Source organism: Thalia democratica, chromosome 2 (assembly GCF_965202585.1).
Source record: "Thalia democratica chromosome 2, ktThaDemo2.hap1.1, whole genome shotgun sequence".
NCBI lineage: Eukaryota > Metazoa > Chordata > Thaliacea > Salpida > Salpidae > Thalia > Thalia democratica.
The window spans coordinates 69,720,176-69,864,354 of NC_139166.1; the positions used below are offsets into that span (position 1 = coordinate 69,720,176).

Here is a 144,179-nt window from a genome sequence, read left to right on the forward strand (position 1 = left end):
ACATCTTTTAAATTTATAAACTTTCATTCGATTTTTATGATATCTTTACTTTTAAAGCATTAGATAATATCAAAACTCATGTTTTTTATACTTTTACTTTTAAAATTAATTTGTTTTTTAAATTTGCTTTTTATAATTCTTAGTTGTCGTCTCAAGTACGCGACAACACCACTCTTACAAACAAGGAAATAGTTTAAACAAACACGCTTAAAATACTATCATTTTACTCGAAGTTCTTTAAAACATCAATAAAAAACCTATAACAATGTAATATGTTAACGTATAATTTTCTAGTATGAATTAGTTTCAACTTGACCACCACTATAAGCTATTTATAAACTAAATTACAAGCGCCTACAATCAACAGCTTGTTGGATATACAGTAATACATACTCTAACTTTTTAAACTAACCGTGCTTTCATACTTATACTTAAATTATACCAAAAAGTTTAAGTACTTTTTATATTTTAAGATTATAAGTACAAACGATAAGCTTCACCACACGACCATCAACAACAGCAACAAAAAATAGTGTGGTGAGTTTCAGTGTTTATTATTTTTAGTTAGAGAAATCTTTGTTTTGTTAAGTTTGATAAGAATATTATAAATAATGCTTAAAAGTCAAATTCGATTTATAAAAAACGTGTGTTTAAAATATATAAACGTTAAAATTTTAACTAAACTTAAAAAATTATACAAGTTGTTACTGTTTCTTAAGCAGTAGTTACGGGAAATTTTTTTGATTTCATTTGGTTCTACTATATATGTAGTTTATTTTTTATTTAATACAAAAGCTTGTTTTTATTACGCTAAAATTAAACACTTTAGTTTATAAAAATACATTTTTGCAAGTTTATCAATATTAAGAAATTTTTAAAAGAAACAACTTTTAAATAGTTCAAAATATTAGCTTTAAAATATTACAGTGAGCTGTAGTTTATATTAAATTTTCCACCATTTTTAGCTTCTAAAAACAAAATTGTAGGTACCTACTAAAGCAGTACAGTTAATTAATAATGTATGTTTACTGTATAGAAACAACGAATGGTAAAAAGTTTTTTGTTGCATCAACAAATTTAGATGTTTTTTTTAGTAAAAAAGTCTAGTAGTAGTTTCATTTAACCTCTCATAAAACCAAGTTTATACAAACAATTAATACTAATTAATTAGAAAACAATAAAGATGTAGGTTAAGATTAATGTTATTATTTGTTATTTAAATAAGAAAAAGTATAGTTATGTTACCTAAATTAAAACTGGCACAACTTTTATAATTCTTACTTTCTGTCAACTTTATGTTATATTGAAATTTGAATAACAAGTAAAAAATTTGTTAATGTAAAAAAAATTTTAAAATTTGAATCACTTGTTTTTGATAAGCTTAAAAATTTACTCAAAATATATTATCAGTCTTAAATTTTTTTCAATAGCAGGATTCAGATAATTTTTTTTATTACTTATTCTAATTTTACAATAATACTTTATTAAAGTTTTATGTTGTAAACACTACCATATTACTGTGATATTATTTAGTTAAATTGATAAACAGCCTCAAAATTTTTTATAATTTCTATGTGTAATTTCGCTGATTCAGCTAAAGTCGTTTACCATTTGTGTTTTTGATAAAGTAAATCATAAAAAAAGCCAGCTAATTAGACATATGTAGTAGTATACACATAAAAAATTATATTTACATACAAGCAAAAACTACAAACTTTATTGCTTTTAAGTTTTAGATATTTAATTAAATAGTAATACACATCTGCTTTAGACAACTTCAATTTTATTTAAAACGTTTATCACCTTAAGAAATTTTTTACTTTGTATTTTTATTTATTGAAAAAAGTTTTATAAAGGCATTAATAAAAAATTTGTTCGACACAACCAAGTCAACTTTTTGCTTGCCATGTTGTCATCACTACCATGTAATTACAGTTCATAATTATCATGCTTATTGATTTATACACGGTGATTGTTATCAGCGTTTTACTTTAGTAATGTCGTCCATTATTTTAAGCTTCTTAACAGCTAGATTACAGGCGCCTGCCAAAGCGTCCAGCTGTTGAAATTCTTATACATTATTACTTATTTTGGGTATAAAAGTTATCTAAAATATATTCCCTCCTAGAAAGTTGTTTTAGCATCTTGAAGTTACCTTTTCAAATGTTAACTTCATTAACCTATCACAAACTACGAAATTATTGCTCATGAACTAATTTGAGCATCGTGTGATTGTTAAAACTAAAAGGCATATAATACGAACTTAGTTTTAACAAAGTTAGATTTTTAATTTGATATTAAGAACAAGCGTACTATAACTCGTCTGAAACTCCGTCCTATAATCTATAACATGAATAAATGAAAATTGAAAAACGGGTCCAGCATTACCTTCTAGGTTTTGATTTTTAATAAAGTAACCAAAATGAAATGCTTCTGGTTGTTACCAAAAAAAGCAATTAGTAAGTTAGTGCCAATAATGATTTGTCAACGATGGTCTCTAGTTTAGTAATTCCGTCATTATTTCAAGCCTTTAGGCAGGTAGATTACAGGCGCCTGCCAAAGTGTCATAGAAGAACATATTACTATTTATTAGTAACAGCTAATTTAACATTTTTTAATATGTAATAAAACAGGTTACCTTATTATGTTAAAACAAAATAAACATGTTATATCAAGTTAAATTTAGATAAAGTAGGTTCAGTTCATAAAGTGAAAATTTGGAATTATTTTTCCTTTTTCTAACACTTTTTAATGCAATTCCTATTTTTTAAGAACAATTTAAAAAAAATTTAACTTAAACTTTATGTTTAATCAAAGTTTAAACTTTAACTTTTCATTATTATAGTATATTGAATACAAATTTTTTGTCCTAGGACCTGGTTAACAATAAACTTTTTGGTTGTGCATTAGTGTGCTACAAATATAAGAAAATTTTAAATATTTATACGTTTATTAAATTATTGGCTTTAATCTAGTCTAGTTATCATTTGAGCATGTAATTATATTTTCTTAGTATCTTTTATCCTTTTAAAAAAAAGTTGTATATTACTGAAACACAGTTGGGTACAAACTTTTCTCTTTAGATAAATATTAATAGATTTATAAATTTATGTAACAACCTTAATGCTGCTACTTAGTATTGTCAGCAATACGAAAACTAATATTTTTACATAGACATTTGCTTATAAATTCATTTAACTTTTTTTTTGTTTTGTTAAAGAGCCTTTATACATATGATTGATTTAAAATAGTTTAATACTTATTGATCTATTAAACTGATAATTTTATTAGTTTAAAATAAGACTTTTTTAATCGCAAGTATCAAGTGCAGCGCTATTTAAAAAAGTTATCAAAACTAATTTAAAATAAATTAAGATGATAGTGCTATTTACTGCAATTTATACTACTTTTACTTGATGATTTATGTTGAAGTTTTTACTTAGACTTTCAATTTATACTTTACTTAAATAAAAATAAATTTTTGCTTTTTATCTATACACATATAAACACAATTCAATAACATGTAACTTTTTATACAAATTTATGTAATTTTGAAATATTCTGCTAAGCATTTTAAACGTTATAATAGGCCTAATTTCAACCATATTTTTTCAATAGTTTTGCTTATGACAAGTCGTAGGTAACGTGACACTATATTTTATTTGACTTCTACAAGTTGTGACTTCTTTTTGTTAACAGCTATAATTTTTCTGTTGATAAAGTTACAATACATATATTACTTGAAGATAAATGTTTTTAATAAGTTCTACAATGTTTGTATAAGTTTTAAAAGTTTGTAAAACTTGTTTGACTATAAAAACATTATTCTTTATAAAAATTAAAGAAAAACTTGTTAAATAGTATTGTATAGTTTACTTAAGAAACGTTTTTTGTATCTAGTTTTATTTTATTTTTAAATTTTATTATTTTTTTAGGTTAGTTTAATTAACTAATTAAAAGTTTTGGAAACTAGTATACTAAGGTTTGTTTGATTGAATATATCGATAGTTGTTGTTATAATCAGTTAAAAAATAAAGCTAAATATGAAAAAGGAATTTTATTTAAAATTTTATACTCTGAAAAGTGAATTTATCTTAAGTAAAGTTAAAACAGTAAATTTAGCTTACATTACTTATTTCTGAGTGCTTTTTTATTGTATTTATGTTGAGAATGTTTAACCTTTTTTTAAGTAGTATATTTTATAGTGTTCTAATAATAACTACTAAAAATAAATAAATTTAAAGTTTATCCTAAAATTGTTTTTATCCAAGATCTTTTTAGGTTACACGATGATAAATATTACCTTCTGAAATTATTTATGTTTGTTTAAAATATTTTAAAAGATGTTTAATTTAAATTATTTAATTTTACTATTTATTTTTATAGAAAAATTGAAACTTGTAAAAGTCGTAAAGTTTTGTACACTTTAACTCAATTACTTTCAGTTCACTAAAATATACTTTCTAGTTATTAAGGAACACCAAAGCTTAAATTAGTACGTTTTGTAATTTAAAATTGTATATTAGTATTTAGCAAGTATTATATTCTAAGTTTAATTTATGAGTAAATTTTTTTTAATTGTAAACATATTTCTACTCTAGGTAGTTAGAAAACAATTTCGGTGATAAAAACCTTCGAAAAATTTAAAGCAACTAGTAATGTTTTTTTTTACCTAGTTTATTGCCTAGTCGTGTTTTTTTATTTAAAACAAAAACATGAGAAAGTTCGCTTTTTTTTGTGATTTTACCACAGTAGATATTATTTTTGAAGTAGACAGAAATAACTTAAAACTCTAATAAGTTATTCTGTTTAACAAATTATTTTTGTTTTATTTTAAGTTTATGCATATGGTAGAAAAAGTTTATGGAAATTATCTTACTTCTATTCTATTTTGTTAGAAATTTGAATAAAACATTTTATAAATATACTCATAGTTAATCTCAGTATACCGTGAGCTTTAGTTTTACCTTAGTATTCGTTTTTATAGTGCTGTATATAAAAAAGATGATAAGTATAAAAGAAATGGTTTCGACAATTACCTTTGATTGATTAATTTTTATAACATTTACATGTTTAAATTAGAATTATACACGGTGATTATTATCAACATTTTAGTTCAGTAAAGTCGTCACCATTTCTAGTTTCTACGTAGCTAGATTACAGGCGCCTGCCAAAGCGCCCAGCTGATGACATCTAAAATACATACTTTTTATAATAGAAATTAAAAAAGTTTTTGGTTTCATCGTTTAGTTATTAGTAGCAATAACAAAACCATTGGCACTACTAAGCTATTTTATAGATTTATTAAAATATTTTATACTATTTTTTTTAATAGATATTTAACAACAATAAAGGACTCTCAAAATAAAATATTTTAATTCTAATAAGTTTTCGTACACTTTTAGTTACCTTCCTACACTAGTATCTTTTCTAACTACTTTAGTATGTAAGATGCTAGTTTGCTCAAACCAAAAAGTTAAATTATTTTTTTAGACAACAGCAAAACTTATATTCTAAAACTAACCATATATACTTTATCTGGATTAGTATATTTGCACTTTTGTATTAAAAATATTTAAGCAACAAGTATCAAAATAAATATATATGGTGTTTTAAATTGCTAATATTTGTTAAATTATGATTTTAAAAAAATTTCTATACTTAATACTTTAACAAAAAAATTTTTACGGTACTTCTTTTATTATACCAAAAAATGTTTCTGTGTGTTGAAATATGTCGGTTTAATAAGAAAAATACTGTATAGATTGTTTCTTTATTATATTTCAGTGAACTTGTTTCACTAGAATCTTTTATTGACAAAAACTTATATTCTGAATAGTTATATTTTAAACTTTACAGTAACCTCTCGCATATTTACGCACTCGTGACGTTACGCACTCTCGTTTAGTTACGCATTTTAGAATTCTAAAAAAATCAAAAACTACAATATTTTATTTTTTATATTGCAAAAATTTGATTTATTGTAATTTTTTTATTTAAAATATGTTTTTAAATGCTAACTCACCTCTCTATATCTTTAGACTTTTCAAACTTATGTTCCTTGACTAATTAATAAACATTTAATTATACCTGACTATATCAGATTAAATCACCAAATGGATATTTTTGTAAAAGGCTATAGAAATAAATGTTAATATAGACACCACACCATTTTTTAATTTTAAACAAATGCTTAATAATAAATTGAGTTTATTAAGTAGAATAGAATATAAATGTTAAGTACCAAATAAATCACATACAATTAAAGATAAAAATAACATCTACTTATTATTAAAGTTAGTAAATTTATACAATTATTACTACTTTATACAGATTTAAATATTTTATATTTCAATATATGTATAATTTTATCTTTTATTTCCATTGTCATAAGTAAAGTAAACCTCTCGTATCTTTACTATCTCTCATACATTTACGCATTTTGTTCTTTGGACATAATGTGCGTAAATAAGCGAGAGGTTACTGTATTCACTTTACTGCTCCTAATACTTAGATAGATAATTATCAACACCAAAACTTTTACTTTTTCTTTAACTTACCTGAGTTAAAATTTTAAAAGTGTCTGAAGTTGTGTTGTTTTAGTACTTTTAATTTTATAAAACAACTTATTCTTATTGGCCTTGTCTACCTTTATATTTTAACTTATGCTTTATTAAAGCAACCTTTTTACTATAAGTAGTTACTAACGATACATATAATATAATCTTCAATCTTTATAATTTGTAGTAATCTTTGAAGTTGCTAGGCTATAATATATATATTATTTGTATTGAGTTATATTTTGTCATATAAGTCAGTTGTGATATAAGTAATTTGCTCGTTGTTCTTTTATATAAGTATAAGTAGAAAATAAAAATGAAAATCATAAAGTTTCTATAATATTAAAGTAATTGATTTGAAATTTACCAGAAGACTTGAAAGATGTGAAACAAATTTATGTAGACACATCGATATTTTTTGCGTATAATTTAATTATGTCGTCACCACTGTCTTTCACCTTTGTTATGAAAATTCATCCTCTCGCCTTTTTGTTTCTAAATCCTTGGTAAAAACCAATGCGAGGGTTCAGTAAAAGTTTGAATAATATGATTCATAATTAAATGTCAGTTATTTGAGGTACAAATCATTTGGTTCCATAATTATACAGATAACTACATTTTAAGTTTTAACTTATTTTGGTAAAGTAATTTTTTTTTTCTTAAGAACATTCATGTATGTCTAACTAAAAATATTTTTATGGTAAAGTTATAAGTTATAAAAAGGATAAATATAAAGTAAAAAATAATAATAAAGTTAAAATTGTCAGAAATTTACATCATATAACGTATATATAACATAATCAGGTAACAAACAGACAAGTAAGTATTAATACAGAAGGTATTTAGATGAACAAGCATTCTTAAGAATAATAAAGTCATCAAAACTCACAAGACTGTAATTTATTTGTTATCATTTTGTCACTAGTAACCATTTTCTGCTTATAAATTTATATGTTATATATATATCGCTGATGATATGTATTCTACATCAAACATTTCAGAAATGAATGATTGCACTATCACATCAGTATATCTCAACAATACAACTATCACATCACAGTAGATTGTAACACTACAACTGTAACATCACAGTAGATAACAATGTTACAACTGTCACATCACAGTAGGTAGCAATGTTACAGCTGTCACATCACAGTAGGTAGCAATGTTACAGCTGTCACATCACAGTAGGTAGCAATGTTACAACTGTCACATCACAGTAGACATCAATGTCAAACTATTACATCACAGTAGATAGCATCAATACAAGTATCAAATCACAGTAGGTAGCAATAATATAACTATCACATCACAGTAGGTAGCAATAATATAACTATCACATCACAGTAGGTAGCAATAATATAACTATTACAGCACAGTAGATTGCAACGATGCAAAAACTTAGGTGAAAGTCATTGAAAAATTATACATATAGTGATTGCTTTAAAAACATCATAAAGAAGTAAAAGCTAAGTAGATTTTTGAAAACAGTATAAACAATTCTTAGTTTTTGATAAAAAACTAAAAAAATCATAAGAATCATGTTGATTCAGCTTGAGTTTATCAAATATTCTGAAAAAACTCAAGTTTACTGAACAAGGGGTCGGGTCTAAGTTTGCAGCAACACTGAAATAAACTAACACCTTACAATAAAATTTTAATATAAAGGTAGCTTGATTATTTAAATATTCAACTTACACAATTGAAATTTATCTTTAAATATTTTTTTCAGGTTTAAAAGAGACGAAAGTTGTGTTGTTTACTTATCAAAAGCCAAATTTGGCCTGCCAAAGCGCCTAGCTGATGAACAACAAAGGAAATTGTACACTAAGTAATATATAAGCTTTTGTCTAAAACCTTTGATTCAGTAAAGTTTTAGTACGACTACTATACTTTGAATTGCACTGTTCTTAAAATACAAATCATTTCCTAGTTGTTAATAATTATTTTAAAAAATGAATCATTCGAATATAGAATAAAAATACTATTTTTTTTAATAATTATTTAAGCATTATGGTACATTTATTTTTTGCCGAATTTTTAAAATTCATAAAGTATTTTGTTAGCTAAAATTTCTAAAAAGGTCGTCTTCTTTTATTATACATATACTTGTAAGACTTGTACGGGGTGGGTGTCACTTTTGCACGAGGGGACACTTTTTCACGGCGTCACATTTGCACGAGCGTCACTTTTGCACTAGGGGACACTTTTGTACGGTGTCACTTTTGCACGTACGGTCATTTTTGCACGAGGAGACACTTTTGCACGGTCGTAACTTTTACACGGTCGTCACTTTTACACACAGGATCATTTTTGCACGGTGTCACTTTTGATCGGCGACATTTTTTTACGATGAAAATTTTTTACGGCAGCATTGTTACACAACGATACTTTTGCGCAACGTCACATTTTTACGATGAAAGTTTTGCACAGTGACATTTTGGCACAATGACTTTTTCGCACGGAATATCAATTGTGCCGACTAATAAAAGTTATTCAACTAGAATCAACTCTGTATCATAAAAAGAAACTGAAAACTAAAATCTTATAGAATACTTATATTAAAGGCAAAAAATGAAAGATTTAAAATCTTAAACAGTAAAAGTTAATGTTATAAACAAACTAACGAAAAGGTAAAATGAAATTATTTATAAAAGATTCATACCAAGGACAAAAAACTTAATTTATTTAGAAACTAGGTTAAAGAAATACTTTAAGTGTAAGTAAATTGTTTTAGTTTATTTTAAACTTTAATATATTAATCAACAACTATGCCTTTTTTTAAATTTTACTATATGAAATTCTTTAACTTTTTTCCAAGAAAATAATTCGTTTGAAATTTTGTTCCAAATTTCAACTGACCGATAAAAAAAGAATTATACAAATTATTTATATAGTTTTTGCATGTAAATTTTGTGCTACTTCCTATCAGTATATAGTTTTCTAAGATTCAAAAATTGATTGTAGATTAATTGGTGGATTGAAATAAATAATGAATATTAAGTTTTGTTAGTCTATTAAGGTGAGAAAAAGTTCATCATGTTACAAAATTAGTTAAAAAACAATTCTTTAATAAGTTAGACTCTTTTATTTAACATTTCAAAGTAAGTACTTACGTTATTTTAATTTAAAATATAAAACTGAAAATATTGATACACTTAAAAAAAAAAATTTTATTTTACGTAAAAACATTTAGTTAACCTTATCTAAATAAAAACTTCTATTTTTTAAAGTATCATTAATTTGGCATCGAAAATATTTAAAAAGCAAAGTATATTTTTAAAAGCAAACAATATATAGTTACTTTTAGTTTAATAAAATTGTTTTTTTTTTACTTTTTAGATTTTTTCAAACCAAATTTTTAGTTTACCTTAAAATTTTAACAGTTTGAACATTTACCATGTCACATAAAGGGATTTTTTGAACAATGGTAGTTTACAGCATTTCCGTCATTATTTGAAACCTTTAAGCAACTACATTACAAACACCTGCCAAAGCACCCAGCTGACATTAATTAAATCAAAAAAAAAGTATAGAAAAAATATAAAAATGTCGTAAGCACATATTTACATTACTGTTTACTTGTAAGATCAAAAAAAAAACTTATTAAAGCGATTGTTTAGTACATAAGTTTAAAATTTAATTTAGTACTTTGATAAACTTCCTTTTTCTAAACGACTTAAATATAAACTTAGTAATTTTTGATATGTTAACATATCTAAAAACAATTATTATTCAAACAATCGTAATTAAGATTCTAGATTGACTTACATAGTTTTTAGTAAAAAAAAGAAATATTTTACTATAACAATAACGTTATATCTTAATTTGTATATAAATTTAAAGTGTTTTTTTACCTTCTTAAAAACAGTTTTACACATTGTCAAATAGAACGAGAGATCATGGTGCGTTAAACAATATGTTATTAGTTATAGCTCAAATGGTATAATATTTAGATAGAAGGAGCGTAAAGTTAAGTACAGCTTGTTAGCATACTTTTACTAGCATGCTGTTTATCTTTTATATTGTCTTGTGAGTTAACTAAAATAGAATAACATATTTTTACATTAACAAATCTAAGAAAATATGCAAGTTAGACCACATTTTTAAAATCAAATTCTAAGTGTTAGACTTATCGATCAAAATATCGAAAACATTTTACAGGATAATAGTAAATTATAAATTTGTTATAAAAAAACAATACTAGTTAATAAAGAATAAAGCATATTATTTTCGCTCGATTGTTAAGTTTAAGTATAACAATCTATATTAGCATAGTATTTTATTTGGAATATTAACACTCAATTAAACGATAGCAAAACTTGCCGAAAACGAAAATGTTAATACATTATTACTAATATACGTTAGTATGACTTTTTTTATACTAATTTTGTGGTCGATTTTTTTTTAACAATTTTTATTTTAAACCAACATCTTATAACCAATTTTATAGTTTATTAGTAGTTTCTGAGATGAGAATAATAGACTTCAGCTTAATTGAATGTGAACTTAAACAAAACGGTTCTCTAAACAAAAACTTGATTTTTTCTACTGAAAAAATTATTTTAGATTTTACTTCATGAAAACTTTATTTTACACTTAAGACAATTTAAAAATATTTAAAGCTGAACCCAAATGTTATTTAAAAATAAAATTGTCTTAAATTTCTATCACGATGGTTTGTTCCGTGTAGGATGAATTTTTAAATTTGATTATACTAAATGACCAATTATGTAGTAAAGATTTGTAATCATTTGTTACCTATTTTAAAAGTTATGAATAAAACAATTAATTTGTAGAAGTTTATTTAATAGTTAAAACTCAATTTTCACTTTTAGTTTAGCATCACGTCTTCAAAATTTTTATTCAAAACTATTTATATGTTTGTTTCATAATGATAAAATTATTTTTTTTTTGTTACTTTATTGATTTTTATTACTAGTTTATAGCACATTATTAGACTGTATTTACTTGTTAAGTCTGTTAAAAACTAAGTAAAGTTTTAAAATTGCATAAAACAGTTTAACATTTAAACACATTTGATTAGTATGTAAGTTTAACTACTTTTTCATTCCCAAAAAATTTTAGTTTTAAAAAAATTCTATTTTATCAGTAAAAGTTATTTTAAAGCATTGTAAATTTTTCAACTCTTTTTGATTAAAATTAAACACAGGTATATTTTTGGGACTAAGTTTATAATGTTTAGAAAAATACTGTAGATTAACATAATTTAATCGTCAAGTTTATTTGAAACTAATCAAACTTTCTTTCGTAAAATGAGTACTTAAAAATTTTGTTTTACAAAGTTTATTAAGAAGTTACTTGTTATGTTTGGTAAAGTAATGCTTAGTAATCTTTACATATAAGAAGCAGATATGGTGAGTAAAAATATAAAAACAAATTATTTTTAGCTGATTTCAAGAAATTTGAAATATTTATACATCATCATGCAACTGAGGAAAATGGAAAATCAATTCAGTCTTGTTAGTTTTGTTAGTGTTAAAAAATTACTATTTTAGCAATACTTCAAAAGATTAGATATAATTAATTTAATTTAAACGACAATGTTTTTTAATATTAAGATATATTCAAACAACGAATATCTAAAATGTATTCAATTATCTTATTTACGAAACTAAAGGCTTTTATAGGACACAGTAATCTAGGTTAAAATAAGTAGTTCTAATTATAATGAATTGAATACGAAATCAATTTTTTGGTGTAAAATTTATAAAAGACTAAAGTTTGAATAATATGTTTTTCGAATAAATTTACTACTATTCTTCTGCTTTGTTACAAAAAATACGAAAAAAATTGTATTTAAAGTGCCGTAAGTCTTTAAGTTTTACTTTATACTCACTTGTCTTAATTTAATCAGTAGGTAAAGCAACAAAATCTAAACAAAATCTTCCTTTTTTTTTTGTGGCTTCATCATAATAATAGATATAGAATTTGAAGTGGACATGTTTTTAGAATTATCAGTTTTCCGTGTGTAACTAAATATTTAAAAAATTTTGGGTATGTCATATATCATAATATATACTTAATTAAGACGTAACATACATATGTAAATTAAAAATTGTCTATTTAATTAGCGTTTATTTAAAAATTTTTTTTGTAGAATTTAATTAAAAATTATTTGAAACTTTTAATTATCACGTTATCAATTTTTTTTTAGATTGCTTTAATTTTAGGGTAGTATGTTTATTTGAAATTCAAACCTCTAGTTCAGGGGTCGGCAAACTGCGGCCCGCGGCCAAAATGCGGCCCGCGAAGGGTAAGTCTGCGGCCCGCGAGCACGTTATTTTTTTGAATGGGATGCGGCCCGCGAAAGAAAACTTTGCGGCCCGCGAGCATGTAAATGTGGCCCGCTGAGCAAAGATACATTTTAAGTAAAATTTGTTTGATAAATTCAGTTTAAGTTCCTGTATAACATTTAAAAACAATTAAAAGACTTTAATGATTTAGCTTAAAAATGTGAAAAAGACATGTTAGCTTTCTACCAGGTTTTTTTCTCAATGTTATAATAACGTTCTTCTTACAACAGCAAATTATTTTCTAAAAATGGAGTGTAAAAAGTCCTTAGAATTAGTAATATATATAATACTTATTTGGAAAAACTACATTCAAATGTTTTCGGTTTTGTACAAAAGTAATGCATAGTAATGAACTAAAATGTCGTTTCTTTACAGTATTTTTTTACACGTTTTTTATACCTAAGTTTCTACTACAGTTGTTTTATTTTCAAATTTTATATTCTAGTTTATACAAAAACATTTTAAATAAAATTATTATAATAATAAAAAAATTAAAAATAATAACAATAATAATAATAATAATAATAATAATAATAACATTGATAAGAATAATAACAATAATAATATTGATATAAATAATAATAATATAATAAGAAGAAGAAGAAATGAGGTTAATTCGTTTGGTTTTGATACTTTTGATTTTTTAGAAGTTTTCTTTGCAATTTTAAATTAATTTCTATGCACACCAATGAACAAAGATGCTCATATTTTAAACCACTTTTTACTTAGTACTAACGAGATATAATTTAGTTTATGCATGATTTTTAAACAATCATTGTTTCTACATGTGATATCTAAGTGTGTAAAGTCACATTTAAAACAATATATATGACATAAATAAAAAAAGTTTTTGTTAGGTATACTTTTTGATTTTACAAACCATGTTTTTGGCAAAATAAGTTAATTTTTATGTGTTGCATACTAATATAAACAGTTGCTGTTTATTGGAACTACCTATTTAATACTAACTGGATTTAGAAAAAGTAATTTATTAAGTTTGTACATTTTTAATCAAAATAGTTCAAATTCGATCAAAAGAACAAAAAAAAAATTGCTACACACTCGGACTATGACTATTTGAAGACTTGAAATATTAGACCAATTTAGTAATATTTCAGTTTTTGGCTTGAATTGTTTTTTGTATTCTAAAATATCAGGCTAGTTTTGGTCACTCGGATTGACTTTTTTACTTTAAAGAGTGGTAAATTATATTGCTGATATATGTTTTGTTCATAAACAGTGTTGGTTGGAATTTATATATATTTTAAATTTAAAGTTATTCAGCTGATATAATTTGAATAACTATTTGTACTAATTATATACATATAAGTGTGATCAATTAGTGTTGACAAAAAATTCCGGAAAACCTCGGAATTTGACAATTTATACTTAAAAAATCTAAAAAAACCATAAATTTGAGAATTATCGATAATCCTTGAATTTTAAACAGTTTTTACATGTAAAGTAATGAAATTTTGATTTGACAAAAAAAAATCTACCATAAAATTTTTTTTTATTAAAAAACACATTTAAAGTATCTTAACAGTATTTTTTAAATTATACTATTTAAGACAGATTTTTTTTTACCTTTAACTTAATTATATACTAAAAATAGAAGTAAAAAGTTGTACTTTTAAAAACTTTATATTGGTGCATTGTACCTTTGGTTTTAAAATGTTTTTACCTATTGTTGTGCTTTGTATTGGAACTAAACCTAGAAAATTCTACTAAAACTTCAAAGTTAGTAAAAACAACTGTAATAAGAATTCTAAAATTAGCAATATCTGTTGTATCAGTTCTCGCATCTTAACAGATTGATTTAAGTCCTAATTTGGTTTATGCGGCTTTAAAATCTTCAGACATTTCCTAAACACGACTTCTTGTTGATATTTAAGAAATAAACAAAAATATATTGCTAACGCAAACACAGATTATTTAAATAAGTTTTCAACACACAACGGTCTCTTTTTTTAGTAATTTTTTTTGCTACTTTATAATTTCCCTAAAAATATTTTTCTGATCAGTCTGTAGTTACTGAAAATAATTATGTGCGTTGTTGAAACTGACTTAAGCTACTTTTTTTTTTCGTTTCTCGCAATAACTCCAAACTAGCGAATAATATTTCTTATAGCTCGTCTTATAATTCACATTTGATCTTTTTAAATGCAATATATTTATTGTAGATAAAGAATTGCTATAATGCTCAGTAAAATAAAGGTTTTTCTAAATCATTCATAGCTTAATAAAATTTTATACTTTTGTTTAAAATGTTTAAAATTGTCTATTCAAGCTGATAACAATAATATTTTTATTTATATAATTAATTCACTGTTAATAAACTTTGGTATTTCTGTGTTTTGTAAACTTTATTTCTAACAGGGTTGCAAAACAATCAGGCTATTTTTTTTATTCAGACTAGGTTTAAGCTGTTTAAGAAATGTTTATAAAACTCAGGGTATCTGAAACTTTTATTTCAAACACTTCGAACAAATCTTCAAATTCTCAGAACTGTTTTTATTTTATGACTGTAATTTAGTTTACTTGTTGTAATTTTTTGTCTACTTACTCATTGTGCTTTTTTATAATAATGATATTTTAGTTGTGTATTTAAGCTTGATTAACAGAAAGATTTTAGGTATTTCAACTTATATTAAACTTTTAATAAAACTCAGAAATTTTTGCTTTTAAAGTGGCAACCGTTTAAAATATTAATTAATTACTAATAAGGTATTTTATTAAAGTATTCCAGCATTAATTAGGTTAGAAAATTTGGTTTAGCTTATCTACAGTATAAATAGGTATTAATTATGTTTAATTAACTAATTACTGAATTTTCTAAAGAGTGCAAACTATTTAAGACGCAAAAACTATTTTCTAAAATTAACACTCTTTGATATGAAAAAGTTGTTTTTAATATAAAAATTTAAAAGTGACTAAAGTATAAAATGTATAAAAATTTAATAAATGCTTTTCAAGCTCGGTTTTTATAGAGAGTTAGGTTTTAAGTAAAGTAATAAAAGTATTTTATTAAGTTTAATTTATTATATATTTAAGAAAATACATATTTTATTAAGACTTAAGTATATTAAACAATGTAAATTTTTTTACAACAGATATTTTTATATTAAAAAAGCATTCTATGAGTAGCTAAAAGTCATTTAAAGTAATTAAGTGAATAAAAGTAAAACTATCTCTGGTGTGACCAAAACAAATGCCCAACGATTATTCAAATGTCGCTAAAACTAAAACTGTGGCCCGCAAAGATTTTGAAAACTTGAAATTTGGCCCGCGAGCACCAACTACCTGCCGACCCCTGCTCTAGTTCATAATAGTTAGTAAAAATGTTTAATTTTATTAAAGTTTTTACATACGTTTAGACAAAGTTCATGAAACTTGTTATATTTTTAAAATGATTTATTTTTATTCTGTTGTAACAGAAATATAAATAAAATTTCTATAAATAATGTAAAAAGTAAACTTAAGTTCAGAGTGAGCTTTTTGATTTACTTTGATATTTTTTTTTATACTAAGGTATAAAAGAAATTGATGATTACTTGAATAAAAAAAATGTTTTCGACTATTACCTTTATTTAAAACATCATAGAATTTTTTTTTTTGATTATTGACACGGTAACAATTATCGGCGTTCTAGTTTAGTAAAGTCGTCACCATTTCATGCTTCCTGGCAGCTAGATTACAGGCGCCTGCCAAAGCGCCCAGCTGACAGTATGATCATATATTAGTATTTATTTTAGGTGTAAAAGTAAACTAAGTTTTGTTATTAAATTTTTCTAGCAACGATAAAAACATTTGTGTTATTACGTTAAAACTATACAACTAATGATTATAAATCTAAACTTACTTTATAAGATTTAGGTAATTGCTCACATTTTGGCAACTTTAGCTGTTAATAATATGTTAGTTAATTAAACAAAATATGGTACAATGTAGAAAATTTATTTAATAAAATTTATAACTTTGTTCCTCACTTAAATTCATTCGTTAAAATGAAGTCAACGGTCGTTTACTTTTTCTAGATTTGACATTAAAACGAATATTTATTTCACTTTTGAAGCCAACATTTTTTGGCCAAAACTTCTAATAGAAATCCTTCTATCTTACTTCACAAAAAGCGAATCTTATTACGTGGTTAGTTTTTTTAGCATTTAAAATCTGCTCTGAAGTCAAATTAAAGAAAGAAGTTGAAAATTTTAGTAGTATATTCAGATCGTAAACTATCAGATCATATATCCAAAGGACAGTATTAGTAAAGTTATTGACAAAACCGGTCATAAAACTCACTATTCCTAAAAAGAAAGGCCCAAAAAAGACCAGTGTATTTTATACTTCCCTATTTAGGTAATGAAGCTAAGTTACTGAATAGTTAAGTAAAAGACATTACTTATTAGTAGATTCGGAGCAATTAATCTTCGAATTAGACACTTTATTAGAAAACCTTAAAATGGAATATTTAAAGATGTTGATATCGTAATGAAAACAGTAATGTTATCTACTTATTTAAGTGTCACTGTGACAGTATATGAATCGGGAGAGCATCTCAGAGGTCTTATCTGAGAAGAGATCATAATGTAAAAAATCCTTTAGAAACTTGATGGCTAATAGAGGTAATAAACCTACCAAAAACTTTTGGCACCTGGAGATCACTTAACTAAATTACTCGGAATGCTCCAAACATTGTAATGACAACGAATTAACAATTTTAACCAAAGGACGTAAGATATCTCATTTAAGTATTTTAGGTTCTAATCTTATAAAAAACCTACAAGCCAAAGATTTGTAAACAAAAGTTTACAATAGTTACTTGAACAAATTGTTATAGTTTTTTTTCTATTTTTTTGTTACCTTTTATTTAGTTTGCTTTATTGCGTAAGTTTATTTTAGTGTAATTTTATTGAAATTTTAATTCTTTAATGCTATAGTTTTATTCCTTTTAAATTGATACATCAAATAATTTCCGATAATTATATTTTACTTCTAACTTTTTCATAGTCATCTTATTATTGTTATTTACGTTTATATAACTTTGAAGCTTGTATTCTTTCTAAGTTATGTATTCTTTCTAAGAATTATGTTTGTTTAGTTATAATTTTATGCATACGTTAAAACAAAATTTATGAAACTTATCTTAAGTATAAAGTATAAAAGAATTGGTTCCGACAATTACCTTACTTATGAGTTCATCAACATGTAATTGTTTAATTTAGAATTTTGCACGGTGATAATTATTTAGCGCTTTAGTTTAGTTGAATAGTCACCATTTCTAGCCTTTAAGCAGTTAGATTACAGGCGTCTGTAAAACCACCCCGCTGAAAACATTTAAAGTATATAATATGTCTAATAGGTATGAAAAATATTTTTGATTTTATCGTTTACTTAAAAATAGCAATAACAAAATCAATGGCGCTACTTAGATATGTTATTAGTTATTTGAAATTTTTAAATATTTTTTAAACGCATAGATACTTTACAACAAAAAACGACTCTCAATATAAATAGTTTTCATTATAATAAGATGTTTTACACTTCTAGTTACCTTACTATACTAGTATCTTTTCTAACTACTTTAGTATGTAAAATGCAAATTAAAACTATTTGTTTAGACAACAGCAAATCTTATATTCTAAAACTTACCGCATATAATTTATATGGATTAATCTATTTGTACTTTTGTATTAAAAGCATTTAAGCGATAAGTATCAAATGAAATATGTACAGTGTTTTAAATTGCTATTGTTTGTTAAAATGTAACTTTTATAAAATTTTCATACTTTATTCTTTAATAATTCTTACTTATATGAATACTTTGAAACTTAATTGTCAGCACCAAAGATTACATAAGTAGAAAATGTCTGTAGCTGCATAGTTTAAGTAAGTCTGATAAATTGTGATTAGTATTAAATAGATAAATAGATGTTAACATTTATACTTAAACTTCTTCATTACTTTAAAATTCTTCATTAAAGCAAGTTTATTACTGTAAGTAGTTACTGTGTACTTTATTCTTTAAAGATGACAATTAAAGTTATAAACTAAAATACAAGGAGAATGATCAATTATAAATTTTATCTTTTAATTATAATACAATATTTCACTCGCTTGAAACTAGTTAAACGAGATCTTCAGTTGAATAAAATATTATTCAAAAAAATCAATTTGAACTAAAAAATTCAAGAACTCGTTTGACTAGTTTAGTTTCAAGCGAGTGAAACATTGTATTATTAATAAAATTTAAAATGTATAATTCATAAGTATACTAAAGAAACATGTTGCATTATGATCTTTATTTTTTATAATTACTAGTAATTTTTGTAGTTACTAGGCAACAACATAATTATAATTTTTTTTGAGTTATATTTTGTCATATAAGTTTATGACATATTTTGTTTGTTCTTATTTTGTATAAGTACAAGTAGAAAATAAAAATAAAAACCATAAATTTTCTGTAAAAGTAAAAAAATAGATTCGTAATTTACCAGGAGACTTGAAAGATGTGAAACATATTTCTGTAGACACGTCGATATTTATCAGCGTTTATATTCAATTATGTCGTCACCACTTTTTTCACCTTTGTTATGAAAATTCATCCTTCTCGCCTTTTTGTTTCTAAACACTTGGCAAAAACCAATGTAATGATCTAGTAAAAGTTTAAATTTTAAGTTTCATAAATAAAAACCAGTCATTAGAGGTGCAGTTTATTTGGTTATATAACTATACAAATACTTAAACTTTAAGTTTTTAAAAAACTTTTAGGGAGAAACATCTCTGAAAACAAATTAATTTAGAAAGTTATTAAACGATCATGTAAGTTTAATTCTAAAATATATGATACCAAAAGCAGTAATCAGAAAACTCATTAAACTAAAATGAGTCATATTTTAGTAAGTTTTAAAACTTCTTTTAATCTTGTAACAGAATTTACGAAACATTCATGTAGGTCTAACTAAAATATTTTGATGGTAAAGTTATAAGTTATAAATAGAGAAAAAAAAAAGTTGAAATTATGAGAAATTGGATAAATTTCGCCTTTAAAAATTACAAATGATGAAATGTGCTAGTTTGATTTTTGCAATTTTATAATATTATAATATAATTTTTAATTGAAGAGGACAATTTAAATACTGGTTTTTGTTTACTGAAACAAAATCACCGTTTTCTAAATGCTTGACATCATAATGCTACTTTAAGTTTTAAATTAGTTTAAAAAGTTAAGCTTTTGTATACTTTTTGAATTATAGTTTTGTATTGTTTGACTCTAAAATTAAGATTTACAATGCAATTAAATTTACAATTATTTCAAATAATAAATATTATTAGTGTTGTTTAAAATATTTTTTTTTTCACTGTTTGTTTATACTAGCATGAGAATATATATAAAAGACTAAGCACTTTCTTGCGTTGTCTTACATTTACATATGTATGTGGTAAATGCGGTCTGTGTAAATGCTATTTTAAAGGTACCATCGTGAAGCCAAGAGTTTAGTGAAATTTTCAATTAATCTATATTTTTCTGCGATAAAAAATAAAGAGTTTAGTATTTTTAATTTGTTTTGCTAAAATTACTCTTTATTGTAAGAAATTTTTCTGACAATCTCCTATATATAACTTAATAAAAATAAATAACATATTAAAAAAAGTTGAATAAAACAGTTTTGTTACTATTTACCAATCGTGTTTTATCATATAAAAAAAAAATTCTAATTAATTTTGTTTCAATACCAAAAGTTTTTTCATGTAGATGTAGACTGTAACTCTTGAACATATAACAACTTGATGTGTTATCAATTCTAAAAATTAAAATTTTAAAAAGTTTTGCTTAGGCCTAATAAAAGGCCAGCAACATCGGCTAAGACATGACCTGTTTCCTAACGTACTATTAGGCTTACTAGTGGTGGCTAAATAATAACGCCACTAATACAAATCAAAAAAACGATAACAAACATGCATTTATTAATACAGAAGGTATTTTGCTGAACAAATATTCTTAAAGAAAAACAAAGTCATTAAAATTGACAAGAATAAAATTTATTTGTTATCATTTTGTCACAAATCACCATTTTTTGCTTATAAATTTATATATTAATATATATATATATATTTATATATATGTATATATATAGAATTAAGTTATTTAACTTAATAAATTAAATTTTTCACACTGAGCCCACCTTGAGGGCTTTATTAATAAAAATGTTTATTTAAAGATGCAAAACTCAAAGGACTCGAGTTTCGTGACTATTCACTCATCGAGTCCTTTGAGTTTTGCATCTTTAAATAAACCTTTTTATATGTATATATATATATACATATATGTATCACAGATGTTCTTGTGCTAAAACTTTATTTCAACTAACGGCGTTTCACTTGAAATAAAGTTTTAGCACAAGAACATCTGTGATATACATTCCGATAAGCTTAGCTTATCAGGATCTCCAGGATTTAACGCCTTATAACGTTACATCTTATATATATATGTATATACATAAATATATATATATTCTACATTATACATTTTACCAATAGATGATAAACTATCACATCATAATAGATTGCAACACTACAACTGTCAAATCACAGTAGAAAACAATGCTACAACTGTCACGTCACAGTAGATAGCAATAGTACAACTATCACATCACAGTAGATTCCAACAATTCAACTATCACATCACAGTAGATAGCAACAAGATTACAATTCTAAGAATAATTTCTACAAATAAACGATTCCAAAATTAATGGTGAAAATTTCCTAATTGGTATCTATTTAGTTTACACGATGATATTTTACCATTTTTAATTATTAATATCGTTCATATTTATACACTTTTCTTTAGGCTACAACTTGATTCTGTTGTATATTGCTGTTTTTTAAATATTCTTGTTTCAAACAAAATTACAGGTACCTGTCAAAAGGATAATATTTAAATTAAAATTTTTAACAAGCTCTTAAATAAAAGCTACAAGTTGCCATTGACATTCTCAAGCTGTAGTAATACAACTGTCACTTGTTTTATTTATTAAAGATAGAATTATTTCAAAATATATTTGTAAACTTTTACAGTGTTGGTTTTATTTATATATTAAAATAAATATTTCAATTACTTGTTCGTGTTTTATAAACTTTAATTAAAAAAAAATTCTAGTTACTAAGCAACACCAAAGCTGAAATGTACTGTTTGTAATTTTAAATTGTATATAAGTTGTTATTTTTTAAATAATATATTTCAAGTTTATTTTAACAAAAAAATCTACAAATTTATTAGTAAACGTTATATTGTCTAAAGAACTTTCAAAATCTTCTTCAGTAGACAATTAGAACTGATTAATTCAAAATCCTCTTGCATATAAAAGTTCAAAAAAGGATATTATTACGTAACTATAAATCAAGTTTTAAGGTAAACTATGTTTTAAAAGTCTATCTTTCAAAAGTTTTTCAAATAGTAAATCTTATTAGTATCTCTAGTTTAAACTCGCAAAAACTAATTGAAATAAAATAAATCAATAAATATGAAATAAAATCAAAGACAAAGAACTAAAAGAAATTAAATTGTTAAACTTTGATGTGTTTGGTTTAATGTTTTATAATATTTTAGAATGTAAAATCAAAATAAAAAAATAAAAATAGTAATTAAAATAGTAATCGAGCTTATTGTTGGTTAAAGTTAAAAAATCAAAAATAAATAGAGTAAATAATCATAATAAATAAGTCTGTAAAAGTAGTAAGGCGCATAAGTTATACGCCCCACTTCTTTTATAAAGTTCCCTGATTACACATTTCCAAACAACTCAACAAGCCAAGGTTATACGGTATAAGTTTAACTTTTTATCTAAAAAACAAAAAGATGAAGTTCATTTTTTAAATATAAAAAAAAGAAAAAACAAACAAAAAATTAAAAACAAAAAAAGCTATCAAAGATATAAAAACCGTAAAAAGATATATAGATCAGTTTTGGAAAAAAATATTTTAGAACAAGCTAAAACAACAATAATCAACAAATCTAATTATAATCTAAACAATAACCATAAAACTTTACTAATGCATGGTTTAAATTTTGCACCTACACCTAAATGGAATAACAATATCAAAGATAAAGAATGGCTTAGATTTATGAGACATATTAGATCTGTTGAATGGCAAAATGTTTTAAGTAAAGATAACCAAGAAATTGACTTAAACTATACTCACTTACCTGAAAAATTAAAAATGGAAAAATTTAATCGACCCATAAATGCTCTAATTGATGAAAAAATTAAAACTTATTGCAGTATAACTACAAATAAAATAAGAAACTTAGAAGTACAAGTTAAAGAACAATACATTAAAAGAAACAATTTAAATATTAAACTCAAAATAGCACTAACTGAATTAAATGAACAAGTAAGAAACAAAAATATAGTAATATGTAGATCAGATAAAGATGGTAAGTTAGTAGTGCTGAACTTTAATGACTACAAAAAAATAATGGGTCGAAAGCTTGAAATGTTTAAAAAGTTAGACACACTAAATGAAAATAATATTAAAAAGCATTTTGAAAACATACGTGAAAAATTTAATGACTCGATTATAAATTTACATAAACTAAATTGCATAGATGATAAAATTTTAAAACATACAATCGGAATAAAACATAAAAATGGTATTTACTCAAAACTAAAAGGAACAATGGCCAAACACTTTCACTGTAACGAACCTGCATATGCTTACCCACTGTTTAAAACGCATAAATTAAATAGCTCAGAAGTTTTGAATACAAACATTTTTGAAATACCAACTCGACTAGTACAATCTGCAGGTAACATAACCACTTCAAGAGTTACGAGCTTTTTAGAAATGTTATTTAAACCAATAAGTATTAATTTTTGTAAATATGATGTAATTGAATACTGTAAAGACAGCAAAAGTTATTTAGAAGATTTAGATTTATGGAAAAAAAGTCTACCGCAAAATTGTTTGAATAAACAAAAAATATTTTTAGTCGCTGCAGATGTACAAGGCTTATACCCTAACATAAGTCGAGAATTAGTTAAAATTAGTTTGTCAAATGCAATTGAAAAGTGCACAAACTATTCAAAACAAGTAAATAAAACTTTAGTCGATCTTACAATGTTTTGTTTAGAAAATGTAGTAGTGCAAAACGGAACATCATTCTATTCGCAAGTAAACGGAATTGTTACCGGAGATAACAATTCTGTTTCAATTGCCAATATTGCGCTACATCATATAATATTACAAGTTAAAAAAACTTTAAAAACATCAATACTTTTCAAGCGCTATATCGATGACATTATCTTTTTTACCCAAGCAAAAACAACCACAGATAATATCAAAGACAAACTTAAATTTGTGTTTCAAAAGTATGATTTAAAACTTATTTTTAGAGAAATTTCTCACCAAAGTAAAAACAAAGAGTTGGAGTTTTTAGATGTCAATCACATCATAGATGAAGAAGAAAAAGGTGGGTTTTATGTAAGAAACTACATAAAGCCTACCGCTATCAATAGGGTTTACATCAATGGAAGATCTTATCATCCTCGCTCAATTTACAAATCTATTGTATTTAGCGAATCTATAAGATTAAGAAGATTGTGTGAACGGGATTGTGACTATTTAGAAGCTTTGAAACTATTAAAAGATAAGTGCATAAAATCATACTTTTGCGAGGGTTTAGTTGTAGAGATGCTGGAAAAAACAGAAAAATGGAAAGATCGGTTCAGACCACCATCAAAAAGAACGAAGGAAAGTAACAAAAACATAAGCATTTGGACGACAATCTTTCCAAACTTGCTTAAATTAACAGAAAGAGAAAAACAACTGAATCAAAACGTGATGATAACATACAAACGACCGCAGACTATTGCAACTTTACTAACTAACTACAAGAAATTAGCTCATGAAGTTAATAATGAAGAAGGAATTTCATCCCCTTGTGGTAAATGTTTGCTTTGCAAAGATACAATGGTAAAGAAAACAAGCTTAGTAAAGTTAAAAAACAGAAAAACGATAAAATTGAAAAAAAACTTAAATTGCAAAAATTTTGGGATATATACGGCGAAATGTAGTGAATGCGAAGAGTTCTATGTCGGCCAGATAATCACGTCCTTTTCGCAAAGATGGTGCTCTCACATACACATCTGGAAGAGTACAACCACAGATGATGTTAGTGATAGAGCAGCAATTAAAATACATTACGCCAAAAAACACAAAACATCAAAAAAAGATTTAAAAGAAGCTTTTTCAATTATCTTTGTAGACACCACTAAAAATTATTCAGACTTAGATTTTTTAGAAAATAAATGGATCAATAAACTCGAAGCAACAATAAATATAAACAAAACTATATTACCACTTTACAGATAATTGACTAGGTTACTATTATTTAACATATTTTAATATTTATAAAGTTTTTTGATTGTGCATTTCTGAATGGCTTGACAAGTTGGGGTTATACCGTATAACCTTGGCTTGTTGAGTTGTTTGGAAATGTGTAATCAGGGAACTTTATAAAAGTAGTGGGGCGTATAACTTATGCGCCTTACTACTTTTATAGACTTATTTATTATGATTATTTACTCTATTTATTTTTGATTTTTTAACTTCAACCAACAATAAGCTCGATTACTATTTTAATTACTATTTTTATTTTTTTATTTTGATTTTACATTCTAAAATATTATAAAACATTAAATCAAACACATCAAAGTTTAACAATTTAATTTCTTTTAGTTCTTTGTCTTTGATTTTATTTCATATTTATTTATTTATTTTATTTCAATTAGTTTTTGCGAGTTTAAACTAGAGATACTAATAAGATTTACTATTTGAAAAACTTTTGAAAGACAGACTTTTAAAACATAGTTTACCTTAAAACTTGATTTATAGTCACGTAATAATATCCTTTTTTGAACTTTTATATGCAAGAGGATTTTGAATTAATCAGTTCTAATTGTCTACTGAAGAAGATTTTGAAAGTACTTTAGACAATATAACGTTTACTAATAAATTTGTAGATTTTTTTGTTAAATAAAAATAACTTTTTTATTTAAAACGATCGATAAAGGCAAAAAAATCACAAAGAACTTCACACAACCAAGGGAAGATTTGAGACACTTAAAACTAAAATATTCTTACTGTAATTGATAAAGACTACAAATCTCCTACAAATATAATGGATGTGTTGAACCATCAAGAAATAACTCGTTATTGCAAACTGAAAGAACTCAAAATTTTCTTGCATCGAATAATCAAAAAAGACATTATACTACAACCTAATAATAAAAAGGGAATAGACCGTGATTTACTTTTAATACAACAAAGTAGGGAATTAAAGTCTAAACTTCACAACATAAAAAATGAAACAAGAAACTACGAATTAAAACTGAAAAAAGAAAATAAACAAGCGAGGACTAAAAAAGGTAAACTAATTTTAAGATTTTCTACCAAACAAATACAAAGAACATTATATAAACAAGTTCAACTTTTTATCTAAAAAACAAAAAGATGAAGTTCATTTTTTAAATATAAAAAAAAGAAAAAACAAACAAAAAATTAAAAACAAAAAAAGCTATCAAAGATATAAAAACCATAAAAAGATATATAGATCAGTTTTGGAAAAAAATATTTTAGAACAAGCTAAAACAACAATAATCAACAAATCTAATTATAATCTAAACAATAACCATAAAACTTTACTAATGCATGGTTTAAATTTTGCACCTACACCTAAATGGAATAACAATATCAAAGATAAAGAATGGCTTAGATTTATGAGACATATTAGATCTTTTGAATGGCAAAATGTTTTAAGTAAAGATAACCAAGAAATTGACTTAAACTATACTCACTTACCTGAAAAATTAAAAATGGAAAAATTTAATCGACCCATAAATGCTCTAATTGATGAAAAAATTAAAACTTATTGCAGTATAACTACAAATAAAATAAGAAACTTAGAAGTACAAGTTAAAGAACAATACATTAAAAGAAACAATTTAAATATTAAACTCAAAATAGCACTAACTGAATTAAATGAACAAGTAAGAAACAAAAATATAGTAATATGTAGATCAGATAAAGATGGTAAGTTAGTAGTGCTGAACTTTAATGACTACAAAAAAATAATGGGTCGAGAGCTTGAAATGTTTAAAAAGTTAGACACACTAAATGAAAATAATATTAAAAAGCATTTTGAAAACATACGTGAAAAATTTAATGACTCGATTATAAATTTACATAAACTAAATTGCATAGATGATAAAATTTTAAAACATACAATCGGAATAAAACATAAAAATGGTATTTACTCAAAACTAAAAGGAACAATGGCCAAACACTTTCACTGTAACGAACCTGCATATGCTTACCCACTGTTTAAAACGCATAAATTAAATAACTCAGAAGTTTTGAATACAAACATTTTTGAAATACCAACTCGACTAGTACAATCTGCAGGTAACATAACCACTTCAAGAGTTACGAGCTTTTTAGAAATGTTATTTAAACCAATAAGTATTAATTTTTGTAAATATGATGTAAATGAATACTGTAAAGACAGCAAAAGTTATTTAGAAGATTTAGATTTATGGAAAAAAAGTCTACCGCAAAATTGTTTGAATAAACAAAAAATATTTTTAGTCGCTGCAGATGTACAAGGCTTATACCCTAACATAAGTCGAGAATTAGTTAAAATTAGTTTGTCAAATGCAATTGAAAAGTGCACAAACTATTCAAAACAAGTAAATAAAACTTTAGTCGATCTTACAATGTTTTGTTTAGAAAATGTAGTAGTGCAAAACGGAACATCATTCTATACGCAAGTAAACGGAATTGTTACCGGAGATAACAATTCTGTTTCAATTGCCAATATTGCGCTACATCATATAATATTACAAGTTAAAAAAACTTTAAAAACATCAATACTTTTCAAGCGCTATATCGATGACATTATCTTTTTTACCCAAGCAAAAACAACCACAGATAATATCAAAGACAAACTTAAATTTGTGTTTCAAAAGTATGATTTAAAACTTATTTTTAGAGAGATTTCTCACCAAAGTAAAAACAAAGAGTTGGAGTTTTTAGATGTCAATCACATCATAGATGAAGAAGAAAAAGGTGGGTTTTATGTAAGAAACTACATAAAGCCTACCGCTATCAATAGGGTTTACATCAATGGAAGATCTTATCATCCTCGCTCAATTTACAAATCTATTGTATTTAGCGAATCTATAAGATTAAGAAGATTGTGTGAACGGGATTGTGACTATTTAGAAGCTTTGAAACTATTAAAAGATAAGTACATAAAATCATACTTTTGCGAGGGTTTAGTTGTAGAGATGCTGGAAAAAACAGAAAAATGGAAAGATCGGTTCAGACCACCATCAAAAAGAACGAAGGAAAGTAACAAAAACATAAGCATTTGGACGACAATCTTTCCAAACTTGCTTAAATTAACAGAAAGAGAAAAACAACTGAATCAAAACGTGATGATAACATACAAACGACCGCAGACTATTGCAACTTTACTAACTAACTACAAGAAATTAGCTCATGAAGTTAATAATGAAGAAGGAATTTCATCCCCTTGTGGTAAATGTTTGCTTTGCAAAGATACAATGGTAAAGAAAACAAGCTTAGTAAAGTTAAAAAACAGAAAAACGATAAAATTGAAAAAAAACTTAAATTGCAAAAATTTTGGGATATATACGGCGAAATGTAGTGAATGCGAAGAGTTCTATGTCGGCCAGATAATCACGTCCTTTTTGCAAAGATGGTGCTCTCACAGACACATCTGGAAGAGTACAACCACAGATGATGTTAGTTATAGAGCAGCACTTAAAATACATTACGCCAAAAAACACAAAACATCAAAAAAAGATTTAAAAGAAGCTTTTTCAATTATCTTTGTAGACACCACTAAAAATTATTCAGACTTAGATTTTTTAGAAAGTAAATGGATCAATAAACTCGAAGCAACAATAAATATAAACAAAACTATATTACCACTTTACAGATAATTGACTAGGTTACTATTATTTAACATGTTTTAATATTTATAAAGTTTTTTGATTGTGCATTTCTGAATGGCTTGACAAGTTGGGGTTATACCGTATAACCTTGGCTTGTTGAGTTGTTTGGAAATGTGTAATCAGGGAACTTTATAAAAGTAGTGGGGCGTATAACTTATGCGCCTTACTACTTTTATAGACTTATTTATTATGATTATTTACTCTATTTATTTTAGATTTTTTAACTTCAACCAACAATAAGCTCGATTACTATTTTAATTACTATTTTTATTTTTTTATTATGATTTTACATTCTAAAATATTATAAAACATTAAATCAAACACATCAAAGTTTAACAATTTAATTTCTTTTAGTTCTTTGTCTTTGATTTTATTTCATATTTATTTATTTATTTTATTTCAATTAGTTTTTGCGAGTTTAAACTAGAGATACTAATAAGATTTACTATTTGAAAAACTTTTGAAAGACAGACTTTTAAAACATAGTTTACCTTAAAACTTGATTTATAGTTACGTAATAATATCCTTTTTTGAACTTTTATATGCAAGAGGATTTTGAATTAATCAGTTCTAATTGTCTACTGAAGAAGATTTTGAAAGTACTTTAGACAATATAACGTTTACTAATAAATTTGTAGATTTTTTTGTTAAATAAAAATAACTTTTTTATTTAAAACGATCGATAAAGGCAAAAAAATCACAAAGAACTTCACACAACCAAGGGAAGATTTGAGACACTTAAAACTAAAATATTCTTACTGTAAGTTTATTTTAAAAGAGGAACTAAATATGAACAGCAAAATTTTTCGTAAGATAACTTGTTATAAAATTATTTTTGTGTAACAAATAGCTTCGAAAAATTGATAGCAATTAAAAATGCTAGTTTTTGCCTAGTATATTGCCTAGTAATGTTTTATTTAAAACAAAAACTTTAGAAGTTCGTTTTCTTTTTGATTATAAGAAAGTATATATGATTGTTTTTGTTATGTAGAAAACAAAATTAAATTTAAAACCTTTTACTTATTCTGCTTAGTAAGTTATACTATTTTTTTATATTTAGTCTGTGCACACCTTAAAACAAAATTAATAAAAATTGGTCATATTTTAATTTCAATAGAAATCTGAATATTTTTAGAATAACGTTCATTGGTCAACTTCAGTTTACACTGAGTTTTAGTATTAACCTTGATGTTGATTTCTATAATGTTGTATATAAAAAAGATGATGATCAGGTGAAGCATAAAAGAAATGGTTCCGACAATAACCGACTGTTATTCTTATTAACACCATGTAGTTTCTTTTATAATTTTTCACAGTGACGATTATCACCGTTTTGATTTCGTAAAGTCGTCACCATTTCTAGCTTCTAAGTGGCTAGATTACAGGCGCCTGCCAAAGCGCTCAGCTGTTTAAATTTATGTTTTTAACTAATTAATACTTTACAAATCATAAACTTTTTTTTTTCATTGTTTATAAAAAAATAAGTAGTCAAGTTGTTAGATTTAGAGTATTTACAAAAAATATTGGGAATATTTAATAGGCTAGTGAAATTATTTAAGAATAAATTTTTATTTAAATGTTTACTTTTACATGTCTACATAAAAAAAAGTAAAAGTATTTGATTTTATTCAACAGAAAACTCGTTTTCATTTCTTGGTAATAGTAATAAAAGTACTAGTTAAAATAAAACACTTATTTTAATTTAAAAATAAAAAAATATGTTACCACGGATAAATGAATATATATATTTAGTATTTTATAATATTTTTACTCCTTTTGGACAGGTAATGACTAGATTTTACCATAGCTCATATATTAAATTACGGTTTATTATAATTCAAAATTGTTTCTTAAATTAAATTAAAGTTTCACCATAACGAGTTTTGAGTTTCTTAATTTTTAAACTTCAGGAACCTTCCAAAGCAATTCAGCTTGAGATCAAAAGAAATAACTCATTTAAATAATACAAAATGTAAACTTTTATTATGTTAGTGTTATTTATAAAACAAAGTTAATTAAATATTGTTCGTTTATATTGTTACAATCATGCTTTTTAGTTGCTAAGCAACACTAAAAATGAAATTAGTGTATTTATCTTTTTGTAAATCTTAAATCTATGATAGTGTTGATTTTATAAATCTAATTTTAGAGTTTTAGTCTAAGCGTTAAATTATTTCATGGTAATTTTTTTTTTCCTAATAAAAACTGTTGGTAACGAATTTTTGGTAACAATTTTTAAATTTTTTATATTAACTAGTGACGTTTTGTTTTTACCTAGTACATTGCCTAGTAGTTATTTTTATTAAAAACAAAAACTTATGAATTTTTTTTTTGTTATTTCCAAAGTAGATATAGTTTATTTTGTTGGAGATAAAATGAAAGTTCAAACTTCACATTAATATGGTCAATAATATATGCTCGTTTTGTTTTTAATTTGTGCATATATTAATATAAGGTTTATAAAGTTTTTAATTTTTTTATGCTTATTTATTTTGTTTTAACAAGTTTTGAATAAAAATGTTTTTAGATAACGTCAATAGTCAACATCATTTTACAGTGAGCTGAAGTATTTACTTTGATATTAGTTTTTAGAATGCTGTAAATAAAATAAATTAGATTACTTTCAAATTTAAAAGAAATTGTTTCGACAATTTCGACCTCATACACTAAATAGTTCTTACAGAATTACTTATTGATTAACATTGATACGGTGCTATTTATCAATAAATAAACTAATGCCAAAATAAAATCTAAGTAATTTTTCGGCTGTAAAAAACCAAAACAATTTATGTTTACTTGTTTTAAGCAACATATAAAGCTTTAAATTTATCTTATATTTCTGTATGTTATAATAATTTTAATATACTTTTCAAAAAGTATCTCACTAATTTCGCTAAATATTGTTATATTAGTGCAACAGTTTTACTTATTTTTTTACAAATAAAAACCAAAGCTCACACCTTTTATGCTTAAATTGCTTAATTTTATAAAATATATGTCTTACAATTGTGTTGATTTGTATACGAACTAAACGCTTAATTTAACATTAAAATGTTATTGTATTTAACTTAATAAAACTATTGGTTCTAACTAAAAGTTAAAATATAAATGAAGATCTTTAGTAATGTTCTTTAAGTAACAATATATACATTGCATGTAATTTCAATATTTTAATAAACAGTTTAGAAAAAAAACACGTTTTTAAAAACTGTTTGGTTACTCTTCTTTATAAAAAAGTGAAAACCAACTTTTTACAATTCAGTGAATAATATATATATATATATATAAACAAACGTTAGTTTTCATCAATCAGTTATATTTTTCAGTATTTAGTTATATTAATTTTATAAGTAATTACTTTATAAAAACTAATTAAACGTTTAATACTAGTATAGTGAGGTTTGTTTAATTAGCTTAACAAATATTTGCTGTTATTGGAGTTAAAGCAAAAAAAAACTAAATAAAAAGAAGTAGGCTTAGCTAAAGTATTTTTATTAACAAAAGCTTTCTTTATTCTTAAAGTAAAATTAAACCAATAAATTTAAGTTAAAATCATATCTATTTCCAAGATTTTCCTTATTTGCAATTATTTTAACAGTTTCTACCTTTTAAGTAGTATGATTAATAGTGTTCTAATAATAGTTTCTAGAAACAATTGAGTTCAAAATATACCGTTAAAAAATGTACACCTAGAGGATCTATTTGGTTAACACGGCGATAATTTAACCGTTTAAAACTATAAATATTTGAAACGTTTTTAGTTTAACTTTCTAATTAGATTTATTTATTACTGTTTAAAATTTCGAGTTTCTAATAAATCAGATTGCAGCCGCCAACTCAGGAGATTTTATTTTCAATGTATTATAAAAGCTCTAAAATAAATGCTTCAAATAATTATGACATAATATAGCTTTGTTTAAGAAGAATTTAAAACTTCGAATCTAAAATAGTTTAAAAAAATACTATCTAGAATATTTAGATAATAACAATTTCTTAATAATCAAATGGTTTCGATCATTACCTACCAATACATAGTGTAATTTTGTGTCAAAAGAGATATGTAATTTTTGGTTTATAATTTAGTAAAATCGTCACTATTCGTGGATTCTAAGTAGCTAGATTACCGGTGCCTACTAAAGCGCCCAGCTGTTAAAATTTAAGTATTTAAGTACTTAGCCTTTTTCCAAAGCATAAACTTTAGTTTCTTTTATTTCTTTTTATTTAAAGCAAAAGTAGTTAAGTTGTTGGATTGTAAAATATTAAAAAAATATTTTGACTAAAAAACTTAAAGTAAAAAAACATTATATTTTAGAAAAAAAAAAAGCTTTTATTTCATTCAATACTTAACTTTTATTAAAATAAACGGGTCCAGCAATACTATATGTATAATTTGTTCATTAAATTGATTTTTTTGTTCATTTAATTGATTGATGGCAGTGTGCGAATAATTATTGGCAGTGTTTATTTGATTATTGCCAGTGTTCATTTGATTATTATATCAGTAAATAGTATTTTTTCACTGTTTAATTTCGTAATGATGTTTCCAAATTGAAGCTTCTAAGTTGCTAGATTACAGGCGCCTGCCAAAGCGCCCATCTGAGTAATTGTAAAATAAAGGGTATTTATAAGTGTCATCAATGTGAATATTTAGTTTAAACAATTTCCAAATAATTAGTTTTTTATTTACAAGTATCCAACTCAAATATTTCGTCACTCCTCAGAAGAAATAAAAATTTTTATAGATAAAATTACAATAAAAAAATGTTACTTTATTACAACTCATAGTTTTGCTAGAAGCTAAGTAGTACTGAAATTTACTTTTAAATACAATACATTCTTGAGTTAGATATTAATTTGGATTTTTCGCCTTTATTTATATAATTATTAACACAGTTAATGAACAAATAACTTTGATTCTATTAAATTTTTTTGTTTAAATTGTTCTTCTAAGCATTTTAACGGTTAATAGGCCTAATTTTCACTACAAAGATTTAATAAATTTCATTATAAGTTAAATATTATAAGTTTATTATTTTTATTATATTTTATATTGGTAATGAGACTCAATATTTTATTTTACGTCTACACTTTGTGATTTTTATTTCCTAATAGTTGTAATTGTTCTATTGAATAATTAACAATATATAAACTGCTTGTGGATATCTTATTATTTTAAGTTGTATAATAGTTTTACGAATATAAAAACATTATAAAACTTATTTGAATATGCATTTTTTTTGCTTTCTAGCAAAATCTAAAAACAAACTTTTTTAATTGTAAGGTATTGTTCATTAAAGAAACGTTAATTTTTATTAACATATTTTCATTCTTTTATATATTTTTAATTATATCTTTTACAAGTAAATTGCAATACTATACAATAATATAATAATTTAAACATTTTAGATGGTTTTCCATTAAGGATTTTGCAATGAGTTATTACAGGTAGTTGGTGTTATAATAAATATAAAGAATATACATGAATTGTAAACTTAACTACAAACTCTAAAACGTTTTTTTATCTTCGAAGTGAAGTAAAACAATTGAAATATTTGTTTTTGTTTACTGAAACAAAACCACCTCTTCCTAAATGCTTGACATTATAATGTTGCTTTAAGACAATATTTTTATTTATAGTTTTGTATTGTTCGATTCTTAAACTATTTTTTTTTGTTTTTTTGATTAGATTTATAATGCAATTAAATTTACAATTGTTTCAAATAATGAACATTGTTAATGTTGTTTAAAATAATTTTGTTTTCACTGTTTGTTTACACAAGCATGAGTGTACATATAAAAGACTAAGCACTTTCTTGTGTTTTCCTACATTTACATATGTATGTGGTAAATGCGGTCGATGTTGGCCAATTTAAAGGTACCACCGTAAAACTAAGAGTTGTAGTAAAATATTTTAGTAATTTATATTTTTTTGCGATAAGAAATAACGAGCTTATGTATTTTTGAATTTGTTCTGCTAAAATTTTTATTGAACACTAAGCATTTTTTTTAACAATCTCCTATAAAAAACTAAACAAAAATAGTTAACAAATTGCAAAAGTTAAATCAAAAAGTTTTATTGATACTTACCAATCGTGATTTTTGATACAAAATAAAAAATATAATTTCAAATAGATTTAATTTCGATACCAAAATTGTTTCAATGTAGACTGTATTCCTGAACATATAAAAACTTGCTGTGTTATCAACCCTAGAACTTTAAAATTTATAAAATTTCGCATAAACCAAATAAAAGGCAAGCAATCTCATTTCTTAAAGTACTATTAGACTCAATAGTGGTGACTAAATAATAACGTCACTAATACGAATCAAAAACCGGAAACAATCAGACAATCATTAATACAAAAGGTATTTTGCTGAACAAACACTCGCAAAGAAAAATTAAGTTAATAAAACTTACATGGGTACAATTTATTTATAATCTTTTGACTCTAGTCTTCATTAACTGCTTAGAAATTTATATGTTTATATTTACTTGTTAACACTGATTATATATATCTTATATTAGACATTTCAGCAAGATATCACTATCACATCGCAGTAGATCTCAATAATACAACTATCACTTCACAGTAGACAATAATGTTACAACTATCACATCACAGTAGACAACAATGTTACAACTATCTCATCACAATAGATATCAATAATACAACTATTACATCACAGTAGATTTAACTCTACAACTATCACATCACAGTAGAACACAACGATACAAATACGTAGATAATTTAATTGAAAAATGATATCTATAGTAATGGCTTTTGTACGACTCAGACTAATTAATCAAAAAATGCAGGAGAGCACTTACGTAAACGTAAGGCAACTCAAAAAAGTATTTAATTATTAAAGCGGTAGCTTTCAACTTTGCACCAGCGTACAAAGTACTTGAGAGGACAAAATTGCACGAAGATAATTTTACACGAAACATTTATTGCACAAGGAATAAAATTGTACAGAACTTTTTTGCACGAAGGGTCACTTTTGCTCGATAAAACTTATGCACGAGCAGACATTTTCGCAGGGAGACATTTTTGCACGGGTTGAATATTTCTATTTTTTTTTATAAATTTAATTTTTATTTACTATCACTGTTATCCCCATCCCTTAACCACGGTCGGTAACTTATTTTTTTTCTAAAAAATTTAATTATTTTATTATTAATTTTATTAGTTTTTTTTTTACTATTACTTCCATCCCTAACGCTTACTCTGGGTCAGTAGTTTTTTTTTTTTTTTTAATAATTTAGTTTTTAGTTTTGTTTTGTATGTATTTATGTTATTTGTTGTTTTTTGCTTTCTTTTACTCTTGGGCAAAAACTGTAACTCCTGCAAAACTGACCCTTGGTGCAAAATTGTCTTTGATGCAAAAGTATCTCAGTTCAATTTTGTTCTCGTGCAGTTTAGTCCCTTCGTGCAATTTACTAACCTCGAGCAATTTTTTCTTGTTGCAATTTTGACCCGTTCTTTTTTTCAGGAGCTGCGTTAACGTTCTTAAATAATTAAACAACAGATATGTGATGATTGTAGATTCCAAAGTGTGCGGACAACGGTTGGTTGGTTTACGCGTAATTTTGTAAAATTTTTTAGTTTTAAGTTATGATAAAACCGATTGTTGTAAAATGTTCATTACTGCATAAGAAAAAACTAATTTTTATTAAGAGTTTTGGAATTAAGAAAAAAAATCTAAATAAAAATTAAAATTTTTATATAATACCAAAATTCTAACACAAATTAAACTGTTAGATTTTCTTTTTGCATTCGATTAGAATTACTTTTAATTTAAATTTGGAGTATGTCACAATGTATTTTAAGTTATAAATCAATGCTACGACTTTTATAGATTTGTTTTATAAGTTTATTTAAATTATAAAATACGTGTAATGTGATAGTTGTAACATTGTTTTCTACTGTGATGTGATAGTTGTAACATTGTTGTGTACTGTGATGTGATAGTTGTAAAATTGTTGTCTACTGTGATGTGATAGTTGTAACAATGTTGTCTACTGTGATGTGATAGTTGTAACGTTGTTGTCTACTGTGATGTGATAGTTGTAACATTGTTGTCTACTGTGATGTGATAGTTGTAACGTTGTTGTCTACTGTGATGTGATAGTTGTAACATTGTTGTCTACTGTGATGTGATAGTTGTAACATTGTTGTCTACTGTTATGTGATAGTTATATTGTTGCGTTCTACTGTGTTGTGATAATTGTATTGTTGCGGTCTACTATGATGTGATAGTTGTATTGTTGCTAATAAATGTGATGTGATAGTTGTAGTGTTAAGGCCATTATTTGAGACTTTTTTTTGTAAAAGAAAAAGTTTTGGTATTTATTTTAAGAGACAAATTTAGTTTAAATTACGTCTTAAAGATGTTTAAAAAAGTGTTTAATTTATTAACAGTATAATATTGAAACATTTTAATCGATAAGTATGAAACTAAACTTTTGATTTCGTTGTTAAACATATCTTTGATTTTATTTAATTTTATATCCTATCTAGTTACAATACAAAGCTAAGTTATAGTTTTACTGAAATGTTTTAAGTATTTTTTGTATGTATAGATATTTGACAACAACATATGATTATTAAAATTAAATAGTTTTATTCTAGAATAACTTTTTTTGGACTTTTAAATATCTTGTTGAACTAGTATTTCGTCTAACTTTTATATTAAGTAAAATATTAAGTATTCTTACTGGTTAAACTACAAAGATAAAAAATATCTTGTTAGACAACAACAAAACTTATATTCTAAGAACTACCGTTTATATTATACTGGATAAGCCTATTTTCACTTTTATGTTCGAAATATAAAACCGACAAGTATTATAGAAAATATTTTACATAAACTTTTTATCAACTTTTACTTCTACTAATATGTTGATTATTAATTATCAGCACTAAAACTTTAAACTTCTATGTTTTCATAAGAAGAAATTTTTAAATCTATGCAGTTGTATAGTTTCTATACTTTATATTTGAAACAGAAAATATTTGATTAGCATTTAATTAGATAAGGGTGATGTCTATTTTTATAGTTTAACTTATACTTTTTGTATTAATTTTTCTTCTATAATTAGTTACTATCAATACCTGTTGTATTATAACTTTTAATCTTTTTAATCTTGTAGTTACTAGGCAACATTATAAAATTAAATTGTAGAGAAAACACTTTGTCATAAAAATATTTCTGTCTATGAAGCAAAATTTTATTTTAGTTTAATAAACCTGTTTTCAATTTCAGCTTCCTATCGGCTGGATTACTGGTGCCTGTCAAGGCACCCAGCTAATGAGATTTATGTTTTTAACTATATAAAAAAAAATCAATTTTTATTTCAATAAAAAGTAGTTTAGCTGTTTTACGGTAAGGTATTAACAAAATATTTACAAGTTTATATAAACATCCAACGTATATAAATTATAAGTATAGATTTTTGCCAAGAACGATATGCCATTGTTGGTTTTTAATTTAGTAACTCCGTCACCATTTCAAGCTTCCACACAAAATTTATAGATTTAAGTGTTTAATTGTTTTTCACAACATAAGCTTCAGATGTTTATTATTTTGTTTTGAAAACTAAAATATTTAAAATGTTAAGTTGTAGAAAATTTGAAATTAAAATTTACAACGTCTTTACAAGTTAGTACAATTAACTAAAAGTTTATTTTTATCAATTGTATAGATATATTTACATCCTTTTAAGTAAAAACTAAAAGCTTATTTTACTACTAAACAGTCAGTCATATGTTTGTAATTTTAGTAAAATACTACTTAAAAAGTATAGTTTAGTATTAGAATATTAGCTTACAATTAGAGCTTAAAAATTATTCAACATATACTCAGCGAAAGGTAAAGTGTTAATTTTCTAAAGGTAAAGTATTCTTCTAGTTTAAGTTTATTTCTATTTAAGTTCTATTTTATTAGCAATTAAATTGCAGTTAAATTGCGCTTGGCTGAAAAATATAGTACATTTAAACATATTATTTTCTAAAGCTTATAACACAGTTTTTATCTTATATAAATTCTTATAGATTTTTTATAAACTAGCAAAAGAAAAAAATAAGTTATTTGTTTTAAATTGTTTACATTTGAAAGTTAATACTACTGTCAAAACAAACTACTATGTTTGACTTCCATAGTTCGTATTTTCTTTTTTTTAACGGTCGTAACCATTCTTTTTATAAAGTTACACTAATTGTATTGCATAAAGATTTTTTTTCAGTTGTGTAATAATTGTACAACCGTTAATACAATTTTTATAGCTTACAAAAATTATTTGTCTATAAAATTACTTTACTTTATAACAAAATGATAATAAAAAACCTCTTCAAATGCGCTGTATACTTTATTTTAGAAACGTTAGTCTTCATTAACGAGTTTTTATTTGATTATTTTGCTTTTTAAGTAAATTGCGATAGTAATTAAATGGTTTAAAAACTAATATGCTATAGTTTATTTGGTTATAGCCTTACCGATAGATGATGTTATAATAAGTTTAAAAAATAAAAAAGTAATTTTGTATATATTATTTTAAACTACTAAAAATGTCTTATCTTTAGAGTAAAGTGATACCAGTCCTAAAAACTTTTCTTATTTGTAATTATGTTAAGAATTTTTCCAAACTATTTTAAAGTTGTATGATCTATAGTGTTCTAAAAATAATTTCTAAAAATAAATAAATTTAAAATTTACATATTTTTAACTGGGATCTATTTAGTTTACGATATGATTTTTTTCACTCTTTTAAATTATTAAAATCGTTCATATTTAAACATTTTCTTCAGGCTATAATTAGATAATGCTGTTTATAAAACAAACTTGTGTTTAAATAAAATACAGGTACCTGTCAAGTGGATAATATTTAAAGCAAAATTATTAACGAGCGCTTAAATAAAAGCTACAAGTTGCCATTGACATTCTCAAGCTGTAGTAATACAACTGTCACTTTTTTTAATAAACATAGAAATATATTAAAATGTATTTGTTAACTGTTACAGTGTTGGTTTTATTAATATATAAATATTGAAATTTTAGTTACTAGCTCGAGTTTTTTACACTTTGACTAAAAAAAAATGTACTTTCTAGTTACTAAACAACACCAAAGCTGAAATGTACTGATTGTAATTTCAAATTGTATAAAACTTCTTTTTTGTAAATATTGTATTATAATTTTTTTTAAAGGTATTGATTGTGAACAGTAACATTTTTCGTAAGAAAACTTGTAATAAAAATATACTTATGTAACAAATAACTTCGAAAAATTTATAGCAAAAAAAATGTTGTTTTCGCCTAATAATTTAAAACAAAACTTAAAAAATTCGATTTCTTTTTGATTATACCAAAGTGTATATGAGTATATATATTTTTTTATTTTGTAGAAGACAACATTAAATAAAACTTCTAAGTTGTTCTGGTTGGTTAATTATGTTTATTTTTTTATAAGTTTATGCATACGTTAAAACAAAATAAATATAATTTATCTTATTTTTATTTTAATAGAAATTTGAATATTTAAAAAATAAAAGATAAAAACTTGCAATAGACAACTTCAGTTTACAGTGAGTTTAGTACTTATCTTGGTATTCATTTTTTTGCTGGTGTAAATAAAATAAGATAATCAGTTTAAGTATAAAAGAAATGGTTCCTACAAATACCTACTTTCATCTAATTTGATATGATGTTGTTTTTGTTTAGTTTCACCCGTTGATTATTATCAGCGTTTTAGTTTAGTAAAGTCGTTACCATTAAAAACTTCTTAGTGGCTAGATTACAGGCGCCTGCCAAAGCGCCCAGCTGTTGAGATTAAATTTTTTACTACTTAATAATTTACAAAGCATTAACTCAAACTTTTTCTTTGGTAATAAAACATCAGTAGCTAAATTGTTAGATTTGAGTAATCAAAGAAAACTTTATGATTTAGTTTAACAGAACACTCATCTCATTTTCATTTGTTAGCTATAGTAACAAAAGTATAAGTTAAAATTAAACACTTATATTAGTCTAAAATTAAAAGAAAATTTGTTCACGTGTATAAGAATATATAAGCTGATTATGTATCAAAAGGTTTTTAAACCATTTTAGGCAGGTAATGACGAAACTTTACCATTGCTCATATATTAAACGACGGTTAAGATAGTTTAACTTTATTTCTCCAACTGAATTAGAATTTCACAATCACTGCTTAGAGTTTCTAGACTTCAGGAGCTTTCCAAATCATTTTAGCTTGAGATCAAAATAAATAATTTATTCAAACAATATAAAGTGTAAACTGTTCTAATGTTAGTACTATATATATAGCAAAGTAATTTAAATATTGTTCGTTTTTATTGTTACAGTCATTGCTTTTTGGTTGCTAAGCAATATTAAAGCTAGAATTAAACTATAGTTTTTTTATGTGATTATACAAAAGTAGATATAATTTTGTTTTGTGGAAGATAAAATAAAAGTTTAAACCTCAAATTATTCTGGTTAATAGTATATTTTTGTTTTGTTTTTAGTTTGTACATACATTAATGTAAAGATAACAAAACTTGTAATATTTTTATGCTGACTTTTTTGTTTTAACAGAAACCAGAATAATATATGTTATAAATAACGTTTAATATTTAATATCATTTTACAGTGAGCTTTAGTATTTTGTTTAATATTTATAATTCAATAACAAACAACGATTTTATGTTAATTTAAATTATTTTGTTTAGCATTTTAAATGTTGTTACGGACCTGATTTTCTCTTTAGTTTTTCTACTAACATTTTTAAGTTATAACAATTCTGGTAAGGAAAGTTTATATTTTATTTGACTTCTAGAATTTGTGATATTTTCTTTTAAACAATCGTAAGTTTAAAGTTGATTAAGTTAGTTTTGTATATTGCATGTAGATCTATATTTTATTAAGTTGTGTAATAATTAAACAAGTATAAAAACTTTTGAAAATATTATTTGACTCTAACTTTTTAATTTTTTATAACTAAACGTATTATCAAGCTAAATTAAATTTACTGTTTTGTTACTTTAAGAAAGGTTATTTTTCATAAATAATATAATTAAGTAAACATAAAATTGTAAGTTTTATGTAGACTTCATTCACTTTATATATATATATATATATATATATGTATTTCGCCTTAAATCTTTTTTAAATTTATTTGGGTTTTATCTTGTAGAAAGAATACAGTAAAAAAATATTTAAGTTTAGTAAACCTTTTTTATATAAATAAAAAATAAAACTAAATATCTTTATCTTTAAAACTTGGGTTTTCTTAGTCTCTTTATTTTCTTTTTTAAATTTTTTACAATAAAATTACAACTTACAAAAACGTTTTAAAAAACTTTTAAAAAACTTGTATATGTTTCAGTGGTTTTATCAATGGTTTTGGTTCATAAGCACTCATAAAAAAAATTAAATACTTAGAAAAAAATTATAGGAGTTTTTAATAAATAATTTTTTTTCAAAGTAATGTGGAACATGTAAATCTTAATTAAATGCAATTTTATTTCATACAACATTTGTTACTTCTAATTACGTTAGAACTTTTTCTCAACTATATTTACGTAAAAAATCTTATATTTCTATAAGAAAATAAAACAAAAAAGAGTTAAGTGTGTACCGCATAAAAAATATTACAACATTTAAATATTATTAATTCATTGTCACTAAATAAGTTAAAATCAACTTATCAATCTAGGTTTTCACAATTAGATTAAAAGAAAACCATTAGTTTGGTCAGTTGACATATATAAAGTTTTGTTACGTAAGTGTAAAAAAACACTAAATACATTTGATCTTTTTTTTTCCAAAACGGCTAACACTACTGTTTTTTAGTCAACAATGTCGAAAAACAGAAATACTACCGTATAGATAAAATTTCTTGTAAATAAATTAAAGAAAGGAAATAAACTAAATTATGGCTTTATAAAGATCAAAATCTCGTTTAAACTGTTCAAAAATAAATCTCCATGGCTTTTTATTTCACTTGATTTTTATTTTTAATATAAGTATCTAAAAAATAAGAAATATTTAGATGTTAACAGTTTTTTACAAAAAATTAATCTTTAAAAACCAAATAAAATATAATATTAAATTTAGTTAAAGTGAAATCATTTTAAATAATTTTTATTTAAGTTTAGTACTTATCAACTTTTTTTTCAAACATGAAAAACCATTATTATGAATATTTAGAGCTATTATTTATAAGCAGTTGCATCAACTATCCATACTAAACTACTTCTGTTAGTGACACTGTTTTTTAATTCTCGTAGTTAAGTGTTTTAAAACACAGTCAATCCAAGCGATAGCCACAATTTTATTTACCTTTCAGGAATATCTTTTATTTCATAACAAAATTCAAAAATATATATATTTAACAGAATTTGTAGTATTTAAAGTTAAAACAATGGTACTTATTAACGTCTTAACTTATTGATGTTCACATTTTTAGGTTTTAAAAAGCTAGAAGAAGAAAGCCTACCGAAACGCCCAGCTGATAAAATCATCAAGCTTCTAAATATATTTTAAGGGATAAATATAGTTTAACTTACGACACTAACATCTTTAAAGAAATTTTCAGTTTACAATCACCATAGTTTTAAAATAACGTAATCAATAAGTATGAAACTCAATTTTTGAAAATATTTTAATCTCACTTTTCTTTTTTAGTTATAGTACAGCTTTCACTTACTAAAGTTAAACAATAACATAATAAACACATTTCTTCCATTATATGTTTTATTTGATAAAAATATTTCATAACTTATTTGAAATAAGTAGATTAAAAATAAACTTTTTTCAAAAGTTTTAAATGTTTATTGATAGTATCACAACTAAGTTTAAACCTTTTTCAAAATATTATTGCACCTATTTTTATAAGTTTTTACTTAGTTGAAATAAAGCGTAACTTTTATCAAAAAGAAGTTCATTTATATTTATTATGCTGTTTTTAAAAGTTAGATATAACTAATAAAAATAAAACTTTGTAGAAGATAAATTTAAATCTAAACCTATAAGTTGTTTGGGTTAGCGAGTTGTGAATTTCTAGGAAACTTTCAAATACGTTAAAAAAAGTTTATAAAGTTTATAAAGTTTTTAAATTCAACAAAACTTTTTTATATACTTTAATTAGCACATACATAAATTGAACATTTTTTAACACAAATCTCAACATCAATTTATCATCAACTTGATTTAAAAAAACTAAATTTATTTTATACTGCAGTATTCAACAGGTATACAAGGCGATAAAAATGTTTTCGATTATCTGTTGATATTTTTACCAGCGTTTTACTTTAGTAATTTCATAAGTTATTCAAGCCTCCAAGGGGTCTAGCTGTTAAGCTACTTAACTTTGAGTCTTTAATGATTGAAATAAACTAAACACTTTTTGTTACTTAACACTTTATGTAAACAAACATTTTCACCAATTGACAAACTAATTCATCAAGTACTATACAGATTAATATTTGTAGATACTACTTTAGTTTTAAAAGTTGATACAAGCATAATTTATCAAAATAGTAGTAACTTTATATTAAGAACTTGTCTAATGATGTGTTGTTCTTTTAATCTTAAAATGTACAAGTATGTATGGGTCAGTTTCACTTTTGCACAAAGCGTCACGGATGCACATATTCATCCTGACCTTAACCTTTACCTTAACCTTTACCCTGACTTTATAAAATTCTTTATTGTAAAATAAGTTAAAATTTTACAACAAAATTTTATGTACTTAAAAATTCAACATACATGATAAAATGCTATTCTGATTCACTTTATCAGTTAATATAAAAATGCTTTCAATAGTTTACTTGAATTAAAGATCTTTAATATAGTATATAGGGTTACTGTTAGTTATGAAAAATAAGAAATTAATTGATTAATAAATAATAAAAACAGTATATAAAGCCTCAAAGTATATATTTAACTTATTATAGCAGTACACCTATTACAATTATAATCGTTAGATCTATTTAAATTTGTTTATAAATCAATCAGCTAAATGAAGGTATATTATACCTCAAATCTTTTTTTTATGCTCTATTTTTTCACTAAAAGACATTTTTTAAGTTTTCTAGTGAATGAAATACATATGAAAAGTACAAAAACGAAATCGACTATATTTTGCTTTTATAAACTTTATTTATATATTCTTTAAAAAAAAGTAACTCAGTTAGAACTAAACAAAAATCAGTCTTGGTAAAGTTTTATTAACGAACCGAAATTAAAATTATAAAGTCTGAAATTTAAAAAAACATCCAAAGCTAGGTAGAAACTAATACAAAAGCTAACTCAAGTCTTGTGGTTTTTATTAATTCTAGAAATATAAAAATCATAAATTTGAAATATAATTTTTTAGGTTTTTACAAATAAAGTACTTTTTTATTTATTTACTTAATGTTATGTTAAAATGATTAAATACTAATAACAATTAAAAAAAAGAGTCCGGCTAGACCAAACGTTTAATTTTTAGGTTAACTTTTATTTAGTTACGCCAATAAACAATTTTTAATTCAGTGATAAACTAAGTGAAGCTGTTTTAAATTTCAAGCTTTCTTGCAGCTAGATTACAGGCACCTGACAAAGCGCCCAGCTGGGCATAAAAAAAAATTTGTGAGTTTAATCTTAATGAAAAAAAGTTTAGCTACTTTATTGATTTTATAGAAAAAGCTTTGTGATATTTGTTATATACATTATAGTAATTATACTTATTTAGTTTTTAGTTACATAGCAGATGTTACGCGAAAACTTTAAAATTGTTAGAAAATCTATTAATTTAAAAAACTTAAATATAATTTTTACTAAATTGAAATGTTACATACATCTTAATGTTATTATAAACAGTATTTAATAACCAGTTTTTAAAATTAGTCCTGGTATAACCGTAGATTTAGTTTGCAGTTATAGATACTTTGTAACAACATGAACTTTTTGCAACGAAGGTTTTGCAAAAATCAGCTCATTTGTCGTTACAAATGGTTTTTACTTTATATCAAAGAAAACTGAACTTTGAAACAAATTGTTAAAAATTATCAACCAACAGTTTAAGATATTGTAATTATTTGTTTATAAATTGTTACTGAAACTAAAAATATCATAATATTTTACTCGATGATACTGTTCTAAAAATTCTCAAGCATAGTTTGGTATTTTAACAACAAAAAATCAACAATCAACCAAAGTTTAATCTATATTTTGGTTACTTAAGTTTTCTAATTACTTTTCAGTCATAATGGTAAACGTATTTTTAGTTTTTAAAGAAATACAAACAGATGCAAAATTTTGTATCAAATATTTCTATATTTTACGGCTACATTATAATAGATTATCTGTTACTATCTAAAATATAAGTTAAGCACAATACTTAAGGTTGTTTTAAGTTTGTTTACTTAAACGTTTCAGTCAATCAGATTTTTAGTTAAACTTATTACTCTAAGATATTTATAACATAAATAATAATTGATACAAATTAATATTGACTATTTAATTGATAAAAAGTGTGTATTATAGCGTTTTAAAAAATTAAGTAATTTAGATCAAATCTAGTACTTTTTTATGTACTTAAGAATTTATAATACTAAGATAAAAGTGTTCCTTGCTATATAAGTAATTTTCGGCTTTAAGTTACTTTTTTAAATGTTAGTTACTTTAGTCAAGTAGAAAACAACAAAATTTTATCGTATTAAAAATTATTGAAGCGTTGTGTTGATCGTTAAGAGCTAAAATTATAAACAACAAACATAGTTTTAACAAAGTTTATTTTTAGTTTCACCAAAAAAATTAAGCATACTCAAATTAATGTTTTACTTAATGAACAGGACGAAAAAAATAAAAATAAATAAACGGGTTCAGCACTACCAACAAACATACAAATTTAGAAGTCGACTTTTAATATTTTGCAAGTATGATTTATTATTCTCTGTGTAATTCAATAATACTGTCCCCAATTATCAGCTTCCAAGTAGCTAGATTACAGGCGCCTGCCTAATATTTATCTCGTTAGTTACTACGCACTGTAAAAGCTTAAATTATTTTATTTTGGTAAGTTTTAGTAGAACAAAATATCATTTTAGTTTTTATACCACTAAAAGAAGTGTAATTAAAAAACAAAGTTATTAAAATCAACAATTTGAAGGAAAAAAAAAACAATATCATACCTTTTGGTAACGAAATCTAGCTACGAAGCACTCCAAAAATTTTATGGAAGCTATTAACGTTGTTTTGTAATCAACATAACTGAAATTGTAATAACTTAAAAATAATTATTGAATTAACTTTTTTAATTTTTGCTGTCAAATTACTTATAATTTTTTTAAATATTCAAGTTTTGCTAAGGATACTATTGTATTTAAACCTCCACGTTATTTTATTAAGCAAACTATATTTATTATGAAAAGATAAAAATATTTGAATAAAAAAATAATAAAGTCTGGCGTACTCTAAAACTGATTTGCTTTTATTTTATTTTAACTCAAACCTATAAACAACATTTTTTTAAATAAAGAACTGTAGTTCACCTCTGTTTAAAACAATTGATTGTTAATATGGTTGATGTTCTATAATGCTGTGTTTAAAATATATGATGTATTTTTATAACTTAAAAATTATTGCTGAATACAGGCGGCTGCCAAAGCGCACAGCTGAAAAAATTAATAAACAAAAAAGGTGTTCACATAACTTTCATTCCACCATTTACTCAAAATAAACTTATAACATATTCATATAACGGTTATTCATCTACCTTCATTATAAATATTTTCAGGCTGTTCTAATTAAGAAACTACAGTTTTCACATGCCAGCATGTCAATATAAAAATGTATAAATAAACAGCTAAAATAAGTTAATGTTATTAAGGCAACAAACTATTGAGTTTATTTACGATCACTAACAATTAAAAGTCTTAATAAAAACATAACTTCATGTAATAAAAAATAATGTCAAATTAAATGGTCAAACTATACGAAAAACAAAACTATAGGACTAATTTGGACCTAGTCATCGACTAAAGAAAAAAAAAGATTGTAGTTTTACTAAAAGCTTGTTAACGCTGTATTTTTATGAAAGTTTTCTTTTAAAACATTAAAGTTTAACAAACAAATTAAGTATATCTTTTAAATATTAAAAGCGACTAATTTAGTAATTCATATACTAACTTACTTTTTTTTACTTATTATCATAATTGCTTTATTTTAATTGCAAAATCAAATTCAATCCTTCAAGTAATTCTAGTTAATAAATTATGTCTATTCTATTTTAAGTTTATGCATACGTTAAAACAAAGTAAATGAAATTTGTCTTAATTTTGTTCTACGTTAACAGAAATTTAAAATATAACACTAAATAAAAAACATACACTAGTCAACCTAAGTATACAGTGAGCATTTACAGGTTAGTAAAAACATATAATCGTAAAATTTCATTACTTATTTAGATAGATTTACTATTTAACTAAAATTGATAGAAGATTATATACAAGAAATATTATAAACAGTATTTATCAAAGTATATGTTTTAATTATAAAACACATTTTTATCAAAACAACTATTATTATAAAAAACATGTAAGCATGTACAGACATAAAAGTTTATTTCTGTTGAGCAGTTGTTCATGTTAAATAGCTGTTTTTTTTTTCTTTTATGAACAATTTTTTAAATAAAAGTTGAAAATCTAAAATCTTACTACTCGAAAAGTGTAACTATAAAATTATTTTTGTATATCTAAGAAATTATATTGCAACTAATTTTAAAAATATTTTTGTTGTAAGACGAAGTCAGTTGAATTGAAATGTTCTAAAAATATGTCTATAATACTTTTGTTAATAGGTATTACTATCTTACTTAATCTTTTTTCGAAGAAAAAGAAATAAACGATTTATGGTTAAAACAAGTTAAAAAAGATATTCCATGAATATATATAAGAATGCTACGGAATGGAAACGTCTGAATATTACTATTGATTTAACTTTTAAACTTTAAGAACGCTGTAATGTATAGATTATGTTAAGTTATGATATAAAAGAAGTTAAATATTGGAAAAAAAAACATACAAAAATAATTAAAATGATATATTTGAATTAATTTCAGAATGTAAAGAGAAATTTTTAAATTATATATCTAGATTACTGTGAATTTTTTCAAACTCATTAAAAGTACTGATAAAAGTTTTAGTTAACTTTTTAATACTTTCTCAAAAATCATCTCTACTTTTAGCGACTAAAGTTACGTTTTTAAAATTTAATTTTGATATTTTACTAACACTTTTGTAACTGTTTCAACTAAGAAATTTCATAAGCTCATACTTTATTTTTATAAAAACTAAAAGTATAAACAGTTTACTATAGATTTTTTTAAATAGAAAGTCTTGTTTTAATTTTAGTATTTTGTTTATTATTTACTTTAATAGTTTAAAAAATAAAATTTTCAGCATTACCAAGTTTTTATAAGATTGTACTATTAAGGTATTAAGCCAGTGAACATTATTTGTTCTCTGCTTTACTTAGTAATTCTGTTCACAATTTCAAGCCTTTTAGTAGCCAGATTACAGGCCCGGCTAATGAACAATAAAGTAATTCGTAAACTAAGTAAAGTATAAGCTTTTGTTCAATATTAAACAGCTATTGTACTTTGAACTTTGCTATTCTTAAAATAAAATTCAATTTCTTGTTTTTATTAAGTATTTTGAAAAGTAAATCGTTTACATTAAGTAATGGATACTATTTTTTTTCTTAACATATAACAATAGAGAACATATACATATAGACACAGTGATTTTTATCATTTTTTTTTTAATTTCTTTAAGTCATCACTTAGCTTTTATGCTGCTAAATTACTAAATAGTACAAAGACTCATATGTTTTATATTTATTTTTCAACTTTAGCTTTTTTTATTTTTTAAAAATAATTGAACTCTGCTAGTGAAAGAAACAAGTATATAATTGGAACGCTTTTAACAACTACTGTATTATACTTAACTATTTAAAGCACAAGTGAAAAGCTAGTATCTTTTCTAACTACTTTAGTATGCAAGATGTTAAATTGCTTAAACCACAAAATTAAAACTATTTTGTTAGACAACATCAAAACTTATATTACCCTATATATTTTATCTGAATTAATCTATTTGCATTTTTATATTAGTAACATTTAACCGATAAGTATAAAATAAAATATGTACGGTGTTTTGAACCGCGTTTTTTTTGTTAAACTTTAAATTTAATTAGTTGTTCATACTTTATTATTTATTCACTCTTACTTCTACTAATGCTTGGGTAATTAGTTATCAGCAACAAAGCTTTAACCTTTTATGCTTACATGAGAGAAAACTTCTGTAGTTGTATAGTTTAAGTATTTTAAATTCAAAAAAATATGATAAGCATTAAATTAGATAAGGTAGATGTCTGCCTTTATTTTTCAACTTATCTTCATTTAAACAAGTTTTTTTACTATAAGTAGTTACTAACGATACCTGTTGCATTATGATCTTTAATCTTTATAGTTACTAGCATTCTTTGTAGTTACCAGGCAACAGTATAATCGTTATTTGTATCGATATTAAGTATTAAGATATTTAATATTTAGTAATTTTGTTCGTATTTGTTTTAGTTATCAGCAACAAAGCTTTAACCTTTTATGCTTACATGAGAGAAAACTTCTGTAGTTGTATAGTTTAAGTATTTTAAATTCAAAAAAATATGATAAGCATTAAATTAGATAAGGTAGATGTCTGCCTTTATTTTTCAACTTATCTTCATTTAAACAAGTTTTTTTACTATAAGTAGTTACTAACGATACCTGTTGCATTATGATCTTTAATCTTTATAGTTACTAGCATTCTTTGTAGTTACCAGGCAACAGTATAATCGTTATTTGTATCGATATTAAGTATTAAGATATTTAATATTTAGTAATTTTGTTCGTATTTGTTTTATAAAAGTACCTGTAGAAAAAGTTTTTGAAAAAGTCGAAATTGATTTTTTACCAGTGGATTGAAAGATGTGAAAAATATTTCTGTAGATACGGCGATATTTATCAGCGTTTATATTCAATTATGTCGTCACCACTCTTTTTCACCTTTGTGATGAAAGTTCATCCTTCTCGCTTTTTTGTTTCTTGGCTTTTAGTTTTATAATGTAATAAACATGTTGCCTTATATATAACTAAATGTTTTCAATTTTTCAAAATATATTTTAATTTAACTAAATTATATTCAAACATATTGTTATTTTTGTTGAATAATCATCTAGTATACTAATTAGTATGATTTTTTTTAATATGTGAGAAATTAAATTACGGCGTTTTGCTACTCAAAAATAATTTTAGCTTAACGGTGTTAAATAATAAATAGCTATATTCTAATAATTGTTTATGGAGTATCCAGAAATTTCAACAACATTGAACAACTATGACAACAGGCGCAGTGGTTTTAAAATTAGTAATTTTTATTCTTATGTAAAAAATACATGTGAGTGATTTTGCACACAAATTGTGTTATAAACTACAAGTTTCTTTAATTGTAGGATAAAGTAACCTATCGAAAATAAAAATATCAAAATGATTATACTTAAAGAAATATTAATCTTGAATAGTGTAAGACATAGATGTTTTTAATTATTTTTATATTCAGTTAACAGCTACCAAAAGGTGTATCCTATTTTGATGTCAGTTTATTTTAAACAGTAATATTTTTTTTAACACTGCTTTATATTTAATAATCAACATAAAATAACATGTGCGCAAATAAACGAGTTAATTTATAACTGGTTGAATTTTATCTTTATTATTTCATTTGATTTATTTGGAAAATTAGAAAAAAACTACTTTTAAATAAAACTTTAGTTAATGTTGTTTCAATCATATATTTATTTCTGAGACTAATCGATATAAATTATAATTAAAACATGAACTCTTTTTAGTAATACTTAAAGTTTACAAAACAAAAACCTTAGCTTAACTTAAATAATTTAAAAGTTTTAAAGCAAAAAATTTACCTGTAAATATTTTTTTTTTTAATATTTCCTTAAAAAGTTTTACAACTATGGATTGTTACACAATGGAAGATATTTGTTATTTTCTAAACGTAAATGTTTTAATAATTTATGAACATCATTTTATAGTTTAAATAAGTAAAACGATTTAGTATAACTCGGTGCATTTGTAGAGAGCTCTTATAATAAAATATTTGTTTTATACTATTAGTATTAAAAACCTTATTGTCGATCTAAGGAAACTCATTATTTATACGAAATTTTATTCGGAAACCCTTTAATTTATGTTATGACTACCAGTTTTTTTTTTGTTTTTCTGCTAAAATAGTAATTTCTGTTCACACTTTACTTGTTTATAATTTATTTACATGAACTATTTTAGTTCTTTTGTAATTTGTTTAAATAAAAATTCATAAAATCAAAAAATTTATACCTTGCTATATTTAGGGCAATTTTTTTAGCTATTTAACTTAGTGAACATAATAAAATAATTTTCTAGTAGATTATTTATTATTTATATAGCATAATTTGTATTTATAATTTCTTACTGTCAATCTATTTAAAATAGGGTAATAGCTTTTTTTTGTAGCTATTTAAGCTTTTAGGTTTTATCAAACACAATAAAGCAAATAACTAGGTTTAAGCAATTTTTAAAGTATACATGTTTTCAAGTTAGTGAAAATATATTTAACATAAAAAAAAGTTTAAATGATTAGTAAACTAAATACAAAATATAATGATTAGTTTTATTTGTTTTAATGACAGTTATTGTTCAGTATTTAGCATACAAAAGAACTACATTAATAATATTACTTAAATTTTTTTTTTAAAGAAGCGGTTAACCACAACTAAATCGTTAAAACTATCCTTAAATGGGTTTTTATTGTTCATATTTTAAATTAAGTAATATATTTTTAGCTTTCGTTAATTTACAATAAATTTATAAAAAGAAAACGGTCAAGCACTAACAAGGCCTAAAAGCAAAACTACTTTAACTATATACTAATTATTAACTACACACGGTTAGATATATCACCGTTTTTGGTTTAGAAGTGCTGTTCCGGTTTTCATGCTTTTAAGCAGCTAGATTACAGGCGCCTGCCAAAGCGCCCAGCTGATAAGATTATCAAACTTTAAATTTATATTTTGTTCAAACATAGGTTATATTAATTTGACAAATTAATTTTACTTTATTATGTAAAATAACTTATATAAACGTTTTTAATGCCATAACCAACTAATTATTACACATTTCAGAATATATTTCACATAGGTATTTTGAACTAGTTTATATTGTAAAGATCAGTTGGGTCTTGTTATCAATTTATTATTACATACTTACAGCAAATAAAATAATATAGCATTATTTAGTATAAAATTAAAGTTTTAGTTACTTGTTCGAGTTTTATACATTTTTTCTATGAAAAATATACTTTCTAGTTAGTAAGCAACACCAAAGCTGAAATGTACTGTTTGTAACTTCAAATTGTATGTAAATTATTTTTTTGTAATTTTGCTTTAAAATAGGAACTAATTCTAAACAGTAAATTATCTCGTAAGACAACTTGTTATAAAATTAAATTAATGTAACAAATAGCTTCGAAAAATTTATAGCAATTAAAAGCTTGTTTTAGCTAGCACTTTGCCTAGTAAAGTTTTTATTAAAAAAAAAACTTGAAAAATCCGTTTTTTTTTTCGATTAAACTAAATTAAATATGAGTGATTTTTGTTTTGTTTTGTAGAAGACCTAATTAAATTATAAACCTCTAAGTTATTCTGGTTTGTAAATTATATTTGTTTTATTTTAAGTTTATGCATACGTAAAACAAAATTAATAGAATTGGTCTTTTTTTATTTTTTAAAATTTGAAAATTTTGAAAATAATGTGCAATATTCAACTTTAGTTCACAGTGAGTGAGTTTTAGTTTTTATCTTGAAATTAATATTTTTAATGGTGTAAATAAAAGTAATGATGATCAGTTTAAGTATAAAATATAAAGTTCCGACAGTGACCTTTTTTAATTCCATTATTATTTCATGTTGTTTTTTATATAATTTTACACGGTGATGATTATCAGCGTTTTAATTAAGTAAAGTCGTCACCATTTCAAGCTTCCTAGTGGCTAGATTACAGGCGCCTGCCAAAGCGCCCAGCTGTTGAATTATATTTTTTCAACTACTTAATAATTTACAAAGCATAAACTTCTTCTTTTTTTCTTCGGTAAAAAACATAAGTAATCAAGTTGTTGAATTTAGAGTACTTACAAAAAAAAATAAAAAAGTTTTAATAGGTCAGTAAAATCATTTAAGTATAAATTTATATAAATTTTCATTTCTAATGTTTACTTATACATGTTTATATAAAAATAATCAAAAATGTTTGGTTTTATCTAATAGAACATTAATTTTCATTTGTTGGTGATAGTTGTAAAATTTTCAATTAAAATAAAACACGTATGTTAGTTAAAAATTGAAACTAAAATGTTTTCACGTATATAAGAAAATATAAGTTGAGTATGTTTAAAAAATTGTTTGACCCTTTTGGACAGGTAATGACTAAATTTTACCATAGATCATGTAATAAATGACGGTTAGGAATAATTCAAATATATTTCTTCAATAAAATTAAAGTTTCACTATCACTGTTTAGAATTTCTTAATTATTTAAAAAGCCTTCCAAAGCATTTCAGCTTAAGATCAAAAGAAATAATTTATTCAAACAATATAAAATGTAAACTGTTCTAATGTTAGTATTATACATACAACAAAGTTGTTAAAATGTTGTTCGTTTCTATTGTTACAGTCATTACTATTAAAAGTCATGCTTTTTAGTTGCTAAGCAACACTAAAGATGAAATTAATATATCTACTTTTTTGTAAATTTTAAATGTATGGTAGTTTTAACTTTTTAATTTAATATCATAAGTTTAAGTCACGCGTTTAATTGATTTGTGTAATTTTTTTTTCGTAATAAAAACTGTTGGTAACGAATTTCTAGTAACAATTCTTAATATTTTTATATAAACTAGAAACGTTTTGTTTTTACCTAGTATATTGCCTAGTAGTTGTTTTTATTTAAAAAAAAACTTAAGAAGTTCGTTTTTCTTCTGATTCTACCAAGGTAGATATAATTTTTTTTTTGTTGAAAGTAAAATGAAAATTTTAAAATTAAATTATTCTGGCTATTAGTATGTTAAGGTTAGTAGTAAATAATAAGATACCAACTAAAGTAAAAACAAACAATTATCATAGTAAATTGTTAATTAAATAACAAAACTTGTGTTGTTCATAACTTTGCTCTTACGATATATTTACAATCCTCATTTAGTAAAGTATTATAGAAAATCGTCGTACATATTTCTAAGCATACTTATTTATATATACTCTTTGTAAGCGGAACTTGAATTTAGTTTGTAAACGCTTAGATTTTGTTTTATAAACAAACTCCTAAAATGGTTTTTAATTTTTCATTTGATTAGTTTTTGATGAAATGCCAACGACTGAGGTTAGTTTTATAAATACTGTTTCAATTTTCAAACCTCTCTGAATAGTTGGACGACAGGCGCCTGATAAATCACCCAGCTGTTTGAATTCATAAATGTGAATATAATGTTGAGCTTAGCTGAGTTTAAACTAAATGAGTTTATTCATGTTTAAATTCTAGTTTTTGCTGTAATTGATTGTGTAGTAAGTTTATTAAGTTAAGCTGTGCAGCAAGTTGTAATAAGAATACGGTAAAAAATACTTAAGTAGAAACTATTATTTTTCCAAGTATAAATTAAAAAACAAATCTGATTGAATGAACTATGAAGAACTTTAGAAATATTAGTTTTCATGAGTTAGTTGCAGTCTTTTCATTTTACTTTTTATATTACTTTGCGTTTGTAAGTAATCCTAAACACTAGTACATGTTACAGTGGCTTTATCAGTTATTTTTTATCCATAATCACTCATAAAACCAACCTAAACACATCAAAAGAAAATTGTTTGGTTGTTTTAAAGTTAAGTTAAATCAGATAATCTCAATTAAATGCATTTCAAAGAAATTTCGTTTTTTTAATTATGATAGAAAATTTAATTAACTATACTTAACTCGTAAAACTTATAAGCTAAAAAAGACAGATTTAAAAAAATAAATTAGTTAAATAATTAGCTTTAAAAGTATTTTTCCGGATCTTTTTACTTAACACGGTGATAATTTCTACTAATACTATTCTGTCTATATTTGTCTATAAACAACATATTTAGAATTTGAAAGGGTTTTATTGATTTCATTTTTTTAGAGATCTGGCTGACTGTAACTTTTTTTTTTCATTTTTGTTCTTTTTCACTGCGAGTTATATTTTTGTTAGTTATTTAATAACAAAATTAATAACACATTCTTATAAACTTTACATTTGTCAGATCATTACAAAGTTTGGTTTTCATGTTCCACTAACAAAGTTTATACTAATATCGTTATGAAGTAAAGTATAAAGTTATTATTATAAATAACTGCTTGTAACAAAACCTGTAACCAAGTTTCTTAGAAAAATTTGTTGCAACTAGTAATGTTTTATTTTACATAATAACGTTAAAGCTTAATTATATAGAAAAATAATAATTAAGATATTTACTTTTATAACTATACCGAAACAGATATAGCAGATAATTAAGAAAAAAAATTGATAAATAAGTTTAATTTAAACCTATAAACTATTCTACTTATCAAATTATATATGTGATTACAAAGTTTTTATATATGCTAAGACGATAATAACAAAATTTGCTTTGTCCAAATGTGATGCATATATATATTTATTTAATTTAAATTTAGACTAAAAATTTTACAAAATAAAAAGCAACGCTACATTTCAATTTACTTTTAATTTGATATTTGTATTATAGTACTTTATTAGAAGACATTGTAATTTATTTTAACGTTTAATAAAAATTTGATTCGACAACAGTCATTAAATAAACCTTACTACATTGATATCTGGACTCTGGTCGTTCCTTTGATGAAATCGTTTACCAAGTTTGACACGGTGATTGTAATGAAATCAAATCTTTGATGAAATCGTTTATATAGATATATTTATGCTAGGAAATGCTAAATAATTGTGCCTTTTTTTAGACAAGCTACATTTATAAAGTAATAAAATAGTACAAACATTTTGCTGATATAGCTGTTTATTGCAAATACATCAATCATGCACAGGTGGTTCAAATGGTGTAATTGAACTTTGATAATTGAATTCAGCAAAAAAGAATGTTGTTTTAACCTGTATGAAATTAGATTGAAAGCTTTATATAGCTTCAAGTGTTAAATTATGTATTTTAGAATAAGTTTAAACTAAGAGTTTGATTAGGTAAAGTCAGGAAAAAAACTCGAACTTTTGCTCAGCTTGATGAGTTGCATTACAACTATGGCTGTGGTTTCAAGTAAAGGCAAAACACTTTATGATATTCTATTGTATACAAACAAGTTTAACATTTTTTGAAGCTCTGTACTTAAATTTATTTTATTTTGAAGCAGAATAGACTTTCATAAATTTATGTTTTGTCAAACATTGTTATCAATTAAATTAAAAATATTATTGTATTAGAACTTTTATTGAATAATTTAAAAAAGATTATGTTTTATGAATAACAATGAATTATTATTAGGTAAGCTGTTTTATCTAAAAGCCTACAAAACCTTTGAATTTTAAAAGAAAAACACCTTGCTTTCTAAAATTTTTATAGAAAAAATAGACTTGATAAAAATAATTGTTATATATTTATAGTTAATACATAATGATAAGTATTTTGTAGTATTATTATTCTAAGAGCATGAAAAGTACTTTGTTTTTAGATCAGTTTTTGTTTTTTTCTATTAAAGGGGAATACTAATAAAACTTTTACATTAAAAATTGTGAAAGATCAGAAAACCTAAAAAAGAACTTAAAAATCCAAAAAAAAATTTCTCAGGGTGGGTATTTTTGTTGTGTACCTAAAAATACATTTAAGTCAATAAAAAAGTGATAGTAAAAAGAATTAACAAATAATGCAAAAATCAATTTGTTTTTAATAAGTTGAGTTTTACAAAATTTTTGATAAATTTATATGAAATTTTTTACTATCTAATTTTATGTAGCATGTCTTTTTAAGGTTTTCTATGAAATACTTTTTTTTTTGGTTTTTGAAAGTTAAGTAATTTAATTTACTTAACACAATAGCTTAAACTAATTTTATGGCTCTGGAAAATTCTAAAAAAATTAAATTTTAGTAGTTCTTTTACAAATTAAAGAAAAAATAAATTTCATTTTGAACACAACTTAATAAATTCTGGAATGCCTACAAATTTAAACAACTTTCACATCTAAATAAATGACACTTATAAGAGATTTAAAATTTATCAAGTAATTATTATTACAACTTTTTAGAACGTATTTTCTATTTATATGTTTACAATAAAATTGCAGTATATTTTAAAACTGCTTTTACTGTTTTAGGTAATTTTTAAAAACCTGACTGAATTGCGTAAAAATTTACTTTTTTTATTAAAACCTTTGCAACCCTGCTAATACCTCTGTTTAAGTTACTGTTTTTTTTTTAGAAAAAATTTGTTTTTCCGTTTTAATTTTTACTTAAATAAATTTTATATCAATTCATAAGTTAGATGGATTTTTATCATTTTATTTTCACTGGGGTACAATGTTGTATTTAGCTATTTTTAATACTTTGATATTATTTTTCCTTTTCAGATTATTAATATTAAAAAGAAAAAACAGCTAATGAGTCCACTATACAAGTAATAAAAGTTTTTAAGTATGTACAGTATTATTTGATAGCGTTTTTTTTTTTTTGTGATTTATCTGTCTTATTTATTTTTTAGCTATATTAAAAAAATATCTTGAATAAGTTTTACTACAATAATAGTTATGAGAATTAGCAATCATAATTGAGCAATAACATATGTAAGAAGTACTTTACATTATTTATATTTTGATTTTTTTTAAATAAATTGTGAACATACTCAGAAAATAAAAAAATTTTAAAGTAAAGTATGATTTACAGTTTGTTTCATAACTGTGTTTATTCCTATTTTATATTTAAAGGTTAGGTTCTTTGTTTCACAGTATTACTATGACTTAAGCCTTTTTATTTTAAGAAACTTAATATTGCATTTTCACGGTTATTCCTTTTAAAAGAGCAACAAGAAAAATGTAAACATGATCGTAAAAATTGATATCTATGGGAAGAAGACGGTGTATGCTCATGGTAGACTATGGTTTCCATAATCAACATTGGCAGAAATGGGTATAAAGAAAAGAGCACACCAATTGTTTCTTGTAAAAATAATTTCGTTTTGAGTTTATCTAAATAATAATACTTTGGAAAAAAAAAAACAATTAATTAACAATCATATTGATATTTTGTAGATCTTTAGTTTCTTTTTAAATGATTTTGATTAAAATAAAAAAACTCAAAAAAAAATTATGATATTTATAGTATAAGGCTCGATGACCGAATGGTCTTTCTCAACACCAATCCATTGACCATAGTTGTGAGCGTTCACATTTTTTATTTCTTTCTTTATTACCCAAGGTTTTGAATTACTTTCTTTGAACAATTTTATATTCGGCAAAATGATTGTTATCAAAATTATTCATTTATAGTAGCTGTACTTTGTGTTTTTATACTAAAGTTCAAGTTGATTAGTTTTATGTATAACTATTGATTTCTAAATCAAAAGTTAAGCATCAAATAAAAGTTGATTCATAAATTGATCTATTAAAGCAAAGCGTCATGCCACACACTCTGGATAGTTTGAATTATTTCAAAGCTCAAGACATTTCAGGCTAGTATAAACTTTTTTTAAGCTCAATTTAACTTATGTTGAGAAACTCAAGCTAGATTTTTATTCTCATAGGCAATTTTATCTGAATTTAAATCTTTTTGATTTTTAGAAAATCTTTTTATTTATCAGGGTTGCCACATGTTTAGGAAAAGTCAGGAAATCAGAAAAAATGAGGAAAAGCTAAAAAAAAAAAACAAAGGTCAGAAAAAAGTGGGATTTTTTGAAAAAAGGCAAGGAAAAGTCAGAAAACAAAAGAATTTAAGAAATTTAAGAAAAAGATAGATGTTGTCAGTTCAAGTTTACAAAATTCTTTATTTTCAAAGCCTTCAAATGGTGAGAATGAATTAAAAACTCTTATGTCAGACTAAAATTGTAAACTATTCCTAAAAGTTTACAAAAATACTTAATTTCCAATGCCTTCATCTGGTATAAATTATTAAACTACCCTTTATAATACTGATACACTTTTCTAATAAAGTATTGAACAACTACCTAACTTCAACAAGCAGCTTTTGTATGCTTTTTAGTGGTGATGATCTGTGCAGGGTTTTAAAAAATTTTAAATCCTTGAAAAACCTGGAAGTTTTATCAAATTTTACGTGTGTTAAGTAGTAAAATTTTGATTTGACAAAAAAATCTATCATATTGGTAAATTTTTTGGTCCCCATCAAAAATTTTTTTGTTAAAAAACTCATTTAAAGTATATTTAAGATTTTTTTCCATGTTGTTATACTATTTAACATATTTTTTTTACCTTATACATAATTCTAAACCAAAAATAAACCCTAAAACGTTCAATTTTAAAAACTGTGGGAAATTTTAAAACCTTGAAAAAATTTGACAAAAACACTTGGCAACCCTGTCTGTGGCAAGGACACTTCTATAGTAAAACTGTGATATATACACAAAAATTTATATTGCCTTATTTAAAAATTTAAAATGTTTTTTTGTTTAAGTAAGTAATTAAGTTCTATATAATTTAGCACTAAGAAAAAACTTTTATATCTTAAAAAAGAAATTCAAAGGTAAATCAAATATTTCCTTAATAAAAAAAACTCAGATTTATATGTAGGTAAGTTAGAAAATTATTACTATTCTAATTTTTGAGAAACATTAAAAGAAAGCAAAATAGTAAAAAAAATAACTTGATTATTTTAAAGGGGCATTTTTTTTTTAATTAAAGGCAAAAATCGTCTTTATAATTTAAAAAAAAATCAAAATTAGCTTTAAAGATAAGGAAAATATTTGAATCTAAAATTTTGACATTATTTAAAAAATCAAAAAAAGATATTCTAACCAAATTAACCCTTGTGCCCTCTAATTAGTTATTGTTGAAAGAATGTGAATAGTGAATTTGTAGGGAAAAGCCAAAAACTAACTCAGTAAAACGGGCTGAATATTCTACACATGTGTCGCTGATTGGCTGATCTATTTTCATAGAGATAAAGCTATCCAACCGTAAATTTTGATGCTATTTATCATATTTTGGAGCCACAAGTTGTTATAAGTTAGCAAAAGACTTTGTTTAAAATTTAAAACTCTTTTCACAAATATTAAACCTTACTAGTTTCAGAAATTTGTATACAATTTAACTGTAATACATCTGTAGGATGAGAAAAAAATATTAAATAATAATTTAACTTAGGATTATTTATTTTTACTGGTAATATAAGGTTATGAGTGATGGGGTTCATTATTTTGGTATAAATATTCACAGTAATTACCTAGGATGAAGTTGCACCAATGTCAAGCTAAAATTATATTGAATTTAACGTCGTTCAAACCATTATTTTAAGCTAAAAATTAATGTTTTATGCTAACTTTGTTTAGCCTGAAATATACTTTGTTTTAAAAAAGATTTAAATACTTAGTGAGAATAAAATTTATTTATGACAAACTAAAGTATTCGATTGATTATGTTTTAAAATATCATAATCAATATAAAAAATTGAAAACATTTAATTGCTTATTGTTTAATAAAAGCAATTATATATTTAAGTTTTATTAATTTTTGATATATAACTCAATTTATGTACTTATAAATATAAGTTTTTAGCCAAAAATTATAGTTAAGAATACATCAAATACAATATAATTTCAGTTAGATATTGGTGCAACATCATACTAGATAATTATCAAATTCACATTGGCTTCTATGTAATAAAATATATATAGGATTGCCACACACTAATGAGCTCAGAGAAATTTCAAATAATAGAAAATCTCAGGGAAACTCACGTAAATTTTAATTTTTTTAAACTCTGGGAAACTCAAAGCAGTTTTAATATTTTTAAGAAAACCTCAGGAATTTTTTTTAAATAGTTTATTAAAAGTGTTTAAGGATTTGAAAAAAACTCTGGTAAGGTTAAGGTTACTCACAGAAGATTTTATGACTCAAAGAGTGGCAAACAAGTATATATCAGGATTTAATTTATATTATTTCTTGAAGTATTAGCTAATAATATTTACAGTTATAGTTAGTTTTAATTAATTTCAGGTTAAATGTATAAAATAAAGTTCACAGGGTAACTTAGGCCTCTGATTGTTTTTATAACTTTGTTTTGGATCTAAAATATTGTTTGAACAACAGATATCTAATTTGCCACAAGAACTTTTTTTAAGGGTATAGGGGGTTAAAATCCAATCACTTCCATGTTTTTTGTTTATTTATATAACTATGATTCTTCCATTAAATATGCATAACGAAATTACAGTTGAGGCCAGGGGGTTACATCCATCTAAGATACTCACTAAATTTCTAAAACATATATGTTTTATATTTAAAGGGTATCTTTAAGAAGTACCCATCCGTGTATGGTACGCACAAATTTTTCAAAATATTTATCTATTACATTCAAAGAGTATCTTTAAGAAGTATGCATCCGTGTAAGGTAAGAATAAACTTAGGGGCATAGGGGGGTTAAAACACTTTTTTTTTAGAAATGAATATTAGTTAAAGGTTAGTTAAAGGTCACTTATTCATTAAGAAAAAGTGTAACCCCCCTGTAAAAATAAATTTATGGGCAGAGGGGGGTTAAAACACTTTTTTCGTAATGTGATCTTGTTTTGTATAGTTTTTAATAAGCTACAAGTTGCTTTTTACAGACTTTAAAAATTCAAAACAACTTTTGAGATATAGCCGGTCAAATTCGGAGACAACAATAGGTTCCATATGGGAGGTACAACTAAAACAGCAAATAACTAGAATTCACTAAAGATATATCTCCTAGCATTTTTGAAATTACTATCACAAATTTTTAGGAAATGTTCCTTGCAAAATTTGAAAATACTGATGCAAGGAATTATCAAAATTATTAAGAATATATATATAAAAAATAAAACTTTTTTTTTTTGTTTTTTTGTTATAAAATTTTTATTTTTTTTTGCAAAAGACTTTTCTAAACATTGCAAGGAACATTTCCTAAAAATTTGAGGTAGTTATCTCAAAAAAACCTAGGAGAAGATATATTCTTAGTGATTTCTAGTTATTTGCTGTTTTAGTTGTGCCTCCCATAAAGAACCTATTGTTGCCTCCGACTTTGACCGGCTATATCTCAAAGATTGTTTTGAATTTTAAAAATATGTAAATAGCATCTTGTAGCTCAGTAAAAACTCTATAAAATAAGATCACATTCTAAAAAAAGTGTTTTAACCCCCCTATGCCATTAAACTTATCCTTATCTTACACGGATGCGTACTTCTTAAAGATACTCTTTGAATGTAATAGATAAATAATAATTGGTTTTTTATTTATTTTTTATAATTATATGTGGTTACTGACATAATTATATAAATAAATAAAAATATGGAAGTGGTTCAAAAGTTTTTGCATTGAAATTTATTCATAAATACTAATTCAATAAAAATATGATAACATAATTAATTATGTACCTATTTTGTTAACATAACAAAACAACTAAATAAATATTTAATTAATCATTATATTTAATCAAGTATAATACTTACTATTTAAAAAAATACAAAACAACAAAACAAAAAATATACGTAATACACACAACAAGTTAATACATAAAACAAACAAGATAATTGACTTACTTAAACTAAATAAAAGTAATAGTTACTTTAATTTAAACTGTTATGCCTAAGTATAAGCTTAATGTTTTGACCTACAATTAATAAAATCCTACGCCTACCCCTTACACTCATTTTATTTCTAAACTATATAGATCTCATAAAGTTTACTCCTTTATTAAACTAACTCTTAGTTATTTTTAGAGCTTTGTTTTTTCAATAATTTTAAAACTTTTTCAACTATACTTTTATGTTTATTTTCGCCAAAAAAAAACTATTTTAAGTTTATATTAAAAACTTGCTTGAATATTTTTTTTTTTACTATTTTTTGTTTATTTGTGATGAAAATCTCGAATCAAGATGTTTTGTAAGCGTTTTGTGTTATTTTTTATTTAAAATTTTGTTTTTTCTGAGTGTTTTCAATGAAAACAGCTTAAATACAAATGAAAAATATTGTTTTAAAGAACAAAGAATTAATAAAATTCAATATTAAACGGGTTATCAACCAATGAGAACTTAAAATAAAGTTTTTGATTGTACGAACCTTGACTTAATTCCTTTGGTAAACCTTTTGACCATATATTTAATATTCTATCATTTATGTATTGAAGGGTTATAAGTAGAATTCAAAATGTTTTCAAGGTGTACTCTTGTCTCTTAAAACGTGAAATTTTATTTATACTAAATTTTTCTATATTTTTCTTCTCATCAAACCATCTTTTAATAATATTTTGATACTTACATACAAAAAATTAATCTATATATGACCTTTAAACGATGTTTTATTGTTTATTTTATATACTAAATGTACTAAATACCATTGTTTTTATTGAAACTGATTAAGTTATAACGTTTTTAGGTTTTCTTATTTTTTTCTGAGTTTTAACATAAAAATTTAATCACTATTGATTATTTTATGTTTTTATACCCAAAAGTACGTTTCTTTTAATTGTTTATTTTAAAATTTACGTAAATTTGGTTTTTTATAGGTAGTTATTAAAAAACTATTGATACTTAGTGGTTTATCAAAACACAAATTAAATTATTAAAAACTAACTGTTTTATGTTATATTAATTAAATTAGTTATTTTTCAAGTTAACTTAGTACATCTAAGTTTAAAATATTAGACTTGTTTTAGATTTTTTGTTAACAATATGTTTGCTTTTATAATGTTATCGCATCATTTTGTCCCTGGTTTCGTAATAATTTAAAAAATTTAAAACTTTTTTATGCTGTTTAGCGCTACAAATTTTGAACAAATCAGCGACGCATTGGTGGAATATTCAGCAGCAGTAAAACTTGACAATACTAAATATTTATTTTAAGTGATTGCAAGAAAATTTTGTCTAAAACAAATTACATTGAATCTCATGTTTTTAGTGCAGCTACAAAATTTTTTAAAATATAGAAAGTTTAAAGCACTCAACTAAAAAAAACATTTTATCTCTTAATTTACAAAGCTCTGTTTTATACACAATTTGAAAAAAGAAATATATTCATTTTAATCTGAAAATAAGTTTAGTGCTTTAAATTCTTAGTTTTCATTTAAATAATTATGTTTTAAATTACAAATTTTAACATATTTAAAGTAAAAACTGATTTTTAAACACAAGTAAAGATTTTTAAGTCTGATCTACTTGTTTCAGCTTAAGTATACTGTAAAGCAGGGTTTCTCAAGTTTTTTTTTTGCAAATGGCCCCCTTTAAGAAAATTAAAAAAGCGTTGGCCCTTTCACTATAATTACTCAAAAACTACCACAAAAAATACCTAAGACCTTTTTTTTGCTCATCATCTGCAACTTTAGATTATCTAGTGAAAGTTTCAAATTATTACTTCTTTGGTTTGGCCTTTGTATCTCTTCTGCTGCTCATGGCCCCTAGAGTATCTGTTTGGCCCACTTCCGGAAACCCTGCTGTAAACAGAAAATTAATTATATATTAAATTTTCACTTACCTGTTTTAGAATTTTTATTTATCACATTTTGGTTTCCTACAATAGTTGTACAATTTACATTTATAAGTTGTAATAAAAAGAAATGTTACAATTTCTGCATCCTGAAAAAACCTGGAAGACCTAAAATTTTTGGATAAAAAAAAGCAGGAATTTAAAGAAAACCAATAAAAAAAACCTTGAGTTGTATTTTTAAACTGTTTCTTACATGTTTCTATATATTTTTACATCTTAGGCAGTAAAGTTTTGATTTGACCTGAAAATTCTTATATTTATAATAATTTTTTTGTCATTATTTATTGTATTTAACACATTTTAAACAGCTTAACACAATCTTTTCAACGTTTTTATACTATTTAACAAAGTTTTTAACCTTAATTCTAATATCATACTAAATATAGACCTAAAAAATGTTCTTTTACAAAATGGAATAAATTTAGAACACCTGGAAGAAAATTCTGGAAAACCTTTAGCAATCCTGATTGAAGTTGTGTTTTAGCATTACAATTTTAGGATGGTGTAATTTTTTATTCTATATACAAGTTTTGTTTGGTTGGTTTAAGGTTGTTGTAAATGACTACATTATAGTTAATTACATTTAACTCAAGGTAAGAAGAATGTTATTTGTATCATAGTTTTATTTTCACAATGTTAACCTCATAGATCTAGTTTACTTAAAGGTCAGTCAGATTTGCATATTTGCTGCGTCAGAAAAAAAAACAGTTTTTATGAAGTTTGAAATTCAAATGATAAAACTTGAGGGTATAAACTAAAAATTATAAAAAAAACTTTAATGACCCAGCAAACATTCTAATAAGAATGAACTTTAAATATTTTTTCCGTCTCACAGCAATAATTTATTAAGAGTATAAGTTACAATACTATCTTTAAACTTGTTAAAACTAAAGTAAATTGGTTTTAAACATTTTAAATATGAAACACATCTATAAATTTAAAATTCTAGATATCTAAAGACAGTTAACTATTTATGAATAACTAATAATTTTATTCTAGTTTTATATACGTTTAAAACTAATGTTTTCTAGTAAAGCTAGTTATAAGTGTTATCCAATTTTAGACTTCAATAGATTATTATAAACTTTTGTGAAGTATATTTACTAGTTAAAATTTTCATAGCAAATAAATTTACAAAATAATAAGTAACGACAAAAATAGTAGTAAATAAAATAACTAAAATTGGTTAGTGAAGCTTAACTTTATTTAACTCAAAACGAAAAGTAACTAATAAAATAAAGATTGTCATTGATTAGAGTTTACTTAAGTAAACCACGTAAAGTTTTTTTTATAATAAAAAAGCAATTGTAGCAATTTTTAATATCACTAGATGTTTGTTTAAAAAATTATAAGTTTTTTTGTTAATTAGTTTTTTATTATTTATACCTAAAAATTAATTGTTTTGTTTTTGAAATTTACAATTTTTTTAGATAACTTTACTTAAAAAAATAACAAGTTTATAGGAGTATTGTAAACACATTTTTTTATAAAATGTTTAATCGCTTACCAATCAGGCTTCTGCCTAACTTGAGAAAACTCGCAAATATCAAACTCAAAAGAACCGCTGTCCTAACAAAAAAATTTAAATTTTTTTCTTCTTCTGCAATACTGCTTACAACCATACAGCCTTTGAGTGAAATAGAAAATATAACTGATGGCTTGGATTACAAAAATGATTGTTTAGATAATAAAGCAGAGATTGAAAAAGTTGGTAAAAAGATTGATTGGTTGTTTGCAAAGCAGTTTTTAGAAATAAAACTGAATGAAGACAAGAACTACGTCAATCATTCAGGCAAGTGTCAGCTACTGTTGAGCTTGTAATTTTTAGTTGTGCTTAATCATGAGATGTTTTTGTCAAACAAGCGTTTGCAGGAGCTAAAAGGTGAGTTAAAAGATTATTTTCTTCACAGTTCTTTTATTAAAGAGCAATTGAGACAATTGAACAGTGAGATGGGAGTAAATTTCACGTTAGAAGAGCATTTGGAACAACTCAAAAAGGAAATTAAAGAACTTTCTTGGTCTTCTTTATTGATACACTTGACCGCGATAGGTTTGATGAAAAAGCTAGAATTTGATGAATCTCCTGAAGTTGACAAAACTCTGCAGAGATTATGCAACGAGGTGATAGGTGAAAAACACTCTTTCAAGAAAGAATTTGATACGAAAAAAATTGATGAGTTTCTTTCAAAATTAGGAATTTTCTTCATAATTTTGTCAGCCTTAACGTTAGGTTGTGCTTTTATTAAATAAATACATCTTAAAAGTTAGTGTTTTAAATATATACTATTCATGTGGAAGAATAAAATATCAATAATTCCAATTTGCCTATTTATATATAACTTCAATAATATATTGTAATTATCGCAATTTATTATTTAATTTCACAAATACCTTTATTAAAATATAATATGTAGTAATCAGGGTTGCCACTTTACCTAGAAACCTGGAAAAACCTGGAATTCGACAATTTAGTTACAAAAAACCCGAAAAACTAGGATTTTGAGAAATTTTGAAAAAATCTTGAATTTTGATCAAAAAACCTGGAAAAACCTGGAATTTTTAAAAATTTTAATATTTTCAGTAGTAAAATTTTGATTTGACACAAAAAATTTATCATATAAACAAGATTTTTTTATCATCATTAAATTTAAAAAAAGAAACATATTTAAAGTAACTTAACAGTATTTTTCAGTGTTTTTAAACTATTTAGCACAGTTTCTTATATAGAAATTAACTTAAAACTAAAGATAGACCCAAAAATGTGTACTTTTAAAAACCTGGAAGAAATTTGGAAAACCTGGAAATTTAAAAAAAAAAAACAAGTGGCAACCCTGAGTAACGCTTTAGTATAAGTTTAAATAGTATGAGTAAACTATTGAAAAAACTTTAGCGCTCATAAATATGAAAATTCAAAGAAGTTGGTGTTTAATGTTATTATTAAATGTTATGTGTTTCTTGTATAAACTAAAAAGTAATCAGAAATGCCACAAACAATTGCTGTCTCAGAACTGATTTACGTAAATATTATTTAAATAATTTAGTATTACTAGAGTTTTTAGTTACTTAAGTTTTTTTCTACTTATACAAAAATAAATTTCAAAGATCTCTACACATAAATCGTAAAAGTACAAGTTAACATATTTAATAATAAGGTATAACTTTTTATTTAATGTATATAATTAATGCTGAGGAAAAATAATTAAAAAATTCTAAATCTACTTAAAATTTTTAAAAAATAATAATCAACTTCAGCTGATTCATACTTAATTATAGTTAATAAGTGTCAATCTTAAACATCTGTGATTACTTGTCAAGAAGATATAAACAAAATATTAATAAATCACTAAACAATATATTTCACCACAAATCTTATACAGACTAGAATTTAACAGTATACTTGGTTAAAAAGAGTAAATAATTTTTAAAGAAAGATATGTTTATCTATAAAAGCTATTAAATTAAGTTGATGGTGTCAAAAATTAAATGTTTCGGTATTGCCATAATTTGACTATTTTAATATGTTCAAAATCGTAACTTTGCATAACACTTTAACGAGGTCTAAAATTAAAAGAAATAAAGAAATAAAATGTTAAATGATACTCATTTTATACAATAGATGTTTTAGCAAAAATATAAAGGTAGAATTATTATTTAAAACGTTTTAGTTAAGGTCAAAGATATATAATAATCTGACTTTATTTTTGTTATAACTAATATCTATTTCGTCCATTACAACAAAGTTGGGATGTTCGTTCCAAATTTCTACCGAACGATAGAAAAAAGATTTTTGCCAACGAACATTGTTGAGTTGATATATGCATGTATATTTTCTATTATTACCTCTGAGTGAGTTATTGTTTTATAAGGTTTAAGAAAAGTTTGTGAATCAATAGCAATTTCATTGTTAGTTAGTATAAAAAAAGTAATAAGATCAAATTTAAGTCTTTTGTACTCTAAAGTTTTTATATTAAGCTTTGTTAGTCTGCTTATGTAAGACGTATATGAAATATTGCACCGATTAAAGATTAATCTTGTATATTTTTTGAATAAATTCTAGTTGGTTGAAGTTTTTTATAGAAAATGGAGAACATAAAGGTATGTTGAATTTAATCTTAGGACAGATGTAAACTAGGTACAATTTTTATTAAATTTCCAAATCCGTAGATATAAAGCATTTAAGAATTTGAAAAGATAAAATTGATCCAGTACGGTAAATGTAGTTAATGTGATGGTTCCATTTAAAATTACATGAAAAAGAATTCCAAGGTTTTTAAACACTTCAGTTTTAGGTAATATTACATTGTTTATTTTAAAGACAAACGTAGGAATAGGTGTATTTTTCTGAATATATAAAACATGACATATGCTGGGATTTATGTTCAACTTCCTTATTTTTTTAACCGATGGTAGATTTTTTCTAAAGATTTTTGTAAAACTAAGTTAGATTGGCTAAATATTTTGTGTCGTTTTTAAAAAGCTTAATGTTGCTATTAGAATAAACTTATGTAAATTATAAATAAAAGTGGGCCAATAACCCCTACTTGAGGAACTCTACTAAAATTTGGTAAGAATTCTGAGAACGTGTTACCGATAACTACTCTTTGAGTTCTATCCTGAAAAAATGATTTACCCCATTTAACTAGATTCCTATTAGTTTAAATGAGAGACAGAATCAAACGCTTTCTGAATGTCTGTAGAAATTACATTGATAGATTTATTGGTAAAAAAAAGATACAAACCATGAATGAAAGGAATCCGTTTTAAAATAAAGTATACTTTTTAAATTATCTTATACCGGTTATAAACGTTTTACAACAAACATAGTTTTTAATGTTGCAAGAGTTTAAATGATGTTTTTTACAATAAAAATAAAATAAAATAAAAACAAACTAAGTAACAATATGCTTATAAGCTTAATATTTTTAATTAAGTGGAAGCTTTTTAATGCCATATTTTGACTTTAAAGAGTCTAACAACATAATGTTTTATGACATAAACTGTTTTTTAAGTTTATTTAAATACTACATTATAAAATATTGAGGTTTTTTATGAGTCAATTGGTTGCCAATTTTTTTTTTTAACTTATACTAAAATAGTTAAAAAAGGCACAAAAATATCTAGTTGGTATTTTATAAGCAGTATTCAGTTTTAACACATATATGCAACATGCATGCATTTTATATTACAGTTAGTTTTTAAAAACTTGAACACAATTTTGTTAAAATTTATAAAATTATATTCAACATCTTTTATAATTGTTTTGAGTATTAGTTTTTAATTTAAATTTTAGATTTTCTTTTGTAATTTAGTAATAAGAACTAATGTGACTAGTAAAAGTACATAAAGTTTAATGTGTAAAATATTGTATAATCAAGCTCTTCTTATAAGTTGGATGTTTTATAACTTATCAATTTGTTTAAATGTTAATAGTTAGTAATTGTTTTAGAAATATAAAAGTACTTATTTTAATATGCATTTTGTAAATATCATAATTTTATATTTTAAAGTCAAACATTTTTACTCGGTTTGAATGTTTCTCAATTTAAAATCCTAAGTACAGAAAGGTACATATTTTGATTTTAATTATAAAACTAAGTAAAATATTGTTTTATGTTACAATACTTGATCAAAAAAGATTGATTTACTCATGAATTTATGTTGAATAATTTTTATTAGTTCATAAAAAAATTGTTTTTTTGCGCTAAAATTTAAAAAAATAAAGCGTGTTGAGTTTTTAATAAAAAGTCTAAATTCAAAATACGTCTATGAATTTAGATTGATGAAAATGGTATATTTTACAACCAATTAATAAATGTTTACGTATAATTTTGACAATCAGAAATAATTAATTATAGAAACAGATTAAATAAAATGTAAAATCGCCTTCCAATTAGATTGGTATCTAACTTAAGAAAAAATACATATTACAAACTGAACAATAGTGCAGCTGGTACAAAAAAGCTAAAAGTGATTTGTTCTTCACCTGCGTTGATCGCAATGATGAAGCCTCTGAGCAAAACTAAAAACTTAATAAACGATGAAGAAATTGACGGAAACGTAGCTGAAAGAAAGTGGGTATATTAAAAGCAATTTGTGGAGTTAAAACTCAACGACGACCTTAATCATTGCAATCAAAAAGATAAATCTCACTTTCTGCTAGCTTTGTTTTTTATAACAATGTTAAGTCATAAAGAGTTATCATCTGATGAGCGGCTACAGCAGCTAAAAAGGGAAATTGGAGAGCTTTTTGTTAACAGTTCGTTTATAGACGAACAACTTAGTGAATTGAATAGTGAGTTGGGAGTAACTTACACTTTAGATGAGCATCTGGAACAACTAAAAAGTGAAATGGAAAAGTCTTACAACTTGTCTTTGTTCATAGCTTGCACTGCGTTTGGTCTGGTGAAAAAACTGCTGCTTGATACTTCCTCTGAATTAGAAAAATCTCTTCTCAAATTGTATGTTGATGTTTGCTAAAAACAAAACACTTCTGTCGAGATAACAATTAATTTGTGGCCAATATTTATGATGTTTTTAACAGCAAGTATATTTAAACGTCTCTCTGATTAGTAATTACTTAAAGTGTATGCTGCTACAAGTTTAATCCGTCTAACAGAATAAAATCATTGTAATCTGCAATACCAATATGTCTTTTTATATTTGTAACCACTATATATTTTCTTTGGTATACTGGTATAAAAATTCTAAATTTCATTTGTATTTCAAAAACATGCTTTGTTATTATAAAAGTTTTAACAGAGATTTTTACAAAAAAAATATCTGATTTAGCAAAACTTTTTATGTTGAAAATGTACTGAAACTTTGAAAAAGTACAATTAAGAAGTGTAGTAGGTAAGAAAACAGTAATTGCCTTGTAAGGAAAAAAGTATTGTAATAACCAACAGGAATTTATTTAACCTAAAAGTAAAAAATGTCGATAAATATTGCAGTTGCTAACATTGGATATATATTATGACGTCTTTTTATACTTTTTTGTACAATCATAAATTCTAAAGCAAAATTTTAATTTATTTGATGATAATAAGACAAAGAAAACAGAAAATAGTTTTATTTAAAAGTAAATAAATGTGCTGATAAATTTATCACAGTGATAATTTATTGGCAGGCTTATTAAACTTATTATTTTCTGCTAAAAAAAGTGAAAGAATGAATAAAAATAAAAAAAACTTTTTTTAAGTAGTTTAAGATTTCATGAAAATAACAATTTTGTAAATTTTAACTAAATACTAAACTAAAAAGTTTGTTAAAACAGTGCAACCCTATAAAAAATACTTGAAAGAAAATTTAAAGCTGTTTAAGTTTTTTAATACGTATTTTCACTCAACAGCCAATGTTTTGTTATAAGCATTTAATTTAAAGCTAACAACAGTTTTTAATCTCCACAGTTAAACTACTTTCAAATAAAATACAGTTTGACTCATATTATTTGGGAAAAAAGGCTTTTTGTAATGGAGCGGTTCTTTGAAAGTAAGCTAGAAAAATCGGTTAAGTTTTCTCTGTATAATTTTAACTAAAACAATACTTAGAGTTAATTTGTAGCGCATTAGTTTTTATAATAGAAAATAAAATTTTACCATAACAAAAACGTATATACTAAAAACAACAAGTAAAAAACAAATGTATGAATAATAACAATTTTCGGTAGTCTTATCTCTTAAATCTAATTATTTTGCTGATTATTTATAAATATAGCACTTAACTAATCAGTATCAAATTTTACGGATAATAAACCTTTTTTACATTGATTCAATAGAGTATACATTAAGTATATATTTTTTTATTTTTATGGAAAAATCACTATAATCTTGTTTCTCACAAAGTCTAAGAATTTTATATAGTCTTGATTTCTTGAAGGAAATAACTATCATCAGTTTATGTTTTCACGGGGAGCAAACGTTCTTCATTGCCTCCAAATCTTCAGGATTGCACGGAGACTTCCAGGTCATCTGAAGACTTTCGAGATTCTCAAGACACTCCTTCTCGAGAGCGTTTAAAACCTCCGCCTCGTCAAACGACTTCTTCACGTAATCTTTTGTTTTCCTGTTTAAAAAACAACATACGGTTGTAAGTGTGTACAGATGTACTGCTAAGAATGTCATATTGGCACTATAAGTGTGTTAAACTTTACTCGAGCTTTTGATTTTAAGTTGAAACCAACTAAGTCTTATCCCCTTGTCATAATTTGTGTACATGTAATAGTCTAAAGTTACGGCAAGTTACTTTAAAAGGTTTAAAAACTTACTTTAAATCGTACAAAGTGACCATAAGCTTTTGTGTAAAAGCTACGTTAATTTAAATCTCTTGATTAATAATATAATTCGTTTGCAGATGCAAATAATCATCTTTTACAATAAGTTGTTTTTATATCAGTTTTCATTTAATTTCTATGGTTTTTGTAACTAAAGATTCATTTAACTTACATGATGTGCTGGTCTTCACTGCTGCAACTACTTTTGTATCCGTTTTGTTCGAAATCATTTTTATTATCATCTACATGATTATTTATTTCTTCCGAAACACTTCCGCTGTCAATTGCGTTTTGTTTGGTTATGCTTCTAGGTAGGCTGGCTGTTAAAGTTTGGATGAAAAAAAAATACTTTAAGCTGTGCAATTTTTAATACTTTTGTATATATAACGATAGTTTTTGTTGTAATAAATATGTTAAACCTTAACACGATTTAAAGTTTCAGCAAAGATAAACAAGCTTTAATAACCAGTATTTAATTATAAAACTTTTAAAAATTTAAAGAGCCTGATAATAAACGCGGTCATCATTTGGTGCATAAAATGAAATAGTTTAAAAACAAGTCTCAACAAGCTAGTAATAATAATGAGTTTATAAGTGTATAATGTAACTTTGTTTGATACCTTCAGCTTTTTCAATCGATACGTTTTCGTTGACGTTTTGTTCCTGCAGCGGCTCCTGTTTCTCCAAACTTTCTCGTGGTGACGTCACGAAAACTTCCGGTGACGTCACAACTTCGTCGTCGAATGACGTCACTTCGACTCTTGGCACCCTGTTTCCTGGCAACTCCAAGCTCCTCCCTAGCAACGAGGACCTCGTAGAAGATACGGAGGACTTTGGTGACGTCAGAGGGGATTTACCGGAAAAAGAACTGTTGAAGCTACTCATTCCGCCAGAGAATCCGAACCTGAAGATTTTATATGTTTTTAAAACAGTATTTATAACTTAAAACTCTAATTTGTTTTTAAATATTATTTTAAAAGTAAATTGTTTTAATTTACAGTACATGAATTACTTTTAACGTTATATTTTCCGAATTGTTTTTTAAATACAATTTTTGATAAAACAATTATGGTAGTTTTATATATGATAAAACATTTAATGTCAAAAATCTATGGTTATGCACTTCGAATTAAAGTTAATTTCATTAAAAGAATTTAAAACTAATTTATTATTTTACATTACACATCTAACCTGTTGACAGTTGAAGGTCGTTCTTGTTTTCCATTGAAGAACTGATTTGGGGTATTTGGTGTGACGCTTTCCTTAATCGGAGGTACACTCGAAGTTGGAGATGTCACAGCAGAATTTGTGGGAGTTGATTTCTTGAATGTGAAGACCTTTATTGCATTTTAAAAGTTAATAGTGGTTTTACAATAAAAATAGAACAGTTTTAACACTTTTTGTAAGTTAGTATTGTAAAAGTGAGTTTTTCAAGTTTAAATATTTACAAAATTTCATTTATATTTCAAAATTTGATGTAATAATACATGCAAATATTTGCAAACAGTAAATGGAAATGTTAATTTGATACGCTTACTTTTCTTAATTATAAACAAAATAATGATACGATAAAAATTAATTAAAGTGAGTTGTAGGTAGATACATTTAAAAATTACGAATTAGTTAGTAAATATTATGTAATATAATAAAACATACATCTGGTGATCCGATTGAAAGTTCAGATAAGGACATCTGAGATTTTGAAAGGTAATTCTTCTCTAAGTTTGAGTTGAACTTGCTACGAAGTGTTGGAGTCTAAAAAAGATTTTATTTAAATAAATCTATCATGTTGTTGCCGCAATGTTGTTAAAAAAAAAGTTTTTAAATGATGACGTACTACTTTCAAAGTGCTTTTGATTACAATGTCATTACATAGGGTGCACGACTATTCAAATTCGGACAATTCAAATTCCGACAATTCAAGTTCTAAAATAAAAATTGATTTGGCCAAAACTAAAAAAGTAATGTACATTTGTCCAATATAAAAAGTACATATGTAGGTCCTATGAATATCTACAAGCCATTTTTTTCTTTTTGCAAAACATTTAATATTTTTTAAAGATATGGCATAAATAAAGTAAAAAACATAGTTATTTTTGGTAATTTTAAAATATCTTTTAAAATATTTAAGATTATGCAAAAAAGAAAAAGTGACTGGAAGATTTTAATAAGATCTACATATGTATTTTTTTATTTTTTTCAAATTTATAATACTTTTTAGATATAGTCTTTTAAATGTTTTTTTAAGAATTTGAATTGTCCGAACTTGAGTTGTCCAAGTTTGAATTGTCATGTAACCCATTACATATAACAAAATTTCATTTCATTTTTTAGTTTAAAGTACAAAGGATTTAAAACTATACTTTGTTGTTTCATTTAAATGTATTTTATCAACTTTAATTGTGTTATTATTGTTACTTGTGGTTTGAAGAGATCAAACAAAACTTACAATGTTGAGTTTAGGAGCCCCTGAAGGCTCTTTCCTACTGGATCTTATCTTTGGGACGTCCCTACTAGGTGTATGGCTGACACTTCTACTTACTTGTGGTTCGTTACTACTGCTTTTTATTGTGCTCGACCTTATAGTTGGTGCAACTGAAGACTGGCGGAGTGGTTTCTTCTGTTTATATTAGATAAGTTTATAGCTTCATTTCACTTATGCTAACATTTGCCACTAAAGCTAATTATAAAAAGAGAGCTATTTTTTGTTTAACATTTTTCAAAAACATTCAAAAACTGTTATTACATACTATAAATTTTGAAAGATTTTTACAATGTATAATTGTAGCACTTATGTACGTATGTTTAGAATAGATTATAAGCTTTCTACGACCAAACTAACTAAAGTCGGTGTTCTTTTTGACTCAAAACTTCTTGAGGTTCTGTTCCCATTTGCTAAAGTCTGCCTTTGAGAAACTCTCTAAAAATAAAAATTTAAAAAATGCTTACTATTTGATAAGATATTTTTGAAAAACTAGTTTTAACTAAAAATAAGATAAATTAGGTCTGGTAAAGTTTAAATATATTAAACTTATAAGTTTACTTTAAAACCTTGTTAATAATATATTTGTTCAAGCCGTTTAAAATTATAATCATTAGAAAAATTAATCATACCTTAGGAACTTCATTCGAACTCTGTCTTAGTACTTGACTCGGTCTTGGCCTAAAAAAGTAAAGCTTTAAAATATCGATTTATTCTATTGTTAAAATGTTTTGAAAATGAAAATATATAGCTTACTAATCAGTAGTTTACAAAACTTTCTATAATAAGCTAAAATGGAAATGTATTTACCTAATCAGACTTAGTCGTTTTTAATACAAAACTAAAACATAATTAAATAAGTTTAAATAAGTGAGTAGCTTTTCTACATGTTAAAACATTACTTTTAAGTTAAAAAATCATGCTCTCTAAAAAATTAAATCATTAGAGCAAAAGTTATTTAATTAATCTAGTTATATTTCTAAAAAACTATATCGGCTAAAAACTTAATCACTATAACTTACTCATCATCAATAACAGTGGTTTGCCTGGTAACTAGATGGGATCCTGTCACGGTATCCCTGTGCACGTGAAATATTTCAGGATTCTTATCAGGTCCGTCTATTGCGATGTTCATTGTTTTCGATCGAGTCACTCTCTGGGGTGTGCTTAATCTATTTTTAATTCTTTGTTTTAAAATTATTATTGATAGTTAGCAAATGATATTGACAGATTACGGTTATATTGTGTTTGAATTTGAATAATTAAATTAAGTTTATTATTATTAGAAAAATGTTTATCTGTTTAAACTCATCGTAGTAAGCGTTTAAACGTTGTTTTAAAACTTATTAAAAAAGTAATTAAATAAAAAATGTTTAAAAGTAAATTCATTTACTTTAATAATGTTTTCTAAAAGTTAAATACATTTAAATTTAATTAAACAATCAATTATTTCTAGTTGTGTTTTTCTATAGTTCAAAATATGTTTGCTTTACCAAAAAACGTGTTACAACAAGTATAAACCTTCGGAAAACATCTTCATTTGTGTTTGGCGCGCTCAAATTGTACTTAATTTTCTCTTCACCGCCAGATGACGCTGCCGAGAGGTTGCTGATGCTTTTGGATGCCCTCATCACGCCCGAGTGATTTCGGTCACGTGACGACGTCACGCCTGAGTGAGCAAGTTGGCGACGTTGGGTTGATAATCTTGAGAAAAAGTACATTGTTTTATTTCGTTCGTTTATTTTGGCTCGGTTTGGCAGGTTGTATTTGCATTAAAGTTTTAGCTTTACCAATGTAAAGTGCTCCAAAGCATAAGACGGTGAGGTAAATTCGGAATTAAACAAAAACATGTTCTTAAATTAAAAACATTACTTTTGTTTACTCAGCCTTTTTAACTGTGTATTTGCTTTGAAGGTTGTGCTATAAAGAGTTAAACGGTGAGATAAAATCGAGATTAAATATCGTAAAACTTATTTCGGCATTGTGCGCGAAACTAGAATAAATACTTTCAACGCTGTATAAAAATTTCAAGTTCGCATTTTCTTGTTTTATTTTTGTTTATTTAAGGCTATAGTTTAGCGTTGTTAATCTTTACATTGTGTTTTAGTAGAAAAGTAATATTATTTTATACATTAACGTTTTCGACGCATACTAAACGTAAACTAAATTTTACATTTACAAATATAGATAACAAAAATTGTTTAGATAATTGAGTAAATAAAAAAAATATAAGAATTGTTTTGATATGTTTACTAATGATATAAACTAACAAAATATAATAAACATACATTTAACTTTTTACATAAATCAACTAGTTTATAATGTTTTTAACGTGCAACATGTTTACATTAAAACCAGCTGTGTGAACAATATAATTTGAGCGCACTAAGAAAACTTCAAAGCTTTTAACTGAACATAAAATTGTAATTATGTTGCTAATTTGAATACTTGCCGATTATAAAGTATAATATGCACGTTTTTAATTTTTTAAATATGGAAATTTGATATTAGGTATGCAATTCTTAATACACTTGTTGCATGATTATAATATACTTAATTGACTTAGTTGTGTAAAGTTGTAGTTAAGTTTAAGAGTTACATACATCTTTCAACTTACTTTTTTATTTTTTATAATAAGTGTAAAGAAAGTATTAACCGGTTTTGATTATTATTGATGTTTTCAGCTGTAGAATTTCTTGATGTGTATTGTCTAGCTGTAGAGGGTCTAGCAGTCGAGGGTCTTGCTGTAGATTGTCTTATTACCGGTTGTTTAGTTGTAGATTGTCTTATTACTGGTTGTTTAGTTGTAGTTTGTCTCGCTGTACTTTGCCTTGCTGTAGGTTGCCTTGCTGTATTTTGCCTTGCTGTACTTTGCCTAGTTGTAGATTGCCTAGTAGTTGATGTTTGTCTAATTGTTGGTTGTCTTGCTGTTGACAAACTTCTGTTGTTTGTAGGTGTTCTCCCAACCCTAAAAATGAAAAAAATGTTGTAACAAAATACTGGTTTATTCAACATCACTTGATAGTAACATAAAATTAATACAGATAACTTAACTAAACGAAAAAAAAACTAATGTAGCTTTAAAGGTATTTTTCAATACTACAAGATTGCATAACTAAAAATATTTTTAAAATAAAACCCTTAGGTATATCGTAAGTAATAATCTATATACTAAATTGAAAAAAATATTTTAATATTTACGAATAATTATTTCTATGCTATATTGAATTTGAAATTATATTGTTTTTATTTTTAGTTTTTGATTAAGTACGAAATTTTATTTTTTTATCCTAAAGTACCTTGACTCCCTAGTGTTGTTGTTATTGTTAGCATTCGACATTCTGTTGTTCATTGTTTTTCTCGTCACCGGAGGCGCTGCGGAGCTCGCTCTACTTGGGGCTTTTCCCCTGACTGAAGATGATGATCTCGGAGTTGTGGCGCGACTCGAACGACTAGCAAAAATAATTTGTTTGTTTAATCAAAAAAGAATTAATATTTTTCATTGCAATTGTTTGTATAATTTTTAAAATATCTATATATATGCAACATATTTATACTCATAGTTTAGTATTTGTAAAAAAAAATAAAGTTAAAAAACTAACACTTTAAGTTGTAATATTTTCTTAACCCTCAGTTTAACTTGTTTTACTTTTATTTGTGAACTCTTAATAAAGTTTTTTTATTTTTGTAAAAAACTTAAAAATATGAACTTGCAAAGTACTGCACAGTTTCTTAAGTTATGTAAAGAAATCTAAACAAGCTATTGTTCAACAAATGAAGTACTTGCTTGAAAGAAATGAATTGCTTTTAACTTTTACAAACTTGTATTTAAAATGTCTTTAAAATATGTTAAGAACACTTAAAAGAAACGGAAGTTTAAAATTTATTTGTGGTAGGGTGAAGTGCAATCAGTTTATAAATAAACGTACAAGTTCACTTGTAAAGTGTATCAGAACTACCTCTTAAAATAAGTAAGCATTAATTTTCAAACTTGTCTTAAATAACAAAATTATCTTAAAAATACACATGCTAATCAAAATGAAAAAAATGTACTTTTTTCAACACTAATTTTTAATTTTACGTATAAAAGCTATTTTTACAAAGTTTTAATAAAAAAAAAGAAATAATTTCTTGGTGTTAATATTTGTAAGATGTTTCTATACTTTTGAGATAGTGACGACAGATCCATAGTACTTTTGCTGTTGTTTTTGCTATTGTACGTCAGTTTCGAAGTTTGTAGGTTTTTTGGTTTCGCTGCTTGATTGTTTGTTGTTGTTTTTCTTGTCGGTCGATTTGCAGTTGAAACTCTACTAGTTCTATTAAAAAAATTGAACGTATACTATACTAAAGCATTTATATTTTGTAAAAAATAATAATCATAACACAAATATGACATCATTTTAAGAATACTATTTTTTTAAAAACACTCTATATTGCACACTTTTACTTTAATTGTTATTACTTAAACTTTTATTTTTTGTGAGTGGTTTAAAACCTACAAGGAAACCATACGCTTCATATTTTAATTACTCAAATTCTTAACCTTTTTAATTTAAAGTTAAAACAATAAAAACCACGAAGAAGTAATTTACTATAAATTAAAATGTCAAATGGTTTTTATCGTAATTACCTGCCAAAATTTATAAAGCTTGTAAATTTAAGATAGATAACTTATTTTAAATTTTAAGTTTTTAAATTGATCTCGTAAAACGACAAAATAATTACAATTTGAACAGAGTTGGTTGGTAAATTTATTTATAAAGACTTAAACGTAAAATTTCTTCAGTTTTTGATAAGTTTAAGATTGATCATTTTAAAAGGTATGAATTTACTATTTCTAACTAAGTACTTTATAATTAATCAAAAGTAGATTTTAACAAAGTAAAATTTAGAAAAACTTTCGACGAGAATTGTTTCTAATTATTTTAAATTCAATTAAACACATTATGCATACTAAAAAATAAAGAAAAACACTTAAGTAGATTTTTTTTTTTATAAGTATACAAATAAAAGTCGATTAATACAGCTTTGGTAAGTTAATTTAAACTGTGTTTTGAATATTAATAAAATTTAGTCGGTGCATTGTTTATTTAATGACTCAACATAAGTTTTGAGCATATTTTCAATTTAAAGTATTAAACTAAAATGTTTACTTTCGTTCTTAAATTTTACATATGAGCAAACTAATCAAAATATTCTATTCGATTAAGTTATAACACTTTTGTATTCAATGTTTAAAGCACACAATTATACAAATAATTACATACAAAATTACAAAAGCTTTTATTTAATTACAATACTTCAGTTGACAGTTTAAAAAAGTTTATCATTTATTAAAATTAAATAAAATTAGCATACGTAAAATATGTCACACATTATGTTTGAATATGTCAAAAAAGTTTTAATAATCAAATATTTATTTTGAAACTTAAAGCGTCATAATCATAAAAATATGTGTTAATAAATTAACAATGTATATAAAATTTCAAACATATAATATTTTTTGTTTGAATTAGTTTTATTTAAAGAAAGACCAAACTAAGAAACAAACAAGTATAAAAGTAATGTGAGCTTGCCTTTTATAAAAAAAAAAATATTTAAGAACTCAACAGAAAGGCACCCGTTATAGCATACTTATTGTAGACGTGTTGTTTTAAATACAAACGGAACTTTACTTTCAGGTATGTTATGAAAGAGTAAATAAGGTTAGAAAAACAAAGCAACTCCAAAGAAAGCAAATTGAATCATGCTTATTTTATATACATACTCTTTAATTCTTATACACGTATAGACTATAAAAAGCACGTATTTTGAGTTTAAGAACCTCTAAACTATTGTATAATATCTGGATACTTATCTACTTATAAAACTTTTATTGAAGGCACAAAAGCAGGTGATAAAACAGTACAAAGCGATCAAACCAAACAAAATACTCTGCACTTGACGATTGACGCTTTTGTCAAGGAGAAAGATATGTGGCTTGTTTAGTATTAGTACGGTAAACAATACCATGTTGTTTTTATTGGCTTAAACTTTTTGAATGCCATAAAATCGTGTGGAATGCGTTTAAACTTTCCAGAAGACTTTTATCTTTTAATAAAATTTTGGGTTAGTGAGCAAACATAGAAAACTGGTCGTAAAGAAAAGAAAACAGAAACAGTTTAAAATAATAAAACCAATGTTATCAAAAATATTTACTTATTTAGATAAAGTATAGATATTTAGTGTATAAAAAATGTTCTTAATTTTTATGTAAAGTCAATATATTTTTAATAATAAATTAATAGGTTATAACAAAAAAAAAACTTGTTAACTAAAAAGCTTGTTGTCTCAAAATATTAAAACAATTTTTTCTACAGCTAAAGCAAGTTATATACTAATTACGATAGAAATATTTATGTATGCATATTTCAAAGTATACATAGCTAAACGTGTGTAAGTAAATACAAAACAATTAACGTTAAATTTTAGTTTTTTTATTTTGTTATAACATTGTTTGATAAAATTCTGCAATGTAAAAACTGAAAATGGTTTTGGTTTCTTGGAAAAATAATGCATACGTTTAATTAAAAACTATATCACAATAAGTACACCTGAAAATGCATGATTCATTGATTTTTTGTTGTGGGATAACACATGTACTTTTTAATATTACTTATTAAAGTTTGTCACGTGATCACAGACTAATACTTTTTATTTCTTAGAAAAGTTTATTCATATTTGTGTAACATATGTATTCACATCATATACGTGCTAATTTTTTTGTTGAATACAAATTGTCTTGAAGCACCATATGACTAGAAAAAGAACAATATTTATCACATCAAAAAATTTGTGTAAAAATACTAGGTCATAAATGTATTGTATACTTTATTTGTAGAAGTAATTTTCAAAGGAAAACAATTATGACGTCACACGAACCTGTTGTTTGTTTTTCCGTGTTTCTCGCACCTGCACGGGTCGTGTTTGTCCAAATAGTGCTCCAAAGTGTCCCAACCTCCCCCAACTCGAACCATCACGTGCTTTCGCAAGATCTGTAACGTCATAAACAGTTAGCTTAATAAGAAAAAAAAATCGATATATTTATAAATCATACTATAATTTTTGTAAGATATAAGCATATTTATTTGTGATGTAACAGTTGGTAAGTTAGGTAAAATTTAAAATACTTAAAATGACAAGTTTTAAATAATGCAAAAAATATGTTGTTGTAATTTGGCGTCTTAAAGCGTTCTCTAAGATAAAAAGTTCAAAGTTACGAAAGCTCATATAAGTAGTAATTCAAAGTAATTCTTACCAATTAGCTAGAGAATATTTTCTCAATTGTATCTAAAATGTGATTTCAAATGAATTAAAAACTAGTAATCTCTACATGCTGTTATACGAAAAGGTTGTAACACATCAAAATTTATTTTATTTTATGTGCCGGTCGATAACTTGTTTACAGAGCAGGTGTTTTTGTGACGTATCAAACAATTTAATACGTCATTACAAAGTTTGTTTTTAATCAAATAAACATGTGATTACAAATATAAATTTATTGTTAAGTTAATTTTTACTTGGTTCTCATACTTTAATAATAGAAACATAAGTTAATTTGTTATAATAAAGTAAACTATCTGGTAATTAGCAATTTTATATATATTTTTTCTGATTTTTTATCAAGTTGAACTATTTTGATATTTCTTTTAAGGAAAGTTTTTGTAAGGTTGAAATAAGATTGTTAACAAAGTCAAATATTTTGATTAATATATACATAGTATTTTCTAAAATAATTTTATAGTTACAATATGTAAAAAAAAAAAGCATTTTACGTTTACATTTAAATGTTGTATGCTAATGATTAAAGATTTGTTAGATTTATGTATTTCTACAGTTTGCAAAATTTTAAGCTGTAATTGTACAGTTGCCCGGCAACTCAAAAAACTAATAAAAAGAACTAATTAAAAACAAAAATTTTCCTAAACTGTAACATTTTTCACAATTAAATGTTTTTATACGCTTTTGACGTTTTAAGTTAAATATATTTTTAATTATCACGACTTTTTGTGCGTAAATTCGCTTCAGTAAGTTCAAAAGCATTGATTGAAATGAATTCTTAGAAAATAAAAATTTAGAATTTTTATAATTTCGCGTTACGACAGCTTAAATGTTATACTTCACACATTTGCGTTATTTAAAATATAAAATTGATTAAAATTATGTTGCGTGCAAGAAACATTTTACAAAATATTTACAAAATAAAAAAAAACGAATTATGTGTTGTCAGGTTTTAAATCTTATTGTCGTTGTTATTTAATTTCACTAATTCTCGCTAAATACTTCCTCCGACAATGTATTAAAAGGTATTATGGTTACAAAGCTGTTTACACTTGATACATGTATTTTGTAATTAAAAGATTAATATCAATTAATCAGATTAAATACACCAATACATCCTTAATTGAAAATTACATCACTTAAAATTTTCATTACAAATAATAAAATACTTGATTTAAAACAAAAAAAAACTAGATTAATAACTGAACTTTTCAAAAATACTTAAACTTAAATTTACAATACCTATAATCCTCAGTAAAACATTTTTTTAAACAAGTTTTATGCAAGTATCTAAAAAAAATATATTAAAACTTTTCATTAAAACTGAAGAAAAAAGTTAATTAATCGTGTTCATAGATTTAAACTTATAAGTATAAAATATGTTTTTAAGTGTAAAATAAATAAATTTAAAAAAAATTAAAAAACTAGTTTAAAAAAATATATTTTGATATTTATATAAAGTATTAGTTTAAGTTGTGTGAAATTTTTGTTGTTATTTACACTTTTATGTACATAGAAAACTAACACGTTAGTCTGACGAATTAACTAAACCAATTCGTATTATCATACTCTTTTTGGCTACTATAACTTAAATAACTAATAAATTAAAGAATAACAAAGGTAGACAATACATAACGTTTATGTTACAAAATTAGAAACGGTGTTTTGGTGCACTTAAAAAAGCTTTTTATCAAAACTAAAAATTAATCATACTTTATATTAAAACAGCTTGCCCCAAGTCAACTCGTTTGAGCAAAACAAGTACAAATACAATTCGATACACAATTTAACAATAAATTTCCTCGCAAAATAACAAAAATCCACAAATGGTACAGCAATCAAATTAACCTTCACCAAACACAAGTAGATCAAAACTTTCAAATAAAAGTTGGGAAAGGAAATGGGTTGTATCAAGTCTATTGTGTTTCGACAAAAACAACACAAGAGCAGAAGTCGCCTGAAAGTTTCACAAAAACAAGACAATGCAATGTGGTTGGCCCCTTTTTATGTTGACAAGACTTTTGAACTTACTTGAATGACTTTGTAGAGATTAAAAGTTTGAAATGGCGAAAGTAGTAACGATATTAAAACGATTAAAAATTCAAGCAAACTTAAGAAACTAAAAAATGTGTTTTATTAATGCATTTCTGTCTTAGATTGGTTAAATTAAACTTTTAGTGTATGTAGTTTTCTACTAAGAAATCTTGTACTAGTTACTGATAGTGTAAAAAAAATTATAGTAGTAAGGTTTACTTCAAAACACATCTAATATTACTAAGAAGTTGGAAATATACTAATGACTTTTGTGGTTGTTAAACTTGTTTGTACAACGTTAGACTTGTTCAAAAAAACATATGCTTTTAAAACATGTAAATCTGCAACTTTTTGTAACTTTTAATAGCAGTTTACCTTGATTCATAGTGATTTCTAACTTGTTTCAAAAAATATAGTCTTAAATCTGTCACTTACAAACAAAAAAACTTTGTAAATTTTTTTTGCAAATTTTATAGATAAAGTTTTGACGTAACAATATAAATTAAAATTTTTATTATCAGTTTTGAACTTAGTTGAATGACTTTTTAGAGATTAAAAGTTTGATAAGCCAAAGTAGTAAATATATTAAAACGATTAAAAATTCAATCGAAACTTTGGTAACTGAAAATTATGCTTTTTAATGAATTTATAATTTAAACTTGTTAATTTTGTTACTATAAGCAAAATATATTCAGAAGTAAAGTGTTATATAGTCAGAAATATTACACTTATTACTAATCATATAAAAACAAATATAGTACTAAAGTTTACTTAAAAATACATCTACTATTACTTAGTTTGCATATGCGTATTTAACAATAAAATTTGCAACATTTTTAATTTTTAATAGTATTTTACTTAGTTTTATCATACGTATTTTTTAACTTGTTTCGAACTAGTTTAACAACTGTATTTACAAACAAAATGCATTGTTTAGTTTTTGCAAAGTTTATTTATACAGTTTTGACGTAACAATACAATTTTAATATTAACTAGCACGACTTATTCATTTTTAATTATTCCAACTTTAATGTTAATAAAAGAACAATTTGGTTAGAAGAACTTTTCTCAAACTGATTTAGCTAGTACTAATAGTCCTTTATAGTTTAGTTATGATATGGTAATTGCTATTTATTGGCTTAAGTCTTGTGTTTTATCTCTGCCTAAGTTGTAAGGTTGTTATGGACAACAATGTGTACTTTAAAATAATTTACACCGTTAAATTGATACATACTTTAGTTTAATATTTTTTTCTTTTAGAAAAAAGTTAGTACTAAAGCAAAAAAAAAAGCTACTATCGTCTTCATATTATATCTATAAGGTTTTACAACTATAATATTGTTATAAAGTATTCAATATTCATTAATAAGTATTAATGACTATTACAGAAATTTATAAATCTAAATAAGTACGCTTAAGCCTTTATTATAACTATAAATCCTCAGTAAATGTACTTAAAATTATTTAGTATTAAGAATAGTCCCATAAATCAAATAAATAAAGGTTAACTTTATAATTTAAAAAGTCATGTTTAATTAACACTTAAAAACTATATTACATGAAAAACTTACTCTCATGAAGATGAGATTTTTTGAGTCTCCAATTCGGTATTTACCCTCTCCGACCCTGACCATCGGAAATTGTATGGGACAGGTACATTGACCAAGTACGTATTGTACCTGTTGTTGAATATTTAATATTAAATTAGAAACTTTAATGGACATGTACCAAGTACGTATTGTACCTGTTGTTAAATATTTAATAATAAATTGGAAAGTTTATTTGGCATAAAACTTTTTATTGGGTACCAAGTACGTATTGTATCTGTAAGTAAACATTTTTATCATTTTTTTCATTAAAACTAAGTGTTAATAGTTTTAAATTATACATGTTTGTTTATATGTAAAAAACTCAAAAAATCAACATTTAAGAACCAACATAATGATTTATAAGTTTTTTTAACTGATCATTTACTTAAAATGTTATTAACGCTGAATGTATTGACTATGAAAAAACAAAGAAAAATTAAAACATGTGCCGTACCGCTTGCATAGATTAATAATGATTCAAAATACACTGCTAAGTATGTAAAGGCTAAACAGTAAACAACAGCAAAAAAAAATAAAGTAATATTATTACATTTATAGTGTCTTTTTTTTATTAATAGTTTTGTAAAGTGAACTTTATTCATGAATGTGTGAATCTCTTTTAGGTTGTTGTGTTTGTTTGAGTAAAGCTTTGATGTTTTTTTTTGACTTAAACAAAACATGGTATTTGTACTCTGTAAGTATAAATAAATAATCTTTGTCTTAAGATTACTGTTTTATTGAATAAAATGTTTCTAAGTATAAATATTCTATACTGAAGATGATTTTACTTCCAACATTAATTTAAGATAAAAAAAAAACGTTATTAACTTTACTAACGTTCTCAAACTTTACTGTAATACAAGTTGTTGTTATGCTCACTTAAATTATAATACTGATTTATTAATGATGGATGAATTAAATAATTATTAATAAGCTTGTTTAAATAATTTTTGAATTGAACGTGTAGTCTAAATTATTTTTGTTATGACAATGAAAAATTATTTGTTTTAAAACAAACCAAAACACACCAGCCCATCAATGGTTTCAAAGCCCTGGTTAATAAATATAAAGACTGTTATCTAGTATTTTTTGTTAGTTTTATAGTTTGGAAACATAAATTCACTCTGCCACATGATGACATTATCAAAATGTAGTTAAATTTATTAAAATAATACTTCAGTTTTACAGATGCGAAAAGTTAAGTCTAAAAATCGTAACTATAAAAATATTAAATGAAAAAAAAGGTATAGTTTATAATTAATGAATGTTAAAATAGTCTCCCCACCATTTCATCTAAGGACTTGAAGTCCTGGTCCACTCTCTGCTTCACCACCCTCCTCGGAGGCGGAGGTGCTTCCTCCTCGTACGTCACCACCTCCTCCTCCTCCATCTGGATCTCCTCGTCTATGTCCTCCTCCATTTGCACCAGCAGCGGGGCCGGAACTCCGTACTTGCTGCCTTTGCGCGCCACCTAGTGGAATTAGTACTTGTATTGCAAATTTATATCAATGTTTTAAACTGATTAGTACCGTTTGTTCATTAACGTTTTACTATGAAGTCTAACTATTACTGAGAAGTTAATTTCTGCTTACTTATGTAAGTTTAACTGAAATAATTTAAGTTTAAGGTATTTTTTAATATCAATAACTATTTTAAAACAAATAGTTTTATCTAAAACAACTTTTAAATTAAAACGGCAGTTTTGTAGTTATGTTAGTGTGAAAATGAGCTTTTAGATTTACGACATTTGTTATTTCGTTACAGTTGTATTTATTAAACTAATAAACAAATATGTAAAAACCAACTTTCTACAAAAAAGTTCTTTAAAACAATCAAAACAGTTTAAAACTAACTTCTAACAAGCACAGAATGACGTTTTTCTTGTTCAACCTCAGCACCAGATCATTCGTTTCAAACCTCAGTATGTCAGTGATTAGCAGTTGTTTCGCGCAGTAATCAATAAAACTTGCAATGTTGTCTCTTGCGAAGAAACTCTTTGCTTCTACACCGTTGTCCTGAAAATCAAGTATTGTACAGTGCGATACACATAAAAAACAGCTGACATTATTTCGTGACTATGTATTTATTTTTAAATTAAATATGTTGGTAGGGTAATAACATCAAAGTATTAAACTTAAAGTATTAGATAAAGAACAAAAAGTGCAATATTTTATACTAAGCAATTAAAACTCAATCCTAGAAGTACTGAGCTTTGATATATCTTGTCTTACAAACAAGCTCTAAATTTTTAATTCTGGTAACATTCAGTATTTTGTTCAAACGTTGCAGAATATGCATAACACGATATCATGCTTGCAATAATGCAGTATATTTTGCCGGTTGAATAATTTTAATTGGTTGTATTGCCCTTGCAATAAGCAATAACACGTAAATTTCAAGTTGATGATTTTATTGTATTAATAGCTTATATTATATGTAAAAGAATATATTAATAAAAATTGTTAATACTTTTAGTATTTTTATGATTGTAAAACCTTAACAATAAGTCGAGACTTAGTATTTATTTTTTAGAAATTAATTTTGATAGTTTTAAATATAAATTGTAAGGTAACCGTTAGTATTTTAACTTTAATGAAACAAACAAAATAAGCAAAACTTTTAATAAGAATTCATTTATCAACTAATATTTTGACTCAGTTATAGTTTTGGAACACCGTATTTTTAAGTATAACTAATTTATTTAAAACACAACTTATTCTTGACTTGAAATACTATGAAATAAAACTACATAAAATTTAAATATAAAAGTATACTTGATTAGTTTAAACAAGTTTTGATAGATATTTCAATATAAATTATACGTTTTAAATAGTTTCTGATTTATTATTATTAGTTAAATAATTAAACTTTAAGCATTTTATAATTCTATAAAACAATTAAGAAAAATTCTATTAACTAAATATAAACAACTGTTTCTACTATAGCTTTAAAGTTTCGAAAGTAAAAGTCAAATAAAAGTTTTACGTATTAGATAAAATCGTAAATTCTTGGGATTTTACGTTTATTTGTTTGTGGTCTCTATTAAACTTGTTTAAGAAATTTAATCGGTTTTAAAGCCGTCAGCTTTAGTGCGTGCAGAAAATATTTCAAACTCATGTTCGTACTTTTTTGTTGTTTAATACACTAGATATACTAACATAATACACTACTAGCAGTATTACAAAAACAGCTGTTTTACAAGTTATGTTTAGTTAAACAAAGTTATTCAGTTAAACTTTTTACGTTGCAATTCTATAACAATTAAATAATTGTTTTTAAAAAATGAGGTATATCTATTAATAATTTTTATAAGTTAACCGCTTTAAATTTTGATTTTAGATTAAAAATTTATGCAAACAATAAAACTGTTTTAGTTAAAGATTTGAAGATAAAGTTCCTTCTAAATTTTATATCTTTTTTAAAAGTCTTATGTTTTTACTTTACTTATACATTAAATAAAAACTATAATAAAACTATCCGTGCTTTATTAGTACTGGTTCGTTATTAAATTATTAACTAATCAGAATGTACTGTCTATTTTTATTAAATTTTTTATAAAGTTAACTGCTATTAGATTAGATACAACAAAATGTCAAATTTGTGTTTACTAAATTTTGGTGTGTTTCTAATGCAATTATAAAATCTGAACGATGTACATGTGTTAACCTTAAACTTCACTGTTTTTGAATTCATTGTGTTTAAAAAAGTTAAAGACATATTAAATAGTTTTTTTTTTGGTTTTAAGAGATGTTTGTAGTCTTTGTGAATTAATTAAATCTTTATTTGAATACTTAAAAGATTTACAAAAAAAAATATGACATCAATGCGGAACTAAAAATATAAATTGAATAACTTATACGTTTTTAACCCAAACATTTAAAATGATTTAATTAACGGTTTAACAAGTCGTATCAAAATTTAAAATTCTTAAACGCACTAGTACTTCTTTTTTTGTCTGTAATTGAGAATTTAAAGGAATTTAAAGGTTAATTAATTGGATTATATTTACAACTTTGTCAAATAATAACGGTTTTTATATCCATTAATACAATTAAAACAACTTTGGTGTATTGTATTTAAACACGCCTTAAGTAAAACTTGTATCCTGAACAGAATGAATGCTTATGTAAGTATCACTTGTAATTATCTTAAAAGTTTTTTTTAAAGTTTTACCGTTTTTTAATAAAATGTTTATTCTTTAAAACAAAAAGTATAACTCAAAACAAGAAACTTTTCAAATAGAAATTTGATTTATGTAATTGTTTACTTAACACAATGAAAAAAATTAAGTGTTTTTAAGCTGCGGTTTAGACTTAGTTAAAAGAACTTTGACTCAAAATTTCATTAAACAAAACTGTATTACTTTCAGATTTTATATTTACATTCATATTACATCAACTTTACAGTTATGAAAAACTAATTAGGATACAACGTTCAAGAGTAGTTTCTCAAATTAATTGTAGTAAAGTTCTGTTAAAGTTTCCGAAAGTAATTTTTTTTGAACAATGAATAGAATAATCAAAAATTTCCAATAAAACAAACAATATCCAACCTTGTAAGTGAGTAAACCCTGAGGAATGTTTTTCAGGTTGAAATCAGGATTTTCCTGCATCAACTCATTAGCACAGTTGGTGATCATGTTTGCGTGCTTGCACAGAATAACTCCAGTTTCAATTACGTTGAAGAACGTGTCAACATTTATCCTCACTTTGTATAGGTCCTGTCAGAAAACTAAAAAGTTGTATACCTAGGTAAAATATTGAATAGTTTTAGTTTTGATTTTATATGTTTTTAAATTGGAAGACCAACTTAAAAAACCGAATTAAAGTTAAATAAACTGCAAGCTAAACATGTTAATTGCCCATCAGAACTAAATGTAGACAAAAGATATATTTGTGTAGTACAACAATTAATCAGAATCTGACGTTCATTAAGTATTTTGAACACTTATGATTCTTTAAGTTTAAGAGTGTTTATGAATAAAAATCTTATCTTAAAGAAATGCCTATACCCAAAAATGGGTTTTTATAACAAAAACAAAAAACGAAAAAAATCTTTATGTAATACCAACTTTAACTATTAGCCAAATCTTTTATCATTGCAAAGAAATATTTACATTTTAATTTTAAACAATTTTTGTACATTCATTGATTCTTAAATTAACGGAACAATGCTTAAGAAAATAGTTTTACACTTAAATCAATAACAATAAAAGGTTTATAAAACTACTAACCTTGAGCCACTCGGCCAAATCTTCAGTCATGGCGTACAAGTACTGCTCGTTTGAGCTGTACGGCCTCACGCTCTGGTTCGCGGCACTCTTGATCGATCTCTGTTGTGACGTCATATTGTTGTTTTGCTGCGGTGACGTCATACTGGTATCATGTTACGAATCGAAATGTTATTTAGTCGATTATTTTTTTTTAATTATGAACTTCAACAATCTGTGAAAACTTCAAAGCATTGTTAACTTGTACTACACTAAGAAGTTTTTAAACTGGTGTAAAATGTTTTAGTACATAGATTACAATTAAATAGAAATAACATAAATCTGAACCCATTTAATTTTTGAGACGTACTACAAAGCAAAAAAAATGTCGAAGTTATCAAAAATACTTAAGCCTTTAAACAAATGTTGCAATGGAAACAAAAAAATACAGTTTAAATAATGGTCCTAAATTTATTAACTAACAATTAAAAAATTGGCTCTTTCTTCTGCTTTAAGTCGCACTAATTTTGTTATAACAATAGTAATTAAATGACGTATACTGTTGTTTATTTACAATATAAAATATTAAAGTTCTTATATACATGTTGAAATACTATCATATGTACTAGACTTATTATAATATGATAGACGCAACTTTGGTGGAGCAACAAGAGAATCTTACTCTCATAAGCACTAACTATGTTTTAAGTAAGATATTTATAGTAGATTGGAATGTGTAAAACCATCAAAAAACAGGAAATATATAGTTAAATACTACTTTATAAAAAACAAGTAGCTAATCAATCGTACAGTCGGAAATTCAATTTAAAAATTGGTTCACATGTAATTAAGCATGTCAGTTGTTTGAAGACTGATTTACATCTTGTGACTTTGTAACTAGTTTTTGGATGACCTCAAAACTGTGTGCCTGTTACTGCTTATGTAAAGAGTTGTTGAAACAACAACGCTTTCTACATTTCAAGTGCACAAATGTTAAGCAAAATGCCTTGCAAGCTTTACACAACATTTTCAATAATATTTATAAAAATATTTAATCAAGAGATAGAGGTAATTTTTTTAGATGAATTTCTCATATAACTTTATAAAAACTATTTAATGTTACATTTGTTCCAAAAATTGAAAATAATTAAAATTTAAGTGAAATTTTTGACCGTGTTGCCCAGAGTTAAAGTCGTCCTAATTCGTTTTGCATTTGTTTTACAGATTATATTGTTTTGGAAATTATGAAAAATGTCTAGTATGCTATTTGTCTTGCTGACTAAATTAATTTTCTTAATCTGAGGTATAACAAAAGCTAGTTTAGAATACTTACAGGTGGTACATATATATTTTTTTAATTTCTAAAACTAAAACAGTAACTGTATTTATTTTAAGGTTTTCAAACAACTATAAATACAACTTTTTTTTTGTAAAATGTAAAGTAAAACTACAAATTTTGACCGATAACAAATTCAGGTGGAATTACTATGTTGAATCTCTGTTTTACGTATCTTATTTATAAATAAACTTATAGAAAAAACATTTAAAACTTCAAGATTTATCGTTTTTAAATTGTCCTTAATTGAAGTGACATAGAGGTGTGTGATACATCGCGTAACAATACAAATAAAAATATTTTAGTGTAAACACGAGTGAACGTGATTTTACATGAGTTAGATTTTAAACAACAACACTATATTGTGACGCTTTCTAAATATGTTAAATGTGAAAGGTGTCAATATGTATGTGTGGTTTGGTAACAAAGTGCAATGAAAACACGGGGTAACAATGAAAGAAAAATGGAAAGGTTTGAACTGAATTAAACACGGATTACTAGTGTAAATATGAACGTTAATTTTGATATATTGCACATTTTTTATGAAAATACGTAGCACTAGTAGTAAACAGGTTAGTTGAATTTAATTCAAAACTTAAACTTCAGTAGAAAATCTACAACAAAATAAAACTAAATTACATTCTTAATTCGCTTAATTACTATGTAATAATTGAAAGTTTTTTGTTTTAATTTAAATATTAAGTCATCTAAATTAATCTGAACTAAACTTCAAAATAACCTATATACAACTTAAAAACAAGACAATAACACTTGTTATGAAATTAAAAAGTATTTAAACGATTGTAATTAGAAAAACTTTAGAAATTTTTGTAAAATCCATGTAAAAAATTAAACATTTTTTCTTATAATATTATTTGAACTTTTTAATATCATTAAAATATGTATATGACATTTCGTAGCAAAAATTTAATGAAATTTATTTATTTAAACACTTCGTAATTTATTACAAAAAGCTTACTTTCACCAGTATTTGATCAACAATTTTAATTAGTTAAGTAGCTGTATCATTTAAGGTAGAAAAATATGGTTGTTTTGAAAAAAAATTAATAAAATTACAATTTTAAATTGTCTATAGATAAAATGTGCTACTTCACTCGTTAGCTATTTCAATGAAGGTAATAGTTTCACTTAGCTACAATGTAATAATAACTAAAATACTAAGTACTTGTTTTGTTTCATTAGAGTTTATTTTTTGTTGTGTATAAAAAATTTCAGTTTAAAAAAGGTAAAAAGTATCAAATTAAATTTATGTATTAATGAGTAGAATACATAGAAACTTTATTTCTCCTAAACTTATGTCTAGTCGTTTAGATTGTGACAATTCAGAGAAAAATCAGTATTAAGTACAAAAATGTTCGTGTTACGATTGCATTTAAAAGTTTAACATTTAAACTTCTACATAGTTACGTCTACTAAAACTCGTTGGTAAAAAAATACTCTCTTAAGAGACTGTTCTCAAAAAGGTCAACCAATATTTTTACAAACAATTAGATTAGCTTTTCCTCTTAAAGAAAACCTTCAGAGATGTCATAAAACACACATAATGTAATCTTATTGTTAAAGCTAAAGTGTAAATTTTACTTTAATGTGCAAACAAACAATAAACCAAATCAAACTGTATACCGTACTTAAAAAGTTTATCACTTTTTCTCCCATTAACCGTTTAGCTAGTAATAAAAAAATAAATAAATATACTACATATTTCTATGTGTATTTGTATTACAAGGTACTTCAAAACATTATATATAAGTTATTTTTGCGCCTACTAACAAAGTTTAGGATGAAAACAGAAAAACTAAAACTGATGTAAATATAAGTTTTGTTTAACTTTTAAGCTATAAAAAAATAAAACTTAAATGTTTAAATTTATAACAGTAAGTAAAAAAGTGTAAGTAGGTTGAAGATTAAGTATTTAAAAATAACTATAATAAAAAAATTTCTTAACAAAAAATCGGGTAAGTATTGAAAAAAAACCTGCCTTAAACTCTTTTTTAATACATAAAGAAATAAACTAAATTTTGTAAAACAACACTACAAAAATTTCACGCAAAAAATAATTGCCGACTGCAAAAACGCATGTAAGTGTTTATCGTGACTTAAAAATTTGTGCGAAGCTTTCTACTTTCCATAGCAACTTTTTCTCAAACAATTTCAACCGGCTCTTTACACAGCGAGTAGTTTGAAGCGTGAATGAATGCGCATCTACCGCGCTCTAGTGTTTAAAATATTTCTGTGCCGAAATTCCATATGAATAGCATATGATTATTGCTTGTTAATCGTAAGCTCTTTTTAGATTAACTAATCCTTTAAACTTTTTAATTCTGTTTATAAGAAGCATTGTACAGATTAGTACGAATTTATAATTAGTCAAAATCAAAATTTATTACAAATATCTTAATTTTTTAGTTTTAAAGGTTTTCAACTAAGAATAGCAACTAGTACCAACTCTTATCTTTATTTTATACAAAACTTACACCGCTGTTTATTTAACACTAAGTAATACGTGTTTGTAAACATTGCCTAGAACTTATACAGTCTAAGAGTTTAAACAACAGTTTTTTTTTTTTATTCCTTAAGAAATAACTTAATTTTTATACAGCTTTCAGTAATCTGAACTACATCTAAATGTAAAGAATAACCTTTTACTCATTAGTACTTTATAACATAAAATAAAGCATGAAAAATCACTAGTTAAACAATTATATAAAACAATTTTTTAAAGCTGAAAACAAAAAAAAAAAACTTGATAATGTTTGGATTCTGTTTAAAAGTTTTAATTTTGAAAATCTTATAAGATACTAGTTTCTTATATGTTTATTTTAATAACTTTTGTTCTTATTAATGCTTTTGAGTAAAATCAAAATTCTTACATACTAAACATTATTTTGCTTTTAAATGTCAGTTCTAGTACTTAATATTAATTAAATAGTAACTAAATTTTTATTTTTTTATCAAAAAACTGTGTGTGTACAAAGTTACTCGCTTATTTATTAGATAATTAAAGATTAAATATTAATGCTGGATAATTTTTTAACTTTGAGTAACGCGTGTTTTGGTGTATCTAAATTATGAATGATACAAAGTATTTTTACGAAGTTTAAACTCTAAAAAATAAATAAATAATTTTAAAGTAATTAAAAAAAGTTCTACCATTTTATTGCTTAAGTAAAGGCAATCACGTACTTATCTAAAAATGCATTAAAAATGTAAGTAAATTAATAAGTAAATAAGTAAGTAAGTATATAAGTAATTATAATCAATGTAAATAATGTATCTCCAGATATTTGACGACAAAGATTTTAATGTTTTAAAATTCATCATTTTAAAAACAAAAATTCAAGCCAGTTTATTTATAATTAGTAATTAGCTAGTTTACAGTCTTTCTATTTTAAATAGTGTTACTTGTTAAGTGAATGTAATTTTTTTGTTAATTTTTTAAACAAGAGGCAAACATTTTCTTTAATTTCAATGTTTAGGTTTAAAACTAGAAACTAATTTTAATAAGTTTAAATGTTTATTTATCACATATGAGTATAACAAAGTCGTAAGAAGTTTTGACGTTGGATTACCTTATAAAGTATAAAACATATACTAAGTACTCATATAATTTAAGCAACAATTATAAGTGTTTTAGTTTTTAAATTCATACAAAAGTATTTACTATTTAACTTTGAGTAAAAACTATGGTAAAGTAGGTTTTAGAAAGTTAAAGGACATAGATTTAACGATGTTCGGTTATCATTTATAATTAAATGTTTTAGACTTTTTTTGTTACTTTAAAAATAACTTGTTTTTTGTTATTGAGATTGATTACACAACTTTATAAAATCACGTATATTTTAAAAGCGATGTGTTTTCTTAACCCATATTTTTGTTTATTATTACACCTGCCAAATCTTACATAAAAAACTTTTTATGTAAGAATTTTAAACAGTTTGTAGTTATGCAACTATTACAACAAGGTTTTGAAACATATTGTAAAAAAGTTTAAAATACACATGTTATTATTTGTAGTACTATGTGCAAGTGTTCAAATGAGCTTGAGCTTTGTTCTGTAAGTTTGAACATTTCTAAAGAAAAGTAAACATAGGAAAGCATTCAACAAAAAACTTCTTTTGCTTTTTAATATGTCTTTTATGTCTGTTAATCTTTCTAAAAACAAAATTAAAAAAAAAAGGTATAAAATCCTAAAACAAATTGTCCACAGAAACTGCATACTCTTGTTAAACTTGAATAAGTAAAAAGTTGTAAATTAGTTTAGAAATTCAAATAATTCTTTACTGTAATTATTTTAATTACTTTAATCAAACTATATAAAAAATAGAAATAGAATGAGATCCAGTTTAGTTGAACAAACTAAATCCTAATTACTGTTTGTAGTGCACCCTAAATTAGATTTAAACATATTTCTAAATAAAAAAAATGAAGAAAGCTATATAACATATATCTTTAGAAATTTCTTCATATTTATTACAATTAACTTTAAACAATTCTTAATAATAATGGTCAGTAACTTTGTTTAATAGACTTATTTATTTTACAGTTCTTAATAAACCCAAGCTTTTTAACAAAAAAAATTTATCTTTCTTTTGAACAAACAAAATTTTATATGTATAATGTCCATTAGGGTGTTATAAAAATTCCAAGTTTGAGTTTTCAGCTATTTTTCTAAATGTGGCAATTGTCACTAAAACACACTGCACAAAATTTTAGCTGATTTAAAAATCTTTCGTGGTTGAACTTTTTGATTTTCTGAAAACAACACCAATATAAAGTGTATGTTTTCAATAAATGCGACCTTTGAGTTTGAGTTTTTTTTGCAATTATCACCAAAACACATATTGCAGAATTTAAGACAATTAAAAAAAAATACTGAGACTATTTTTTTATTTTGGTTAATTTTTTCAAAGTTTAGTTTCGCTGAAAATGAAGCGATCTATAATACTTTAGACCTTTTACTTTATACAGAATCTATCTTCCTGAGTATTTAATGAAGATATCTATTAGGATAGGAGAAAATTATTTATATAAAATTTATAAATGTATTACTAAACTCTTATAAATTTGCTTTAATTTAAAATTTTTAATTTTAACATTTTTTTTAGATGTAAATAAACTATAAGCAAATAAAACATTTTGACAAACTAAAATATAATACTATACTGCATTTAACATTTTTTTAAAACCTCATTTTTACTACATTAATTAATTTATTTGCTTGCAAAGTTTGTAATAGACGAGTTATATTACGATCGTTTTTCTTCAAATAATGTAATAAATTTTTAAAGTAATTACGGCTTGATGTTTTTTTTTAGTTTTGGTGTAGTTTTAGCTACCTAATTTATTTTTTATATAGCTCCTGGGTTGGTTTATGTGTATTTATATTTAATCATACTTTATTTTTTTTAAATACATGCTTAATGTAATATAATCTTAATTAGAAGTTTTAAGAAACAGTATTAGTTTTAGAAACTGTTGTATTTACTTTGTCAAAAAGGTAATTTTAATTTTAAAAATATGAATTTGAACAAGTTTGAGCAATTATAAACCGTTTTTATAAATTTTTTATTTAGATCTAAATTAACCTATTTCAAACTTATTTAATTTCTAAAGTTTTTATTTTTAAGTTTTATTATACCTTCGTTACACACACTACTTTACTTGATATTATTTAAAGCATGGTGAGCAAAAATATAATTCAAAATTTTAAACGTTTTTTATAATATTTTATAAAGTAAAGACATCTTAATCAAGCTTTTTATTGTTAATTATTACAATACAATAGATTTTATAACCATTTGTAAAACAAAAATCATAAACTATTTTTTTTTACATATGAAGATTTTTATAATGTAAATAATATTATTTTTTTGATAACAGGATATAACCATTTTATCAAAATACTGTAAACAAATTCAAAAACGGTCGTTCAATTAATTTTAGTTCATTGTAAATATGTGTTAAGTAATGTTTAGCAATGTGAAATCTTGACCATTTATTTTGAAACATCTTTGTTAAAACTTAACTTGAAACTAATTTTAAACTATTTAGTTAAGATAAAACAGTTATACTTTAACAACAATTAATAATTGTTATAGTTTATTAGTTCAAGTTAGGTTTGAAGTTTAAAATAAAAAAAATTCTAAAACTTTATAATCTTTAATTATATTTAAATCTAATAAATGCAATATTTTTAAGTGAGATCAGCAGAGTAACAGTTCAAAGCGCAAGCTAATCCATCCACTGTAAGTAAGAGGTACAATTCTGACGAATCTCGCTGAAATACTTTTTTCAAATCTTCCAAAACTTAATGTATTTCTATCGAAATTTCCTTGGAAGGTCTGAAATATGAATTATCTTGCATTTTGCTTATTTTATAACATATCTTTATAACAACCTTTATAACCTTTATTAAATAACCTTTATAACAAAATATATTACAAGAGTTGTGCTCAAATATTTAGCAATAAAATAACAAAATAAGATTTTGAATTTAATTTGATTCTTTTAAAGATAAATGAATGAACTAGCATGCTGATTATTTGCCGAATTTATTGCAAATTCGAGGTCATCAGACTCGTTTTGTCTGTACTCGACTCTGTAAGATTTTACCCACTGGTCATATGATCCACGACCTTGTGTAACGACGCCATAAATCTTTCTAACTCGTCCCATATCTCACTGTATCCACATATAATCACCTTAAAAATTTATAACGTTATAATAAAAGTCAAAAACCAAATAACTAATTAACAATAGTCTTTTAGTTCATTGTTTTTATTTATATTTATAGTTTTGACTTTTGTTAGTTTTTATGAGAATTAAGCATGCTATGTGTGATAAAGCCAATTACAACTTTTTATAGTAATAAAACAAAAGAAAATTAAAACAAGTATTTTTACTCTGAACTACCTAAAACCAATATTGAGTTATAGGGAGAATAATGGTGGAGGATAATTATCTTAGACTTTATTAAGTGTTTTTAGTTTTGGTATCTAATGATCTAGTCAAGTGTTTCTTTAAGAATAAAGTATTACCTACTCTAAGGCAGGTTTTAGTTTTCAAAGGTCATTAAATGAGTTACACACTAGTACAGGGGCAAATACTTTTTAAACTATGCAAAGGTGGGGATTATAAAAATTTATTTGAAAAAACTATCTAGTTTGTTGAAGAAAAGGTAAACTTTAAAGTGTAATTAAACATTTTAATTTGGAAGTATATTACACTTTAGATAGTTAAAGTTACTCATTCCCTCAATAAGGTCATCACGCGTCACTGCTGCCTTGAGGACAATTAAAACAACGCTTGAAATTTTTTTAATCCCTTAACTTACCTTTTTCAGCGCACCAAGCCTGCCCGCCTTTATCTCCGTACAAACGTCCCCACTTGGGTTTGTGGTTTTCATTGCCCGATTCGTAGCCACTTGATGTTGTCTGGTTGTCCTGAATTCGACCGTCCTGCATGCCGACACCACAAGCTCCAACTTTAACAAGGGTGTTTAATTGTTAAGTCTATTACAAGAGTCTTGGAAACTGATAAAAAAGCATAAATTAAAAAAAAAAATTGTACAATTAACTAATAAAGTTTACTGAAATTAGTTTCTGTGAAGTAAACGCTGATATATATTAAAGTAAGAAGTTAAACTATTCTTAGGCTTTAGCGGAAATTGAGTTTTTTAGCAGCTATTGAAGTTTTTGTAACTTGCAATAATAAGTAGTTTTAATATTTAAATATCAAATAGTACATTAATCTTTAAAAGCAAAGCATGTTTACTTTTTTACAAAACTTAAATTGTTCACTAAAATTCGAATGCTTCAAAGCTATCGAAAGGTATTTTAAATTTCCAGAACTTTTTAAAACTTAAATAAAAAATATATGTAATGTAAATAATACTTATATTTGATAATTAAAAAATCTTTTTTATTTGACTAAATAACGTTTTTTTTAAACGCATAGTATTTGTTTTAGTCAACATTTTTATATTTGTTTAAAATATGTTTGAACTTTTTAGTCTATATTAATACATAGTGGTAGAGTATAAAACTTATACCTTTGATATCATTTTCATACAAGCAAAATAACGCAACTTTAGAGATATGTATTGAAAATTTCAAAATTTAGTTATAGGTTTTGTTTAAACATTTTTGAAAAAAGAAATTCAATCTAAAATTTTGTATGAAAAGAATGGTTACAAAACGTTTTAATTTCACTGAAACTTCTTAAAGCATTTTGTTGTCGTAAACCACATTTACTAAAGCTTACTTGAAAAAGTTGTTGAAAAAAACTTAAAAACTTTGATTTTATGCAACTATTTTATCAAAGTGTTGAAAGACATTGTGAAACGGCTTAAAACACAAAAGTTATTATTTGTACTTCTATGAGCTACTATTAAATGAACTTGAGTTTTTTTTTTGTTGTAAGCGTGTAAAATTATATAGAAAAGTAAACATAGAAAAGAATTAGAAATTGAAACCTCTGTTGCTTTGTAATATGTCTTCTATGTCTGTAATTCTTTCTGCAAAGTAATGATAACTGTTTTCACTGAATTTTCGATACATAAAAAATATAGATAAATGAATACTTATCTAAAATATAAACTTAAAAAAAAATAATTTGAACACAGTAAAAATTAAGATAATATACACTCTCTTATTAAATACTGAGATATCTTATTAAACACAAATACTGAGATATTTAAAAAAAAAATAGTTTCATATAAAGTACTAAATGTTTTTTTTTTATCCGAAAACAAAATAAAGCTCAATTACACAACGTGGCAATTTTATTATGTACCTGACAGAACCACATAGATTACTATAAAAATTTGTTTTTTTTTTATTACCTACCGTTTTTCACAGTTACCTTATGTTGCATTTTCAATTAGCACAATATTTCAAATACTCAAACTAGATCTGAAATAAAACAATGGACTAGTTTCACCAAGCTTTTTGGAGTAATTAAAAATTTGACATATGCATGTTTTTATAGCAAGCGGTATATTTGCTTATCAAACATATAGCAAATTTTTTAACAACGTAAGCAGTTTCGTGGTTTGACAATCCATCAAAAATTAGTTTCGCCGAAAGTGGTAAAGTTGTTTTCGGAAATTTCAGTAATTTGTGGAAATTTGTGTTTACACATACTTGTATTTTGTTTTCTCAAAAATTGATGTAAAATTTATTTTTGTTCGATAAACACACTGTTTATAAAAGTTTATTTAAATTTTTAATTGTAAACACATCGTTTTGCTTATGAAATAAATTTAATAAGTTTTGGATCTAATTTTTCAGTTTTATACTTTTCACTTACTTTTTTAAAACTATTTTATCATTTAGGATAAATTCAAGTATAGTTTTTGCTCAAAAGTTTAAGATTTAAAAATAACCTATAGCTCATGTATTTTAATTCCTACCATGCATAAGTTTTATGACATTAGAATTTTATAGTCTAAACATTACTTGAATGTATGTATTAATTATATGTTTAAACTATATATAAGTTCAGAAGTTAATTTCACTAGAAAAAAATAAAGTAAGATAAAAACAAGAAAAAATGTTAATATGTTTTTAGAAGTATAACAATAAATATTTTCATATATAAAAAATAGATAAATTTTCAGTATAATGTTTACCCGCAGCTTAGTATTACTTAAAAACTAACACAGTTGTACTATTCACTCACTGTTGTTTTTTTTTACAAAAGTAATCTATTATATTAGATAAATATTTAAGTTCACTAATATGCTTAACTAAACATTTTCCTCTTATTAGAGCATACCGTAACTATAGTTACAAAAATTTTTTTTAATATAGTTTTTTGTTTAAATAACATGTAGAACTCTGTACCATCTTTGATTTTCTATGGTATATTATTTTTGATTTATCAACAACTTAAAAATCTTTTAATTTTAAACTTACTTGAAGTTTTTATGGTAATATATCAGTATTAAATGATGTTTTATATTTAGTGTAAAAAAGTAATAATTAATTTTTTAAATAAACATTAAAACATTCTCACTTTTGTTATAATTTTTTTTAAGCTTTTAAAACAATATATTGATCACAAACCTATTTAAGTTTATTTAACTTTTTGTACGCCCACTTTTTCTTTATACTATAAATCAAACAAAATCATACGACTACCGTTTCTGTTTATTTTAGTCATGTTATTAGAATAACAGTTAATTCAGTTACATAAATGATATTTAAAGACTAGTTATATTTTAAGAAAGTCAATGAACCTATATGACTATGTTTAATTACATACTTCAACGGTACGACATTATTTTGTAGCAATTTTTTTATAAAAGATTAACTAGCTTGTAACGCTAAAAAAAAACCCGCCAAGCAAACACTACCAACTACTTTATTACAAATTGTGAGACTCCGTAGATCTGTTCTTAAATTTATTTGAGAGCAGTAAAACGCCGTTAGTTGAAATAAAGTTTTAGCTCAAGAACATCTGTGGTATATATATATATATATACGTTTAGCAAAGTGAAACCTTGACTATTGATTTTAAAACATCTTTATTAAAGCTTAACTCAAAACTAATTTCAAACTTTTAAGTTTAAAATAAAATAGTTATACTAAACAACATTTCGAATAATTATAATTTATTAGTTAAAGTTTAAAAGTTTAAAATAAAATGTGCTTCTAAAAAGTTCGAGATAATTGCAATGATTTTAAGTAAGATTAGCAGAGTAACAGTTCAAAACGCATGCTAGGCCATCCACTGTAAGTAAGAGGTACAATTCTCACAAATCTCGCTGAAATACTTTTTTCAAATCTTCCGAAACTCAATGTATTTCTATCGAAATTTCCTTGGAAGGTCTGAAATATGAATTATCTTGCTTTTTGTTTATTTTATATCATATCTTTTTAAATAAAAATAATCTTTATAATAAAGTATATTACAAGAGTTGTCCTCCAATATTTAGCAATAAAATAATAAAATAAGATTTGAATTTATTTGGATTCTTTTAAAGATAAATGAATGAACTAACATGCTGATGATTTGCCGAATTTATTGCAAATTCGAGGTCATCAGACTCGTTTTGTCGGTACTCGACTCTGTAAGATTTTACCCACTGGTCATATGATCCACGACCTTGTGTAACGACGCCATAAATCTTTCTAACTCGTCCCATATCTAACTGTATCCACATATAATCATCTTAAAAATTTATAACGTTATAATAAAAGTCAAAAACCAAATAACTAAGTAACAATAGTCTTTTAGTTAATTGTTTTTATTTATTTTTATAGTTTTGACTTTTGTTAGTTTTTATAAGAAAGCATGATATGTGTAACAAAGCCAATAACAACTTTTTATAATAATAAAACAAAAGAAAATTAAAACAAATATTTTTACTCTGAACTACCTTAAACCAATATTGAGTTATAGGGAGAATAATGGTGGAGGATAATTAGCTTTTTTTGATTTAAACTTTTTTAAGTGTTTTTAGTTTTGGTATCTAAAGAACTAGTCAAGTGTTTCTATAAGAACAAAGTATTACCCACTTTAAGGCAGGTTTTAGTTATCAAAGGTCATTAAATGAGTTACACACTAGTACAGGGGCAAATACTTTTTAAACTATGCAAAAGTCGGGATTATAAAAACTTATTTGAAAAAACTATCTAGTTTGTTAAAGAAAGGTAAACTTTAAAGTGTAATTAAACATTTAATGTGGAAGTATATTACACTTTAGATAAATAAAGTTACTCATTTCCTAAATAAGGTCATCACGCGTCACTCCTGCCTTGAGAACAATTAAAAAAAGGTTTCCATTTTTTAATCACTTAACTTACCTATTTCAGCGCACCAAGCCTGCCCGCCTTTATCTCCGTACAAACGTCCCCACTTGTGGTTGTGGGCTTCATTGTCCGATGCGTAGCCACTTGACGAGATCTGGTTGTCTTGAATTCGTCCATCTTTCATACCAACGCCACAAGATCCAACTTTAACAAGTTTTTATATTTAAATTTTATACAACAGTTAAAAAGAGAAAGTTAAGAAAAACTCTGTACAATAAACTAATAAAGTTTACTGAAATTAGTTTATGTAAAGTAAACGCTAATATGTGTTAAAGTAAGAAATTAAACTTTTGTTAGGCTTTAGCGGAAATTGAGTTTTTTAGCAGCTATTGAAGTTTTTGTAACTTGCGATAATAAGTAGTTTTAATATTTAAATATCAAATAGTACTTTAATCTTTTAAAGCAAAGCATATTTACTTTTTTACAAATCTTAAATTCTTCACTAAAATTCCAATGCTTTAAGACTATTAAAAAGTTTTTTAAATTTCCGGCACTTTTTATAAGTTAAATATAGAATATATGTAGTGTAAATAATACTTTTATTTAATCATTAAAAAAATCGTATTTTATTTGAATAAATAATGTTTTTTTAAAGCGCTTAGTATTTAATTTACTCAAAATATTTATATTTGTTTGAAAACAAGTATGGTTTTGAAAAACAAAAAAAAAAAAATTTAAGCCTATGTTTATACAGAATTCTAGAGTATAAAACTTATACTTTTGATATCAACTTTATACAGATAAAATAATGCAACTTTTGAAATATATATTAAAATTCTAAAATTTAGTTATAGTTTTTAATTAACATTTTTGAAAACAGGAATTCATGCTAAAATTTTGTTTAAAAACTAGGGTTACAAAATTTTTTTATTTCACTGAAACTTCTTAAAGCATTTTGTTGTCGTAACCCATATTTACTAAAGCTTACTTGAAAAAGTTGTTGTAAAAAACTTTTAAACTTTGATTTTATGCAACTATTTTATCAAAGTGTTGAAAGACATTGTGAAACGGCTTAAAACACAAAAGTTATTATTTGTACTTCTATGAGCTACTATTCAAATGAACTTGAGTTTTTTTTTGTTGTAAGCGTGTAAAATTCTATAGAAAAGTAAACATAAAAAAGAATTAAAAATTTAAACCTCTGTTGCTTTGTAATATGTCTTCTATGTCTGTAATTCTTTCTGCAAAAATATAATTTGTCAAAAAAAGGTTTTCTACACTGATTACCTACAACTTACTTTATCTAAACATAAGGTTGCATATAGTTTCGTAAAAGAAAAATAAGTAATAAAATAATGAATTATTTATTATTTTGCAAACAGGTTTTAAACTAAACTTAGAAAATTTCTTTAGTAAATAAAAAAAAAACATTTTTAAAATACTTTTCTTAGAATATACAGTATAATGTTGAATAGTAAACTAGATGAACTTTATTGATGAATTTATAAAGTAATAATATATCTTCCTCAGTAATGATGTAGAATACGTATAACAAAACAAACTTGACATTTTATTTACGTTTGTCTTAAAACAAAAAATATTTATGTGTCAGTTAAAATAAATGACTTTTGCAAACTTTATAAATTTATTTTGTTAAAACTGTAAAATAAATCTAAAACTTTTTTTTTTCAAACAAATAAGTCTTACCTTGGAGGTTGTTTAAAATTCTACCACAGTTATATTCATTGTCATCAAAACAGTAAGAAAAGTCAGGGTTTTGTCTCAAATCCTTGCAATGATTTCTACCTTTGTTGTATTCTGATGCGGTAGTTAAAACTACTATCGATAGAATAACAAGTATCACTTTAATTTGCATTTTGACTTCGTTTATAATGTTTAATAATATCAACGTAGCTTTTAGAAATGCTAAAAGTTAATGGAAATCATAGTATCTATTAATATTTTAATTTTAGTAGTATTGTTTATAGAATTGTTAGATAATTAATTTTTAATAATACTTAATGTTAAGTATTAAAATTAACAAAATTAACTTTTTATTAGCAGTAATGATAACTGTTTTCACTGAATTTTCGACACTTAAAAAATAATGATAATTAAATACTATTCTAAAATATAAACTTTAAAAAAACATAATTTGAACACAATAAACATTAAGATAATATACATTCTTTTATTAAATACTGAGATATCTTATTAAACACGAATACTGAGATATGTTTAAAAAATTAGTTTCATATAAAGTACTAAATGTTTTTTTTTCCGAAAACAAAACGAAGCTCAATCACACAACGTGGCAATTTTATTATGTACCTGACAGAACCACATAGATTACTATATATTTTTATTTTTTTATTACTTACCGTTTTTCACAGTTACCTCAAGTTGCATTTTCAATTAACACAATATTTCAAAAACTCAAACTAGATCTGAAATAAAGGAACGGACTTGTTTCACCAAGCTTTTTGGTGTAAATAAATATTTTATATATGCATGTTTTTATAGCAAGCGATATGTTTGCTTATCAAACAAACAGCAACTTTTTTTACAACGTAAGCAGTTTCGTGGTTTGGCAATCCATCAAAAATTAGTTTCGCCGAAAGTGATAAAGTTTTTTGGGAAATTTTGGTAACGTGTTTATGCATACATGTCTTTTGTTTTCTCAAAAAATCATGTAAAATTTATTTTTGTTCGACAAACACACTGTTTATGAAAGTTTATTTAAATTTTCAATTGTAAACACATCGTTTTGTTTATGCAATCAATTTATTTAAGCTTTGGATCTAATCTTTTAGTTTTATACTTTTGACTTACTTTCAAAAACTATCTTATGATTTAGCAAAAAGTTCAAAATAAATTTTCACTTAAAAATTTAAGATTTAAAAATAACCTATAGCTCATGTATTTTAATTCCTACTATGCGTAAGTTTTATGACATTAGAACTTTATAGTCTAAACATTACTTGAATGTAATTTTTTAATTATATGTTTAAACTATATATAAGTTCAGAAGTTAATTTCACTAGCAAAAATTAAGTAAGATAAAAACAAGAAAAAAAAATGTTAATATGTTTTTAGAAGTATAACAATAAATATTTTCATATATAAAAAATAGATAAATTTTCAGTATAATGTTTACCCGCAGCTTAGTATTACTTAAAAACTAACACAGTTGTACTATTCACTCACTGTTGTTTTTTTTTACAAAAGTAATCTATTATATTAGATAAACATTTAAGTTCACTAATATGCTTAACTAAACATTTTCCTCTTATTAGAGCATACCGTAACTATAGTTACAAATACTTTTTTTAATATATAGAACTCTGTATCATCTTTGATTTTCTATGGTATTTTATTTTTGATGTATCAACAACTTAAAAATCTTTTAATTTTAAACTTACTTGAAGTTTTTATGGTAATATATCAGTATTAAATGATGTTTTATATTTAGTGTAAAAAGGTAATGATTATTTTTTTAAATAAACATTAAAAATTTTCACTTTACTTATATATTTTTTTAATTTTCGAAACAATATATAAAGCCCAAACCTATTTAAGTTTGTTTAACTTTTTGTACACCCACTTTTTCTTTTTAATATAAAGCAAACAAAATTATACGACTACCGTTTTTGTTTATTTTAGTCGTTTTATTACAATAACAGTTGATTCAGTAACATAAATGATGTTTAAGGACTAATTATATTTTAAGAAAGTCAATGAACCTATATGACTATGTTTACTTACATACTTCAACGGTACGACTTAATTTTGTGGCAAGTTTTTTATAAAAGATTAACTAGCTTTTAACGCTAATAAAAAACCCGCTAAGCAAACACTACCAACTACTTTATTATAAATTGTGACGACAATATATTTGTATCACGAGCCATTTTTATTTGCATTCATGTCAATCGCTACTCAATTAAGTCGCAGATAAACTTTTTTGACTGAAAGTAAATATACACATGATAAAGCTGTTGAACTTTGCTTGAAAATATTAAATACAGTTTTTTGTGTTTCGTATTTGCTTTTTTTGTACTTATTTGTATTAGCCAATGAAAATAGTTTAGTTATTGTAAACTTTATTTAATCTTCAATATTTTATGCTATTTCTTAACTGAAGAACTATATACTAATAGTAGATTCTAAAATCATAAAAAAAAGTTTTTAGTTATAAGTTTATATAGATTATTACAGCAACCATTTATAGCAGAAAACAAAGAACTAAATTTTAAAGAAGTTGCAACCACAGTGATATTACATTAAAAAATACAAACTTTTATTGAAAGGGTATAATTGAGTTTTGAATTTTATAAAGGATACTCTTTTAATGAAAACAACTACAAAATGTGTTTATATAAGTTTAAAAAAGGATAAAACACTACTTAAAATAAAAACTTTAAGTAATTTAAATATTTTTAAAGTAGACATATAAAATTGTGTTTTTTATTTTTTTTAAAGAAAGCTACAATCGTTATTTCATCTTTAAATAAAACTCTATCAGTCGAAATTGTTAATTTAAGCAACAGCTACTTTCAGAAAAAGAAAATTGAGAGTATAGCTTAAATTTATTTAAAGGTCGTATAACATACAAAGGCAACAAAATGACAAGCTTTTTTGTACAAAGTTACTTAAAATAACTGTAGAAAAAATGTATATAAAAAAAATTAAATGAAAATAACACCAATCAACAGTGATGAAACCACAACCAGAGTATAATCTTTGATCGTTTTATCTAATAAAGAATGTTAACAAAACAAAAAACTACCTATTAACAGTGCTCGGTAAAGTCTTTAAACATATACCATCATTTTTTTTCCTTTTAATAATTTATATACTTTTTCTTTTTTGTTAACTCGTCAAAAAATAGAGAAAGTATCACCAACTAACAGTGTTTACAAAGTCACAGACATAGTTTATTTATACAAATATCAAAAGTTTGCTGAAGTATTAAATATCATTTTTACTTCTTCTTCTGCAAGCTCTTTCCATTGTTCTTCCTCATTTCCGCCAGCTTGGGATCGATGATGTTGACGAAGCTGTCGAAGGATATTTTCCCGTTCCCGTTGTCGTCGGCTGCCGCGATCATCTCCTTCAGCTCCTCCTCGTCCGGCTCCTCCTCATCTTCTTCCTTGAGTTTTCAAACAAATTTAATATAATAAATAATTTTTTTATAAAAAAAATACCTTCATGATTATAAAAAGAAATGATAATTTTTTTGACTTCTACTATAGACGTTTAATTTATGTTATGTTGTGTAATTATTTAGCTTGAATGTTATAAAGTTGTTTCTTCTAGTATTATAGTTGTTATAAGTTTAAATTAATGTTTTTACGTGCAGTTTAGTAAATTGAACTCTTTTAAAGGTAAATATTATACCAAAAAAACTTGCCAAACAAGTGAAAATTCCTTCAATATTGATGTTGATACATTTTGTGCATTCTGCATCACTTATATTTAGAAAAATAACTAAAGTCAACTTAATAAACAACTAAACTACCTCATTGAAGCCAGCAAGGGATATTTTGAGGTCTTCCATGGTGATGAACCCGTCCTGATCGAAGTCGAGGATCTTGAACGTCTCCTGGAGAGCGTCTACACTGTCACCCTGACCGTCGAAACTTCCCGTCAGTGCCTGGAAAATAACAAAGAGTGTTAACACTTAAATATAAAGGTTTTTTTTTAAATGCTTCGATTTTAAGGTTTCAGTCAATTACTTTTTACTTTCAATACTAAACTACAACTAATTTTTTTTTTAGTATTTGGAAAATTAGTAGTTGAGCTGTTTAGTTAATTGACGATGTAACAAATATTTTGAAGGCTTTCTAAATGTGTAAAATGTGATCATTTTTAAATTACCTTACATTTAAAAACAAGGGAAGTACTATGCTAAAATAAAAATAATTACAAACTAGAACTAAAAAAGTTTATAAAAACAAATAAGAGACCCGTTCAAAATGTGCTTTATATTTACAAAACAAACTTTAACGAGATCAGCGAACTGGAAAGCACCGTCCTCTTCCTCCTCTTCGTCCTTCTTGTTTTGCTTCTTCGGAGCTGCTTGGGGCTTCTTCTTGTTGAATGCTTCTCCGCTCTCAAACAAGCTTGTTCTTGCCTTCACCGAACTCATTTTTGTGTGTTGTTTGTGTTTTCAAAGTAAATAAAATTCTGTATATAAACAAAATAACTTGGTCAACATTTTTTTGTTACTTTTTTTTATTAAGTTGTAAACAATGTTTTCTGTTTTTGAATAAACAACATTTTTACTAACTTTTTTTTAATTAAACTTTTATTTGTTAACTAAAATATTAAGTTTTATTGATATATGCTGCATTTTGTTACATAAATAACTGTATATTTTACTACTTTTTATTTGATTTATTGAACGACAAAATATAAGCACTCATAAAGTTTGCTAAAAAGACCTTTAGGTTATCGAAATGTATTAAACAAATCTTTATATGAATGTATTAAAAGTTTAACGGGATAACTTGTAGAATTATTAAATAAATAGTAATTTTTTGTATTTTATATGTAAATATTACAAATCAGTTTTAAATTTAAGTCAAATAACTAATCTTTTTTACAATTTAAAGATAACAAAAACACAGCTTAATTTAAAAATAGTTCACAGAGTCAATAACTAAACAGTACTTTTCAGTATACAAAAGAAATCTAAACTGATATTTCTAAAAAATCGTTTAAGTACTTTTTATTGATTTTTTTCGATAACTAAACGTAATAAATTAACCACTTTTTTTTTTATTTCGATAAGTTCTTAAAACACTAGGTTAAAGTTATTCTTTGGGTAAAAATTTTAATTAACTTTACTTTTTGCATTAAAATTGTTATTTTTAAACAACCATTTTTGTAAAAAAAAAAGATAAGACTGTAGAAATAGGCAAGTATAAGACTTTTATAGTCGAATAAGATTAGCTTTAACATAATTTTTGTTTACTGCTTTATAACTATAATTTAAATTCAAATACTTCTCATCTAAAACAGAATAGCTAAAATCTAAAAATCAGCTGCTGTAAAATTTTCGAATTGAATATTTCTCACGACTTAAAACGAAAGTTATTTTGCAAATCTTTAAGTCGTATTAAACTAAAACAAACACTTTTATTGTTTTAAGCGTACTATTGACCAACGAAACGACGAAAAAATAAAAACGCCAATAGTACAACAAAAATTATAGAAACTTTCTATCTAGAGCTTTCGAACTGAAAATTAATCAAAACTTCTGTTAAAAATTAGTTTTATATTCAGTTTTAATTCATGTTTAATTTAAATATACCCAAGTTTGAATTAATTAACTTAAAGTTATATACAAGTCCTGATGCTGACTATAAACTTCCAGAAGCAGCTAGTACCGAGCTCAAAATTCGACTGTACAAACACCGAAGTAGCAACACAATGCGAAAATAAACAGGACACAAGTGCTTCTTGAGCTTATAAGCTGGCCCCACACCCCCCAATGTTTGCTCCCTCGCGCTCCTCAACCTATTGTGACGTCATAAGAGCACAGAGTTTCAAGTGCGCACGAAAAAAATGGTAATTCTTTTATTCCGCTTGTTTGAGTTTTTGTGTTTGAACTGTGCGAATGTCTCATGACTTCGTTTGATGCCCGCATTTTACGAGCTTTTTATAGATATTATATTAGAAAATTTTGTAGTAAAAAAATGTGAAGAGAAAGTTTTGATCGTGATTATTTTTGTAAAAAAAAGTTTTAAATACGTTAATCCTTGTTTAGTTTGAAAGTGTTACGTATATGCCTTCGAATACAAACGTCTTTTTTCGAGCTTAAAAAATTAAATAACGATATCTGGAAGTTGTAAACAACGTAAAAAATGTAGCTATTGACCGACAAAATGCCAAAATAAAGTTAAAATAACAGAAATTCATTTGTTCAGCTAATGTTAATAAAAGTATTTATACTACAAAAAGAGAATATTTTTATTGCTTAAAATAACATCCGATTTAACATTTTTATATTAGATCGTTTTTATACTAAAATTAAAAAGAAAATAAACCGAATGCAAAACAATAATAAAAACTCGAGTGACTATTTTTTTAGCTTAATTCATTCGTTACATCACAAAAGCTTCGTTTATTATAAAAATTGTTTTAAACAAAAACTCGTATTTATTTAGTTAGAAATTTTAAATAAGTTTTTTAATTTTTAAAAATATGTCATTTAATAAAAATCAAAATGTATTGTCTTATTACTTTTTTAATGATGTGTGGTTTGATAATACAATTTTTTTTTATGTTTGTTGTTTTACATTATACACATTTAACTTAATTATTATTTACATACTTGAATATAAGTGTATCATTAAAGTATTTTTGATATAGTATTGATATCAAAACGACAATGATATCAAAAGTTTTCAATACTATATAAATTATATAAAAATAAACATAAATACACAAAATAAACACTGACAGCAACTTGTTGAAAACTTTAATATGCTTGACATTCATCTTAAACGAAGTTTTTATGTACTAAAAAAACAATTTTGTTTGCTCAATTTGTAAATAATGTCCTTACAATACTTAAGTAATTTGACAAAAGGTAATAAAATACAATATTCTCTAAATAGACACACATTTTATTAAATAGTTTGAAATGTATCAATTTATGCTAACTAACAGAAAACTTAGAACACATTTTTAAAACAGTTCCCTTTAAGTTTTAGAATCTATTAATATTTGCATTTGTAACTTAGACTATATGCTTTAATTACTAATATTCCAATATTTTTTTAAATCGGATATGTGTAAATATTAACCTTAAGAAACTTAGCTTAATGTGGAAAGGTCAAACAATTAACGTTTATAAAATAATGAATTTGTTTTTAAAATTCAGTGTTCTGTTACATAATAGTAATTAGTTTATTAAAAAGAAAACAATAACGTATATTTTGTCCTAAAACCTAGTGCACGAAGAACCTTTCGGTTATCTAGTCATCACGGATACATTTTTAACGTCTTTAGGCTGCATAAACGCGCTTACTCGTAGAATAAAAATAAAAAAAAAACTGAAAACAAACAAACTATGTAAGCAGCATAATCTTTATCAAAATACATGTTTTTATTTGAACGCTTTGCACAAAAACATTCCACTACTCTAGTAATGCTTCCGAGTGTGTTCGTGGCTAACCAAAATGTTATTTTTGGAAAATTTAAAAGTTATTGTTACATCACAATTGTTTTTGTTACAAAACTCAAAAATTTTTGTTACTTTTAAACTTTGTTTTGTTTGGGGTTTGCACACAAAGAAATATTTAGTTTTACGAATATATCTGTTAGTTTTATGATTTTCAAGATTACGAAAAATCTGATATATGCAAATGAAAAAATACAATGATTGCTAAGCGTCAAAATTGTTGTAAAATTTATTAAATTTCAAAGTAAAACAGTTAGAGATTTCAGGAACCTATTTATACAGTAAAGTTTTCAAATAAAGTATAATAAAAAGATACTAATAAACAAAATATATAAAAACAAATCAAACGTAAGTAAAGTTTCTACGTATGAAATAAATGTACATTAAAAATAAGTACAATTATATGACAGTTTGACGTGAAAAAAAAACATAAATACATAACAGGAAATTAAAAAAATTTCATGTAATTTTAGTCCACAGTTATTATAAATGTATTTAAACTTAAAAGTAAATCTTTCAAGTGATATTCAATAAGTCTTAACTCATGTTAAAATAAATAAAATTTACCTTAATACTTTACGACTTACAAATTCTAATAACTCCTATTTATTATTTTTTGTTTTCTATTAGTTTTATTGTACTATTTTTGATCGCTTTACACGATTGAAAATCGTTATGTTTTGATTGACAAACCACATCTTTGAAACAAAATTTTTGAAAAAGTATTTTGTAAAAAACTTTTATTACAAAAATAAATACTTTTAGATACTTTAAATTTTTTCTCCTTAACCTTAATTTTTAATCAAATAAAGTTTATAGTTGTTTAACTAACAATTTTCTACAGTTTAGACTTTTAAAAATTATTTATAAAAACGTCATCTTTTTATTTATTTATTTTCTTTCTAGATAACAATAATTCCAACAAACTAGTTTTCTTAAACATAATATGATAAATACGTTTTAAATGCTAGTAAACAGGTGTTTTGTAATGCATTAAATATTTTAGGATTATTTTAAACATCTAAGAAAATATAATAACAGTGATAACTAAGTAGTTAAAAGTATTTAAGATATCTTTTAATTAACAGCATTAAAATTACAGGGTTGAAAGTAAGTTTAAGTGCAAATAATTATTATTTTTGATTGAAGTGACTAAATAACTTTTTTTTTTGTTTTATTAAAACAATGATTTAATTTAATCATGGAAAGTTGGTATATAATTTTTTTGTATAAAAACAGAAATAAATAAGTTTGCAATATTTTAGAAAAATTTTATTTTTGCTTAACAACAAAATGTAAAAGTTTATTTGTGACAATTAAACTTTTGCGTATAAAAATAACGTCTCTTCAGGAACAAACACTTTTGAAAACTCTTTGAACATACTTGTGTTACAGGAAGAATAATTTTATCAAGACTGCTTAAATAAAAAAAATATTAAGTAAAGTTTGACTTTGACAATTATGTTTTGCTTTACACTTTTCCTTTAAACATAAATACTTTCGCTTCTACTATTATTATAGTTTGACAATTTTTTAGACATGAGTAAACCGTATAGTTCTTAAAATAATCAAAACATCCTTTTCTAAAGTAACAAAAGAATTAAACATTGGTTGGTAACAAGTACAATTTCTTAACAAGCTATTAAACTTTGTTTTTGCCTATTTATCTTAAAGTTTAAACATTCTTAAAGTTTAGGGTTAACGTGTTAATATGATAATTATAAAACAAATAGCACTAAAACTTTAACACCAAAAATGATTAAAATACATTTTGAAAGCTTATTAAAACAGTTATGCTGTTTGTTAAACTGAAATTAAATTCGTCAAAAATTAACAATATAAATTTTTTTTATATATATTATATGTAATTTTACGTATACCATCATTTCCTTAAACTAAAGTTATTTTAGCATTTTGTTTTTAAGCTAGTTAGATATCAAAGCATGTTAAGTTTGCATTAAAATAATTAAGTTTGTATCATGTAGTAAAACATCAAAGAGAAACACTTTGAACGTGCTTTTAATAACCACAATCTGACGCTTTTCTGTTAAGAGTTGTCTTTTCAACGGCAACGGGTCATTTTCGCACGAGCTTCACTTTTACACAAGGGGACACTTTTGCACAAGCATCACTTTTGCACGCAGGGTCACTTTTCCACGAGGAAACACTTTTGCTTGGTCGTCATTTTTGCACGAAGAGACATTTTTGCATATGTTGTTATGTTTGTTCTTATTGTTTTTGCATGTATTGTTATAAAATTACGTGAAATTAAAACTATCAAATCTGAATTACATAAAGTAAATTAAATACAAAATAAAATAACAAGTCATAATATAAAGCAACTCACATGAAAGTCAAGAAATACTGATTCAAAATATTTACGCGTTACTAATTATTCAAAAAATCATTAAATAATTACTACGTTTTCTTTAGTGTTAAAGTATAAGAGCCTAATATGTCTTGGACAAGACGTTAAAATGTATCCGTGGTGTATGACCTGATAACCTAAAGGTTTTTTCGTGCACCAGGTCTTCAGACCAAAAATTTGAGCGCTTTTTTTTATATCGTTCAATAAACAATATATATCGTGATGTAAATTTTGAGTTATTTTTATATGATTTTTAAACACAATATATACTACTTTAGCTTCTATTCTTTCTTTACATAATTTATTTTTTACAGAGCAAGGTTGAAGTAAAATAACTCGTTAACACACAGAAACATGTGTTAGTGTAATAAAGAATGAACACAGTTTAATTTGTTACTATTGTTTATTACAATACAATTTTCATGTTTATACTTTTGAATAACTTTCAAGATTGTTTACAAGCGAAATTTATGTTAATTCCGTAGTATGTCGAGTAGTAAAATAACTTAAACAAAAAAAATTGTCATGTAGTAATGCATATAAAAGAAGTACTTTGAACTTGTTGCTTTAATAAAGTAAAAACAAAGTAAATCCTTTTATAACAAGTTTATGTGTTTTCATTTTTAACATGGATGTATGTATTTAAAAAAGGAATGCATAACTTCAAAAAATTATTACTTTTGTATTGCTAAATACGGCACTGCCTTATGTTGTAAAGTTTTAATCGGATTTAGAGAAAGAAGAATTTTAAGTGTTATGAAACCTTTCATTTCGTAAAAATAAATAAAGATGTTTGTATTAGTTGTAATAACATCCGAACTAATTCAATGTGTAAATCTTTCGAAAGATAACAATAAAACCGCAAAAAAAACCGGGTATAACATAGTGAAACAATAAACACTTATATCAAAATATATAAAAGTCAAAGTCGAAAGTACAAAGCATTTTTGTCTATTTTTTAAAAACGTTATGAGACAAAAATTTACCATTATGACTTTGTAAAAAGCTTTCGATTGTTTATGTTGCTTGTAAAGTTTTGTTAAACCTAAATGGTTATGTAACAAAAACAAATGTTTTTATGTTTTATTCTAATTGTTGTTTTTAAGGTATCATACTTGCAAGAAACTTTTAGTTTTGCGAAGAATTCTTTTAATTTTCATAATTTAATGACTTATTTTTTCACAAACAAAGTTTTAAAGGGTTAACAATTTTGGAAGATAATATATATTTTTAAAACATTTACAGACAATTTAAATATTTCGATTACATTAAAATATTTTTGAAATCATAGTACTACTACAAAATGAGCAAATAGGAATTTTGCTAAGTTACTAACTAAAAAAAGCTGAAACAATAAGAAAGCAGTAAAACACCAAAGTTTAGAGAAAAGTCGTTATAAAAAAATAATTTCAAAAGCTTGATTGTTTAAAGTTTGTATTACAAAAAAAAATGTTTAAGCATATTTAACAAGTGTCTCAAAGTTTGTAAAAATTATTAATCCTCTACCATTAAACTTTTTTTAAATTGTTCAAAACAAATTCCTAATGATTTTCATCAAAGTTTCAGCATTTGATCGTATATATACTTATTAAAAAATTACAAAATAATCTTTAAGCGTTTTTTTTTTCATTTGTAGAGAAAAACTTAAAAAGTAGATTATGTCAATTTATGACTTTCACTGCTTGAAAGTTATACCTATAAATTTAAATTATCTCTTGAATTTTTTTCTCCGTATAAAAGCTGACCTGTGTGTGCAAACTTTGAAATGTTTGTGTAACACATTATTTTCCAAACTCTATTTACCGAAAAAAAGTAGTGTAAGGTTTAATACCATTTAGTTTTGTAAATTTAATTTTTGTGCTAAAGTTCTAAAAAGAAAATATTTAAATGTGTGTATGCATTCTATTTTTAAACTTAAGTTTCTTTAAAAATGTAGTGTAAGAGTTTAGTAAATTTCACTATTTTATTTTTAAGTTATACGTAAAGCACTTTATTACAGGTGGGTACTTTAGTATCTTCAACTCATATCTAAATTATCACAGAAAGTTTGTAATTTATTTTTCTTTCATTAGTGACTTATATTTACGCAACTGACAATAAAAGTTTGACTCAACTTTCAGTCACTTATTATATTCAAGTGTTTTGTTTAATAATTTCAGTTTAACAGTCTACAACAAAGCTACTAAATTTGTTCGTGTTTAATTTTAATTCAGAGATTTCTCTTCACGTTAAAAGCTAGATTTTAAAGCTATTAATAAAATTTTCTTCAACAAAAGTTGTTTTTGTAAACAAAGGAATATTTTGTTTCCTGTATGTAAAACTACATAAGTTAAATCAGACATTTTTAGTACGATTATTACATTAGATAACACTGTTTCTCCTATAAAGATTTCAGAGTTTTAAGTAACACAGTGTTGCTTAACTTAGTGCAATTAGTTAAAATAGTATTACTAATGTAAAATAACTGAATAAAATATAAAATAAAGCTTTTTTACAGTTTTGTAACTTATGCATACTTAAAACGTAAATACTTTTGCAATTTGTTTATAAAAGTTTTTTTATAAGTAGTATAAAGAAATGCATACAAGCAATTTTGAGTAGATACTTAAGTTTGTTACGGATGAGATTTAAATTAAAATTATCAAATTATAATAAAGAATTTTTTTTGTAATTAGATATAACTGTTTTGGAACTATAATAACAAAATAAAAATAAAAACTGATTGTTAAACACCGGCAATAAAAAACTTATTTTATTTTAGTGCTTAAAATCTATTTAAAAAGTCTCGTGATTTCATGTAAAGCTTAAATTTCTCAACTTTCAATTATTAAAATCCTACAAAAATACTTTACACGAAAGTATTAAAAGCGTTCGTTTTGTTTCTGTAGAAAAATATTTTTGTGTATATACTCCATTAAAGATTTAAAAATTAGGTTTATCTTAATTACACCCACTGATTTTTAAAACGCTACAAGTTAGTGTTTTACACATGTGATTATAACAAAAAATGTGTTATTGGAATCTTCAAAAATAGTTTTTTCAACAAAACATCCGTATACTTTATTTTACTTCGATTTAAGTTATTTAAATTTCGAACTTAGTGTTTTACACATGTGATATTAGCAAAAAAATGTATTATTGAAATTTTCCAAAATATTTTTTTCTACAAAACATAAATACACTTTATTTTATTTGTATTTAAGTTATTTAAATTTTGAACTGAGTGCTTTGCACATGTGATATTAACGGAAAGTTAAGTATTGATAGCCCAAAAAAAAATCTACTAAACATACCTATACTTTGTTTTTTTTCCATTCAAAATATTTAAATTTCTTTAAACTTTAGACTAAAAACAAAGTTTTATTTAATATTATTTTTTTACAATCACCTGATTCTAGAATAGACAAAATTTAAAAATTTAAAAAGTTCATTTAATTAAAAAGTAAAAAATATTGTTCTCCATAGCTTTTTTGTTTAGTTCTACAGCAAAACTAACTTAATACTATGTTATGTCAGAGTAAAATTAGTTTCAACTGAATTCAAAAAAAGTTAAGTAAACATTTCAACAATAGTAATAATTTGTTATAAACTTTGTCTCAATCGTTTCTACTTTCATTAAAAAGTATCCATAAAAATTAAAAAAAATGAGTACATAATTTGTTATACTTGTTTTACACAAAACATCTATATTTATTTCTAAACTGCAAATTAAACTGAGCATTTTTTAGGTTTTAAATTTTAAGATTGTTTCTCCAAACTATCACAATATAATTTTACGTTTTTTTTGTTAAAGTTGTACAATTTTTATTTTTAATACCTCTTCTGTAAAGTAGGTTTTAAAAGCTTAGCTTTTACAAGATATCAAAAACATGTTACAACATATGTATAAACTAAGTTTTAATGTTTACAAAACTTAAATAGCTTTATTTGATATTCGATTGACACTATTTAAATTAAAAAACTTGTCAGGTTAATTGGTGCTTTTATTGTCTTTTAGAAAAATAATTTTGGTAAAAAGTGTTAATTTTTTAGTTTAAAAGTTTAAGTTTAACCAAAAGAAACAAGGTAAATATTATGCATAATATTAAGTATACTACAAATCTTTTCTCCTAATATAAAGCACTTGTTTTATTTTATAACTTAGTTCTCAAAAATTAAATTTAAAACTTTTTATTAGAATTTAGAGAAAAATTGTGATAGACTTTAAGAAAAATAAAAAAGTATTGCTTTTCATTCACCTAAATTTCATTAAATATTAAATAAGTTTAAATTATTCATTTGTAAACTTTGATACTGATCGAAATCAGATTGAAGATAAGTTCATATTAAGTTACTTTCCAATGCTCTATCTTTGTTTGAGTTTAAGATTTAAAAGTTTAACAAGTTATTAATTTGTTTACTTTAACCAAAAATACTTATTTATATACTACTATTTTTTAACAGATATATAGTTATAAGCTTTTTCAAGAAACGTTTTCACTTTTTGAAACATGTTAAAAAGGTATTTATTTACTACTAGTTAAATTAACTTTAGACTAATTTGGTAAAATGTGTTTTAAGAAATATATACAAACTGGAAATCGAATAAAAATCGTTTAGATAAACGTTATTGCTGTTCGACATTAAACTTGAATTGTTCCGACATAAAATGCTACATTAAAAGGATAGTATTATTAATACATTACTTTAGATGTCAGAACTTGTTTTAGCCGTACATGCACTTGTTGTCAACCGTTTTACGTTTACAATCACAAATTTAACTTTTAAGTTTTACATAGTATATTTTAACAAACTAAAACGTTATAGAAAATTAATTTTGTTTTTAGCTAGTATAATTAACTATTTTATTTAAATCACACAGTCCGCTAATAATCATTACACAGATTAAGCCGTCTTTACTCATCATTGTACAAACACAAACTTTTTCTATTAATTATTAACTTTGAGCAATTTTTCTACCGAAAGTTTCTTCTTTGTTTTATATTTGAACGGTAATAAAATCTAAACCTTAAAAAAGAAAACTTTTTCTGGTTAGAAAAAAATTTACAGTTCATAAAATTTTGTGTATTAGCTATTGTTTGAGTTTATGTTGGTTTTAGAACAAACTTGAGAATTTTACGTTACGTTTTTTGTTTTATTTTAAGCAAACATTGTGTTTATTTATTACTGTTAGTAACAATAGAATAAAAGCAGGTATAAAAACCTAAGTGTTACACAGAAGCTATACAAATTTGTTTAGTAATTATTACAAAGTGTTTTCTTATAAACTATTTTGGTTTTTGTGAACTTGATATTGGTTTATTTTGATCTTTAACATGTACTTCAAATTTAGTTGTTTAAAACACATTTTTTACTTAATAAAATTAGATACCTTTAAAAAGATAAGGAAAGTTATACATTTAACAAATGTAGAAAATACTATATTTTGGCAATTAAATAACAATTACGCCTATAAGTATTTACACACAACTTCACAACGACTCTAAAAGTTTAATTAAACTTATTAGTTATACTACTACTGTGCAAAATTATATTTTTTAAACAAGTTAAGATAAAGTGTTTAAAACTTAGTAAGATTAAATTAGAAGTTAAGTAAAAGAGTAATACATACATGAAAATTATTTTTTAAATCTTTAAAGTTTTTATTTTTACTTTAAGTCAAAAGTTTAACTTTTAAACATATACTAAATCAATAATAGAACTTTTAATTTTTAATAAGTCAGTTTATTCTAAATTTGTTAAATAAATCATTTAAAATATTTTTTTTTTTTTTGCGTTTAATATTATACGTAAACTTATATGTTTATGAAATAAATTAAAGTTTAAATAAGACATTTAATTTTAAAACTACATAAAATCTAAATTGTACTATAAGTTTGTTTTTTGTTTATTACATTGAATTTACTTAATTGTAGTTAAACTTTGAGTTAATTAACTTTTTAAGTACTTCAACTACTTTTGAAATATATAATATAGTTGTATATTTATATTAAATGTTATTAAGAATAATGTCTATGGTATTTTCCATACATATTTAAGTATAAACAAAATTGTTATTGTAAACATAATCATTTAAGTATAACTTTCTGTGTACGTACGCAAAGAATTTAAAAATACGACTAGTTTATAGCATGTACTATTTTAAGATGTGATGTAGCATTGTTTTTGTAAAATGTTATTCCCTCCTATTAAACTATTTATGTGATTATTATTCAGAATAAAGTAGAATAATAAACTAAGTATAAATAGCATAACGTTGTCTATATATAAATACAAAGATCTATATTCAAGCTATACTAAACGTTTTATTATTTTTGTGTTAGCTAACCTTACTTTTGTGCATAAAAATATACAAATTTAGTCTATTTTAAAAACGTTTTGTAATAACTTCAAACGTGTGTACGTTTACGTAATAAAAAAGTTAAAGATAAAAAGCATCGAATTAAAAACATAAGAACAAAAGTTATGTCGGTGTTAATACTTTATTGAATGTGTTTTACACTAACTTGTACTTTGAAGTGCAAAAACAATACCAAATAAAAGTTTTACACAAAATTGTTTTTGTGAAAAAGTGAAAAAAAACACGTGGTCGTTGTTGTTTTTACAAAATGCGTTGAAAAGGTTTATAAAGTTTAAAACTTTAAATTCAACGTTTATTTAATATTGAACTCTCATTAAAGCTCACACAAATGTGCATTTAAAAAAGTGATTAAGCAAAATGTTAAAAAACTTTCACCTTAAATTGAACCTGAAGTTGTGCTTGTTTTTATTATTCTATATTTGAATAATCATCTTATTTCTAAGTAAAAGAAAATTTTTAGTTCATTTGTCAAAAAAAAATTAATATCTCAAAAAAAAAACAATTTATAAACAATATTACTTCAAATTGAACAAAAAAATGTAAAAGTGCTTCACAAGGGTCACACACATAAAAACCACATGACTTTTATAAAATCACTGCTTTGATGTCGAGTTATCTGTAATTTGATAAGCAACGATTTTAGTGCTTTTAACACGCACTTTACAGTTTAGTATACTTAAATGTACATTTGTTTATCACGTTTGTTAGTTTGATATCTTTAGTTTCTGTTTTATTTAAAAACATTAGTTTTTTGGTTATAACTTAGATGTATAAAATCGTTGTAGAGAGTTATTTTGTTCGTTGTAGTGTAAAAAAATTGAAAACATTTTAGATTATTTGTGTGACGAAAGAAAGTCATGTGTAGTCTCGGGATTTTTAACAATTATAACACTTTAGTAAACTTGTTGTAGCAAGAGTCTTAAGAGTTGTAAATAAGGTTCATAGGTTTACTTTAAACTTAATCAGTTATTATTTACTTAGATGTTTTTTACAGTATATATGTTTTAACCTGTGCAAGTTTTTAGCAGAAGTTTTTAGAGTTTTCAGTTTACTATTAAAATATATATTTTTTCAATAGCTTTACAAAAATATCTGAAATTGAAATAGTTCAAAATATGAACTTTACACAGAAAAATATCTCAGTAGCACTTTTTCATTGCATAACAGTTATCGCATTCAAATGATAATAAACAGTATGCAATGTAAAGGCAAAGTTTGAAAAATTTGAGCTAAAAAATTTTTTTTTTGACATTTTAAGCATCTCTAAAGCACTTTAATTGTATTTCAATCTATTGGTGTATAAAACTTCTAAGAAGTTTAGGTTAAGGAAGATAAGTTTAACATCAAAACATAATAAAATCTTTAAGACATTGACTTTAAAATATTTGTCAACAAACAAAGAAAATAATTGAATGTCTTTTTTTTCAAGTAAACAATGGTGATTAAATTTTAGTTCGAAAAATATTTCTAAGTAAGACAGAGAATTTAAGTGTAATTGAAATTGGTTTTTCTAGCAAATGTAAAAATTTTAAGAGAAAGTATTTTATTTAATGTAATAAACTACTTAAGTATAGTATAATACTAAAAAAACCTACTAATATTTTATTTTCTAAAATTTAGTTTAGTACTAAAACATTAGTATAAAACCTTAAAAAAATAATTTAAAAACTAAAAATGAAATACATTAAAAATCATTGCTTTCTTAAAACAGTTGAAACTTAAATTATTTAGCTTTAACACAGTTTTAGTGCCTTTTTATGTTAAATATATTATTACTTTTTGGATTTTTCACATTTTTTATTAAAAGTATTGTTTAGACTTTAGATAAAGTTTTAAATGTATATGAAATGTAATTTTAAAATAAAGAATTAACATAAATATAATTTAAAAATATAAATTAGTTAATACAATTATTAAAGCTTTCAAAAAGAAATTGAAAACTTAACAGTTCAATAGAAGTTGTTTATTTCAACTATTTTACTATTTTTCAATACAGGTATGTCTTAGTTGACCTACTGTAAATTTAGTATTGTTTTACTTAACTTAGTATTTTATATGTTAAAAACGATGACAGATCTAGTAAAATAGATATTTTAATTTTTTCAAAAAAAAGCCTTTTTTTTTTTAAGTATACATAAAAAAAAATCAATTATAAACATCAATAATTATTGTAGATAGATATCATTATAATGTTTTTAAACAGTCAGAAAACTAATAGAGACTCTTATACTTGTTTGCTATTTCAAAGTTAAATAAAATTAACATGAGGTGTTTTAAAAGTTAACAAGTAGTTTTAAAGTTAGTTTTTTTTTAAATACTTTGTTTTAAAAGTAATCGGTTTGAGCTTATATCATTTCTATATCCTTATAGAATGTTAATACTAATTTGCGTCTTAAATATACAAAACTTTGTTCTCTAACGTTTGTATTGGGAACATAATAAACTTAATTAAAAAGCTATTCAGTTTAAGTATACTTTAGATCACTAGTATTGTGTATAAAAAATCATGATATAATTTTTGAGTTAATTTAAAACATTAAAAATAAAATTATAACTTAGGTAAAATAACAACAATACATATATACAGTAGTGTTGATAAATCTATTATGACCTTTACTACTATCGATACAAAAGGTTTATAACCGGGTAAATAACCACCAGTATTGAGTTTAAATTCTGGTTAACAAGCGATTTTAAAATATCAAGTGCCTACAGCCGATAAAATCTCTGCAAATAATTTGTGAGCAATCGATTAAACTGTCTTAGTAACTGGAAAAAAGATCAACAAAAAAAAAAAGAATGCTGATATAAACGCTGTCTACTACCGTTATTTTTTTGCAGTGATTTAACGCTTACAAGCAGAGTTAATGTGAAAGATCGTATGTGTTCTTGTAAATTGTGGTCTTTTAGATTTGCGTTGAAAGAAAAAGAAGCTTTATTGATTTGAATACTTGCAAACTATTTAATGTTTCTGTTGAACATAGTTGCTAGAACTTTGCTTAAAAAGCGTAGAAGTTTTTTTTGTTGTATTAAAGTGATTTTTTTTAAATAAATGAAAACGATGTATTTCTTCAAAATTTGTTGGAAAAAGAATAATTTAAAACTGTGACGTGATGTTTTGTAAAAACTTGACTTTTCATACCGTGACTGAGTAATTATACATTTTACGGTAATTTATTTTGCTGCTGTATTGTAACGATATCTGTTTTGTTGTATAAAGTACTTGAGACCAGAAAGTTATTGAAATGTTGAGATTTACAACACAAAACACAAAAGCTTGTATTAGTTTTTTTAATGCTAAATAGTTTATTTTACTATCAAACATTTCTTTCATGTTAATAAATTTTTTTTTTAGTTTTTAAAAGTTAAAGATAGGTTAAACAGCACATAGCTTGTCAAAATTGCTTAAAAACACTAGTTACTTTAAAAAAATTAAATAACAATACTCTAGAATGCTTTAAAAAACTTAAAAAAAAATATGAAGAGTTAGTGGTAAACTTTTAGTTATTTAATATAAAATTTATTTACTATAAATACTTTTTAAACTTATTGTATAAACTTACTTTCATAACTATTATAAGTTAATTAGTTTTTAAAACAAACAAGTTGAGGTGTGAATTTATTGAAAGTGTTTTATTTTTTATAATGAAGAACTCATATATTTCTTATTTTCAACTGTACTTTATTTTTAAATTGCAAACAATACGTTTATAAATACTTTAGTTTATTTTTGAGAATTTCTGTTACAAAATATTTTTTTTTGATAGTGTTTTCCTAAATTTTTAAACATAAACTAAACTTATAACAATTTTATAAAAGTGTCCTTTATACTCGCAAACAAACCTATAACATTTTTTTTTGGAATTTACAACTAAAAGACGTTGTAGAATTATGAAAATAGGAGAAAATATTATTTACGAGGGTAAATGAATTCGTTTATACGTCTGCAAAACCACTAATCGATCTAAATTAAATTTTGATATTCTGGCGTAGGTTTTGACTTTACGTTAATCTCTTGCGAAATTCAAATTATAAGCCAAGTCTGGTGTTTGCTTCGGATGTTGCTATTATGATATTTTATAGATATGATACACAGCAAAATTGATTTTTGAGGCTTGCATTTGACTTGATATTTTTGTCTAGCAGTTTAACCTCCTTTTAGTTTGGATTTAAAACATATCGTATAAACGCATAAAAATAAATTTTAATTTTATAATTAACATGCAAAGTAAAAGAATGTAGGTGTATTAAATTATAAAAGACACAACTGTTTACTCCTTAAACCTAATGTGTCATGAATAAACAAATATTTTTAATACTTTAATTTTAAGTAAACATCCATTTGTTATGTATCATAGTAACTTGTTTTTATCTAAAAGTGTTTGTTTATAACTTTTTATGAAAAAATTAGTTTACAATAATGTGTGCTAGTTTTTGTTTCAGTTAGCTTAATTATCTTAGTAAGTTGCAAAATTAATCAATTTTATTGTAAACTATAAAAAAATTGGTTGAAGTTTGTGATTTTTTAAGTTTAAATCGAGATGGTAAAAATTGTTCTATCTATTTAAATTATAAATTTTACTAACAAATTGATAACAGTACGTTTTATGTTTATTTTTCAAAAAATAATAGTTCTTTTAAGTGAAGTTCTTTTGTTTATATCATCTAGTGTATTACCTTTTAGAGTATTTATATTAACTTTTCACTATACTGAAGGGTTTAGTTGATTGTTTTTATTATATTAGATATATTGCACAAATATTTAAACTCAATTTTTTATTTACAAAAAGCATTTTTAATAAACTTCAGTACTAAATAAATAATTTGTTTTTAAACAGGAGCACTTAATAAGCATGTAATAACATCTGGTGTGACAAGTTTAAACAAAACACCTAAATTAAAACTTTTGGTGAGTCTCCAGTTTCTACAAAAAGTTCTAACTTTGTTCTTTGGTTAAATTTCCAACTTTCATAAAGTTTTCTTGCTGAAATACTTGATCTGAACTTCGAAATTGTACAAAGTACTCCCTACTAGATCCTAACGATGAATTTTACAAGCTCGACAGCAGACCACCTCGATATAACGTCAACGAACCTCCACAACACGACAACCGCTCAAACGAGAAGTTCTGTTGACCAATCGAAAAAACTAACCGCGTGGTGGCAGCAGATGTCGCTAATTCTCTTCAGCGTTTTATTCGTGACGTCACTGTACATATTCGCCACACTCGTCATAAACGAGCACAGGTCAAAGCGGGTCGTCACAAAGAAGGGAGTCAAGTATTTGAGGTGAGAATTTGTTTACGCTTGCCATAAAAAAGTATTTAAAGTCAAAAACGTAACAACGACAGTTATTGAATTTTACCTTATAGCATTTTTTATTTAAAGTTTGGTTTACATGTCGAATTGTTCATAGAAAGGAAATAAGTATTTTGATGTTACAATTGATTTGTGATATGACGCTTTTAATTGCAGAACAAGTATTTCTTGTAAATTTTTTCCGTGTATACTCAAAAGGTCATAGTTCCGTAACTATTTTATGTATGAATAAACTTTTTTTGAATCTAAGAAGTTAAAATTTCTAACATTTGAGATCATTTTTGTTTTAATATCTTACTTTATCAAAGTTAAATATTTTAAGAAATAACTGAATTTATTTGAAAAAGAAGACATTTTTTTATTACAACAAAGTTCTTTAAACAACTTTGAAACTGTACATTTGTAATAAAATTCTCCCAACTTTGTTTAGATGGATTCTGCTGTGGGCTTCAACATTTTCCACCCTGTTCTACGTAACCTGTCTGTGCGGGTTCGGACTATCCAAAAACTTGACTGAATATCACAAAAACTTAGGTGAGTTTTCAAAATTAAGTTTTATTTCAACGATTGTGTAAACAAAAATTGTTGTTAGCTGTGCACAAAATAAGACGTTATATGCCGAAAAATTGTTTATTTTAAAATATTTTTGAATATACCCGACTAGTTTTTATACGTTTTAACCGAAACTTGTAAACACAATTTCCCATTTTTTACTGAACAACAAAGTGCCTTTTAAAATAAACATACAATATATAAAACACTTTAGTTTCCAACATTTACGATCTGTAAACGTTGATTCAGATCTGTAAACGCAGTTTTCCAGGTTTTACTGAACAACAAAGTTTATACAAAAAGTATTTCTATATATAAAGTAAAAGTTTCAGACTTTTACATAACAAACATTGATTCAGATAACCACGGAAACGCAACGTTGAGCACGAAGACGCGACACCTGTGTCAGATAATAAACACTTTGCAGAAGGTGTTCTACACCACGTGCATTTTCTCCATCTACTTCTTGTTCTGGTTGCGGCAGAAGCTGTTTTATTCCAGCCCCTCAGTATCCGATTTGTACAGTTCGAGGTAACATATTTCAAACTGATATAGTTAGTACTAATGTGTGAAGGTTTATTAAAACTTTATCATAACATCTATAGAGTTATAAAATAATATATTAGTTTTGTTAGCTTGGTAAACCTTGTTGTTAATATAGCTTTTTCGAGTTTAAACAATAAAAACTAAAACTAGTAACTACAACTAAAATCAACAATAAAACGTAGCTCTAATATATTTATTAAATAGATAGCGGAGGTATAAAAGACGAGTATATATACAAAAAAAAAAACAAATCGTATCACAACAAAATAATGTTTTTTTCAACTTTCAGGTTTCAACAAGTTAGCCGGTGCGTGTTAGTGCTGATAGTTTTGTGTTACACCGTGCAAACGTGTTTGTCAATCGTCGGACTGAGGTGATTAGAATTTTTAATCAAACAAAATACTTGTGTTAATTTAAATTTCAATAACAAGGATATCTGCTAAATTAAACTAAACTGTTTAGAGCATAACTAACCGTTTAATTTTTAAACATATTTAAACTTTGCTAAATGCAGTGATAAGAGTCTAAATAATTTAAAACTAATAACAAGGATATCTGCTAAAATAAATTAAACTATTTAGAGCATAACTAACCGTTTAATTTTTTAAACATATTTAAACTCTGCTAAATGCAGTGATAAGAGTCTACATAATGTAAAATTGAGAACAAAAAATGTAATCAAGTTAAAAAATTTTCACGCTGATTTTATCCAACAATTATAAGTAGATAAAAAGTTAATGTAACATGTTTTTTCGACAGTTACTACGTAGAGGAGGACTTGTGCTGGCGGCCCCAATCGTGGCTCCAGAACACGCAGATGGTTCTGGGGGCCGTGACGTCAGTGCTGACCCACGTGGCGCTCCTCCCCCTGTTCGTGTACCCGTTGTTGCGTCACAGGCAACTGACGAACGGCATCCTGCACACGATTTCTGTAAGCGGGAATACCCCCAAACTGAACAGCAAACGGAGCTTAAGGTCCAACGGTTCCACCCACTCAACCAAGCGAAACCTGATTTCTTTCAAGGGGGGAGATTTGCTTTTAAGGAGGGACCGTCAAATGGTGGCGCTAATCAAAAGGTAACTGCTTAGAAATAGTAACCTTATTACAATATTTTTTATAAACTTATATATCAAACATTTGGTCAAGTATAGGTTTACAATTGTTTACTAACATGGATTTGTAAATTTTTTCTAACTTAAAACATCGTAAGTTTGATATTTTAATCAAACATATCATTCCAAGTTTTATTTAAAATTTCAGACAACATGTCCTTAGAAACTGCATCAGTTTACTTCTAACAAGTTTCCTGAAAAACGATAAAGTTAAAAATCAACAGTGCATTTGTATGCTACAAATCTTAACGCTTTGAATTCAGATGCTGCGTGATAACCCTTCTGTGCGTGCTCATCAACCTCACTGCCACCGTCACCACGCTCTACTACTACCACACGGACGTGGTGAACGTCGGCGCTTTCGTGTACGGGTTCAACATCCTCGTCAACGTGTCGTGCGCCGTCGGAGTGCTGAAGAGGTGCAGGAAGATCGTGATGCCTTGGAGGGCGAAGAGAGGGAAGGACTTGAGCAGCAGTCAGTCGAACAAGCTGTTGAATTCCAACGGGGCTCATCAGCAAACCAGGACTAAGTCTGAGTACAAGTCGGTAGAAATATGAGTTCCGAGTAATTAAATACATTTAGAGTTATTGATTTTAGGAAAAAACTTATTTCTGTTTACATCAAAATTTGTCATTTTAAAGAGTTTAAGTAAGTAGAGATGTTAAACATTGTTAAAACTGAAACTTTTTAGAAAAATAAATAATTTTTTTATTTCTGTACATTTTACGTTGGGAGTTACAATAATAATATAAAATTCTTATAATAAAAAAAATCTAGGCTAAAACATAAAGCTTTTTGCTGATTAAAGAAATATTTGTTGATTATAAACACTTACATTATATGTGCATTTACTATAACTTTATCAACTTGTTTACTTTTATACAATAGTTTATTCAGGACAATTTAACTTTAGTGTGTTAAAAATAAAAAATAACTTTATTATTCCAATATCAAAAACTTATTGACTACCGATTAAAAAAGGTTTTAGTCAAAATAAGTAAAGCTAGTTTAAATACATGATAATTAAATTATTTGATACTAATTTGAATAACAGGGTTTTACATAGACACTGCTTATTTTTGTTTTAAAGAATCTAAATTTAAAACATATAAAAATTTCTTATGGTTTTGCAATAAATCTTACAAAACACAAACTTTTTTAATACTGCTAAATATAAGCTTACTGTACTTGAAAGTGCTTTTGTATTAATATATTTGATATTTTGTAGCTTCATTGTAGAAGTTTATTTTTAATTTGTTAAGTGCTACGGTTTTCGCTAACACAGCTTGAAAATATGAATTTGTTTTGCTGAAAAATGTTAGAGAAAATCATTTGAGATAACATGACATGAAAATGCTTTTAAAAACTTTGTTGGTTTAAAAGAGACTAAAACAAACACAACTTTAACTTATCACCTGTCACTTTTAAATGTTACTTGATTTTTTTTTTACTGCCAGAAAATATATAAAAAAATATAGCTTTTGAAGTGAGAAACTTCGAAAAATTTCTTTATGTAGGTAAAAAAATTGTTCAACCTTGTACTTTTATATTACAGTTTTATTTTTTAAGTAAAATTTTAACACAAATTATGGTTTTTTTTAACTTTTCTTTCTAATTCGCTAATATGGCAAGTTAAAAAATTGCTATAAAAAAATGTATACATTTATAAATATGCTGTTTTACAGTTTTTTATATGCTTTACTAAAACCACACTGATAATTTTGAAACTTTCAATATTTTATTTTCAAAAAAAATTTTTCTCGCATTGTGCATAATAAACCGTATAAGAATTACATTGAAGTTTTTTTTTTGTAAGTAGTTTGGAATTTTTGTAATAATTTCGTTTGTTTGAAAAATATCGTCGTACAGATGATTCTTTTAAATAAAAAATTTCCAAATCTAATATTTTTTTAATGTTATTGATTTTTGCAAGATTGCGAAAAACCAACTATGTTAATCTAAGCTAGCTAAACTAATACTAATGCTTTATATAAAACGTTTTTTATAAAAAAAAGTTATGTACAAGAACTGTTTATCAATGTTTTTGGGATTTCATTTGTTTGGCGAAGCTGTTTAGAATTAGAAATATATTAAATAGTATGATAATTATTTAAGAAGAGATGACCGTAAATAAATACTGTAGAAACATTAATGTAAGGCTAACAGGAAACTAAATAATTTTTATTCAAAATTTTGGTGATAGGGATAGTAAAGATTCTTTTGAACTTAAAAGTTCAATTCAGACTTAATAATTCCATTTAACAGCTAAGGTTAAGTCAATTGGCAACTCGAAGGATTTTTGTTTTAAACAAAGTTTCATATTTTTAAAGGTAAAAAATAAAATTTAAAAAGCAAAACTTAAGGTTTCATCTTATTAAAAAAACATTAAAGTGTCTATTGTTTTAAATTATGTTTATAGATCATGTTTACATATTTAAGTGAACATGCTTTAAAGTAACTTGCTTTTTTTGCGTTACGTTTGACCTTAAGCTTGAAAACTTAAGTATATCAATTACTTTTTTGAATTCAAATACATGTATGAACTTTGAAAAATACATTTAGACCTTTGTTTAATAACTTACTAAAATGTGAAACTTTAAACAATGATAAACTTTACAATTTTATACATTGATAACATTGATAAAATATAAATGATTAATAAACGAAAAAAAAACATTTGCTTAAGCCCTTCTTTTTTAAGTTTGTTATCTTAGAAAAGATTTATATAGCTTTTTTTATATTTACAATATGCACAGTTATTCAAAATTTCATTAATATCTTCAAAATAATTTCAATTTTCGCCTACTGTGCAAAAGTTAAACTTTTTCATAAAAGATTTCTCATTACTATCACTAGCAGGAAAACGATTAATTTTTTACTTAGTGGTTAGCTTTAAAACTAATTTGTTTTAAATAATTTACTAGTTAAGACTAAAAACACACTCTTCTAATTGCAAAATAAATTTGGAAAAAATAATTTTTTAATACTTTAGAAAAGTTGAGTATGTTTTTGCATGAGTAATTAAATTGTGGTTTACAATCAAATTTTATAAGCAAAAACACTGTAAACTACTTGTAACTTTGAAGATTGTTTTTTAATAAATTTAACATTTTTCAATCAAACTTGCAAAAAATTTCGTGTTGTTATCCTTTACAAAGTAAAAAAAAATCTGTTTTAAGTAATTAATATAAATTATATTCTGTTTAATTAAACTATATTTTTTATTTAAAAGTACTTTTTATGACCACAAATAATTTTATTCAAGTTTATTAAGCGTAGGTAACTTCCGTTATTAAAATTGAAACGTTTTTCATGCTGAAAAATATAATTTTATTTTACTAAGTTTATGAGTTTTAATTTTTTTTTAGCCAAAAGTATACTAAAAAGTTATAAGCATTATTATATTTTTGCTGTTTTGTTTACAACTGTGTTAACTAGCTATTGTTTTGTTTATAACAAAAAATTGAATAAATAGTTTTTATAATAAAAGTTTGTATAACTTTTATAGTTTCAGCTGAATTTGTTTTAATCGTTAAATGTTTAGTTATTTTTTACGGTCACTAGAAACTAAAATAAAAAAATATTTCTTTCGTATTTTAAAGCTTGATTCGTTAATAAAAGTTCATTTGTTAGTTATTTCTAAAAATAGAACTAATATTTTTACATACAAAAAAAGCCAACAGCAGTAAATATATTAAAATACTGTTTACTAATGTTTATAAACTTCATGCCTTCAAAGAATATTTTGTTCTCATTTAGATTACTTGCTTTCTTTCATCAAACTAAATTATTTAAACGTTTTTACAGTTGATAATATCAAAATGCTGATACAACTATTTCTGTTTTGCCTTTTCCACACAACGCACAGCAGCAGTCATCCGGGTCACGGCAAACCGTTTGGTGTCGGGTTGGACACCATGGATGTGCGGGTCAGAACTGAGTTGCCGGATCCGGTTGCTTTGTGGGAGGACTACGTTCAAACTTCCACACCTGTATTGTTCAAAGGGGTGGCTAAGAAGTTTCCTAGCTACAACAATTTCAGAAACGATACTTATCTGAGGTAAGTTTTCAATTATATATGTCTGTTAACAGTTTGTAAACTTGTTTTTTCAACCTGAACTATATTGTTGAATTTTAAACTTACTTTAAAAAAATTTTCAAACAAAATTGTTTTAATTTAAGCCTACTCTAATACGATAAAATAAAATAAAATGGTTGCACTTTTTTATAAAATGCAACCCTTTCTCATGAATTCAATTGACAATTAACAATTTCATATTCAGTTGTTTAGGTTAAAATACTAATAACTTATATTAATATAAAAATTCGTGTACATATAAAGTTGTGCATCTTATTAATGCTATCGAGCTTCATTTTCTTTTTACATTTAGTCTAAAGTTCTAATTAAGATTATATATGTCGTTTTTGAAATAGTTGTTTATATGTTATTTAAAATAGTATGTGATATTTTTCTAAACTGAAAACATGCATACAATTTTTTACATTTTTATACAAGTTATAGTTTAAAACATTTTTTTAGGAAAATATTTTAGATAATTTACTAACAAAGCTCGATATATTTTTAAAGTTTTTATATTAATAATACATCTTTTTTGCTATGATTTCAAAAACCGTTGTATCCTTTTTTTAGTTTTGTTTTCTACATAAGGCAAAAACTAAAAACTTTATAATATAACTTTAAATAATAGTAGTTTTATATAGCAAACACTTCTAGATAGCATTTATTTTAAACTGGGTTAACTATGAACATAATTTATATGCATTTTGGTTGAAACTTTTTCAAATATTGACGCACTATTACAGTAATGTTTAGATTGAAACGTACTCTACTAAAGTACAAAGTAAAACTATTTCTACAGAGAGAAATACGGTAAATGGAAAATATCTTACGAGCCAACAGTAAAGGAGAGAAGAGATAAAAGAGAAAAGAGAATGTCATTGAGCAAGTTCACCAAAGTATACCAGAAAAATAATTACTACATGGTTTCTGATATAATGATACCTAACCCTCTTAGAGGTAATACTCGTCCTAATTTATCACTTTCAAATTTTGCAATATTTTAATGATCTAAAAGTAAAAGTTATAAAACTACGTATCTAGAAAAACAGCTGACATTTTATGCACAAACTATATTAACAATTACGCCACTAGCTTGCTATAAAAAGCAACGATGAAATCAATCAAATGCCATTTTCAACTAGACTAAAGTTAAAATTATTTTATTAATAACGATTTAAATAACATGAAACAAACAGACAACTTATTCAATTACTTCAACTAACAATCAAATTTATTCCGAACAGACGAAATAGACGTGCCGAAGCCGCTGTTGTGCGAGGACTTCGCGGGCAGGATGGAAACGTGCATCATGTGGTTGTCCGCGGGCGGGACCAGGTCTCTGCTGCATTCGGATTCCTCGGACAACTTCAATTGTCTCTATGACGGAAGCAAGGAACTGTGGCTCGCTCATCCGGTTAGAGTTTTGTTGAAAAACTTTAGAATCAGTTTGCGTTTGAAAAAAGTAACTATTTTTTTCTCATTATTTTTTGAATTGTCTGTACAAGTGGAGAAACGAACTGTGGCTCGCTTATCCGGTTTGTTAGATGTACAAATTTTACTGGTATATGATATTTTTATAAAAAAAGAAGGCAATGTATCTAGTTGCTTAATTTTTGTTTTTTGTACTCTTGATTGATGTGCGACTGAATCAAAAGGTTGACTATCGAGTGTCGGCATTGTTAGGTAAAACATTTCTAACGCTTCGAATGTTTAATTTAAGAGCTTGTGGCTCACACAACTACAGAACAAGTTTTATTTGTTAAATAAAATTTTCACATTAACCTATCAAATAAAACTACAAAACAAATTGATCACTAAAAGCCAAACTTTCTATCGTAAATTATATGCTAAAGAAAAAAAATATTATCCATGGAGGCTTGTGAATTTTACAGAATTTATATAAAATTGTAGACTAACAACTAATAAAAAAATATTTAGTTTTAAAAAAATTATACAAATTTCAGCTTTGTAACTAGCAATATTTTTCAATGTGCAGTTTTGATTAATTTATTTTGACCAAGATTTATCGTCTATCGACAAGTTTTGATTATCGTAAAAAATTTTCAACTCCACAACAAAGTCAAACCGTCAATTAGTGTACAAACAAAAACAGCTTTTACTAATTATTTTTTTATAAGATCTGAAATCATTTTTTTATATTAAAGCTTACATACTTAACTTAGCAACCGAAGAAAATAAAAATAAAAATGAATTTTACAAACTTTAAAAGCGAAAACCGGTGAAATAATTAACTTTTTAAAGTTTTAAAGTTTTGTATTAACATGTTTTCTTGTATTATGTTAGGTAAAAACTACCTAATCTACTTAAGTACTACTGCTTCATTGTACTAAACAGGAAATAAAAAAAAAAAGAGTTAAAGCATTGAAATCTGTACTAAAAACTTAATTAAGACCTTTGTTAGTTTTACTGAACTAACTTCTATATTGCTATAATACTGTCTCAAAACACAAGATAAATAAAAATTGAACTTATTAGGTTAATACTTAAGTTTATGCTAGTTTTGTTAAAAATTCAATCTACAATGTTACAAACTGTTAAATATAGAACTTCTATATTTAAATGTTTATATTTTCAACGTAATTTTAAAATGATTTAAATTTGCTTAAAAATATCAATAGATCTGTAACGTAAAATTAATTGAAGACTATTATCATAAGTTTTACTTGTAGCTATAGCTTTTATTAGATCTTTTATTAAATATTTCAATTAACTAAAAATATAAAGACTTTTTTGCTTTTATAAGCATTGCAACTAAATTTAATTTTATCTAAATAAAAAACAATGCTTCTTAAACAAACTCAAGATTAAATTAAATTGTTCTTAATTTATTCAATATAAGTATTTAGGCTGCATAAGAAGAAAAATTATTTTTTAGTCTTCTTAAGTTATTTTGAACTTTAACGAAACAATAAAAATACTAATAAATTTCATTGAAATTTTATTGTTAGTTTGTAACTTTAAATTAATAAGACTTATTAAAAGACAATAAAAAACTGTTAACTTTTCAGATTTTCGAAAAATTTTTTTACACCGTATAATTTTAAAGGTTAGATAAAATTTTTGAGTTTGAAATTGTTTTCAATAATTTTTTATTTACGTAAGCTTCAGTACTTAAGTAACAAATTTCAATTGTATTTGGCTGTCATTTACATAACAAAGCGAATGAAAAAGAAATAATTGGTTTAATGTCAGTAAACTGAAAAAAAAATCCATTGTAAATTTTTGTTTAATTAACAAAAAAAAATTATCGATCGATCAATAAAAGAGAAATAAAATTTTACGTTTGATTTAAAACATATTTATAATTTACTTTTAAAATAAATTTTAGAATTAGAGTAATTAAAATCTCAAAAAACAATTTAGTTTCTTATAGAGAAAACGATATACAAAACTGCTTATTTATTGTAATATGATTCTTTTTAAACGTGTAAAAGTTATTTAAGATTTTTGAATAGTTTTATAGCTAAGTTTAAGCATATACAAATTAATGAATATTGTTTTTTACAGATAAAAGTAATATTCAAATACCATGATTCGTTGTTTAATACTTTACACACTTAAAAATAAAACATAATATAAGCAACTACTAACCTGAAATCTAAAATTACCTTATAACTTCATCTGTTTAGCAAGTAGCTAGTCACTTTAAAATATACTTAATAACCATAAACATTAAGAAAAGTAAACTAAGATTTAAATAATAGAAACTGTAATGTATAAGTTGTGTTGTGTTATGTTGTTATAACTCTGTTTTTGAGCAAACTTATACAAAAACAGCAAGTAGTACTTAAATCAATTGACTGTGCTGTTATATACTAAATACAAAATGATAATAATTCTTTTGACTCGTACAGAAACATACCGACAAGTTCTACTACGTCGACAGCAAAAGCACAGTCGACGTTGACAAGGTTGATTATAAAAGATACAAAAAACTCCTGCAAGTTCCCTGGTACTACGCTAAAATGGAGGCAGGAGATTGCTTGTACCTCCCTTATCTGTGAGTTAATCTTGTTAACTCAATTGTACTTTTGTAGATTTAAATTTTCTTATCTGTGAGTTAAACTTGCTAATTTGATTGTATTATTGTAGAGTTAAATGTCCTTGCTTGTTAGTGAACTAGCCTTATGACTATGTTATATATGAACTGTTGTGTTTTATTTAAAAAACTCATCAACGAACAAAAACAACCTTTCTATAAATACTTAGTTTGAACAACTTGTTAAAATTTTACACAAGTGTAATATGTTTGAAAATGCAAACTATGACTCATTCTTGCATAAAAATATAATAAACCTACAGAGTTTTATTAGAATAATGTAGTCACTATAACACATAAAAATAGTATGCACGTAGTTTGTGTTTGTTTCATTTTTTAATATATGTCAGCTGGGTTTACAGCGGTTGTTTTTAAATTAATCTAAAATATTTTTTGTTAATAAGTTGTTTTTTGTATGTTTTTTATTTTGATTTGTACAATAAAAAAACAAAATTTATTACGGTATATGTTAGTAGCTAATTTTAGCTTATTATAAAAAATATTTTAAGTTTAGTTTATCTAACTTTATTGTTAAAGTTTAAAGTAAATAACAACAAAATTAAAGGTTTTATTTTCATAACAGATATAATACGTATAAAATTCAACAAAAAACATGCTCAAATGCTACTATTTCAATTAAGTTCACCACATCAAATTTTTGATTATTATAGTTTTATATTATAAGTGCTACCAAATAAAAAGTCAAAACTTTAATTTCTTCAGCTGGGTTCACCACATCAAATCGCACGGGCCTCGTAACTTTGCAGTCAACATATTCTGGGACCACATGAAAGGGCTGCCAAACAGGAAAAAGTGCGAAGAAAAGTTCGAAAACAACAAGAACGAGACTGAAAAACTCAACAATTTTAAAATATTAGACAAGCTCGAAAGCGGAAGGTAGGTTTTTAACATCAAACATAGATTTTTTGTTTTACTACTCGTGTTTATATTTGCATATATTATATATTCTATATGAGAAAAAAAATTATTATACTTTAAAAAATGTAATTTTTATAAGTTTTACTTTTGTTGCTAAAACGTTTTTGTGATTTAGAAGTAAGTGTTCTGTAATTCTGTGTAGAGGTATAACTTTGATTAGTTATGTGTCTCAATTCTAAGAACAAGGATTTAAACTCTATGTTTAGTAAAATAAATCGTTTTTATAAATTTAGGTTTGGATACTTTAAGTTATAGATCTTACAAACTACTTACCTGATACTAAACTCTATTGGAGTTAATTATTTATTTAATTAGAGCGCAATGGATTTTATCGTTACAAAATGAACCGGATAATATTTCAGAAGACAGATTTTGTGATTTTCTACACAGAATAGAAGAGTTAGACCAAGATGAGGTTAGTCATAGTAAACAAAAATTAATTTGAATTAGAGTAAGTTATGAAAAAAATAATAATCTTTTTTAAACAGTCTTATTTATTACATTTACAAAACTATGTAAATTTCGAGATGTTTTCTATAATAATATTGTTTATATTATACGAGTTTTATTACAAAAAAAAAAGTTGTTTTCTAAAAAAATCTAATGTATGACGTAGGTTGTGATATAAACAAAAATTGGTTGTTTAAAGTTTTGTATACGTTATTTTTAAGAAAACGCGTTAAAGTTATAGTAAATGTAGTATTAAAAAACAATTTTTATATAAACTGTGATTTGTTATTGGTTAAGAAGTAGGTATAAAATTAAAAGAACCTGTTTATATCAAATATTTAATATATCGCTTCTCTTCTGGTTTTAAGAATAGAAATCTGTTTATCTTAAGTATTTTCAATTTACCTTTACTATTAAGCACGTTTAGAAAAAAATAACTTGGCTAAGTAAAGGTAAACAGCTCAAATGAAAATAAAGAAAGCAACTTAATGTGCTTTTTTAAAGATAATATATAGTGTAAAAAACCTTATACTAATCATAATTGTTGTGAAATATTTATAACCAAGTTTAATCAAAGAAAGTTATAAAACAATTAATATTATAATATACACCTACATAGTGTACGACTTTTTGTTTATTTGTTTTAATTTTAAATAAATTAGTAATATTATATGTTTTGATTTTTCGAAAACTAATAAAAAGATCTCTACTCTAAGAAAAACTACTTTTATTAAATTCTTTTAAGATATCTTAAAGCAGACTCAGTTTCGATCACATAGACCTCTTCAGTGCTTATTTGAAAAATCTAGAGAGATATATGATAGTCATGGAAAACAGAGCTAAAACAAAAAAATGAATGAAAACAAATAATCCTTACTTAAAAACAAATCTTTACTTATAAAAAGAAACTAATTAATTTATAATTTTACGGTTAAATGTATCTTACACTTTAATTGTTTTTTGGGTTAAGTATCAAAAATATAATTCCAATCAAAAAGTATATAATAAAACAATTTTAAGATCCTATATACAGATTTCTTTCTTCTTGAAATTTTTCAACATAAACATTGTTAAGATAAAATTGTGCTTATTTTTAATGCGAAAGCTCTAAGTGAGTTTGAATTATGGCGTAGCTATGGAAAGTTTAAAAAATTGTTGGTTTTTATCGGCTATAAAAATTTTAAATTTTGCTTTAGTTTTTAAAAACTTTTAGATTGATAATAATAAGTCACATTTAGTCACATAAAAGCTTTATAAGAGCGTACATAAAAGTAAAACTGTTTTTTTAGTTTTGTTTTATAATTTTAGATTTGTTTTAAGTAAATATTATTAGTTTTCATTAATTTTTTGTTTTAGCACTGTTTTCCATGACTATCATATATCTCTCTAGATTTTTCAAATAAGCACTGAAGAGGTCTATGTGACTGAAACTGAGTCTGCTTTAAAATATCTTGAAAGTATTTTATAAATACACTAGTAATACTAAGTAAACGTAAAGCGGTCTCACGTTAAAATAACTTAAACATTTTTTTACTTAGTTTGTTTTACTTAAATACTTAACGGAGTAGTACATTTATGTTATGATTATAATTCACTTTCAATTGTAGTTTAACTTAACTGTAAAGTATAAACATTTTAACTTACGGAAGAGTAAGAAAAAATATACAAAAATTTAAACCTTTAGCAGAAATAATAAACTAAAAATAAGTTTATATAGCAAGTATATATTATATAGTAAGTCAATGTAGCTAACAAAACTTTAGGTACTGGTTATAATTATCTATCAAATTAATTTTATTATTAAAAAAAATACTGTTTGTAGAGCTTATATACGATTTATACATTATTACGATCTAATAAAAAATATCTTTAAGTTTCTCGACCAAATATTTAAAAACCCATATTAAAGAAACGTAACAACAAAACGTAACAAATTAAGTAAATTTAACTTCATAATACTCAGTGCAGCGAGTTGTTCTCGAAACTTGACGCGGACAACAACAAACACGTGACGTTTGTCGAATTGTACCAATCAGACATCAGTATTTTGAAACCATTCGTCCAATCAATGATGGAGGAGGATTCGGAAAATGGCGGGGAAAACCTGACTTATTATGAGGAGGTAGATCTTAAAAAGGAAGAGGTAAGTAGTTTTTTTTAAGCATGTACTATTTTGTATAATAATACATTCATAAGTTAGTGTAAAAGTTAATGCCTTGAAGTTGATTTAAATCATCTTTATTGCTGTTTAATTTATAGTAAGTTAAGTTTTTGTTAACTTATTTAAAAAAAAGCACCTGACTTGTTATGAGAAGGTAGAACTCAAAATAGAAGAGATAATTAGTTTGTTAAAACCAAATATGTTTATATGCGTTACCATTTATATTTAATTAAAGTTGATAAAAGCGTTTAAGGCAGTAACGTTTTAAAACATTATAATAATTTAGTAAACTTTAACTTGTTTTTATAATTCACTTATTATGAAAAGGAAATTCTTAAAAATGAAGTTGTAATTTTCTTTTAATAATGTTATTGTTTGTTCATAGTTCAGTAAGCTTTTTCGTGTTGTATAATTTCAAAAAGTCTGTTAGTAAAAAGACTAAAAGAGCTAGTAAACTTTTTTTTTATTAAATATTGACTTTATAACATATAAAGTAATAAAGTTCATTAATTTAGAAAACTTTTAAGTTAAGTTTAAAATTAAGTTAGTTTTAACTGTATTTAAACAAGTTTTTACTGTTTTCAGTTCTTTTTAAAACTGTTGTGTATATAAAAACTAAAGTAAATTTATTTTTTTTATTAGATTAAAACAAAAAGTCTTAACGGAAAATAACATTAAGTAAATTGTATTTAATTATGTAAAAAAAACAGGCTTCTGATGGAAAGTCATCAAAAGATGAGTTATAGAACAAAACTTATCAAAAAAAAATCTACAGATAATAGCAATTTGTTCGAGTGTTAAACAATTTTTTTTATATAACTTTGTAGTAAATTTTGTAACAACATATTATACTAAAATTAATTCGTGGTAATAACGGTTCTTAATATTTTTTTAATTTTAAACCTGTATTTCAGAGATTTTTGATAACTTAACAAAAGTATGTTTTGCTTTGTCATTAGCTGTAGATACGTACATAAGTAAGTTGTTTTACAAGTGTAAACCAATCTTATGTTATTTTAAAAGTTCTTTATTTATAAAACTTTTAAGTTGTATTTTACGATCTTTGTTCGATTTTTAAAATGAAGCAAATATTGTGGTTACTTGTAATAAAGTTACTTGTAAGAAATTATATAACATATATAAAGTAAAAGTTTTTACAATATTTAAACTTTAACAAACTTTGTTTTCTAAAAACTATATAGGTTTTAACGCAAGTATCTATTGTATAAATATACATTTTTAAACGGAAATTATTTAAATAGCTTGTGTTTTAAAT

General features: G+C 24.5%; 5 protein-coding genes across 5 annotated transcripts; 2 read left to right on the forward strand and 3 right to left on the reverse strand.

The window, feature by feature from the left end:
• The first annotated feature begins 23,557 nt into the window (after positions 1-23,557).
• Positions 23,558-67,565, forward strand: LOC145828896 (uncharacterized). The gene is made up of 4 exons (XM_082936642.1): positions 23,558-23,687; positions 24,303-24,824; positions 26,639-28,509; positions 67,371-67,565. Exons 1-4 carry the CDS (start codon positions 23,558-23,560, stop codon positions 67,563-67,565), a joined length of 2,718 nt encoding a protein of 905 aa, XP_082792768.1.
• A 5,886-nt stretch (positions 67,566-73,451) lies between these two features.
• Positions 73,452-92,873, reverse strand: LOC145829406 (uncharacterized). The gene is made up of 19 exons (XM_082937187.1): positions 92,672-92,873; positions 91,991-92,158; positions 89,292-89,453; positions 88,724-88,909; positions 87,421-87,528; positions 83,417-83,529; positions 80,659-80,811; positions 79,795-79,947; positions 79,152-79,463; positions 78,017-78,199; positions 77,518-77,667; positions 77,128-77,176; positions 76,856-76,933; positions 76,463-76,633; positions 75,670-75,768; positions 75,205-75,350; positions 74,634-74,917; positions 74,186-74,333; positions 73,452-73,805 (listed from the first exon to the last, which is right to left on the reverse strand). Exons 1-19 carry the CDS (start codon positions 92,810-92,812, stop codon positions 73,646-73,648), a joined length of 2,964 nt encoding a protein of 987 aa, XP_082793313.1. The 5' UTR covers positions 92,813-92,873; the 3' UTR covers positions 73,452-73,645.
• Positions 92,874-104,610: 11,737 nt separating this feature from the next.
• Positions 104,611-107,682, reverse strand: LOC145829832 (retinoschisin-like). The gene is made up of 5 exons (XM_082937700.1): positions 107,468-107,682; positions 106,960-107,001; positions 105,815-105,964; positions 105,010-105,179; positions 104,611-104,836 (listed from the first exon to the last, which is right to left on the reverse strand). The coding sequence occupies exons 1-5, from the start codon at positions 107,634-107,636 to the stop codon at positions 104,699-104,701; spliced, it is 669 nt and encodes a 222-aa protein (XP_082793826.1). The 5' UTR covers positions 107,637-107,682; the 3' UTR covers positions 104,611-104,698.
• A 1,995-nt stretch (positions 107,683-109,677) lies between these two features.
• On the reverse strand, positions 109,678-111,969 carry LOC145829251 (uncharacterized). The gene is made up of 3 exons (XM_082936993.1): positions 111,765-111,969; positions 111,282-111,416; positions 109,678-110,912 (listed from the first exon to the last, which is right to left on the reverse strand). Exons 1-3 carry the CDS (start codon positions 111,909-111,911, stop codon positions 110,745-110,747), a joined length of 450 nt encoding a protein of 149 aa, XP_082793119.1. The 5' UTR covers positions 111,912-111,969; the 3' UTR covers positions 109,678-110,744.
• A 16,756-nt stretch (positions 111,970-128,725) lies between these two features.
• LOC145828897 (uncharacterized) lies at positions 128,726-143,702 on the forward strand. Its single transcript, XM_082936643.1, has 14 exons — positions 128,726-128,970; positions 129,431-129,534; positions 129,912-130,083; positions 130,388-130,471; positions 130,858-131,175; positions 131,475-131,753; positions 135,081-135,272; positions 136,093-136,250; positions 136,538-136,707; positions 139,169-139,314; positions 140,077-140,250; positions 140,608-140,707; positions 142,706-142,885; positions 143,614-143,702. The coding sequence occupies exons 1-14, from the start codon at positions 128,726-128,728 to the stop codon at positions 143,647-143,649; spliced, it is 2,358 nt and encodes a 785-aa protein (XP_082792769.1). The 3' UTR covers positions 143,650-143,702.
• Positions 143,703-144,179: the final 477 nt, after the last annotated feature.

Bases quoted from the DNA above. Each gene is read 5' to 3' on its own strand.
- LOC145829251 (XM_082936993.1), bottom strand. From the start codon at position 111,911: ATGAGTTCGGTGAAGGCAAGAACAAGCTTGTTTGAGAGCGGAGAAGCA. The intron at 111,417-111,764 runs GTTTGTTTTGTA...GTTATTTTCCAG, and splicing joins AGTTCGCTGATCTCGTTAAA to GCACTGACGGGAAGTTTCGA. The intron at 110,913-111,281 runs GTAGTTTAGTTG...TGAAAACTCAAG, and splicing joins CCCTTGCTGGCTTCAATGAG to GAAGAAGATGAGGAGGAGCC.
- LOC145828896 (XM_082936642.1), top strand. From the start codon at position 23,558: ATGGCCAAACACTTTCACTGTAACGAACCTGCATATGCTTACCCACTG. The intron at 23,688-24,302 runs GTAACATAACCA...GTAAAAACAAAG, and splicing joins TCGACTAGTACAATCTGCAG to AGTTGGAGTTTTTAGATGTC. The intron at 24,825-26,638 runs GTAAATGTTTGC...ACAATATCAAAG, and splicing joins AGGAATTTCATCCCCTTGTG to ATAAAGAATGGCTTAGATTT.
- LOC145828897 (XM_082936643.1), top strand. From the start codon at position 128,726: ATGAATTTTACAAGCTCGACAGCAGACCACCTCGATATAACGTCAACG. The intron at 139,315-140,076 runs GTGAGTTAATCT...TAATTTCTTCAG, and splicing joins TGCTTGTACCTCCCTTATCT to CTGGGTTCACCACATCAAAT. The intron at 140,708-142,705 runs GTTAGTCATAGT...CATAATACTCAG, and splicing joins AAGAGTTAGACCAAGATGAG to TGCAGCGAGTTGTTCTCGAA.
- LOC145829832 (XM_082937700.1), bottom strand. From the start codon at position 107,636: ATGCAAATTAAAGTGATACTTGTTATTCTATCGATAGTAGTTTTAACT. The intron at 107,002-107,467 runs GTAAGACTTATT...ATATTTTTGCAG, and splicing joins AATTTTAAACAACCTCCAAG to AAAGAATTACAGACATAGAA. The intron at 105,180-105,814 runs GTAAGTTAAGTG...TAAATTTTTAAG, and splicing joins GGCTTGGTGCGCTGAAATAG to ATGATTATATGTGGATACAG.
- LOC145829406 (XM_082937187.1), bottom strand. From the start codon at position 92,812: ATGACGTCACCGCAGCAAAACAACAATATGACGTCACAACAGAGATCG. The intron at 75,769-76,462 runs GTAAGTTTTGTT...AATCTTTTTTAG, and splicing joins GGGCTCCTAAACTCAACATT to ACTCCAACACTTCGTAGCAA. The intron at 74,918-75,204 runs GTTAGATGTGTA...TAAAATCTTCAG, and splicing joins CGACCTTCAACTGTCAACAG to GTTCGGATTCTCTGGCGGAA.